General features: G+C 43.3%; 2 protein-coding genes and 1 long non-coding RNA gene across 6 annotated transcripts in view; 1 reads left to right on the top strand and 2 right to left on the bottom strand.

The window, feature by feature from the left end:
* Window positions 1-1,929: 1,929 nt before the first annotated feature.
* LOC147013533 (phosphatidylinositol 4-phosphate 3-kinase C2 domain-containing subunit beta-like) lies at window positions 1,930-91,715 on the bottom strand. 4 transcript variants are annotated; one of them, XM_085855398.1, is made up of 33 exons: window positions 91,386-91,715; window positions 89,915-90,965; window positions 84,955-85,058; window positions 84,565-84,716; window positions 76,567-76,690; window positions 67,221-67,332; window positions 63,170-63,249; window positions 63,014-63,077; window positions 62,421-62,546; window positions 62,231-62,273; window positions 57,535-58,009; window positions 52,008-52,130; window positions 49,895-50,062; window positions 49,488-49,569; window positions 47,948-48,093; window positions 47,203-47,388; window positions 42,265-42,358; window positions 40,574-40,668; window positions 27,463-27,652; window positions 26,330-26,437; window positions 21,381-21,473; window positions 20,373-20,502; window positions 18,616-18,752; window positions 14,347-14,516; window positions 13,687-13,843; window positions 13,457-13,566; window positions 12,967-13,192; window positions 11,745-11,869; window positions 8,772-8,889; window positions 8,579-8,660; window positions 4,317-4,423; window positions 3,772-3,897; window positions 1,930-3,302 (listed from the first exon to the last, which is right to left on the bottom strand). In XM_085855398.1, the coding sequence occupies exons 2-33, from the start codon at window positions 90,938-90,940 to the stop codon at window positions 3,129-3,131; spliced, it is 5,253 nt and encodes a 1,750-aa protein (XP_085711524.1). In that variant the 5' UTR covers window positions 90,941-90,965; window positions 91,386-91,715; the 3' UTR covers window positions 1,930-3,128. The 4 variants fall into 4 exon arrangements, with proteins under 4 accessions (XP_085711524.1, XP_085711526.1, XP_085711525.1 ...); XM_085855400.1 differs by having other exon boundaries at window positions 49,488-49,524; window positions 89,891-90,965; XM_085855399.1 differs by having other exon boundaries at window positions 27,496-27,652; window positions 89,891-90,965.
* Window positions 3,297-12,970, top strand: LOC147013534 (uncharacterized). Its single transcript, XR_015051361.1, has 3 exons — window positions 3,297-3,484; window positions 3,628-3,737; window positions 12,365-12,970. It is a non-coding gene; the product is annotated as an uncharacterized LOC147013534 (long non-coding RNA).
* A 7,910-nt stretch (window positions 91,716-99,625) lies between the features above and the next one.
* Window positions 99,626-105,000, bottom strand: part of LOC147013535 (uncharacterized) — a 145,118-nt gene continuing 139,743 nt past the window's right edge. Inside the window, 2 exon segments of the mRNA XM_085855396.1 lie at window positions 99,626-100,138; window positions 102,282-102,391. Of these exon segments, the coding sequence (XP_085711522.1) occupies window positions 100,092-100,138; window positions 102,282-102,391 (157 nt within the window). The 3' untranslated portion in view covers window positions 99,626-100,091.

Raw genomic sequence — 105,000 nt, forward strand, 5'->3', positions numbered from 1 at the left:
GCAGTTTCCATAGTCCTGTTTGACGAACCGAGTCAAAAGCTTTTGTCAGGTCCACAAACACCAGGTTGAGGTCCTTGTATTGCTCCCAACATTTCTCCTGGAGTTGGTGCGCAGTGAAGATCATATCGACCGTGCCCTGGTTCTTTCCAAAGCCGCACTGACTTTCAGGGTTCGGTTCCTCAGCTAGTATGTTGATGATCACTTGTGCGAGGATTTTGCCTGCAATGCTCAGCAACCATATACCTCTACGATTGTTGCAGTCAGTTCGGTCACCTTTTCTTTTGTAAAGGTGGATTATTATCATTGCATCCTTAAAGTCCTGCATCACAATTTCTCTCTCTCTCTCTCACAGATGTTGTTGAATAAGTGGTGAAGTCTGTCTGTCAGGTGGTTTCTCCCATGTTTGAAGACTTCTGAAGAGAGACCACCAGCTCCAGGGGCCTCTCCATTCCTCAGCACTTTTATGGCCTTTTCAACTTCCTCCAGTTTAATGGGGAGGTTCAGCGTTGGCCTTTGTGGGAGTTCATCAATGACAGCATCGGCGATGTCGAAAAGGCAGTTGAGGACCTGCTCGAAATACTCTGCCCACCTCTGTACTATTAGTGTCAGCTCTGATACGAAGGAGCTTCTGCTGGAACTGCAAATGGCGACCGCACCGTTGAAGCATGGGCCATGAACTGCTTTGAGTTCTTGGTAAAATGCCCAAACATCCTTATTGTTTGCCACCTCCTGCAGATATTTGTCCCAATCAATCCACCATTTGTCCTTCCTCCATCAGATCCTAGCCTGGGCAACTGATCTTACCTGCCGATAGCATTCCTTCCAAGCTTGGCAGTGATTGTCGTTCACCCATTCCAGATGTTGCTATGTGGATCAGACAGGATAGTATGGATTTCTGGGCCATTATCATCAAACCAATCTTTGTGCCGGCATCTTTTCTTGCCAAGTGTAGTCAGAGCTGCTTTCCATGTTGATTCCTTCAGATTCTGTCATTCTATCTCAATGTTGGCAGGTGCATTAATAAATTACCGATTAAATATCCTTTTGTTTTGTGTCGTACGTTGATTTCACCTGTTAAACAATACGTTGTATACAAAAAAACCCCAAAACTGGACCAGACGGCATCAGTTCATGTGTTCTAAAAACCTGCTCTGCTGCACTTGCACTTACTCTCTCTGCCCTTTTCACCCTGTCATTTACCAGTCATATTCCATCTGCTTGGAAGACAGCCAATATCACAGCATTACATAAAAAGGTGCAAAAACAGATCCCCTTAACAACACTGTATATAGTTAATTGTTTATTAATTAATTGCATCACCTTCCTCTCCCCCCCCCCAACTCACCTTCGTATTCCTTTCGTCAGGTGAATCTTCCCCTGGTTTGTTTGCTTCGGAAATAAACCCGTTGGTTTATAAAAGTAGCTCAGGTTCTCGTGCCTCTCCTCAGTTCTCGCTTGCGCAAACCTGCCATTAGCCTAACGCAGTCTGAGGGAGTAGTTGGTGTTAATTGGCACAGACACGACAAGGTATACGAAATGTACCAGGGTAGATGATGATCGGGGTGTGGGGGAATGAGGCGAGGGGGGGGTAACAGGACTTTGTAAACACTGTACATCTGAGAATCAGAAAAAAACAGGGCTGGTCTGATCTCCATCAAATACCCAGGTAATAGTACCCAGGGTAACCACCCCCTCCACTCCTGCAAGAGTAGGGGGGGGGGGTGGGGAGACGACTTGCCAACGCTCCTGAAGGAAGGGGGTGTTTCTCGTACCAGAAAGAAGAAACTGATGCAAAAAAGGCGTTTGCTGGTCACCGAAGCCGGTGTGCTTAGCAGAGAAAGAATCTGAAGGTGCAGACGTTTAACAACTGAGGATTATCAAGTTAAGCTGGACTCAGGACAGATAAACAAGCAGAAAGAGCAAACAACATTGAAAATTATGAAAACTTTATTTTCTTTGACTTCAAAACAGCATTTGTAAAACCCAGAAGATAAAATAAGAAAAAAATAAAATAAAAGATAGTTAAAATAAAACTACCTTTTCACAACTCCTGTTAAATCCCTGCACTTACATTTACAACTTCAGACAACAAAATCAAAATTTCCTCTTACCATAATTATAAAACATTTCCACAGCTAAGAAATGATTTCATGTTTAAAACCATCGAATGTGATGATACAGTATAATGAACATTTTAAAAATAATCTCAACTCCTAAAATGAAATATAATGCACGTTTGTGGAACACCCTGCATACAAGTGCTTTATTGGTTATAAAATATACAATACATAGTGCTTATGAACAACAAAGACAACGTTCAGACAATAAGTACAACAGATAGATATCGGTTGTATTAACCCTGGGTAGTTCTATCAGGGACTGATTCATAGTTTTACTGTGATTGATGCTTCTCTTCATCATTGCTTATTCCAATGCGTTGGCAGGAAAGCTCAGAGGTAGTGTTCCCGCCTTTGAGCTTGTTTGTCTGGGTTCGATTCCCAACCCGACATAAATCGTCATGCCGAGGCTTCACAGGCAGGGCGTTGCATCAGTGAGTGTGCCCCAATGGAATGACAAACTGGGGTCCCCAACTGCCAACAAGGATTGCTGATGGAGGTGAAAGATCCCACAATGCCTTTTACAAGAGTGTACCGTTCTGTGCTGGCACCATGATCAAGTCCCAAATTCCTGCCTCCACCAACCGGAGGCACTGTGTTAGTGGTATTGCCACGTCCCCAGAAATAATGCAACCAGCAACCAAAAATGAACGCATGAATCACGATCCCTGCATAAACATCACTTTGGTTTTTTTTGTTTTTTAAACGTTTAAATGAAGTGCAAAGAGACTCAATCGACTAGTCAAGATTTGGACAGGGTGAACAAGACATGTGCCATGAGCGTGCTCAACTTTGTGGCTGAGGGCACGGAAAGGGCAAGCTCAGCATAGTTGAGGGTGCAGGCAAGCCAGAATCGGCCAAGGGCAGGCAGAGCCCTCCAAATTGTTCAGCTGCTGTGAGCATCAATAGTTCATGTTGCTTGGACTGACAGTGTAAATCAATGGGTTAATTTGTGCAAAGTAGGAATTGAGGGTCACACGTACGATCAGAAACAAAAGTGCAGTGTTATCATCAAGCTAAAGGATTAGTGTGCAGAGTGAGCGTGAACGTGTGTGGCCCAGGAAAAATCATATCCGACAAAGGAAACACCGTAGTCCCCAGGATGGTCATCGAGCCGTCACTGCACACGCTGAGGTGCAGTCGTCGACGTGACAAGGCCTCCTCGCTGTAACCCCCATACACCAACTGCACACCGACACTCAGCAATTTTAACCATGTATTTATAGCTAGTACTCTAGTATTTGGCAGTGTGCATATAGATAAACATTTATAACGTGTCAATCACAGATGGATCAGATCAGCATGAACCACCAACCAAACCTCTTCCAATCAGCTGATTTCTGAATTTTGTCTCAAAACCAGTCGAGGTAAGCACCTTAATCGTTATTTCATGTGTTGCCTTTCACAGAATGTGTTGGAGGTTTAAAAATAAATTTGAAGAGTCAATGGTTTCCCTGAACCTCTGAACCCCCCCCGCCCCTCTCACCCACACTGCTGACACCATGAGAAGCAATTGGGACCGGGTCCCAACACAATCAGAGCCGGGTGGATTTTGATTGAGGATCGTGCGAATTTATCACCCACAGGCCTTCACCCAAAGTGCCGCCATGGAGAGAACAGGTATCATGCAAGCTTGTAAATTAAAGAGTCTCACCATTTCACAGAAATCTGGGTTGAGGGAGTGATTGAGGGAGCGAGTCTTGCGCTTCGTGGAGCGGTGAGGGTCAGGCAGGAGTAAAGTGCGAACGAAGGGAGCCAACTCCAAACCTGTTTCGGGAACCTATCAACAGGACCGAGAGCAACAGCTTCTTTGATTTTTGCATAATTGCTAATATTCTTCACTCTTACACAACATTAACTACTTGCGAAGTGGAAGAATCACAAGTATATCCGTTCACCGAGTACGTTTGTTTTTTGTCTGTTTGTCTGTCAGTCGTCTGCAGGTCGCAATTCTAAACTGATCTTCACGAAACTTACCAACTGATAGAGATAGTCAAAAGCTGGAAACCTATTGTTTTTGAGGTCAGTATGTCAAAAGTGAAGGTCAACACTCGTCATTTTTCATCTAATTCATCTTGTTCACCGATGCAGTGACACTCGGTTTCACAGAGACAAATACTCCATGGTTTGCTCATCGTACAGATGTACGTTACACTAGAAAACGTCATAAACTCGAAAACACCTAATTCTTTCCCTCACCAAGCCTCTGCAGGAAAGGATGAGGACGAAGAGGCGGCCATTGCGGTAGCAGATCTCCAAGCTCAGCTCACCTGCCACATTACCCAAACTCACCACTTCAAACCCCTCTGAAACACAAGAAGTCCTTTTGTTAACTCAGAAGGAATGAAAATCCCACCACTGCTTTCAGAGAATGCCATTAACAGTCTCACTCCTGATGACCTACCAAGAGAAAACGTGCATCATTAAGCATACGGAACAATCAAAAAACATCTGCACCAAATGCATGATGGATGCTGCATTTGTGACTTGAACTTTGCTGTATCCTTCGCCTGTACGTTGGATAGGATGGTACTGAGGTAGACCAATTACCTTTGAGCTGTCAAGTTAATATTTCCTTTACGACCTGACAATAAACTGTCGGATTGGGGCTTCACTGGCAGGGTGTTGCATCAAAAAGTGTGCCGTCCCTCGGATGGACATTAACCCGGGTGTTCTGTCTGCTGGCATTAGTTGGTGGATGTTAAAGATGTGACGAGGTGTCTTTTGATAAAGAGTTGACGAGTCATCATCGGAATCCCGAACAAATTTGAGAAATTCCTGCCCTAACCAATAGGGGACACTGGCATCAGTTGCATATAGCCGCACTCCCAAACAATGACACAACCCACAGCTACATGCTGCATACAAGAAAAGAAAGAGGGAAGAAGAAGAAGGAGGAGGAAGAAGGAGGAAGAAGAAGGAAGAAGAAGGAAGGAGGAATAAGAAGGAGGAAGAAGAAGGAAGGAGGAGGAAGAAGAAGGAGGAAGGAGGAAGAAGAAGAAGGAAGTAGGAGGAAGAAGAAGGAGGAAGAAGAAGAAGGAAGAAGGAGGAAGGAAGAAGGGAGTAGAATAATAAAAATACCCCTGAGCGGAAGTGCCGGTCATCTCTGCCAGAAAGTAAGTAACTCTGTGCCAGACTGGAATAGGGGGCAGTTCATAAAGTATGTACGCTCGACTTCCGGGTTTCAAAAGCACCCACCCCCTCTGTATGCAGGCAAGTGACCACCTACCCACCCCCATATGCATCTCATATCACATCACAATACTTGAAGATTACAACGAACTGTAGATTTATCTCAAATGCATCAGTAATTATTAACTACGGTAATACATCCACCAAGTAATATGGAACAATTATTGACGTCTACGGATTCAACATCATGTCGAAAATGTTCCTGTGAACGAGGATATTTTTCCCCCTCGCGATGATGACAGGCTAACCTTCATCTTCTGAAATGCTTTCATGTCGTCCAACACCACTTTCATAAAGTATGTATGCAGCCGTCGTACCACCCACCCACCCCTGTACGCAGCCCGTACGCGGGCTTTAAAACACCCACCCCCCTCATACATCGGAATCGCTTGCAAAACCAGCAGTACCTTATGAACCGATGTTTGTAAGCCATGATGATGCAGTCCCTAGCGGTGTAATTTACCTTTTTCTTTTAATATCACAGCACGTCATTTATGAAAATAAAAGTACAAATTGACATTCAAGACAATGTTAATGTCATAAATGAAAGTAAGTGTGCATATAAACTTGTGTTCCATTGTTTTAGTTAAATCTGACAAAAGCTTCAAATGTAATATTTGTCTCGGAGAGTTCCGGTTCTTAAGTTAATACTTTTTTTGTATATACTGTTACGGCTGTGGAAATTCGCAAACCACCATTCATGGCCCTTAGGTGAGATATCTCTAAGTACATGTGTAGTTAGCCCCAAACTCGTTGTATAGAGGGAATTTATGTGATTCATCCGGGCTGCGACGCTTTGAGATAGCCGTTTTTCTGTTCTATCTTTATTTTGAACCAACCACGTCTCAACCGCCATCACACAACAACCACCACGCCAGCCATCGTCACCAACTGCAACCACGCTCCAACCCTCGGACAACAACAACGCCAACAGCCACGACCTTTACCTTCACAACTCAATCCCACATCATCGCATCACCGCCATTCCCAAACGGCACCATAACCATCAAACCACCACCGAAAACCCTCCACCACCTTCACCTCTCTCCTTCTACGGCCATTCCCGCACCACCTGTGAACACTGAGCGTCGGGCTGTCTCGGGCCCGTTCGGTGATTGGTGCCGAACGCACCGAGCCGCGAGCGCAAATAGCGGCCTTTCCGAGGGAGAATTCGGATCAAGAACGCTACACGCCCACTTCTGATCCATCCAATTAGCAAGCGCTGAGCGGCTTGGCCCCGCCTCCAGGCGAGTCGGTGTGAAATCGATATATGCAAATTCTAGGATCAGGGGAGGTTCACGTCCACTTTTCCTCCGTCCAATAGGCGAGCGTGGCTCCGCCCCCGAGGTCATCCTGATCCGGATATTTGCATATTGTTTTCTCCTGCCGGCCTATAAAACGGCGAGTGCAAGGCGGATTGGGGTGGCAGAGCGATTCAGTTTTGGTTGCAGAGTCAGTCGAGTCGGGTGGCGAAGTGATCGGTGTGGCAGGAAGAGTGGAGTCGAGTGGCGAAGTCATCGGAGTGTCATCGAGTGGGGTTCTGGAGTCGGCTGAGAAGAGTTGCGGGAAGAGGCCAAGGAGCTCGGGTCCGAGGCGAGAAGGACGGCGGTCGGTGACGAGGTCGCGGTGTGGGATCGCTCGTTGCGGGACCCAAGCCAGCCAGCCATTCTCCCTCCCCCAGGGCATCAACAATTCCCCCTTTCCCCCGTGCTGAGATAGTGCAACAAGGGGGCCCCGTTCCCACCCCACTCCAAACGTCGTGCCAACGAAACCCGCCAAGGAGCACGGAGTCGGGGCACAGCCACGCGGCCACATCTGTGGCTCGTCCGCCAACGCGTCACGAGGACGCGGGTAGGACCCCCCCCAGTCTCGCGGGCCTGGCCGCTCCTTCAGGTCACGCGCACATATTGGCATTCAGGCCCGTCTGCCCCCTTGTCGATGAGGGTGGCTTCTTTCCTTTGCTTTTGAGTAAATGTGTGTTGGCGCCGTCTGTAAAGTAGAACTGTATAAGTGTTGCCGTGTGTGCGCGTAGTCGGTAGTAACTCTGCGTCGTTGTTGCTTTTGTTTTTGTTGCTATATGTGCATTTTGACTGTTTGGCTGTATAGGTGTGCTTTCCATGTGCCGGGAAATAAATGTGCTTTGTGTGAACTGTTTTCCCGTTTCGCTTAGTCTTTTCTTTATTGATCCTCCATCCTGCTTCACGTAAAGGGTTCGTAGTGGGCTTAATACGCCCGGTAATTAATCGGAACCGTCGAGGCCGACGATAACACCGCTCGGTTATCACTGTAGCACGGAACGGACCGCTTAAGCGGTTCGTGTCCGGAGTCGGCCTGTGGCGTGGTACGATCGCCCGGTCGACCATCCGCGCAGGTACTTAGGCAGATCAAATTTGGCGAGCAACCCTATCCTCCGCGGGTTGGCAATTGGCACGGTCGTGGTGGGGTTAAACCCCCACCCATGACTAGCTCCCGGCGTTGTTCCGAGAGGGTCACGACTGAATTGTCTGTCCGGTGGGCGAAGCGGTCGCGATTCGAGTGACGTGGCCATCTGCACGCCGGCGGGCGCGAATTCGCAACAATACTTTATGAAAGGCCCATACGGGGAATCAGAGCAAAGTTTGAAGGGCTATAAAATTGGAACGAGAGCAAATTTCAAAAAAATGGCTCGTGTTGTTCTAGATAATAGTCCATAGTATCTGAATCACTAATAACATTTGATCTCTCTTGATAAATGAGGGAGAAGATACGATTTGAAATCGACGATTTTCGCAACTTTGACAGCCTCGTGACGTTGACCGCGACCTTGGACGACCTTGAAAGTTATATCGTTGTGCATGTCTCATCGACCTCTATCCATTCCACTATTGGTTATTTGTCTCCACTCGGTTTGATTGTCGACGGACGGACAGACTTCGAGACTGGGGTTATTAGGTCATCTCTACTGAGATGACAGAGATGACCTAATAATAAGAAGACATTTATTTCACATTCTGCCACTGCATTAGATATCTTCATGTCTTGTCACTTACCATTTCCTTTTCACATAACTCACCTTTCGGTGCTTTCCCCTTTGTCCCACACCAAAATACCCCTGTCTTAACACTTCAATCTTCCCAAGCCATTTCACATCACAGTGATGAATCACTGCACTTTGCCAATCCAAACAAGCATGTACACCCACCATGTGCATCCATGCACACACCTCGTATTTTATCACTTCCCCATCTGCATTCACTGAACGTCTTTTGATAACACGATTTCGTTCTTACCAGGTGTGGTTTGGATAATATCTAGGTTAGCTCTGGGATGATCATGTGGCAATGGATGCAGAAAGGTGTACAGCAAGTCACTCTGCGATACACAAATACAATGCCTTGGGTTAACTCAGTTTTCAAACTAAACTCCATTATTACTTTTATGCACTGGAACTGTATGTTCAGCTGAACCAGTATTATATGTCACCTCAGATATGGCTGGTGGACAGCGCAGGAGGATCTGGAGGAAGCCGTGGAGGTCGGCAGCACGCCTTGCTGCGACTTCACGTGTTTGGGCTCGGCCAATAATGAGGCGCGTAGGAAACCTTGAAAAAAATATTATAACAAGGTGGGCCGGGGTACTCTTAGCGTTATCTGAGGAAGAGTTTACAGCAAGTAAAGTAACAGCAGATCAAATGCATTCAGAGTTAATGTCTATAAGTTTGTGGAAGCTGTAAAGCAGAATGGTTAAATTCAAAGCATTGTAGTAAACACACTACAGAAGAACCATTCAACCTGTGTAATTAATATACATACAAATAGTAACTTGGCAGAGCCTTGCTGCTGCATAACTGCAGGCAATGTTAAGACACCAACACTAAAAATGCATAAAGCATGGCATTTGACATTCCATAATAATGACATCAATCAGAGCTCATGCTCGGTTCATTTCAACTAAGGAGTGCTTCCTGGGAACCGGTCAGGTTTGTACACCTTGTCACGGCTTGTATGAGAGTTAACACACAACGCACAGCAAGGTGGGCATGAGACAAGAGGGGCGGGAGTGGAAAGGACAAAACAGTGGGGAACATTAGGAGATCTGTGGAAGGGAGAGGGATGGGGCGGGGAACACGGGGTACACAAGATGGACATTACAGGGACTTTCAGAAAGGAAAGCAGGGAATTTGAAGGAGGTGGGTTTGGGGTGGATTAACAGGGGTAGAAAAGATAGAGGATTTGGATGAGGGAAGATAAGAGGTGGCGGTGAACAGCTGTTTTGAAGGCCAGGAGGGAAGAATGGGATTGAAGAGAGTGAGGAAGTTTATTCCAAAGGTGGGAAAAAAGAGGAATGAAAGAGTGAAGGTGAGCAGTGATTCGTGATTTTGGTAGTTTTACCAGAAGGGGGTTGTTGGCGGACCTTGAGCGCCCTTCGGAAATATGGTGGGGACACATCACAGACAGAGCGGCGGGGGGGGGGGGCGAGACCGGAGAGGAGACGGTTGAAGACAGAAAGACCACCGACCTGCCTGTGGTGAGAGAGTGAGAGGCCCGAAGACTTAGCCTCATCGCGGGAGATACGAATGAACCTAAATGCCTTGGTTTCCACAGCGTGAAGCCGAGAAAGGTGAGCGACAGGAGCACCAGCCCAGAGTGAAGAGCAGTACTCCATCAGGCTGAAGACAAGCTTTGTATGGGGTCAGGAGCTCAGGTTGGCTGAGGAAGGACTTTGCACGATGGAGGTTTCCCAGTCGGCAACTGGCTTTGGAGGCGAGGTTGGAAAAGTGGCTTTCGCAGAAAAGATCATGGCAGACAATGAGACCCAGAAGCTTGAATGAAAGGACTTCTTCCAGAGGATTGTTGAGAAAATAGATTGGGGGGTGGGGGGGGGGGTTCGAAACGGTCCTTTCGGAGAGACATAGTGAGAGTGTGAGATTTGTCAGGATTGAAAGACATGTTCCACGTGTTGGACCAGCTTGTGATTTTGTCCAGATCTGCAGAGAGTGAAGAAGCTGCTGCTTGCCGGTTTAAGAAGGGTTCGTGGCTCCTTCGGCCACTGGGAAACCCCTGTGAAAAATGATTGGGGTACACTTCCACACTGTTGCACTTGGTTTGAATAGCATCAGCTTTGATGAATTTGAGCGCGACAGGATGTATTGAATTTCCCCGGACAACTGCCCGACTGTCATCTTTCGTGGTTATTTTTGCCACCACCAGGCCTAGCTTTTCCCGTCACTGGGAACAGGTACTTTTGCTAATGAGGGTCTGGGCGACTATCATTTCACGTAAATTAATTTTTGTTCCCCGTACATCGATTATGAACTTTCCGACAAAGTAATAAATCGATTATTACCTTTTTGACGGCACCATTTTTAGCTCACCTGGACTCTAGTCAGGTGAGCTTATGCGATCGAGCAGTGTACGTAGCTGAGTGAGTCAGTCAGTCCGTAAACACTTCAGTCATTATCGCTTGAACCAAACACACACTTTTGATGAAACCTGGCCACAAGCTTCGTATCTGATGCCCAACGAAGATGTATTGACCGCATCAAAATCTGCGCTCATCAACGGTGTCTACGGGGGGTTGTTTTGACCCCCTCCCCCCAAATATATATTTGCCATCTTCTCCAAAACTACACACGATTTTGATGAAACTTTACCGCAACCTTCATTACCCATGTTGTTGTTGACTGCATCAAAATCAGTGCTCATTAAGGGGGCTATGGGGGTGATGGCTTGACCCCCCAAAATAGGTATTTGCTGTCTCCTTCGAAACTACACACACAATTTTGATGAAACTTGACCACAACCTTCATCACCCGTGATGCAGCAAAGTTTGTTCACGGCATTAAAAAAACATTTTAAAAAATCAGGGTCTAAATGGATGTACAGGGGATTTGAGTGCCCCAAAATAGGTTTTTTCTCTCTTCTCCGAGACTACACACACAATTTCAATGAAGCTTGACCACAACCTTCATTACCCGTGATATACTAAAGTTTGTTCACAGCATTAAAAAAAAAATCAGGGTCTAAGAGGGTCTCTGCAGGGGGTTTGAGAGATTGTTGCTCCTGATCCAGGTGAGCTTCAGGACACGCGCTCCTATTTTTATTATTCTAAAAGAGAAGGAACGTTTTAGAATAAAGCGTGACGGACATGCGTGCACACACACAAACTTCAATTTTTTTGCATACATAGTCAAGACTCGTGGAAGAGCTAGAACACAGAATGAATTAGGACACAACATAAGAAAAGGAACAGCAGGAGGAGAAGAGGGAAATGCCAACAGCAGGGCCGAAGGGAAAAATTAACAAAGACTATTCGTAATAGATGATACACCACCATTTATGTTTTGTCTGAAAAATGAAGCCATTATACCATTCATTTTCTCTGAAACACAATTCATACCTTGAATAGTTGATAAAGCTGAGGATTTAGAGACAACTAATGTACCGACCATCTCACCTTGGAACAAAAGATCCTGCAGGCAACATGCAAAGCTTGGCATGCAGTTCTTGGAATTCGAGGAAAGACCGGAAAACTCGGCTCGCACCCGTTTGGCCCTCTCTCTTTACTTCCACCACAAACACCTTGGTGGATTAGAAAATGGAGGGAAGGAGTATTAAAGGAGAATCAAAGAACTACAGGGGTTGCACAAGCTAAAATTACCTGGAAAGGGAGGGGGGAGGCACAACATGATCTAACGGGTTGGCCTGTTTGGTGTTTGCGTGATGCGAAAAAAGCACAGCTCAATATGTGTTTGGATCACTGTTCCAAATCCAAAAACAGTGTTGATTGTTTATTGTTTAATACGATCCTTGCATGTAATTCAAGTAAAATTAAAATAATGTCTCATTGTGTCTTTGTCATTGTACATGATAAATGTGAAAGCCATAAATGCTGTAGAAAAAAAGAAAGAAAAATGGATGGGTCCCTGGTCTCTGATCTGGTCTACCGTGATGCTGTGGATTTTCCAAGGCTTCCCATATAACGGCATCTGCCACCATGAAATGGCCACTGCCTACGAAGGAGCTAACCATATGACATCATTGCTTTATTAACCTTTTCTCTTCTTCTTCTTGCAGGTGTTTATCAACCATTTCTCTGCACCCTTATTCAAGCCCGAGCACCCCACAGGTGGAATATAATCATCTTAGTTTCTGTTGATCATCTCAAGGCTCTTGAACCACCTCCATTCTTTGATTACTCCCTTTTCCTGCCTTTGGAACACCCTTCGCATCCAACTCCAACCAATCATGGTCTTCTCCACAGACTTTTCAAAGTGTCCACTCAACTGGCAGCTTGTGACTAAATTATATGTCCATCTGTCCCTGTCCTCTATTCCTTGTGACATCCGATTCCATCATCATTTTTAAAGTAGTTTTGCTTTGCCGTCCTTATAACTGATGGTCTTTTGCTCATCTATGAGCCTTTAATAACAGAGTATAAAAAGCGAGGATCTCAAGAAAACACAAGAGAATAAATGTGCAGGAATTCAAAGAAATCACAAAGGTGTTGTGGTGCATCTTATGTTCTGGAATGCAAAAAGGGGGAAAAAATAAAAAAGTAAAAATGTAATGCATAGTCTTGGTGAGTTTGTATACCAAGAGAGCAAAGAGCTCAAGACTGAAGGAACCTGCAAAGCCACACGGTGAAAAGCAGTACAGAAAAGACATGAAAGTCTTACATAATATTTCTCAGGATTATATCGCTTCTCATAGTTCACAACAGTTACTGTGGTGACACGACCATCTGCTGCAAGGCTGTGGACCGAGGGTACAAAAGAAAGAGTGGGAAGGCTTCCCATTGCTGAATTGCGACTACTGCCCCCTCCAGGCTGACGGAGCTGGGCCAGGTTGTGAATGAAGAAGTTGACTCTGGTGGAGAGGCTGCTTAGACTGGCTTTGATGAGGCTGAAGGAGGGGAGGTGATAAGAGAGGAAGTGGAGTGAAATGACATCAAAAATAACGACAAGAATCAAAAAAATGGAAATTAAGCCGACGTGTGGTGTCTGCATGCGTGGATGCCGATGCAACACGAGCATACACCGACACAGATACACTCTACCTCTACTGTGTCTACGGGAATGGGTGAGGCTAACTTAGTATAATGTTGGTTGACTGGCACTGCAGCAGAAACAGTGAGTATTCCGGTGTTGTGGGGGAGGGTGTCGGTACCTTGTAAACATATCAGCTGCCTGTTGCTCTGTTACCCCGGGCAGCAAAGCTTCCTGGACGTATCTCAAATCCCGAGAACTAGAAAGCTCAGGTAGTCCACATTCCATCATCTGATAAGACGCAATAAAGAATTGAAAATCGATTATAAATAGACAAATCTCCACGTTTGACAAATATGTGCGTTTGAGTGTATGTGAGCGAAAGGGTCAGGAAACTACAAAGTTACTCACGAGAGCAAGGTGAACAAGTATCAAACGTGTGTGTTTGCGGAGGCAGTTGTATGCCTGACAGCAAATGTCAACAAAGTCATCAAATCGGGAAGTTGTATGATCTGCACCATTGATGATGTATGCCATATCTGCAGTCAGCACGAAGGGCACCCTGTCCCTAATGAGGGAGGAAAGGGAGGCACGAAGAGCAATAAAGCATTCAAAGAGGGAATGAGGGATGATTAGTTGGATGCTGTTGTGGGATGAAAATAAATCAACGAAAGGCCAATCAAGAGTTGATGCAGTACGTGATACTGCATACTTTTATACATTATTCACATGAATTATCAAAGTGAATGATGGGATAATAATGAATGAGGGAGGGATCAAACATACGAATTGTGTGCATGCACACAGGCACATACGTATACAGTACAAGCACACATAGGTACTCCTGGTTGCTATTGATATGACACCAGTATTTGAAAGGGGAGGAAGAGGACATGTTGACCATTCAACTCTAAAAATCGACATAGTTTCATGTCGAAAAGAAAAATCTACGAAGTGGTTGATGTCTGACATTTCTGTATGGTGATGTTTGAATGAAAACAGCTGGGTGAAGCCATGTCAAAAGGGAAAAGATGCCAAGTTGCAAACGGTGAGCAATGGAAGGAACAAGACCTGCGAATATTGCCCAGCGTCTGCGCATGCCCCAGCCAGCGGCCAAAGTCGATATGGAAGAGGGACCCAGAGGGACACAGCAGGACATTGTCATTGTGACGGTCGCAGACTCCTAGGACGTACGTGGCAACGCAGCTCCCGGCACAAGAAGCGATGAACCTCTCCTCAGCCTAAACGTTAAAACAATTAATCGCAAAGGGTTAAAAAATCATCCGTTTGGGTTCACGAGAGAAAGCTCAAAGAGTCAAGAGGTTTGAGAGCAAGATGTTAATTTTATTTGCTCTTTCAAGCTCACAAAGATGCTGGATGGGGGCAGAAATCACAAACCCTGAGAAGAGATGAAAACGCAATGCCATTATAAAGTACAAGAGAAGGACGCAAGTCCGCATGGATGTACGAACAGATGGACTAACAGCACCAAAAAATACAAGCCCCCAGCTGGGTGGACATCTGGCTGGAGGCTAAAAAACACCTGTTACACTTACAAAGTGCTGGTTGGCTAAGTATTTCATCAGCTGAGTGCCAAAAAACAAGTTTAAACCCAATAATCTCAGAATCCTCTCAGGATTTTTAGGGTGACTCCACAGCAGTTAGTGCAGTACTATCCTTTGGCCTGTCAGTCTTGAAGGTGGTAACAGGGAGCCATTCGGCTGTCAAGTTCCTTCCCACATTGTTAGTTGCAAGTCACATGATTGGGTTCAACCAAAATAATTATGGTATCGCGAAAGAAACAGAAAATCAACAAGCAAATTTAATAAAATGAAGTATTAGGGCTGAATAGAAGAATAATATGAAGAATGATAATAATATAGACCTCGTAATTGTCGCTAATGTACCTACAACAATGGTCCTAATTATTCCCACCTCGTGAAGTTGACTGGGGAAAGCTTTTCCCAAACTGGTCCAAGTCTTTCCCAAACTGGCTGGACAGGTTTGACGGCTGATTGAAGGCAATTTGGACAGGGATTTGTTTAGTTTCCCAATTATACCTCATCTAATCTACTCTTCACAAAGGACAGGAGTTTTGAATTGGGTTGACTTTATACTTCAGCCACTTATTCAAAGTGTGGCATGAAGTACCACATGTGTGGCTGAAGTATCAAGTGAAAACTCCAAAAATGATTTGAGGTATATACCATATGTGTTCCTTTGGCAACATAAAAAGTCAAATATGGATTTTGCCAATGATCTTGCTGTAAAAAAATATCGTTGTGAGGTGCAACCTTGAGAATAGAAAGAAAGGCAATAGCAAGAAGTTGGTCCCAATTCATGAAAAACGAGTCACAAAGCACTGTCGAGAAGAGGAAACTAAACCAAAAGGATGAAATAGGCATTGGACTATAAACGATTGGATCTTCAAATATGGAGATGTGTACACAAAGGATGATTCAGAGTTAGAATAGTTGAGCAACAATGAACAATAGCTTGATTGATGGCAAAGAGAAGACTGGTGTTAACCAATTAGAGAGATCATAGAACACCTCACATCGTGCAATCTTGAGAAAAACGACATGGAAAGGGTCTTTTAAACTCTTGCTTTGTGTTGCCGATCACTATCTACATTTTCTATGAGCCGCCTTTTTGTCTAAATCTCGATGAAAGCACGAATGGCACATTTGATTGGTCAAGATGGCATAAATTGGTGTAATATTTTGTCCAGTTACTGCTAAACTGGAGGTTTTTGGAATTGTAAACAAGGTGATTTGTGCTTTACAGTGTTCAAGTATATAATTCAATTTAAATAAAATAAAAGTTTTAAATGTTGTAAAAAAAAAAAAAACAATTCCCAGGATGTTTACCGCCATCGATGCACCATCTTTTACACCACCCTTTCTGACATGTTACATTAGTTCTTCGTGCCTGTTGTTTGTGTCCTTTATGATGTCCTTAAAAACTATAAGTTCTGTTTGAAATAATTTCCTATTTTGTGTGACTGCCAGACAGGCAGACACAGTAAAAAACTAGGACAAATGTGTCCAAGAGCCACGTCCTAAAGGTTTTGTCTTTACCAGAAGAACAAGAAGAAGAAGAACAACGCGGAGCTCTCTTAGAGCCAGCGTTCGCTACACGAGACACGGCTAAAAATTATCTCACTCCTCTCTGCACATGCGTAATCGGGACAAGATTCAGTACTGAAGAAGTAATTTTGCACGTAGACATGTGCACACACACTCATACTCGTACATATACACATCTACATCATATTACAGATACGCTTACAAAAACATATACACGTAGACTCTAGATAGTAATAAATTGCTGGACATTAATTAATTATATTGGAAACATAGAGTGCCGCAGCGCTACATGACAAAATTGCAACTGTCTGTACTTTTCCATTTTATTACTCAACCCATATCTGCCTGTTATGGACTGCTGGGGGAAAAAAGGAATGTTAGGAATGTTGAACGCCACACACCCCCTGGATGTGCAGGCTGCCTGCGTAATTGATAAGAGAACAGGTGGGAGGGCTCTTGTCTGAATGGCTCAAGGAACAGACAGGCTTTGCAGAGTTGCTTCTGTGAAATATCAGATTTGTATGAACTGGAGGAACAATTTATTATGGGATACGTTGCCCCAGCTCAAGGTTCAACTCATTCATTCAGATAACCAAGGGTCACCCCAACACCAGGCAACAGAAAGTCTGAATTCCAAGACTGACCAAAAGCCTGTCCATTGGCTCAGAGCATCGTGCCACACAATACATTTTTCCCCCAGTCTGTTTTACTTTAATGTAGGAGTGTCGCTGTCATGTTGCTCAAACATGGTAGCCTCAACAAAAACCATCCTCAAAGTTCTGTTGACACTCCATCACTGTGCCAATGCCACTGACACTGGTTTTTAATCACCGACAGATGTATCTTGTTTTGTTAAACTGTCTCACGCTACGTAACCGCACCCTTGCCTGCTTGAGTATAAAAGAACTTAGACTTGAGCACCCAAGCAGAGAGAATCTGTGCAGATACTGTGTGCGTTTCTCTCTCCGTGCATGTCTGCATGCACGTATAAATGATTCAACTCTGTTACATTAAAACCTGATTGGAAACTAAGTTTTCTTCCACAGTACAATTTGCCAAAGGACTGCAAAACTGCAGGTTTGTGTTCCGATTCGTGTTCTACAGTGTTAAAAATATAAAATTCAATTGCAATCAAGTTGTTCCTCGATAATTGACGTCTGCAGACAGACCAACAGACAGATTGAACCAATTGCTTCACCCTGCTTTTCGATTCGCACGCACGGGGTGAATAAACATCTGTAATGAAGCACGACGGATTATTATCAGTGCAAGTTTGGAGCTGAATTGGTGAGCGAAAAAAACTAATGGCACCCGGACAGATGACATGTAAACACATTCTGATTAATCAGGCCATTCCCTCAGGGACATGGCTGATCGGGCAAGAATTAATATTTCAGCAAAACAAATATCCAAAGCATAACGGTGTACAAAGCTCTCAGCCATCTTGACTCTCTCTACTGTATCTCCACCCCTGCAGCTTCCTCTTACTAATGTGTGGCAACTGAAATTGTCAACTATTTCAAAATGGCTTTGTCACGCTCCTCATAGTATTGCATACAAGGCCTTACCCCTATCTGTTGGATATAAATTAGTGTGATGCGAGGATGTGGCAAAACTCATGGGAACTATTCCAATTATTGTCGAGTATAATAACCTTCATGGTGAGAAAGAAAAATAGTAAATGCAATTTCCTCATCTCAAGTTTCAATTAACTCAGGGATTAATGATTAAAGATGAATTTTCTATTTCCCTTGCTCACATGAGTTGCTGTGGTTAATATGCACAAGCATGCACAGCTCGATAAGGATAAGGATATAAAGGCAGATTAAGGCAAAATTATTTGCTAAAAGTATGTTCAAACTATCTGCAAAATCAAAACTTTTATTTCTGCTTATTTTACTTTGCTGTGCTTCTGTTTCATGGCTGATATTTTATTGTTGTGATTATTACTGTAATATTGATATCCGTCCATCCATCCATCCATCGATTGGGGACCACACTCTGTGCAGAGCGTTAGTGCTGCCTAAGCAGTCTCCTTGGCTATTGGACACAATCCTGGACAGCTCGCCACTCCAACACAGGATACCAGTAAGCTGGCACTCATTTTGCCGACCTCGGAAGGATAACAGGCAGAGTCAATCCCACCTGGTATTAATTCAACAACTGAGTGGGATTTGAACTCAGGATCCTACAATCCCAAGCCTACAACCCTAACCATTAAGCTAACACCAGGCATAATATTAATATATACCTGCTGTAACTGTCTTGCGGAGGGGTTATGCTCCCGAAGCCAGGCTGAGAGCAACGAATCCCGAAAGGAACCTGTTACACCATGTCGGGTCTGAATCTGGCGCAAAGTTTCTGCTCCTGGCACCAGTTCTACCAGGCCTGCAAACAGCGAGCAAGGTATAAAGCATGCAAGGTGAATGAGGTGTGTCAGGGGGATGGGGAGGCAGCAGAGTAGAGGGTACATTGCTGTTCAGAGCAGAATATTATACCAGGAAGAGAAGTCAAATGTAAGGAAGCTGAAAATGTGAGAAAAACGACAAAGCCACTGGAGATCCCCAAAGCCACTGGAGATGCCAGACCATGTCAAAAGCACGTGATATGTTCCGAGACATATTGCGTGCTTTTGACATGGTCTGGCACCCTGCCTTGCTCACCAGACTCTCTTCCGATGGTATCCAAGGCCATCTCCACTCATGGCTCACAGACTTCCTCTCCTGTCGCAGTCAACGTGTGGCCCTAAATAGAGTTCTTTCATCCCCTCTTCCTGTCCAGGCTGGAGTTCCTCAAGGTAGCGTTCTGGGCCCTGTTCTATTTCTGGTTTTCATCAATGATCTCTACGACTCTCTGGAAAATCCTCTTTATCTCTTTGCTGATGACTCCACCCTCTGCCGTACCATCTGTCATCCCTCAGACTGACAAGCAGCAGCTTCTTCAATCTCTGCACATCTGGATAAAATCACAAGCTGGTCCAACACGTGGAACATGTCTTTCAACCCTGACAAATCTCACACTCTCACTATGTCTCTCCGAAAGGACCGTTTGGAACCCCCCCCCCCCCATCTACTTTCTCAACAATCCTTGAGGAAGAAGTCCTTTCGTTCAAGCTTCTGGGTCTCGCCATCTGCCATGATCTTTCCTGGGAAAGCCACATTTCCAAGCTGGCCTCCAAAGACAGTCGCCGACTGGGAATCCTCCGTCATGCAAAGTCCTTCCTCGGCCCACCTGAGCTCCTGACCACATACAAAGCTTTCGTCCGCAGACTGATGGAGTACTGCTCTCCCCTCCGGGCTGGTGCGCCTGCCTCTCACCTTTCTTGGCTTCACGCTGTGGAAACCAAGGCATTTAGGATCATTGGTATCTCCCGTGGTGAGGCTGAGTCTTTGGGTCCCTCACACTCTCACCGCAGGCAGGTCGGTGGTCTTTCTGTCTTCTACCATCTCCTCTCCAGTCTCGCCCCCCCCCCACTCTGTCTGCGATATGTCCACCCCCCCCATCTTTCTGCAGGGTGCTCATCGTCTGCCAGCAACCCCCTCCTGGTAAAACTACCAAAATCATGAATCATTGCTCACCTTGACTCTTTCATTCCTCTTTTTTCCCACCTTTGGAATAAACTCCCTCACTCTATTCAATCCCATTCTTCCCTCCAGGTCTTCAAAACAGCTGTTCACCACCACCTCTCATCTTCCCCCATCCAAAACCACGATCTTTTCTACCCCCGTTAATCCACCCTAAACCCACCTCCTTCAATCAAATTCCCTGCCTTCCTTCCCGAAAGTTCCCTGTCATGTAAGGACCTGAAAGTCCCTGTAACATCTTGTATACCCCGTGTTCTCTGCCCCATCCCACTCCCTTCCACCGATCTCCTAATGTCGCTGTTCCCCACTGTTTTGTCCTTCCCTCTCCCTCCCCCTCTTGTCTCCTGCCTCCCTTGTTGTGCGCTGTGTGTTAGCTCTCATATGAGCCTCGACAATGTATACAAAAAAAAATTCTGCTCTGTACCTTGCCGGTAACCAGTGGGTTGGCATCTGAATGAGACACAGTGCATGTCCAAGCCATCCCTCAACCACAGTCTGTCCATCAAAGCCATCAACTGCAAAGCCAGAGCATCTTGTCTCATGTCATCTCCAGTCTGTAAGTTAGACAATGGGGTGACACAGAAGGCCAGGCAATGAAGCATGCACCCCAAAATATATTCTGAAAAATTAAACCCATTCCCAAAAATCTTATTACAACGTAATGTGGGGTAGTCATATAAAAATAATTGCGCTGACTGCTGACTAAATTCTTCTTCTTCTTCTTTTGTATCAAGCACATGGCCAAGAGGTAGCATCATTGGCTGTGGGCGAGGCTGTGCTGCTGATGCAGTGCCCTCTGCAGGTTAGAGCAGGAATTAGGAATTTTTTTCAGGGTGCCAGCGATAGCTCGCCCACTCTTCGGAGAAAGACACCGTGCGATCTTTAACGTCCACCAACTAATGCTAGCAGACGGGATGCCTAGTTTAACATTCATCCGAGGAACTGCACATACACCGATGAATTGTCCTGCCTGCGAGACACCAGAACGACAGTTTATAGCCAGGTTGGGATTCAAACCCAGGCTCGACGACTCGCACACCTCTTGGTCATCCTGCCAGCCTTATTAAATCAAAAGTACATGTTCTTATTAACTCAAACAAACATTTGTGGAGTATTGAAGGCATCTATAACCTGAATGCAGTCTCTCCTCACTATAGTTGATTTGAATATGATAGCACCCCCCCCTCCCTCACCTCCCCTCTCAAGTCATGCTTTCATATCACTTCGCATATCAGGTAAGTCAGTGTACATGGTGTCATCATCACAAATTCAATGTTCTAGAACGTATATCATATTGCCTAAACAAATGCTTGAACAAAAAGGGTCAAAATGAAATGGCAAACAATAAGCTCAGGACAACAATTTAAAGTCCAGAGAAAGCCAAAGTACAACAGATTATAAATAAATTATGAGATGCAGGTTAAAAACTCACCTTGAATATAAACTCCAGGTTGGGAGCACCAGGCTGGGCATTGAGAAAGGACAGCCGAAGTGGGACGGTGTACGACGAGAAATATGAACAACCCTGAGTTCGAGAAGAGGGGGAATGAGTCAGACAGAATGAGAAAAATCGAATGAAGAACTAGTCTTACTGGTGAAGGTAAATATCGTCATAAATTGAGAAAAGGTTGCACAATGAGATGAGAAAGCAAAAACAAAAGACTTATGAACAGTTATAAAATGTACATCAGAGGGGAAAAAAAAAAACTTTGCTGCAACAATACAACTACCAGAAGTTCCCCAACAGCCATTCCAACCAAACAAACAAACAAACGTTTTTAACCCCAAAGCGGCGTCCATCTGTCTGGAGCCTCCACTCAAAAATGATTGGACGGATCTCTTCGGCACATACAATTCAATAATATCTGGCCATGAGACACGTCAAATGGTTTTGAGATCGCAGCCAAAAGTCATGGGACGTAAGATATTTTCGAATTTTTATATTCTGCACTATACCATGTTTATTACCGACTCATAAATTTATTTAGGTAGTTCCACGAAAAAGCTACATGTCCTATATTTAAGGTGCGGTTGGGGGCTGTGATCTCAATGAGAACTCGCATCCTTGTTTATTTCTACATTGTATGCTTGTTATATGAAGGACAATTATTTGTTGATGAGAGGACGTAGGAATCAAATCTGTGTCGTGTAGACAAAAGGAATTCAATGGCGTGCCATTACAAATCCCCATGCCTCCCATCTCAAGCGAAGTTGAAAGATGGCAAAAAGTTCAACAAGGAATGACCCAATATCAAATTTAAACACGAAGGTCACTCTTCAACGTTATGACGTCACCAGATATGCCTCCACCCACATTATTACACCATTATGCATGTACATGTACCAAGTTTGATTTAAATCCCTGAACCCAGATTCAAAATATTAAATTATTCTGGCTGGCTACCAGACCATGCATCTGATCAGGTTGAAATTTAAAACTCATATTCCCCACAACTACGAGATCACAACTGTGATGTTTCGTGTCAGTTGATGAAGCGGTTCAAGAGAAAGAATTTTAAAGATTTTTGTTCAATCAAATATGGCTTCCAGACCATATGACCCATTAATTAATTTGTGAACACACTGGTATCCCCCCCAAGGCTTGGGGAACATGTGGGTGAAGTTTCCCCTCGATATGTCAAGCCGTTCTTGAAAAGAATATTTTTTAAAGATATATTCTTCAAAAGATCATAGTTGCCAAACGATGTGACTAATGATGTCATACATGGAGAACTTTTTGTTCCTCATGGATAGACAATCATACCTGTAACGTTTCGCCTCGATCTGTTCAGCCGTTTCGGAGAAGATTTTGGAAGGTTTTAATGTTGAAAACAATATGGCTGCCAAACCAGGTGAACGATGATGTCATCAATTCCCCCCCCCCTCCCATAAAATTTAGCTGTGGATGACCCTCAAAATTTTTTCGTACCGATCAGATAAAGCGTTCGACGTATGAAATGAGGAGGAAATTTGACCTTTTGAGGAGGAAACAAAAGGGCAGAGGAGCTCCTTGTGAGCCAACGGACATCCATATCTAGTGCCCAACTGTCTGTGGACGTCCTGCAGTTGGGCTACCATTTTTTTGAGGAGGCTGGTGGTGGGATTTGCACTCCAGCCACCGTAAAACCCTTCACTCCACAAAACAAGAAAAACACAAAGAAAATGGAGAGTACCACCTGTGCAGGGCAGCTCACCGGATTACGGGACTGGGGCAAAGCCTTCGGGACCCCCACTCTTTCATGATAGGAGGGAAACCACGGGGTAACCTTCCCGAGTCAGATTGCGGTAGTGTGTGTCGGGGTGGTGCCGAGGTGTCATCCACCAGACGGCGGTTTCCTAGGGTTAACCTGAGCCGATCCCTTTGGGTGGGTGCCTGGAATGTCCTATCCCTAAGAGAGGATGATCACGTGTCTCTGTTATCATCTGAGCTCAAGCGTTTGAACATCGGTATTGCAGCACTCTCTGAGGATTGGAGAACGAATAGTGGTGAGATCATGGTGGGTGGTTACACCTACAATTGGTCTGGTCGCTTTAATGATTACCATGCCCAAGGAGTTGCTGTAGCTGTGTCCAATAAGCTGACTCCAATGATAATTGAGGTAACACCGGTCAACGAGCGTATTATGAGACTAAGGATTCGTCACTCCTTGGCTGTCGTTTCCCTTGTCTCTGAATATGCCCCAGCTGAGGCAAGTGATCTCACCATGAAGGACGCAATCTATGCCACACATTTCAATGCATCGACTGGAACTGATAGGGATAGTTATGAGACATGTGTTGATCCCCAAGGGTCTGGAACTGTGCACCAGAACAGCACTAAGTTCCTTAACTTTGCAAGACGTCATGAACGTAGGGTGGCTGGTTCATGGTTTCAGCACCCACAGGCTCATCGCTGAACTTTGTATTCCAATGCTGGTGGTGCGGCAAAGGAGATTGACGATGTGCTTTTTGAGGTTCGCTGGAGGATGATCCAGAACTTCAGGGTCGAACGGAGTGTTCAGTTCCTCAAAACCGACCACAGGCTTGTTGTAGCAACTCTGAAGTTGCAGCTCAAATCCAGGACAGTGGTACCATTCCAGCCTAGGCTGGATGTTGGCAAGCTCAAGGATGAGAGGGTAGCTGAGGAGTTTGCGAACTGGATAAGTGGGGATTTTAGGGGTCTGGGTGCTTTGAGGAACCCTGAAGAGTTGTGGAGTGCCGTCAAGACCACCATCCTTGATGTTGCCGGTGGATGTCTTGGAACTCAACATTGGACAAAGAAGAATTTTGTCTCTCAACGGACACTGGATAGCATTGACCAGAATCGCAGGGCCAGGCTGAATGGCAGAGCTGAACTGTTCAGGGAGTTGAGGCGTAAAACTGCATGTGTGCTGAGGTTGGACAAGGAGGCCTATGTGTGAGGAATCTGTGAGGGGGTAGAGCATCACCTGTGGTCAACTGATTCTTGTCCTGCTTACAGGAGAATTCGCACATTGCATTCCTCCAAGCCCGTCCCTTGGTGTACTGCAGTTAGAGCGGAGGGTGGGCTCTTCACAGAGGAGTCCGAAGTGAAGGCCGGCTGGGCCAGTTACTTTGAGTGGCTGTACCACGCTGATCCACCAACTGTTGAGTTTGATATCAGGGGTGTTACAATCCCTATTGCTGACCTTCCAATCAACTGTGATCCACCTTCGTTTGTCGAAACACAGGCTGCGGTGAACCAGTTGAAATGGGGTAAAGCTCCTGGGATCTGTGGCATCCATGCTGAACTTCTCAAGGTTGGTGGAAATGCTGCACTTGTGGCGTTGCATGCAGTTCTGTGCTCTGCCTTTAACACAGGCATCATCCCAACTTACTGGAAGAGGAGTCTTGTTGTCCCTCTCTGGAAAGGGAAGGGTGATCTCCAGGACTGCAACAACGACCGAGGGGTGACGCTGCTCTCAGGGCCAGGCAAGATCTTTCCTCGGATATTTATTGATAGGGTTCACCACCATCTGCTTGAGCACCAGCGCTCAGAGCAGTCAGGCTTTACACCAAAGAGGTCAACGATTGACCGTATCCTTGCTCTTCGGGTCCTCACCGAATGCAGACGAGAGCTTCGGCAGGGGCTGCTTGCAGCCGATGTTGATCTTTGTAAAGCATTCGATTCAGTGAATCGGGATGTCCTCTGGAAGATTCTTGGTCTTCGTGGGTGCTCTGAAACTGATCAATCTGATGTCAGAACTATACTCTGGTACTGAGAGTGCTGTGAAATGTGGTGATACCATCTCTGACTTATTTCTAGTTGTTACTGGAGTTCGTCAGGGGTGTGTACTTTCCCCCACACTTTTTAGCGCTTGTTTGGACTGGATTCTGGGGAGGATGTCAGAGAGATCAAGCTCTGGTGCATCGTTTGTGAATGTTAAGATCTCTGACCTTGATTTCACAGATGATGCATTCATCTTTGCAGAGACTGGATATCCTTCTGAGGGCCCTCGAGGTGCTGAATGAGGAGTCGGAGCCGCTGGGATTACGGGTTTCCTGGGTCAAAACTAAGATCCAGGCTTTCAATGAGATCTTGGATGCTGCTTTCTTGTCTGTACCTGTTTATGGTGAGAATGTTGAGGTCACGGAGAGATTCACATCCCTTGGCAGTGATATTCATGTCTCTGCTGGTTGTGAGGCAGAGGTCAATAGATGTCTGGGTCGGCCCTGGGGAGTCATGGATTCACTGGATCATGGGGTGTGGCGCTGGCAGTACCTGTACAGGAGGGATCTGAGAGAGAGACTCAATTCCTTTGGTACCAGGTCTCTTCGGAGAATCCTTGGCTATTGCTGGTCGGACTTTGTGTCCAACGAGCGGTTGTTGAGAGAGACTCAAATGAGATTTGTTACCTGCATGGTCCGTGAGCGTCAGTTGCGGCTGTATGGACATGTGGCTCGTTTTCCTGACGCTGATCCTGCTCACTAGATTTTCTCAGTGAGGGAGCATCATGAGTGGAGGTGGTCAACTGGTTCACCATGTGCTTTGTGGTTGCAGCATGTTGATTGGCATCTCAAGGAGATGGGGATGGGCCAGGCATCTGCCTGGGGGATGGCCAGACGGAGGCCCCTGGAGTACCGGCGGAAAGTGGACGCAGCGACGAGCTGCTGCGGCGCATGCTCCCATACCTGACCTGACCTTTGGACCTGCCCCAGGGCCCCAAGGGGCAGGACTAAAAATGATACTGCTCTCACACCTTCTTGCCATGTGGTGATCATAACTAGGAAGTTTGGTTAACATCTGAACAAATGTTTAGGAGGAGATAACATGGCAGTCAGGGACAGCCAGACACAGACAGACAGACAGAGACAGATGGTGCTTACAGTATCCCCAGTTTTTTTTTTTAAAAGGTGCATGGATAATTGAGAAATCACACTGACATCTTTGTCGATTCCTCTCGCAACAAATTCTGGGTCAAGAGGCAGACGGACTTGACCCTCCTGTGAGAAGAAATCCTGTAAGCTTGGAATAGAAGCAGAGAGGGCATCCTGAAAGAAAGAGAGGATTGAGGGAATGCAGAAAGAACAGATATTTAATGTTGAGGAAAATACACATTTGTCGAGCTCTAGATGAATTCAGTTGTTCGGACATTCGCATGGATACAATAACTGGGCCAATTTGGAGCTTCTCCCTCCTTAAAAATCAGAGGAGCTTCTGGTCAAACAAGAAGTTACATACAAAGTACTATTCACCATCATCATTCATCATTCTCAAGAAAGTTGTACATATGACTAAGCTAAGGTTTTCACAAGGAACTTCAACATATTAGTAGGCCATTATCCCCATCGAGCCTGCACAATCTTGCCAATATCAATGTATCCCTCCATCTGTAAAGTTTCTCGGTACTGTACTTGTATAATTCTAATTTAAATCTATCTATCCCCTCTGCTGCCACGACCTTTCCAGGGAGACCATACCATGCATGAAGTACTCTCCGAGTGAAACACCTTTGCCTTAACTCTCTTCTTATTTACTCTCAAGCTGTGCCCCCTGGTGCTGTCACTGTGAATTATGTCAAAAGAACTCTTATGAACTTTATTTATACCCTTCATAATCTTAAACATTTCCATCAGATCGCCTTGCAATCACCTACTTTCAAATGTATAAAGTTCCATCTTCAACTCATCATAGCTTGGTCTACTTAGCCCTGGAATACATCTAGTTGCCCTCCAATGAATCCTCTCTATGGTTACGATGTCCTTCCTCAGATGTGGTGACCAAAACTGCACACAATATTTCAGATTATGCCTCAACAAATTCTATTAAACATAAAAACCCAAAACAAACAAACAAGACTTAAAAACAGAAAAAAAATATTAAGAAATACAAACTTTGATTATAATCACTCAGAAATAAAGATGAAACTGAAGAGTGAACCATGACATAGGAAGACATAGCACACACACTATTCAGGGTTATTGTAACATTTTGTGTGATGCAAGTAACTGTCGAACAAACAACCGTGAAATTGCTGAGGACAACTCGTAGAATAAGCATCCTGATTTACTCATACCCGGCGAGGTTGACCTTGCGGCGCATGCCTCACATTTCCTGCTGCCTTGTGCAACATTTTAACCAGGCGGCTTTGCGCAGCCAAAGCCTGGTGCTGAGCCGACCCAATACAGGAGAGAAGCGCTGCAAGCACAGCCTGATTCGCCACAGGTGATCTTCTGTTTCCATTCGCGAGAGACACTCGAAGTTGCCTGGGGAGATGTTGAGTGACATGGAAAGAAAGATGTCAAGAAGAACGGTGGCAAGGAATTCAAATAATAGGATGGTTAAAGCAAGCTCAATCTGAAAAAAAGATAAGAAAAAGTATACGAGGGTCACATCAAAGATGCTGTCAATCAGGTTGCAAATCTTTCAGTAAAAGGTCAAGGTGATCGCAAAAGTTTTTCATGACGTTTTATTTCAGCAATTAAAAGAATGGCCTATCATACCAAGGACATGTCCACGGAACAAGGCTTCAGTAAAGCTCGTACAAACTCTTACTTAATTCATGGTAATGCAGAATAATGCATAGGAAATTCAACATTTTACAATTTTTCTCATCCTTCATCCTCACATCAATCAGAGCGATAAACATCATCCTTTCTGGGGGGAGAAATGGGTTTGCACAATGGACAGCGTACAGGCAGGCCTCCCACAATAAGGTGCAAGGACAATGCCGTTTCATCTTCCTCTTTGACATATGCTATACGTCGTTTTTCGCCCTCTCAATTGTGAAGCTTTAAGAATCACTTTAAGGATTCGAGGATCCGGATCAGGATTCTCACCAAAATCAAATCAATTAGTCCTTGTCACACACCCAACCTGTCCACCAAGTTTCATGCAAATATCATACTATACTGCATGTAATTTTTGGCCCGATCTCTCAATGGTGAAGAATGACTGAGAAAAATAAATAAATAAATAAATAAATGCTCGCATCCGGAACCGGATCTACACCAAAACCTATTCAATTCATCCTCTTCACACACCCAACTTGTCTACCAAATTTCATTAGAATCCATCCATAACATTTTGAGACATCCTGCTCAGACAGACAGGGGTGAAAACATATAACCTCTGTCCATCTTCGGTGGCGGAGGTAACTAGAGGGTTCATAGTACATCTTCCAATATGCTGTCTTGAGAAACAAGGACACGGACTGGGTCTACGAGCAGAAAATTTAATTGGTCGTGATGACGTAAAATGCCGTACTATTTTGTCCAAGTCCTGCTAAATGGAAGGGCTTTGAAAGTGTCAATAAGGCAATTTGTGTTCTACAGTGTTCAAATATATAATTATATTGTTGTGGTTACCAAATTCGCAAACCACCATTCAGGTCCCTTAGGTGAGGTATCTCGGTAAGTACATGTGTAGTTAGGCCCGAACCCGTTGTCTAGTGGGAATACATGTCATTTATGCGTGCTGCGACTCTTCAGGATAGCCGTTTTTCTTTTACTATCTTTAATTTGGACCAACCGCCATGATTACCACCACAACCACAACATCAACCACCAACCACCGCTTCACCACAACCGCCACGACCTTCCCGTCACACCTCGCAACCGTAGCATCGCCACCGTTCTTGCCCCGCTGTGGGTACCGGTGTTGGACTCGTGCAGGGCGCGCACCGAACAGCGTGTACAAAATCACGGATTTTGTGCTTCAAAAACGGATCAAAAACGACACACGCCCACTTTTTGCCGTCCAATCGGTGAGCGAGGGGCGATGGCCCCCACCTCCAGGACGATCGATATATGCAAATTTGTGGATCAAAAAGCCTTCACGCCCACTTTTTCTCAGGCCAATGGGGAGCGAGGTGAAAGGTCAAAGGGAGGGGGTCAAAGGCGAAGCTACGGGGGGATAAAAGGACCGTGTTCGTCAGTCAGCAGAGGCGGAGAAGTGGAGAGTCGGAGAGTCCAAAGTGGAGAGTCGGAGAGTCCAGAGGCGGAGAGTAGGAGAGTCGGAAGCAGAGGGTCAAGACTTCGCGGGCGGTGGAGCTGCTCGTCGTGTGCGTTGGAGTCGGAATGGAGGGGACGAGCTGTGGAAAGGCGGCGACACCAGACGAGGGGGTGCTCGCGTCGTGCAGGAAGCTGCACCCGAGGGAGGCCGACAGCGCGACCTGGCCGAGGTGGAGACGCTCGTCGCACATAATAAAGATCCTCTATACCCCGAGCATCAGCAACCCCCTCCTGTTTCCCCCCGCACTGAGATAGTGCGACCAAGGGGGCCCCTTTCCCACCCCCTACCAGGCACTGCCCGCGAGGTCCGCGGAGTTGGGGCGCCATCGCCGCTCCGCGTCTCATCACCAGACGGGTAGGCGCGACCCGGTCTCGGCCTCAGGCCCGCCTCATCCTTGAGGGTATTTCTTTTCCTTGGTTTTGGGTATGTGTTATCGGCGCCGTCTGTGAAGTAGAATTGTATAAGTGTTGCCGTGTGCTCGGTAGTCGGTATTAGCTCTGCATTGTGTTTTCGCTTTTACATTTGCTTTTTGTGTAAATGGAATTGTGTTTTTCTTTTTTTGTGTGCTTTTGGTGGAATTGAATGTGTGCTTCCCGTGTGCCGCGAATAAATGTGCTTTGTGTTGAACTGTTCTCCCGCTTCGCTTCGTCATTTCTCCCATTGAATCCTCATCTTGCTTCACGTAAAGGGTTGGTAGTGGGCTGAATACGCCCGATAATTAATCGAACCGTCGAGGTCGGCGATAACACCGCCGGTTATTCTGATAGTACGGAACGGGTCGCTATGGCCCGTGTCCGAAGTCGACCTGCGGCGAGGTGCGATCGCCCGGTCTACCCTCCACGTGGGTACTTAGGTAGGTCGAATTTGGCGAGCAACCCTATCCCACGCGGGGGCTGATTGGCTCGATCGTGGTGAGACCGACAGGTCCACCCGTGACTGGTTCCCGGCGTTAGTCCGAGAGGGTCACGACTGGATTGTCCGTCCGGTGGGCGACGTGCCGCGATTCGAGTTACGTGGCCGTCAGCACGCCGGCGGGTGCGAAATCAGCAACACTGGTGTCAGGAGTGCGATACAAATTCATCGCCCTCCTCGCGGCACTGGTATCGGAGAACAGGAAAACGGGCTCTCCTGTCTCCGGCTAAATTCACGGGAATCGGTCCAGGGGTGAGAGAAGCGACCCCCGATTCCCTCCAAATTACGAGCGAGCAAATTAACGCTTCACGAGAAGCAAGATGGCGTCTCAAGGCGAGCGGGAGCCGGGGGTATTAGAAATGGATGTAGAATGTGTAGGATCCATGGTCCAGGATGGAATCCCCGAGCAGGAAATGTTGTTTGTGCAGGAACACGGACTCGCCCAACTGAACCCAGGGCCCGAGGTGGGTGCGGCAGCGGCCGCGGTGTATGACACCTCCCCCCCCCTCTCCACCAAGACCCTTCCCCAACCCCTGCCGAATCGGCTCACCCAAGCGCACCCGACATGGCCCAGCTATTCGCCATGCTGGCGGCAATGAACAAGCAAATGAATGAAGTGAAAACGACGATGGATGCGAATACACAACAAATAAACGAAAAGATGGATACAAATACAAACGAAATGAAAGGCATGAACGAAAAGATGGATACAAATACAAATGAAATGAAAAACGAAATGAACAAGAAAATAAACACCATGGAAACAAACATGAAGGAGGAAATGAAAAAGTTCCGGGGTGAGACGCGGAACATGGGCCGATGCCTGCAGGCGGGCATGAAGGCCGTGACAAAGGAAATAATAGTTGAGACAAGGGAGGTAAAGGGTGAAGAGTTGGCAGAGACACGGGAGATAGAAAAAATAGAGGAAAGACTACACGAGGAAGACGGGGTAAGTGACGCACACACACACACACGGAGGTAGTGGAGGATCATGGGGGTGAGCTGGCGGACCGTGCAGGGACCCAGTGCGAGCACCTGGATGGCCTCCTCCAGGAACGAGGGGAGGGAGTCTGCCCCCTTGAGGCGAGTCACGACCAGGTGAGTTCGGTCGTGCTTTGCGAGGTTAAGGGGACGAGTGCTGTGGACGGGTGCACGGAGAGCTTGGGGGGTGTAGAGGCCCCGGAGACCCTTGTGGGGACACAAATCCCCAGTGTGGTTGTCCCTGTGTGTGTGGTGCAAGGTGTGAGTGCGTCCCCGTGTGTGGAAGCGACCCCGTGTGTGAGTGGTGTGGTGGCGATGGTGCCAGAGTGCGTGCTTCCCAGCACGCCGTGCGTGGGTGAGGCACCGTGTGTGAGTGAGGCCGTGTGTGTGAGTGAAACGGCCAGTATGAGTGAGGCACCACGTGTGAGTCGTGTGGTGGCGAGTGTGCCGGAGTGTGTGCTTCCCAGCACGCCGTGTGTGAGTGAGGCACGGAGTGTGAGTGAGGCACCGCGGGTTAGTGCCCCCGCGTGTGTGGGTGAGGCACCGTGTGTGGAAGAGACCGCGTGTGTGAGTGTCGCCGTGTGTATGGATGAGGCACCGCGGGTGAGTGCCCCCGCGTGTGTGGATGAGGCACGGAGTGCGAGTGAGGCACCGCGGGTGAGTGCCCCCGCACGCGTGAGTGAACGGCCGTGTGCAAGGTCGCTGTGTGCAAGGGAGACCGTGTGTGTGAGAGAGCGGTATGTGAGGGAGATGTCGGTTGGCATGCGGGAGCACGCAGCCGCGTCTCCCGGTGTGAATGTGATGGAGTGGACTGTGTGCGTCGTAACACGCAGGTGTGCGTGTGTGGAATGGCGACGACGACGGCGACATGTAAGGAGAGAAAGCCGTGTAGCGGCTGTAGCTGTTTCGGGGACCGTGCCGGGTTCACCCAGCAGTGAGCACGCGGTCCGTGCTGTGCAACGCACGAGACCACCACGTGCTCGCTTGCGAGAGTGAAGTCCCGGTCCGGAAACGCACGCGGTGGATTTGCCGATCCCGCGGACGGACAAAGTTTAGGCAGGATGACGGATTTGGACCGGACGGGTTCTCCACGCGATCGTGTGTGTTAAGCTCCAAAGGGCAAAAGCACATGTGTTCGCGTGGGGAACCCCTCGAGACGTGGGGCTTGTGTTTTTTTTTTTTTGCGCACGGTGACGTCATGGCTGCACGTGTGGTTGGAATCCAGCAGGAGGGGTATCTCTGCCGGATGGTGCCGTCCAAGGAGGGACGAGGAACACGTGCAGCTGCATGACGTCACGGGCAGGTGCAAAGTGCGCGAGCTCTGAGTTGCCGCGCTGGCGCTGCGTATGTAAAGAAAAAAAAAAAAAAAGAACAAGCCTCACTTTCGGGTACACAGGATTCCTGGGCAAGGGGTGGAAGACCCCCTTGACCTGGGCACAGGATGGAAACTAGTTAGGGGGAAGGGTTAGCTTAGTTAGACCGACTTCATGGGGCAGGGGTAAGTCCTCATGGAGTCCGTGGAATGGATTAGTTAGAGGGATTGCAGCGAGATTTAGGTTTGGTAAATAATTTTTGGGACATTGAAGACAGTGACAGACTGGTGAGTGTGTAGAGGGGACGTAGTTTAGCTACGTAGTGTTAAAAGGAACGTGCTACTAGTTTAAGGGACGACGTGGGAGCACGAGTTAGTTAGGGGATGTAGTTAGGAGGATGGCAGAGTTCAGCGGTGTGTGTGTTGAAGAGTTGTGGGTTGTGAGGTGAGTGCGTGTACATGTTGAGTGAGTGAGGCCAGCGGGTCTGTGTGTGTGGAGTGAATGGGGAATGCATGGTGCGATGAGTGATTGGGGGGAGGAGTGACTCCCGCCCAAGGGACCCCGGGGTCAGAGTAAAGTGAGTTAGCTGGGTTAGTCAAATTGAAAAATGGAGGTTGTTTTGTTGTTGGTGGGAATGTAGGCTCGAAACCCATTTGGAGGGGTGCAGGAGCCCTGTTGACGGGCTTGGGAGCGTGGCTGCGAAAGGTGAGTATCGCTGAGTGGGTACCCCGGGCACCAGGCCAGTCGGCCGCGGTAGGCCATGGGCCCATGGGGGGCCGGGATAGAGTAGTGGGCACGGGTGCGCCTGCTTGGTGCGGGGGCCCGGGGCGCCATTAGCCGCGTGGGCAGTGTTGTGGGCACGGGTGACCCTCGGAAAGGGGCCCGGGAGGCCGGCCTGCCACGTGTGCGTTTCAGGGAAGGTGCCATGGGGGGCACTCCCCAGTGTTAGGGAGCTGGTAGGCTCGGAGGCAGTGTAGTGCCCGGGGGTGCCATAGCGGGAGATTCGGCAGAGGGTCGTGCCTGCCAAAGGGAGCCACGTGTCCTAGCCAGGAGACCGTGTGAGGGCACGGAGAGAAAATTGGGGGGCGAGGCCCGAAATTGTGAGGACACCAACACAGGCGACGGGAATCTGGGTTTATAGAACCAATAGTTTAAGCAAGAGGCGCTTGTTGAAAGCCCCGGGGTAGTTTAACAGTTAAATGGTTAGGGTAGATTAGGAGATGTACCCCTCCGCACCATCCATCCCCTCGCTGTCGTTGTGGGCCGCTGGACCCACTTTGGTTATAGATCGCCGAACTCTGGGGAGGCCATTCTGAGGCTTCGTTGGGCCTCGACACAGGACGTTAGCTCTCCCTTATTCCCCTCCGGGAAGGGAACGTAGGGGTTGGGAGTCGGCTAGGTGACAGGATAGGTTAGCCGAACAAGGACGATAAAGGGGGTTAGGGGACGATTTATAGTGGGGGAGTAAAAATAAAAACAACAAAAAAAATAAGTTGGGGCTAAATTGGGGTTTGACAAATTAAGGGAGTGGGTATGTACAGTGACAGGCAAAGGCGATAGGTTGGGAGGGAGACAGGTAGGTAGGTCCGAGCCCGCCTTCCGAGTGGCCAGCACCACCGCACCCCCTCCACCAACCTCCACTGAACGGCAAAGGCTGGCCAGCTTCATCGGCTGGCTGTTTTTTCTTCAAGGCCTGTGCCGGCCAACTTCATCGGCAGCTGTTATTTTGCTGCAAGGTCTGTGCCGGCTGGATCGTCTGCAGCTGCTGTGCTGCAAGGCCTGTGCCATCGGCTGGCCATGTTTTGCGTCAAGGCCTGTGCCGGCCAGTTCATCTGCCGGCTGTGTTTGCCTGCAGTAGCCTTCTTCTGCGGGCTGTGTTTGCCTGCTGCCTTTGCCATGCCATGCCCACTGCCCACGTTCACCAGCCCCGTTCAAATTTTGCTTTGCCCCCCCTGTTCATTTCCATGTGCGCCAGGATCAAGGCAACAGTTTGCAAGCTGCGAGAACTGCCCTGTTGGCAGCTACAACACGGGCCTGCAGTGGCGGCCCGTGCACCGTGTTTGTGTTCATGCATCCATTCGTTGTGCTCATTGCGTGTGCCACTTGAGCTGGCACGGAGACTGCGTTGTGCAGCCCATGCACCGTTGTGGTTCACTGCGTTCAGTTCAAAAGGGAAGGCCTTGGACTGCGTGTGAGCAGCCAGCCACGTTCCCTGTCACCTGCATTGTTTGAGCCAGAGACTGCATGTGGGCAGCCTGGCTCCCTGCTAACTGCTTTCTTTTTGCAGAGTTCAATGATCCTGGGCCATGGTTTAGTGTAAAATTTGTAAGTTAAGGTTAAGATGTACTGTACATATGAGTGCGCCCCCCGGCATGTTTGTCTTAGCGCCGGCAATTTTATTTAAGTCGTCCGTGTGAGTGAGTTTGTTTAGATAGTTACGCAGCCCTCATTTATTTATTTTGGGGACACGAATACCATGAATGTCGCACTCAGGGATCCGTAGGTAAAATGTACTAGGGGAAAACTACACATGATGGCACACAAAAATTTGACGACTCGGGACGAGTCTGTAAAAAGGGGAGGGGGTAGTGTTGTGGTTACCAAATTCGCAAACCACCATTCAGGTCCCTTAGGTGAGGTATCTCGGTAAGTACATGTGTAGTTAGGCCCGAACCCGTTGTCTAGTGGGAATACATGTCATTTATGCGTGCTGCGACTCTTCAGGATAGCCGTTTTTCTTTTACTATCTTTAATTTGGACCAACCGCCATGATTACCACCACAACCACAACATCAACCACCAACCACCGCTTCACCACAACCGCCACGACCTTCCCGTCACACCTCGCAACCGTAGCATCGCCACCGTTCTTGCCCCGCTGTGGGTACCGGTGTTGGACTCGTGCAGGGCGCGCGTCGAACAGCGTGTACAAAATCACGGATTTTGTGCTTCAAAAACGGATCAAAAACGACACACGCCCACTTTTTGCCGTCCAATCGGTGAGCGAGGGGCGATTTGGCCCCGCCTCCAGGACGATCGATATATGCAAATTTGTGGATCAAAAAGCCTTCACGCCCACTTTTTCTCAGGCCAATGGGGAGCGAGGTGAAAGGTCAAAGGGAGGGGGTCAAAGGCGAAGCTACGGGGGGATAAAAGGACCGTGTTCGTCAGTCAGCAGAGGCGGAGAAGTGGAGAGTCGGAGAGTCCAAAGTGGAGAGTCGGAGAGTCCAGAGGCGGAGAGTAGGAGAGTCGGAAGCAGAGGGTCAAGACTTCGCGGGCGGTGGAGCTGCTCGTCGTGTGCGTTGGAGTCGGAACGGAGGGGACGAGCTGTGGAAAGGCGGCGACACCAGACGAGGGGGTGCTCGCGTCGTGCAGGAAGCTGCACCCGAGGGAGGCCGACAGCGCGACCTGGCCGAGGTGGAGACGCTCGTCGCACATAATAAAGATCCTCTATACCCCGAGCATCAGCAACCCCCTCCTGTTTCCCCCCACGCTGAGATAGTGCGACCAAGGGGGCCCCTTTCCCACCCCCTACCAGGCACTGCCCGCGAGGTCCGCGGAGTTGGGGCGCCATCGCCACTCCGCGTCTCATCACCAGACGGGTAGGCGCGACCCGGTCTCGGCCTCAGGCCCGCCTCATCCTTGAGGGTATTTCTTTTCCTTGGTTTTGGGTATGTGTTGTCGGCGCCGTCTGTGAAGTAGAATTGTATAAGTGTTGCCGTGTGCTCGGTAGTCGGTATTAGCTCTGCATTGTGTTTTCGCTTTTACATTTGCTTTTTGTGTAAATGGAATTGTGTTTTTCTTTTTTTGTGTGCTTTTGGTGGAATTGAATGTGTGCTTCCCGTGTGCCGCGAATAAATGTGCTTTGTGTTGAACTGTTCTCCCGCTTCGCTTCGTCATTTCTCCCATTGAATCCTCATCTTGCTTCACGTAAAGGGTTGGTAGTGGGCTGAATACGCCCGATAATTAATCGAACCGTCGAGGTCGACGATAACACCGCTCGGTTATTCTGATAGTACGGAACGGGTCGCTTCAGTGGCCCGTGTCCGAAGTCGACCTGCGGCGAGGTGCGATCGCCCGGTCTACCCTCCGCGTGGGTACCGTGGGTCGAATTTGGCGAGCAACCCTATCCCACGCGGGGGCTGATTGGCTCGATCGCGGTGAGACCGAAAGGTCCACCCGTGACTGGCTCCCGGCGTTAGTCCGAGAGGGTCACGACTGGATTGTCCGTCCGGTGGGCGACGTGCCGCGATTCGAGTTACGTGGCCATCAGCACGCCGGCGGGCGCGAAATCAGCAACAATATTTAAACAAAATAAGGATTATAAAGGTTTTTGAAAAAAAAAAAACAAGTTGGACTTGTATCCCTTCAGACGTTCTTAATTTATCGCAGTAACGAAAACCTATCACTGACGTACGGATGGATGGACAGACAACAAGACATAATTAATGCCTCTGGCGACTTTGTCAGCAGAGACATTAAAAAAATTCCAGAAGTTTTCTGCCGTTGCTGCAGCGTTTTTTTTACCATCACCTTATTTAACACGTTACATTAGTTCTTCGTGGCTGTCGTTTATGACGTCGTTAAAAACAGTACATTTCCTGTTTGGAATGATTTTCAATTTTGTTTGACTGTCAGGCAGGCAGACAGAGGAAATAAAATTCTCTCACTCCTCTCTGTGCATGTGTGATCGAGACAAACTCAGAGCCAAAGTAGTGTTAAACTGCAGATTCGTTTTCCGCTTTATGTTCAAAATAAAACATTCAATTGAAATTAAGTTGTTCCTCAATCATAAACTGATGTTTGGAGATAGAAGGACAGACAGACAGACCAGAAGTGAAACAATTGCTTAACCACACTTTTCGCTTTGCGTGCGCAGGGTAAAAATAAAACAGTAAAACCCAACAGATCTGGTCTGGAAACTTAGCTTTTTATGAGCTGGAGGGAGGAACTGCTCGAACCAGCATCACGTGTGAATGTACCAAGAACCGGAAGTTCTAAGTTGTTTCTGCTATCGAGAGTAGGATGTTCTGATGGACTCACTCATCTTGTCCCTTGCTGTTCTTTATTCAGCAATTTGTCAATTATTTTTTTTTACACAAATCGATAAACACTTCTCGTGGAGCTTGCGCAAAGACGCTCATAAACATCAGTGTATTTTTCACATTCATTATAATGACACTAGCAGATAATGGACAAACCTATTATGGTGCAGAGGATTCAAACTACATCATGAGCAAGGGTTTCGGAAAGGAATGACTAAACAGGCCCACTCAAGAAAATATTACACATGTTATAAATGAATAAAAGTTTCTTGCTCATTCAGCAGGAAGTTACTTTTAAATGCAGAGCATACATACTAATGTGAAAAGGCAGTGGGGGCAGATAGTTTGGGAGTGAGCCTTAAACGACCCCCCTTACCCTCCTTTCAAGCTGTGACATTGTAATTAAAAGGCTTATGTGCATGATGAGAATGGTGTGTAATGGTGATATAGCAAAGCAAATTAGTGGCTTCTTGCATGCATTTACCCACTACATCCAACCCCACCTCCTCCCTCTCCCCCTCCCCCTCAGGCACATCCTTCTGTTCTTACTTCGACATAGGTATTCGCCTTCAATTTTTACCATGATAAAAAGTTTATCATCTCTGTGTTCATGTCAACTCCAAGTGAAGCAACTCTTACTATGCTGATGCCAGTTTGGATTTTGGTCACTAGGTTACAATATTACACCCTTAATTCACACAATTCCCAATTTAATGAAAAAAACAAAGTCAGAGTGCAACTTTCAATGATAAAGTACCATTCTGGTGATGAAATCACCAATCTATGTTGCTCAAATTTTAATAACCTATGGCTTAAGCTCCAGCGACGATAGTGATCTGGCAGGTACGATAGGCAATGCGATGAGATGGCATCGTGACCGGTTTCGGTGAAGTCATCCATCGGATTACAACATTCACAGAGAGGCCTGTTTGGAAAACCTGAGGCTGTGTTGAAGTTCTGTGGAAGTGAATATTAACTAGTACATGATGTGGTCTAATATTCAACCAGAGTTGGTGTCAAAGCCACCCAATGCTCGGCTGTTTATACATTTATCGTTTTTAAAAGACGAGTCTAATAATATTTTTTATAAAGCATTGCAGTGAAGTATAATTATAAAGCAATATATGTATTTGTATATTGTAATCAGTAACAAGAGCGCAAGTGAGCACAATATACGCCCTAACAAGAAGGTATATACAGAATTGTGCTACGACATGGAAAACAGCATCCTGGTTGCCATGGCAACCACTTTAGATGACGAATGTATGTCACTACACACCGTCTCCACAGTCTGTGCCTATGTACCAAATATGAAACGTGAAAGTTGAAAACTTTGGGAGTTAGAGTGCGGACAGGAACTGATGGAAAACAGCATCCTGGTTGCCATGGCAACCACTTTAGTTGACGAACGTATGTCATGACACACCGTTTCCACAGTCTGTACCAATGTTCCAAATATGAAACGTGAAAGTTGAAAACTTTGGGAGTTAGAGTGGGGACAGGAACGGACGGAAACAGCATCCTGGTTGCCATGGCAACCATTTTAGATGACGAACATATGTTGCGACACACCGTCTCCACAGTCTGTACCTATGTACCAAATATGAAACGTGAAAGTTGAAAACTTTGGGCGTTAGAGTGCGGACAGGAACGGATGGAAAACAGCATCCCGGTTGCCATGGCAACCACTTTAGATGATGAAGGTATGTCGTGACACACCGTCTCCACAATCTGTACCTATGTACCAAATATGAAACGTGAAAGTTGAAAACTTTGGGAGTTAGAGTGCGGACAGAAACGGACGGACAGACAGACAGACAGACAGACAGATGGACGGACGACCCGTATCACATAATACGCCCCGATATATATATATATATATATATATATATATATATATATATATATATATATATATATATATATATATATATATATATATATATATATATATATATATATATATAAATATATAAAATCGGGCGTATAAAAAATGTGGTCGATAGAAAAATTAGAAAGGAAACTAGAGGGGGAGCACTCGGGAGAGTGCAAAACCTCCGCCGCCAATACTGCTGGGTCACTCAAGTGAACCTTATATCCTATTCATTAAATATGATGTCAACAATGCTGACAGTTAGTTCTTTTCTCCAACATTTTTTTTTGGGGGGGGGGGGGTTGGAAATCACTTAAAACATGTAGAAATGCAAAAAAAAATAAATTCTCAAACAATTTTTTTTGGGGGGGGGGACGACCAAGTCCAAAATCTAATGGCATGATCCTTGGACCATACCTAACCCCCCACCAAGTTTCGTTGAAATTCGTCGAGGAGTTTTTCCGTAATACAAAAAATTTAACATTTTCACGCTCACGCCGGGGGTATCGCTGTAGCTCTCTGTTCTTCGAACAGGCGAGCTATAAAATTGAAAAATAAATGACAGGAAATTGGACCAATCAACACTCAAAAGGACTTGTTTTCTGATGCAGGCCAATTAAAGAAGTAAGGACACCATGAATGCAAAGAAATGAAAATTACAATACTTGTTGGAAGAACAACTTTCAGTGGAAAAGAAAGAGGAAATGCAGACATGGATAAACAAATACATGAAAAAGCACAAGAAAAAACAGGAGAAATATATATTTTAAAAGAAGTCAAAAAAGATAAGTGCATTTTCCATTCCTACATGTGATTAACATCATGAGTGGATTAACCACTCACATGGAAGGATGAATTCAAATGGCGGAGGCCTTAACCAAAATGAATCATCGATCCAGCAAGACATCTTCAGAGACCAGTACCATGGACCATTACGCGAAAGGGGCAATGTGCAATGGTCACATGGACTTGCACGTTTCCATCAACAATATTTAGAAAGGAAGAGTTGGGGAAGGGGGAGGGGAGAAAGTATAAAAACTTTTCACAAACCAGTAGAGATGGTGTGCAACACGTACACTTGCAGATGCACGAGTAAGCAGGAAATGAGCGAGGCAGGAGTCGATGTGCCACTCACTTTGCAAGGCCTAAGTATGCACATGCACGCAAGCACCACAACTTGCTGAGACTGAACACAGAACATTTTACTGCAACTCTCTCTCTGAAGCACATGCAGACATGATCGCAAAGGGCACATAGTACTTTTGTATAGTATTCAATGGTACATTATCATTGTTGCTCATGGATAAGGTGAATGTATTGGGGTTGTGGATGTGGCACAGGCATAATGGGCTTAAAACCTCCTGTGTCATGATTTCCTTGTATGATTTATCAGTGTCACATATCATTGCTTACACTACTACTACAACTACTACCACTACTACTACTACTACTGATAATGATACCCAGCCAAGGGGTGTAGCGACCCCCCTTGGGGGTTGACCCTTTTGCACTTCGTTCCCTTGGAACAGAGAACGGGAGGTTAGGGCAGGAATTTTGTATTTTTTTGTTGAGGGTGCCGGCGATGGTTCGCCTACTCTTCACGAAAACACCATGGGATCTTTAATGTACATTAACTAATGCAGGCAGATGGGACCCTCGCTTCACGTCCATCTGAGGGATGGCACACACACGCCCTGCCTGTAAAACACCACAATGATAGTTTGTAGCCGAGTTGAGATTCGAACCAAAGTGTGCGAACCTCTAAGCTATCCTGCCAGCCCCATTGCTAACAATTATTGTTTTACTCTTCCTCGTTTGTACGCAGCACAAGGCTGCGGGGTAGAATCATTGGCCGAGGGCACGGCTGTGCCACTGATGAAATGCCCTCTGCTGTTTATGGCAGGAATTGGTAATTTGTTCATGGTGCAGGATCATGCTGGCTTCATGGGCCTAACGGCATTCTCCTGCACTGAAGTTCCTTGTAACTCTTTGTAACCTTTTTTGAAGTACGTGGAGCAGAGGTCTCAGTCCCTTTCATTGACGAAGTCAAACGTAATGTATGTGGGGGGAGGGGGGGTGGAGTATGGGGATGGCGGAGTGGGAAGGGGGGAAATGCAATGACCATGATTATGATTAAGCTGAGTGTATGGGAGAAAACAGAAGGGTCAACATTACCATTTTGTGTATTAAATAAGTATATGGCCCCCCAATATATTTTTGATTTTCATGGTTCCAATGGGCTGTTGGATTCTCCAGCATCGTAACAAATTCAAATATTTTTGACACCAAGTTACAAGGGACCGTCCAAATGTTTTCCCCCAACCAAAAAGAAATGATTCCGCATCAGTAAAACTCGATAAAGATGTATTCTGTGTAGTTTTTGTGTCATTTCCAATGAGTGTTAAATTTTTCCAATGGAGGCGGAATCTTTTTAAGAAGGGAAAATGTTTTGACTCCCCTTTGTATGCCACAACAGACAATCCGTACAGATCCGTGATTCCATCCCACTGAATGTGGGATGGTGTCACAGAGCTTTAATAATTAATATTTTGTGTCAATTTAGTTATTTGTTTTCATGGCGATCCAGAATAAAATCGGTGAGCCAAATGAAGCCAAAGCTATGCGAAACACATGAGGAAATGTGCTTTTAATAAAAGACAGAATCAATTATGCAAGTGAAAAATGTCGTTCATAATGCGAAAGCAGCTGAGCCCAAATCATGGGATGGGAAGTATATTTACCTGGACCAATTGAGGTAGCCAATCCATGAGCTCATCATCAGTCAGCTGACGCAAGCTTCTCACCGCTGCATGCCTCACTTCTTTGTCTGGAAATCTATGTCAACAAATTGCAATTATTGTTCAGCGAGTACATCGAAATGAGTATCGTGAGGCAGACAAGAGCACTACAGATTGAAAACAAAAACGTGAGTGGAGTGATATCATTTCATAATAGCAATCACAGTGTCCAAGCCAAAGGGAAGTAACTACAAAGTGCAAATGCAAAATAGGTGCAACTACAACGGCACTCGGTAGAGTACATACCTCCATCAGACTGATCAGTTTACGTTTTGTATCCCACTGATAGGCTGGATCTGCTTCCGGACTTATAAACAAAATCTAATCGGCATGTTCGTGTCATCTAACCAACTCGTCCAACAAGTTTCATCTGATTTCCGTCCACAACGTTTTGAGATATGGTGCTATATATCGTTTTTGGCCCCATCTCTCAATGGTGAAGAATCACTTACTTAAAAAAATTATTGGATCCGCATCTTCACTAAAATTGAATCAATTCTTCCTTGTCACACACCTAACATGACCACCAAGTTTCATCTAAATCTGTACACAACATTTTGAGATATCCAGAAAGGGGTGAAGCAAAGGACAAATTGAACAGACAGAAAGGGGTGAAAACATAACCTCCATCCACCATTGGTTGGGGACACAAGACGGGTGATTGTACACCACCTTTGATGGTGGCGGAAAAATAAAATTACTGATCAAAAGAGGTTGTGTAACACTCGACAGGAGACCTCATCTGGAATACTGTGCACAACTTTGGTGACATCTGAGGAATTCGAGGAGCAGTTGGGTGTGACTGGGTAGGGTGGGTGCAGGGTGCGAGGGGTTGGGGGACACAAGATTTGGAAGTAAATTTATAGACTACCAGAGAGAGGGTTCAATGTATGTCTGGATTGAACAAATTTAATTGACTGCCATTAGTGGAGGCTTTTTGCAGCAGGGTTCTTACAAGTAGGTCTCCTGCCAAAAGTGATGCAAGTAATGAGTTCTTGATTAATGAGTTTTCCAGCAAGCAAGTGGATAAGCTTCTTCAACATTCAATGTTTAGGGAATCTAGTACAAATAAGTTATTGACAGAAAAAGTTAGGGCGCTTTCACCAAGAGCATTTCACTTTCACCAAGACTGTGGGCCAATTCTTATTTAATGATGGTAAATGTCTTAAAAAAAAAAAAACTCTCAGTATAAATGCAGTTTGGGATGCCTGGTGTTGGCTTAATGGTTAAGGTGGTGGGCTTGGGATCTGAGAATCCTGAGTTTAAACCCTGCTCTACTGTTGAATTAATTACTAGGTGGGGATGATTCTGCTTGTCATCCTTCTGAGGTCGGCAAAATGAGAACCAGCTTGCTGGTATCCTGTGTCGGAGTGGCAACCTTTCCAGGATTGTGCCCAATTGCCAAGGAGACTGCTTAGGCAGCACCGACGCTCTGTACAGAGTATGGTCCCAATGGATGGATGGAGTTAGGGATATTTTAGCAATGGAATGTCCATGTTACTGTTCACCTTTTTGTTATGATCCATGTGGGCATGTGCTTTCTGGGGATTTGAATATTATTAGCAATAGTGACATCAGGGATCTTATGAAAATGGGAGCCAAATATCAGGAACCAGTGATTCGGCCATGGAGTTACATTAGATCTTCCATTGTTGGTTCCGTTTCTGAATGTCTGTAAAATATGTAAAAAGTTTAGTTATCTGCAAATGGTTTTAGTGCATGGTATGAGAGGGTTGTGGAAATTTGGAACAACAGGATTAAGTTTTGTTGTAGTCGAGGCTTGTTTTCCCAGGATTGGTTAAAACCATTGGCGAATAAGCTAAATGTTCGTAAGGATATTCAGGATCTGCATGAGAAGTACGTTACAGCTCCGGCACATAAAGCAGACAATAATTTTGTGGTTGTTTGTAAAAAGTTTTAGATGGAGGTTTTATTAAGGGAGTTAGGTATTGATAGTTACTTTTCCTAGTGTAGGAAATAGCACATACAGTATGTTCCATGTCAAAAGCCTCTCCAAGAGATTATAGCTGAGCATCAGGAAGTTTTGGGTAATAATTTTAACATTAAATGTAAAGAGGAAAATCTATGTATTCCCCATTTTTTTCTGGATCCCTAAGCTGATTCTGGATCATAAAAACCCATATAAGTTTAGGTTTATAGTGAGAGCTAAGCAATTTACTTTGAAACAGTTGTCAGTTGTGGTTAATTCAGGTTTACAAATGGTTAGGAAGCAATTTAGGAAATACTAGGCGACCCGTGAACCCGTTGGGTTCCTGTTGTGACAGCGGTTGATAAAAAAAAACTCATTTCAAGAAAAAAAAAAGAAGATAGCTCCAGCGAACTATACCGCGGAGGTTGTTTGCATTGATCAAATAATCCCGAAGAATACTTGACTGAATCGGGAATTGATTTTTTAATAATTTTTTTCGTTGCCCAATTTAAACGAAACTTGATATTGCGCATCAATGTGAAAAAAAAAAAAATGGAGGAAAAAAAAGTCGAAGAAATTATTGTGCATCATCTTCTAAACAAAATTTTATTTATTAATGAACACGGAAGTATTAGATCAAAATGGCGATGTTTATTTTATGCTTAAAAATAAATCGTTCTTTGTCTATACTAAATGTTTGAGATTTTTAAATAAATCATTTCAAGGAAAAAAAAAGATAGCTACGACGAACTATACCGCTGAGGTTGTTTGCATTGATCAAATTCTCCCGAAGAGTACTTGACTGAATCAGGAATTGATTTTTTAATAATTTTTCGTTGCCCGATTTTAACGAAACTTGATACTGCATACCGCAGGAGAATGATGAGTAAGGTGGGCTGAAAATTTTTGCGCTATCATGTATTGTTTTGGCTGTATTTCGGGAACATACATACATACATACAAGATGAGAGTTTTAGTAACATATAGATAGATAGATAGATTGTTTAGCAATTAGTAAGAATTCTGGCATTAATGCTTTCTGGAGTATTATTTCCACTTTAAAGTTTTTAGATAGGATTAAAATCCTCAATATTAAATCCGTTGATGTCATTGTTTTCAAAAAAAAATAAAAAAAATAAAGGCTTTTAATTGTTTTGACGAACAAATATTGAAAGATGCTGTCACTTTTATTTTGTTTAACACTTTTGTATCTTTTGGTGGGAAACTATTTCAACAAATAAAAGAGAGTCCAATGGGAGGGAACTCCCCCCTATATTTGCGGATATTTTCCTTGTTTATTGTGAGTTTTAATTTGTGCAGAAGTTGATGAAGGAGAAGAAGTTAGGCTTGGTTATAATGTTATCTGCTGCATGTCGTTATATTGATGATATTTGTGTGATGAATTATAAGTTGTTTGATAGGCTGATTCATAGGATTTATCCAGGAAGCCTAATAGCAGATAAGAGTAGTTATGATAATAGTGGAGTGGCACATCTGGATGTGTAAATTTGAGTTGGAAATAATTGTTTCAGTACAAATGTGTATCATAAAGCTTACCATTTTAGTTTTTCTATTGTCTTGTTATCCTTTTCCATCTAGTAATGTACCGGTTAAGATAAACTACAATGTGTTTTGTGGTTTGTGCAAAGAAGATCTATTCCATTATATTAGAGAGGGGGTTTTGTGACAATTGTTTGATTCGGTCATGTGAGCATGTTTTTAGACGTCAGTGTAATCTCTTGTTTAAGTTTAGTTGGTTTTCGTGGAAACAGGTTTCTGCAGCATTGGAACTTGTATGAAAGGAAGTTGTGTGGAAGAATAATAACAAGAAATAACTGGTAATTTTTCATTTTAATTGATTAATCAAATCAGAAGTGTGCCATGGGTGTTTACCGGAAAGGAAACTTTATCGATACCAATAAATGTCAGAGTGTGTGTGTGTGTGTGTGTGTGTGTGTGTGTGTGTGTGTGTGTGTGTCTCCTCCATAACACCAAAACCATGAAACCTCGCAGCCTGAAACTTTGCATGCATATCAATAAAACCCCAAGGAAGTGCAAGAGTGAAAATGCGGTGTTTGGGTTAATTGAACATAATTAACGACCTTATTTAATTATATCCTTCATCAGGCGCATCCCCGAACATCTCGCTCCCCCTCAATGGGGTCTTATATAGCTTGTTGTGAAATAACACCCAATTTCCGAGGTGTTTGCCATATTAACATGCTTTCTAAATTACCGAGCCAATTTTTTTCCCCACCTCTGCACCCCTCCCATACTCCCCCAGTGACTTCATGTTGATAAACTGTAAGATCAAATTAATGGGTGTACATGTAGAGCAGGCTTGATGGGCCAAATGGCCTCCTCCCATGTCAAAGTTCACTGTGTATAGATTGGAAGCAGGATGGCCTATTGAAGCAGTTGGTATCTTCAACAGCAAGATGCAAAGAGCATGTTGCTTTCAGTTCTCTGATAGAGTCCAGCCTGAATTGACCAACCACACTCCTAAAATTTTATGCCAGGATGAGCTTTCTTCAAAACATCACTGCCATATTGGAAAAGACTTTCAAAAAGAATCTTTGATAAAAAATTTTTCCTAAAGAGAACCCATTCACGGAATGGTAAATCGCAAGGACCTTCGAGTGTAATGATGATTGCATGATACGTGCATGCCAGCCCTACTAAACACACCTCATGCCTATTCGAGCATTATTTAACATCATTGGCTCATGAAATAAAATCTTATAATGGGTGAAAAACAACAAGTTTATGTATTATCAATGTAGGGCACTGCCAGCAACAACAATCTGTTGCACCAGTATCAATCTCATATACTATTTGAAGAAGGCTTCAGAATGACTCAAGAGCAGCATGAAGTTGGTCATACCGGTATGAGTTTATAAACGACAATCATGCAGAGTTTCTTTGCGACCGCATCATTTATCAATCCTTACAGTGGATGCAGCATCTCGAGTGCATGCTCTGGAGAAATGCATGCATCACGCAGCAGGGAGTAAATCCGTGGTAGAGCTTCAGAATCCCAAGATGGTGCCGACGCGAGCAGCCAGGGCAATGAGCCTGGTTCAAGCTTGAGGCTGGCACGTCTTGACCACAGCCAGGTGCACTCACTCTTTGTCAGGCTGCAAATACAAACAAAAAATTAGAGATAGCTGTATTGTCCACAAATTTTATTTTTAACAGTGATCTAAGGCTCATGATGGAGCTCATTCAGAACATAGCAAATCCCATGTGAGACAATTACATTCGGCTAAAGACAGGTGTACCTTAACAAGTATTACAAGCACAGACAGGATGGCCTTGAGCTCCATCGGATGGACGTTAAACTGGGCATCCCATCTGCCAGCATTAGTTGGTGGATGTTAAAGACCCCATGGTGTCCTATGTGAGGAGTGGGCAAGCTATCACCGGCAACATGGACAAATCCCAAATTCCTGCTCAAACTACTGCTGGGAGAGGGATGTCAAAGCACCCATCATGACCCCAGGCTAAGAAACTGCTTCAACAGAACCAACGTTCTGTAATACCGAGTATGGTATATCAGATATGAAATCCCCTCAAGTTACTCAATATAAACAATGCCAGTAGAAGAAACCTATACATTGTGGTGTAGAATTCCACACAAACTGGAAGAATCTTTGCAACAAGATAACAGCTCAGGTGGGAGCGTGTGCTTCTCACCTGAACAGAACACTGGCCCCAGCCATCATGGTAATTAATCGTTTTCTGGTCTCGGTGTCAAGGTCTCGTGGTGGGCGTGGAGGGGCTAGGCGAGCTGGGGACGGAGTCTGGAACACGACTTCACAGCCAAGTTGTGGAAAATGAAGCTAAAAAAAAGTAAAAAAAAAAAAAAAGCATTCTCGCCATTGCAATTGGTGCTGCTCCAGAAAATATGATGCACATTACTCCTCATCCAAAGAATGGTGCAATGTTTTCGAGGCATTCGGCCTTCTCATGATGAGAATTGACAGTATTTTTTGTTATGATGATTAAATAAGGATGAAAGTTCGACTCAAAGAAGAATGTACCACCTGCTCAGATTACAGGCACATACATGGGAATATGCAAGGAAGAGATTATTTAACTCATGCCTCTGCTGTATTTTTTTCTTCACATCAATCTTATCTATGCCTGATGTTGGCTCAATGGTTAGGGTGGTGGGCTTGGGATCCTAGGATCCTGAGTTCAAATTCCCCCTCGGCTGTTGAATTAATACTAGGTGGGGGTGACTCTGCCTGTCATCCTTCAGAGTTCGGCAAAATGAGTGCCAGCTTGCTGGTATACTGTGGCAGAATGGCGACCCATCCAGGATTGTGCCCAATAGCCAAGGAGACTGCTTAGGCAGCACCAACGCTCTGCACAGAGTATGGTCCCAATGAAAGGATGGATGGATGAATCTTATATCATCCTATGAAATGCATTCAGATATCTGTTACGGATTTATAATTGGCTGCGAAGCAACCATGCAACTGGAGTTCAGAGAACACTTTACCCCGCACAGTCTTGAGAGACGCCGACATAGTCGGAGTCTGCAAGCAGCAAATTTGATTGGTCGAGATGATGTAAAATGCTGTAATATTTTGTCAAAGTACTGCTAAACGGAAGGGGTTTTGAAAGTGCGAAAAAGGTGATTTGTGTTCTACAGTGTTCAAGAATATAGTTCAATTGAACTTTCAAGAAAATTTTTTTGTTTTTCTATTCAAAATTCAAAAAATTGAATTTTTCTATTCAAGAAAAATAGATTTTAAATGTTGTAGGAATTTTTTCGGAAGTTTACCGCCATTGCTGCGGCGCCTTTTCACTGCCTTATTGAACACGTTACATTAGTTCTTCGTGCCGGTTGTTTGTGTCCTTTATAACTTCCTTAAAAACAGCAAATTTCCTATTTGGAATGATTTTCAATTTTGTTTGACTGCCAGGCAGGCAGACAGAGTAAAAAAAAAAAAAAAAGTCTCACTCCTCTCTGCGCATGCGGCTTCAGCAGGAATTAATTGAAAAATTCATCAATTGTATTTGCTGTTTAATGGTGCATAGTTTTCATACAAAGATAAAAAAACGAAACATTCGATAGATCCGATGTGGTTACGGTTAGCATATAAAAATCCGAATTTCATTTCACTTTTAAAAGCCAAAAATAATCCAATTATACTTTAGATCATCAAATCCTGATACACAGGTTTATAACAATTTGTAAACAGTTTATGACAGGTTGAATTCTCACCTCAAACAAGGGTCCTCTCTCCAAGCCTTCTTCCACTCTACATAAGCACAGAGGGAGCAGCTGTGAGCCCTGAACTAGAACACTGGGGGTCAAGAATGAAAATGTAATTTTGTTAACAGGTTGACAGATTAAGCTTTAGAGATGCATCTTATAAGAAAAATCCACTTGTGTATGACAAATGTTGGTGGAGATCATTTCTTTTTTGTTTTCAAACAACCAAATTATTTGACAGTTTAAAGAAATTAAGCACACCTTAAGAGCTGCAGTTCATATTGTCATGGCAACAGCATATATACCCCCCCCCCCCTCCGCATCCTTTGCCGGCACAGCTGTTGAACGTCTTGGAATCGTCTAACCACCAATAATGTATTTCAACTTCCACTAAAAAAGATCTCTCCCCAATGCACCTTTGAAAGTCAAAGATCCTCAAGTCAGCATGCCCAAGCAACTCTGGTACGTGGGGCACAGCCGGGGCTGTGCCGGTGTCAGACAGAGGGGGTGGTGCAAGGCCGTAGAGGTCAAAGGTCAAACGACTCTCCCGAGGAAGTTCTGACAAGCTAAGAGGGAACGTCCTTCTGCATTCATTGCGGGAAACAGTAAAAGAAGAAGGAAAAAAGTCGTTAAGAACATATACATAGAATACGTGAACGGCTCTTTATTTCTCAGCAAAGAAATACAAGAAGCCGAAGAAGCTTGTTCTGTTTATCCAATTGATACTATGTAACTATCCCTTGATTTCTCTTTCTGGGCAGCTTTACCTGGCTCACTGCTCACCTCCACTCATTTGTTCCACTTTTCCCTCACCTATGGAAACAACTGCCTTTATCTGTTAAACATCATTCTTCTCTTCAGGACTTTATCATCACCTTTCACCTTCTCAGATCACCCTCATCCATACCCATGATTTTCTATATCCTTATTAACCCACCCAAACCCCCACGTCTTTCCATGTTTCCAGGTTATTGAGTTTCCCCCTACTCCTTCATCCTCCACTTAGATTTTTTTTGTGGACAGGTTTGGTGTGTGAAAAGATTGAATTGATTTCGATTTTGGCAAAGATCTGAATCTGGATTTGAGAATTTTTTCAAGTGATTCTTCACCATTAAGAGATGGGGCCAAAAACGATGTATGGAATATATCAAAAAGTTGTGGACGACTTATGACAAAACTAGGTGGATGAGTTGGTTAGGTAACAAGAACAAGTCCGGATTCAGATCCGACCTATCAGTGGAATACAAAATTTAAATATTTCAGCCTGGCGGAGGTACGTGCTCTACCGAGTGCTGTTCCATTTCGCCAAGTGTCACTCTATGAGCGATTTTTCATTTGTTTGTTTGTCCGCACAGAACTTTCATGTTTTTCTCTGTAACCGCTTGCCAGATCGAGATGAAATTTTCACCATTGGTGCGACTACTCATGTAGAATGTATTAATGATAATTATGACATCCTTGGTCACGTGGTGTGGTAGCCATGATGAAAAACGGAAAAAAAAAAACTTTGGACCTCTCTGAAACTGCACCAAGGAAAAAGTTGAAACTTGGCATATGGCAAGTGCTCATGGGGAATGAGTGTGATTTTTTTTTTAAATGACGTCATAGGTGCCTTTGTTATGACATCATTGCATATGTAGAACGCTGCATCCGATCAGTATGAAAATTTTTGAGGGTCATCTTGGGATAAAATGGTCCACCAAATTTTTTTGATGATGTCATTGGTCACGTTATTTGGCAACCATGTTTTTTTTTTTTTTTAAAGACCTTCAAAAATCTTCTTCTCTAAAATGGCTGAAGCAGTCATCACTGCTAGCATTTATAAAGTGGCAGTTATAATTACGTAACACACCAGTACACAAAACAAGTTCTGGCGAGGGTCTGCAATCTCTGATTCCTCTTTTTGTTTGATTTCTTTCCCAGTTTTCCCTTCCATTTCTGTGATTGAGAGTTTGTGCCTTGCATACAACTTGTTCACCCCATGTCGACCGCCCATCGTAAAACCCCCACCCTGGCTCTTGTTCTTCCCAAGGTCCTTTCTTCCTCCAGGTCTCCGATTGTCTCCCTCTATTCTGCTGTTTATGTGTTCCTTCCCTCCCCCCCCCACCCCGATTTCAACTGTCCTTTTTGTTCTGTAATGTCATGGTCCATTCTGTGTTAAAGCTCCTTCATGAGCATAGACTGCGTTGGAAAAAATAAAGGTGAAAAATTTCCTTTTTGTTTTCATAAATTGTTCTCGTCTCCACTACCCCATTGAAGAACAATTTCACACTCCTACAAATTTGAGTGATGCATTAAATTATTTAAAAACAATTACAAATAAATGGATTTCTGCCAAACTCTGATAACAATCTCCATTTTTATCGTATGATTGGCCATAATCTCATCTGAGCTCGAGGGACAATCTTGAGATGAAAATGCTAACATGAAGCCAATGAAGGAAGAAGCACAGAAATGGTAAAACTCAACTTTGTAAGGTCACCAACGCATGAGAACAAAATTTTAAAAAAGGAATAAACAAGAACGTACCGTTCATTCCATAAGACCAGTTGAAAGAAGTGATGCGATGGAGTGACTTGCTGAGATTTCCATGCTTTGCCAAGCTCTTTGGAACCGTGCCACACTCGACACTCCATGTGGTAATTCTCATAGCTGGTAGAATTTGGTTGTGGAAGTGAACAGGTGGACATTAAAAAAAAACAACAATAAATAAATAAATCAGCAAAATCTTTGGACACATGTATAAGATTGCAGTTTATATATGGATTATTTTTATTTTTATTTTACATCAACTGTTGGTGGAGATGTGCGATCAAGTTTGAGTTAAAAAAAGGGAAAAGAGAGGTGGCAGAGTCATGAAAGATGGTAACAGAGAAAAAAGGCAGGCGAGAGGTAATGATTGACAAAATAACAGAGATAATACTAGAATCACAGACATGTACATCTGCCCCAACTCCACCCCTCCTTCTCCCCCAACCACTTTGATCCCTGTGAAATCAACAGGAACACACGAGAGCTACGTTTACCTGATTTAGCCTGAAGAGGCTGCAGGAAGATATTTTGCCAGGTCTTGGCATTGGTCTAAATATAAAGGCTAAGTAACCCAAAATCCTTAATTTGTGAACAATTTTGACCTTTAACCCCTGTGAAAATGAGACAAAGACAATGGACCAATATCTTCCCACTTTTTTTCTATAGAGGTATGTTAGTGCCAGCTTTAGTCAGTATTGGGTAAAATTTAAAAAAGGAAAGATCCCACGGTGCCCTTCGCCAAAAGTAGGCGAGTTATCTCTGGCACCATGAACAAATTACAAATTCCTGCCCGAACCAGCAGAGGATATTGCACCAGCGGCACGGCCGCACCCCCATCAAATGATGCTACCCCACAGCCTTGTGCTACAGACGAACGAAATGAACCGTTTCATCTTTGACCACATACCATTGGAATGGCAACGCAAATCGGTCAAATGAAAAATAACTCCGGATATATTGGACAGGGTTACCACAATTCCATATTTGAAGAGGATTAGCTCAAAAATGAAAGAATGGTGTGCAATTATGATTGTTGAAAGAAAGAAAAAGAAAGAAGCAAAGTTAGGAAAAACAATGTCTGCCCTCCCTGTAGGAGGTGAGACGTAAATACTGGCAAGTGGTTTACAAAAGGTGCTAATATGAGAATATCGAGTAATTCTGCGCAAAACAAGGATAAAAGGACATAAAATATCATCGCCCCCATGGTTTCCGTAATTTAGCTGCCCAAAGTTGAAGGGCTAGCCCATATATACAAGATGTATGTGTATGCGTAACTGACTTGAGTGGTCATGTGACATGGAAGAACATTTGTGACATTTGCCAAGCTTGAACAAAGATTGGACCATGCATGGTCAAGAAATGGTTGGGGACACGTTTAAGTAGCAAAATGGCCACCAGTCGGCCATCTTTGATCTGGTCTTGAAAAATAATGACGTGCATATGTAAGCCATCATTCATTATTTGTGTGCCAAGTTTGAACAACATCGGTAAATGCATGTCCGATAAATGGTTGAGAACGTGTTCAACATTGGGTTTTTACAACTAAAATGGCCGCCAGTCGGCCATCTTAGATCGAAAATCGAAACAAAATGATGTGCATATGTAGACCATTACATGTTGTCTTTTTGCCAAGTTTGAACAAAATCAGTCTATGCATGTCCGATATGTGGCTATGGCTGGACATAGAAAATCCTATTAATAAGCCCCCATTTTGGACCAATCCAAGGGGGCTAACAATGGCTGTTTATAGTAACTAGTACGTGCCCGTACGTGAAAATTTTTGAAAAAAATTCAAACCGCAAGCCAGAAACAACAACCACACAGGCCATTCCTTCGCTCTCGCGTGCCCATACGTGTGTGGCCGTACGTGTGTGGCCGTACGTGCAAACCAAAAAAAAAAACTTTCAAACCGCGAGCCAGAAACAACCACACAGGCCGTTCCTTCGCTCTCCCAAACAACGACTGGATTGGAGCAATGTATTTATCTATAAATGCGCATAAGAAATCGAGAAATTATTAGAATACATTAAGTTATCACCATCCGGAAGTAGTGCGTGCCCGTACGGAATGTTCACATGCATTCCACGAATTATCGCTTGCATTAAAGTAACAACTGCTGTGATACTTACACACACAGAGTTAATTAAAATCCAAATTAAAATCAAGTTTACCTCCCTGTCTTTGCTTGCCATGACATTCGCTGCCATTGACCATTGCCACTCCTACGCCACGGTAACTAAGGCACTGATCGATCCCCATTGTAACCGGCACGGCACGTGACGTCATCGTCGGCCGACCGCACACCGGCCTATGCGAAGTTAAGTCCTCACTGTCCGGAAGTTCGCATATCGCAGTTACAATGATTCAGAATTTTGTTTTAATGGCCAATTATTCAATTAGCACCAACATATTTTGCCTTTTCGCAATGTCATCGCAAGGAAAAACACAAAGAGAGGAGAAGAGAGAAGAAGAAGAAGAAAAAAAAAAAACAACAAAAAAATACTTTCAAACAACCACACCGCATTCCTTCGCTCTCATAAACTTCCGCACATTCCGCACAGTCCATTCCTTCGCTCTCATAAACGACGACTGGATTGGGGCATTGTGTTTATCTATAAATGCGCATAAGAAATCGAGAAGTTATTAGAATACACCAAGTCATCACTATCCGGAAGTCCGTATGCTGTAACCCGTAATGGGGAAGGTGGCTGAGGTTCTCTTCCCCATCGGCCATGCCTAAGCAGCAACGTGTCTTGTCATTGGTTGGTAAATAAATGGCCGCAGCAACGTGTCTTGTCATTGGTTGGTAAATAAATGGCCATAACCTTGGAAGCACTTGTCTGATCAATATCAAACCTTGAAAAGGCACATACTCAGGTCCCCAGCAATATAGCTGGCAAGTTTCAATTAGATCGGACCGATGGTTGTCGAGAAACAGCGGTCACACACACACACACACACACACACACACACACACACACACACACACACACACACACACACACACACACACACACACACACACACCTGGAATTATAGACTAGTACATGCAAAAAAAAACAAAAAAAAACTCAAACCGCGAGCCAGAAACAACCACACAGGCCGTTCCTTCGCTTTCGCGTGCCTGTACGTGCGTGGCCTGGACGTTCACACATCGCAGTTACGATTATTCGCAATTTAGTTTTAATGGCCAATTATTCAATTAGCGCCAACGTATTTTGCTTTTTCGCAATGTCATCACAAGGAAAAACACAAAGAGAAGAGGAGAAAAAAAAAAAACAACAAAACTTTCAAACAAACACACAGGCCGTTCCTTCGCTCTCGTAAACGACAAATGAATTGGGGCATTGTATTTATCAAGAAATGCGCATAAGAAATCGAGAAATTATTACAATACACGAAGTCATCACTTTCCGGAAGTCCGTCCGTACATTGTAACCCAGAATAGGGAATGCGGCTGAGGTTCTCTTCCCCATCGTCCACGCCCACGCAGCAACGTGTCTTGTCATTGGTTGGTAAATAAATGGCCATAACTTGGGAAGCACTTGTCCGATTAATATCAAACTTTGAAAAGACACATCCTCAGGTCCCCAGCAATATACCTGGCAAGTTTCAATTAGATCGGACCGTGGTTGTCGAGAAACAGCGGTCACAGACACAGACGCACACACGCACGCACACACTGCTGGAATTATAAATAGATGGCCAATTATTCAATTAGCGCCAATGTATTTTGCCTTTTCGCAATGTCATCGCAAGGAAAAATACAATGAGAAGAGAAAAAAAACTTTCAAACAACCACACAGGCCGTTCCTTCGCTCTCATAAACGACGACTGGATTGGGGCATTGTGTTTATCTATAAATGCGCATAAGAAATCGAGAAGTTATTAGAATACACCAAGTCATCACTATCCGGAAGTCCGTATGCTGTAACCCGTAATGGGGAAGGTGGCTGAGGTTCTCTTCCCCATCGGCCATGCCTAAGCAGCAACGTGTCTTGTCATTGGTTGGTAAATAAATGGCCGCAGCAACGTGTCTTGTCATTGGTTGGTAAATAAATGGCCATAACCTTGGAAGCACTTGTCTGATCAATATCAAACCTTGAAAAGGCACATACTCAGGTCCCCAGCAATATAGCTGGCAAGTTTCAATTAGATCGGACCGATGGTTGTCGAGAAACAGCGGTCACACACACACACACACACACACACACACACACACACACACACACACACACACACACACACACACACACACACACACACACACACACACACCTGGAATTATAGACTAGTACGTGCAAAAAAAACCAAAAACAAAAAAAACCTCAAACCGCGAGCCAGAAACAACCACACAGGCCGTTCCTTCGCTTTCGCGTGCCTGTACGTGCGTGGCCTGGACGTTCACACATCGCAGTTACGATTATTCGCAATTTAGTTTTAATGGCCAATTATTCAATTAGCGCCAACGTATTTTGCCTTTTCGCAATGTCATCACAAGGAAAAACACAAAGAGAAGAGGAGAAAAAAAAAACCAACAAAACTTTCAAACAAACACACAGGCCGTTCCTTCGCTCTCGTAAACGACAAATGAATTGGGGCACTGTATTTATAAAGAAATGCGCATAAGAAATCGAGAAATTATTACAATACACAAAGTCATCACTTTCCGGAAGTCCGTCCGTACATTGTAACCCAGAATAGGGAATGCGGCTGAGGTTCTCTTCCCCATCGTCCACGCCCACGCAGCAACGTGTCTCGTCATTGGTTGGTAAATAAATGGCCATAACTTGGGAAGCACTTGTCCGATTAATATCAAACTTTGAAAAGACACATCCTCAGGTCCCCAGCAATATACCTGGCAAGTTTCAATTAGATCGGACCGTGGTTGTCGAGAAACAGCGGTCACAGACACAGACGCACACACGCACGCACACACTGCTGGAATTATAAATAGATGGCCAATTATTCAATTAGCGCCAATGTATTTTGCCTTTTCGCACTGTCATCGCAAGGAAAAATACAATGAGAAGAGAAAAAAAAACTTTCAAACAACCACACAGGCCGTTCCTTCGCTCTCCTAAATCACGACTGGATTGGGGCATTGTGTTCATCTAGAAATGCGCATAAGAAATCGAGAAGTTACTGGAATACACTGTCATCACTTTCCGGAAGTCCGTACGTTGTAACCCGTAATGGGGAATGCGGCTGAGGTTCTCTTCCCCATCGGCCACGCCCACGCAGCAACGTGTCCTGTCATTGGTTGGTAAATAAATGGCCATAACTTGAGAAGCACTTGTCCGATTAATATCAAACCTTGAAAAGGCACATCCACAGAGCTCCAGCAATATACCTGGCAAGGTTCAACTAGATCGGACCGTGGTTGTCGAGAAACAGCGGTCGCGCGCGCACACACACACACACACACACACACACACACACACACACACACACACACACACACACACACACACACACACACACACACACACACTGCTGGAATTATAGATAGATGAGACCTTACTTGCTCAACCAGGCAGATGGCAACTTGTGCAGGGCGTACAGAGTGATCTCCAGAACATCAGTTGTCAACGAAGAAGAGAAAATGCATTGAAATGAATTATCACATGAAAATGCATTATCACATGACAATGCATTATCACAGCCTTTCGTTGGCTCAACAATCTCCCCACCAAAAATGATTTCAACTTCGTCAGTTTCATCCCCCTCCATCGTTCCCACCATTTCTTCAGATTCAGTTTCACCGACCGTTCTTTCGTGTCTGTGACTTTCACATTCATTGTCTGTCCGTACTTCCTCATCTCCGTTGTTTCCTGCTATTCCCAAAGACTGTTCAACTGTCATGTTTTGTACTCCACATGGTGCTTCTAATGAAGTGATGGGTTCGGTCCTGAATGTTCGGCGGAACAAGTCACAAATATCATGAAGGGCAGAGGTCAGGGCTTCCAGTGGAGGTTGATGTGATGCAGTTACAGGCTCTGTAGAAGAAATAAAAAGATAATCATAACCAATTAGACCTCATAGTATCTAAAAAGATTAGGCCATGCAGAACAATTAATTATGGCATCGTTTTAGCTATTCCATACAAATCATGTGTACAAACTACTTACGAAACAATCATGAAAAAACAACAATAGTATCTGCATTAAAAAAAATAGGACCGTCTGTCCTGAAGCTGACCTCGATCAGGAGCAACAGTCACACAGACATCCGCAGACATCCCCCCCCGCAGACATCCTCAGAGCCTGAATTTTTTATGCCATGAACAAACTTTGGTACATCAAGGGTGATGAAGGTTGTGGTCAAGTTTCATTGAAATTCTGTGTATAGTATGGAGAAGAGAGCAAATACCTATTTTTGAGGGTGTGTGTGGGGGGGGGGGGAGAACACCCCACCCCTCGGTAGACTCCCTTAATGAGCGCAGATTTTGATGCAGTCAATAAATTTTGGTATATCATGGGCAAAGAATGATGCGGTCAAGTTTCATCAAAATTGTGTGTGCAGTTCCTGAGAAGAGTAAGCCTGGTGTTGACTTAGTGGTTAGGGTGGCGGCTTGGGATCCAAGGGTCCTGAGTTCAAGCCCCGTTGGCTGCTGAATTAACACCAGGGGGTTGACTCAGCCTGTCATCCTTCCGAGGTCGGCGAAATGAGAGCCAGTGTACTGGTCCCGGTGTATGCCCCGGTTAGAATAGGTGTACCATATCCCTGTGTGTCGTAAGAGGCGACCAGGGTTGGCGTCAGGAAGGGCATCCGGCCATAAAACATTGCCTCAAGAAAAAGCCAAAACCCCTGCACAGCAGGGAAAAATGGCTGTAAAAACGGTCATTTTTTTTTTTTTAGTTCCTGAGAAGAGAGCAAATACCTATTTTGGGGGTCAACCCCCTCCTCCCCCCAACCTGTACACTCTCTTAATGAGCGCAGATTTTGATGCAGTCGATACACTTTGGTACATCACGAGCAAAGAATGTTGGGGCCAAGTTTCATGAAAATCATGTGCGTCGTTTCCGAGAAGAAAGCAAATACCTATTTGGAGGGGTCAAACTCCCCCCACCCTCCCTCCATCGACCCCCTTAATGAGCACAGATTTTGATGCAGTCGATAAACTTTGGTACATCGCAGGTGATGAAGTTTGTGGTCAAGTTTCATTGAAATTGGGTGTGTAGTTTGCAAGAAGAGAGCAAATACTTATTTTTGGGGGTCAAACCCCCACCCCATAGACCCCCTTGATGATCGCATATTTTAATGCAGACGATAAGCTTTGATACTTCATGGGTGATGAAGGTTGTGGTAAAGTTTCATCAAAATTGTGTGGGTAGTTTCGGAGAAGAGAGCAAACACCTATTTTGGGGGGAGGAGGTAAAAAAAAAAAAAAAACAACCCCCGTAGACCCCCTCAATCAGCACAGATTTAATGCGGTCAATAAACCTTCGTTCGGCATCAGATACGAAGCTTGTGGCTAAGTTTCATCAAAATCGTGTTTGGTTCAAGCGATAACGACTGAAGCGTTTACAGACCGACTGACTGACTGCTCGATTACATAAGATCACCTGACGAAAATCCAGGTGAGCTAAAAACAATAATAAAGGGACAACCAAAACTACGACCTCATTCCCTAATACAATGGCCTGCAAAAGTATTCACCCCCCCCCCTTCCAAAGTTTTCACATTGTGATGCCACCTGAGCTTATTACCTTCACCACCGAAGGTGGAAGGAGGTTATATTTTCAGCCCTCACTGTCTGTTTGTTTGTTTGTCTGTGTGCAGGATATCTAATTAGATTTTGACGAACTAATTAGATTTTGGTGAAGATCCGAATCTGGATTCAGATACGAAATTTATTTAACTTTTGAAGTGATTCTTCACCAATGACACATCAGGCCAAAAACGATATGTGGCATGATATTTCAAAAATATAATGGACCCGATATGTTCTCGTGGATCAGGCATTGCGTAGTGGAGGTATGTATGCGCTCTACCGAGTGCCCTTCTAGTTTCATGATGCTTTCAAATAAAACCTCATGTGGAGTCTTCACAAACTACTCCAAAGTGATAAAGCTAAAAAAAATGCAGATAAGATGTGAATAAGTCAGATTAACAGAGAAAATCAGATGATTCTCAGTTGCATAAGCATTCAAACCCTTTGGCTAATGAACCCAAATTCACTTCAGGAGTAAATTATTTGTTTCAAAGGTTACAAAATAAATGTAATAGGTTTCACCTGTGTGTAATCAGTGGTTTAACTTCAAGATAAAGCTCCCCCACTTATCTGGGGAGTTTTAAGGTGCAAATCAATTGGTCAACCAACAAGGCAAACATGAAGACCGAGGAGCTTTCTGAAGAAGTCAGACATGAAGTAGTGGAGAAGCACCGTTCAGGAGAGGGTTATAAGAACATTTAAAAGTCACTCATTATCCCTTTGAGTACGGTGAAATCCATCATTAATAAGTGGAAGACGTATCATACCACCCATACTCGACCCATATCCGGTCGCCTATCTAAACTCAGTGGCTGGGCATGCAGGAAACTGGTTCGGGATGTCACACTAAATCCAACAATGACTTTGAAAGATCTGCAAGGCTCTATGTCTGAGATGGGGGTCAGTGTTCAACAATCACCAATATCCTGCTCCCTTCACAAAGCTGGCCTCGATGGACAGATGGCAAGAAAGAATCCATTCCTGAAAAAGACTCATCTAAAAGCTGGTATGGAGTTTGCAAAAAAGCATCTTAATGATACTGCAGGCATGTGGAGAAACGTTTTGTGGTCAGATGAGACAAGAATTGTAACTTTTTGGTCTAAATTCAAAGCATTACGTCTGGTGCAAGTCTAACACTGCACATCACCCAATCAACACCATCCCTACTGTCAAGCATGGTGGTGGCAGCATCTTGTTTTGGGGCCGCTTTTCATCAGCAGGGACTGCCAAGCTTATCAGGATAGAAGGTACAATGGACGGTGCAAAGTACAGGAGAATCCTCGATGAAAACCTGTTTGAATCAGCCATGAATCTGAAACTGGATAGGAGATTCACATTTCAGCAGGACAATGATCCGAAGCACAAAGCTAAAGCCACACTGGAGTGGCTGAATAAGAAGAAAATAAATGTTCTTGAGTGGCCCAGTCAAAGTCCTGACTTGAACCCAATTGGACATTTACGACGAGACTTGATGATTGCAGTCCATCGACAATACGATTCCCGTCAAACTTGGCAGAACTCGAGAAATTTTCACATGAAGAATGGGCAAAGATTTCACCGTCTCACTGTACAAAGCTGGTGGAGACCTACCCACAAAGACTCAGAGCAGTCATTGCTGCACAAGGTTCTTCCAAGTACTGACCTAAGGGGCTGAATTGAATACTTTTTAAACCAGTGATTTTTGATTTGTACATGTTTTTTTTTTATAGGTATTCTTGAAATGTAACTTCCTTCAACTACAACAGTGTTTCGTTTGATCTCTTCAGTTATGAATAAAAAGGTAAATGTGGAAAAATTGTTTCTACAGAATTAATCGAATTGTGGCTTTATTGGTACGGGGGTGAATACTTTTGCAGGTCACTGTATGAATCGGCAATTGACATGCAATAGACCATGTATACAGGGCTGCCACAAAGTGGGGGATCAATTCGATAACATTCAGTTATAATTGTCTGTATAATCACCACCGTTGTCCAAACACACTTTAAAGTGTCACCATGGCCTCTGAGACATCTTACTCAGAATGTGCCATTGCAGATGTTTATCATCCTCAACAAAGAACAAGTAAAAATAACATTCAAAATATGCTGATGTCCCACATTAGGGTGGTGATCGAAAATATGCCCTGGGAACGCATCCGTCTCCCCTCCACCCCACCATTATAACACAACGTCCATGGGAATATCTTGTCTGCTTGACGTCGCACTTTTTCGGAACGCACCCACGACGTTAAGTGGAAACTTGCTCTCGTGTGTTTTAAAGTAACAGCTATACAATTTATTTCAGAAAACATCGCACTTTTGCAATTTTTTTTTCGTTTACGCAATTCAATGTCTTAAACCATAGATAAGTCGATTCTGAGTATGTTGAGGACCGGACTTCCAGGGAGGGGAAGTATAGACTTGTACGCCAAAAACTACGGTGTGTGTGTGTGCGCACATATATATAACATATTTTGAGAGCTTGAGTCATCATTACATTAGAAAGTCTGTTTCTCACTTACCCCAAAATGAGTCTGGAAACTTGTCAGAGTTTACAGAATCTCCCTGCAATGAGGAAGATGCGAAAGTTAAATACAAAACCCTGATCAATAACTCAGCTTTACAAAAATGCCTGCAGCATCAACGCTTTTAGATACATACATTGAAATAGCAAACTCGTTCAAGCGATGGAAATAATATGCACTTTCTTACCGCAAGGCTAAGGCAGCGAAGTGCTCGGACACCAGCAGTAACCGCTGCTGTCTCCACGGAGTCCATAGATAAACAGGCAGCTTTTACAGCCTGTACCATACGATCCACCCCACCAGGTGTTAATGTCTAGAAAACATAGCAAAAGGATATTCACAGCTCATCGCTTAAAAAAATAAATAAATAATGCAAGCCATAATACAAAACCATCTACTGTAAATATATCATCTACAGATGTCTGGAATCAAGGAAGAGTTGAAAAAGAGAGGAGAGAGAAGCATACATAATGACAGTGGGAATCAAAAGGAATGTCAAAAAAGGACTGCTACAAGAAGAATAGAAAAAGCTCAGAGCCAAACATCAACTTGGACAAAAAATGACAATGAGCTGATATGCGAGATGAGAAAAGGGAAGAATAGGATTGGAGAGAAGCTGGAAGACTGTTACGCAAGAAGCAGAAAAGATGGATGAAGAATTAGAGGTGAGCTGTCAACCTTGTTTTCCATATAACAAAGGAGTCTTAACGCAACCAAGGGGGAGAGTTTAACGCAATTCTTTCTTATCTACCGTATTAAAACTGTAGCTGCCGAAAGTACCTGGTTGAGTCGAAGTGTCTCAACTTCACTGTGGTACATGTCCATCATCATAGACATACCCTGTCTGAATAAAGGGTAAAATTTGTTTTATAACAGAAAACACAGCGACAACAGGAAAAGCTGATATTTTCAGACAAAGCAAAACAGACACTTCACCTGCCGAGTGCTTTCCGCCTTGTGCATCCATGTGCAGTCCAATCAATGTCCAATGACGTTGGGGTTTCATCATCTTTCGCCTTGTCAAAATGCAAAGACAAAATAGCTGAAACTTTCATGGATTATCCAGTAATTTAACAATGGAACAAGATTAGAGTGAAAAAAAAAAATAAGAAGAAATAGAACATCACTCCGCAGAGCGCATACCTCTGGCAGGCTGACCAGTTTACATGTATCTCTCTGATAAGCCGGAACGGATCTCGATCCGAACCTCAACCAAAATCTTAGCTCGTTCTTGTCACCTTCCCAACTCATCCATAAAGTTTTGTCATAATCCGTCTGTAATGTTTTGAGATATCGTGCCATGTATCCTTTTTTTGGCCCCATCTCTCAATTATGAAGAATTACTTTGTGAAATAAAAAAAAAATTCTCGGATCCGAATCCATATCTGGATCTTCACCAAAATCGAATCAATTTGTCCTCGTCACACACCCAACCTCTCCACAACTCTTTTGACATATGCGCAAAGACGGACAAACAAACAGCCAGGGATAAAAACGTAACCTCCGTCCACCTTTGGTGGCAGAAGTAAAAAAATTACCCCCGTGTGGGGGTGACGGTCATCTCTATAATGTTTTTTTACTATCATAATCGATGAACCGTTGCCAGATATCTCCTAAAATGACAGACAAGATAGGTTTTGAAAATGGCGACTTTCACAACTTTCGTGACCTCGTGACCTTGACCCTGACCTCAAATCCGGGGAAAAATATGTCGTTGGGTATCACTCATCAACCTCTACCCACATACCAAATATCATCAAGATCGGAAGTAAAAAGTTTTCTTTGTACCGGGAGGTGTTTTTGACCATCTTCCAGGTTACGTGGCGGCCAAATGGGATGGAAATTCAAAAATCTGTCTGGTTAGATACAAGATAATAATATTTTTTTACTATCATAATCAATAAACAGTTGCCGAATTTCTTGTAGAATGGCAGACTAGATAAGTTTTGAAAATGGCGATTTTTATAACTTACGTGACCTCGTGACCTTGACCCTGACCTTGAATCCAGACAAAAGTTATATCGTTGTGCAACACTCATCGACCTCTACTCACATACTAAGTTTCATCAAGATCAGAGAGAAAAATTGTTGATGGACGGACGGACGTACGGACGGACGGACATTTGGTCCGGCTTTATTAGGTCATCTTGGTAGAGATGACATAAAAAGACACGAAATGCAACTTTAACAATACATCATACTACTCGTATAATTTGACAAGTGTCTGTTTGTTTGACTTTGAAGCACTCATAAACCTCTGGATGGGATGAATGGAAAAATAGTGGTTGTACCAGAGGTGTGCACAGTGAGCTTTTACGCAGTCAAGAAAATTGGTCTCGTAGGGGTTCAGCGTAGGGGTTCAGGGGGGGGGCGGAAAGACCCCAATTGCTGATATGTAAATACCAGCAAAAGTACCCATCCCCAGTGATGGGAAAAGTTTAAATCAATCTATCAATTTTAATTATTTCATGGACTTTTGAAAGGTTAATTGTGTTGTACTCAAATATCCATCCTTTTCAATTTGAGACCAATTGGTTTTCCTATTTGCCAAAAATTGCTATAAGGGTCACGTTGGACTCATTTGAGGCCTCATAACGGCCTCTGGGACCACCTAACCAATGCTGAGAAAGTTGTAGGAAATAAAAAGAAAACAGAAGGGTCATGTGCGTTGTTTAATCGAGGTGGTACCGAAAGAGAACAATATTATGTGCACATATTTCCCCTATACTTAGTCTTCCAAAAGCAGAACAAATAATCTAAATGGAATAAATAATACAGTACCATAAAGAGTAGAATAGGAGTTTCAGTTTCATGTGAATAAAATAATTCACTGGCTGATTGCAACAGGATTTTCCATTTTCTTGTAACAGATCAAAACAAAACAAAACAAAATGGTTTATATTTATAAAAAATATAAAATAGCAATCCATGAAGAGTAAAAATGAGAAGGGAGTGGGCAAGAGAGAGAAAGGAGTGGGCGAGAGAGAAGGGAGTGAGGCAGGGAGAGAAGGGAGTGGGCGAGAAGTTTCCTTCTGTATTCATCCTGTACACCCCATTATTTGTCTAAGTCACCCTCTATTTTGTCCTTCAACTCTGCCGTTTGTGTCCACCCCCCTCTCTCGATTGTTCCTTTTGTCCTATTGTGTCCTGATCCATTTTGTATTCTAGCTCTTCCACGAGCCTCCAGTCGGTTAAGGCCTCGACTCTGTTCATAAAAAAAAAACTGTTATAAGTTGGCAACCATTGTGCAGGCTTGATGGGCCAGCCAAATGGTCTCTTTCTGTGTTGAAGTTCCTTGGAAGGGGAGTCATCCATTATATTTTGCGAACCATGGTGTCATATCATCTGCTTCCTGCACTGGGTTTGAAAAGCTCATCATTCACTTTTGAAATGATGGGAGAAGCATGAATAATGTTGATGCCAAATTTTATTTCGCCACCAGGATATTTTGACCAACACCACCCTCTATTTCCCTCTCTCTTTTTCGACAAATTGAACCAACACCGCCCGATGCTTCACCACCATTTTGCGGTGGGCAGTATAAGTAGCTCAGAGCTTTGGGTCCGAATGAAACCAAGAGTGCAACATAATTAACCTTTTAAAAAAAGTCCATGAAAGCATTTAATTTGATAGATTAACTTAAACTTTTCCCATCACTGGGGAGGGGTACTCATCCTAGTTATTTATAATTTACATCAATGATTTGGGCAGTTCGTTGGGTTAAAAGTAGATTTTCCAAATTATATGAAACTTGGAGACAAGGGAGACATCAGAAGAAAGGGATGAGGGGAGAGTGATCAGATGCATGAAAATCGCAATAGTTTCATTGATTGGGTAAAAGATTGGCAGATACATTTTAAAAATTGGAAATGCAAAGTGCTGGGGATGGGTAAGAATAACAAAAATAGGGAATACAGAATGCAAGGGACAGTCTTGGAGCTTGTGACTCATGAGAAGGATCCTGGTCTAGTAGATATGATGTGCAAGCAAGCAGCACAGTTACAGGCAACGAGAAGTAAATGCAATCGTAATAGGATTGTATGAATAGTTTGTATTCACAGGGAATACAATATAAATTGAAAGATGTAGTGTTAACACTGTACAATAATTTATTCAGGCCATACCAATAATACTGTAGCCTATAGGCCTATACAGTTTTGGTTGCTACGTCTAAGGAAAGGCAGATGAGAGAGAGAGGGTTTCATGTGGTTACCAGAATGATGCTAATCTGCAAGCAGCTACTGAAAGAGACAGGACGTTTCATGGTAGGAAGAAAGTCATCACGACAGAACCTGATATAAATGTTTGAGCAAATGAAGGGTATCGATAAAATAAAATAAAAAAATACAACAGTTATTTTTTTGACCAAAATGTACAGTGACTGAACCAGAGGCCATTGTTGGAGAGAGAAAAAGAGGAATGTAAGAACAGAAGCAAGAAAGTGGAAGTGGTAACAGCGAGTTGTTCACACATCAAATTAACTTCTGGGGAAGGTGGTAGCAGCGTGAACAGTTAATAAGTTTTTGCACAAGTACTTAGAAGTGACGGGTATGGACCAGTATAGGGATTAGCAGGTATAGTAGGTAGCTGAAGATTAGCCAGGTGTGATTTCTTCTGTAAGTGGTGATGTTTGATTGCTTTGTGTGTGTATATCAGATCAGTGTTAATTTGTTTTTGTCTTCCGTAGTTAGGGGGAAATAATAAAAACAAAGGGGTCCAGGGATAGTGTTGTGTATCTGGGTTGTCAGGAATGTGGAATGACACAGGCATGATGGGCCAAGTGGCCCCCTTCTGTGTCTGGGAGTCCTTGGAGCTGGGTTACCCTGATTATAAGTCAATGATAACTACCCTCTCAGAAATTATTTTCTTTCGCTACATTCACCCTCTCTTCCTGCTTCAAGTAAATGCTATAAACAGTGTGGAGGTGACATGCTCATTGGCAAAGCTGAAGCATGTTCAGTGCAAAGTGTCTGATTGGCAAACTCACTGTGCGGGCAAAAGCAAGGATTTTGTCAGTGCTGTGCAGCAACTGGAAATGAGGTAGCTGTCCAACTCTCTGGCTCCGCTGGACACAATCATGCGAAACCACTGAGCGCTCCCTACAAACAATTTAAACAGTGTAAAATGTGGCATTGTACATTAAAAAAAAAAACACATTACCCTTCAACACAAGGTTATCAAAAATACATAAAGTGACACTTATCGGAGAGGCTGCATGTTCATTAGCACAGAAACTTTTTGGAAACATACATACAACTAAAACAAGTGCTAACGAGAATGAGCAATCAAAGATCGCATACCCTCATCCAGACTTGTTTTGTGTGTTCTTTGTTTAAGACTGCACATACTCTATAAACGTACTCGCATTCCAATTGTCATACTTTATAAGCATACTCACATTACAATTGTCATACTTTATAAGCATACTCACATTCCAATTGTAATACTATATAAGCAAACTCACATTCCAATTGTAATACTATATAAGAATACTCACATTCCAATTGTAATACTTTATAAAAATACTCAAATTCCAATTGTAATACTTTATGAGCATACTCACATTCCAATTGTACATACTTTATAAGAATACTCACATTCCAATTGTCATACTTTATGAGCATACTCACATTCCCATTGTACATACTTTATAAGCACTCACATTCCAATTGTACATACTTTAAAAGCATACTCACATTCCAATTGTGCATACTTTATAAGCATACTCACATTCCAATTGTAATACTATATAAGCAAACTCACATTCCAATTGTAATACTATATAAGAATACTCACATTCCAATTGTAATACTTTATAAAAATACCCAAATTCCAATTGTAATACTTTATGAGCATACTCACATTCCAATTGTACATACTTTATAAGAATACTCACATTCCAATTGTCATACTTTATGAGCATACTCACATTCCCATTGTACATACTTTATAAGCACTCACATTCCAATTGTACATACTTTATAAAAATACTCACATTCCAATTGTAATACTTTATAAGCAGACTCACATTCCAATTGTACATACTTTATAAGAATACTCACATTCCAATTGTAATACTTTGTAAGCATACTCACATTCCAAATGTAATACTTTATAAGCAAACACACATTCCAATTATAATACTTTATAAGAATACTCACATTCCAATTGTAATACTTTATAAGCATACTCACATTCCAATTGTAATACTTTATAAGCATTCTCACATTCCAATTGTAATACTTTATAAGCATTCTCACATTCCAATTGTAATACTTTATAAACACTCACATTCCAATTGTAATCAATATATATAAAGTTGAAAGTGTGTGTGTTTCTCTGTGACCTATGCATGCGAAAAGTACTGGAATGATCCTCACCAAACTTCACATGCTGACAGAACATGTACCCGGGAGTGTCCCGATGTAAAAGAATTGTACTTCCGACTTCCGGTTTCCGAAATATGATGTCATCACCTGATTTCGTAATGTTAATTTTTCAAGTTCAGCCGATTGACATGAGGCCAACGCCATATACAATATATCTAACATGTGATTTTAAGTTTTTGTTTGTTTGTCTGCAGACGCTAATCTCCTGAAAGGGGAAAGATAGGAGCAAACCACTGAAACAAAAAATGTCGGGATGGGCCCCGGGAAGGTTATAGGCTTTGTCGCAAGGCCCCTCGGCCGGGGGGGGGGGAAGGGGGTGTGTTTCCCCCTCACCAACCCCCTTAGCCTATGACTGTCATGGCCCAATAGGGAACTGATACTGTGCTCGCGTCAGACATATGTATGGAAGATTAAATTCATTCAAAAAGAACCCGGGCAGTGCCGGGTGCATTCACCGAGTACTTTATAAGCATACTCAAATTCCAATTGTAATACTTCATCAGCAAACTCACATTCCAATTGTAATACTTTATAAGAATACTCACATTCCAATTGTAATACTTTATAAGCATACTCACATTCCAATTGTAATACTTTATAAGAATTCTCACATTCCAATTGTAATACTTTATAAACACTCACATTCCAATTGTACATACTTTATAAAAGTACTCACATTCCAATTGTAATACTTTATAAACACTCACATTCCAATTGTACATACTTTATAAAAGTACTCACATTCCAATTGTACATACTTTATAGAAGTACTCACCTTCCAATTGTACATACTTTATAAAAGTACTCACATTCCAATTGTAATACTTTATAAGCATACTCACATTCCAATTGTAATACTTTATAAGCATACTCACATTCCAATTGTAATACTTTATAAGCATACTCACATTCCAATTGTAATACTTTATAAGCAAACTCACATTCCAATTGTAATACTTTATAAGAATACTCACATTCCAATTGTAATACTTTATAAGAATACTCACATTCCAATTGTAATACTTTATAAACATACTCGCATTCCAATTGTAATACTTTCTAAACATACTCACATTCCAATTGCAATACTTTATAAGCATACTCATATTCCAATTGCAATACTTTCTAAACATACTCACATTCCAATTGTAATACTTTATAAGCATGCTCACATTCCGATTGTAATACTTTATAAACACTCACATTCCAATTGTAATATATCTATATATATTACTAAAACTCTCATCTTGTATGTATGTATGTATGTATGTATGTATGTATGTATGTATGTATGTATGTATGTATGTTTGTAAGTTCCCGAAATACAGGCAAAACGGTACACAATAGGGCAAATATTTTTGGGCCACCTTACTCAACATTCTCCTGCGGTGTGCAGTATCAAGTTTCGTCAAAATCGGGTAACGAAAAAAATTATTTAAAAAAATCAATTCCCGATTCAGTCAAGTATTCTTCGGGAGTATTTCATCAATGCAATCAACCTCAATGGTATATTTCGCTGGAGTTATCTTCTTTTTTTGAAATGATTTTTTTAATCAACCGCTGTCACAACGGAAACCCAACGGGTTCATGGGTTGTCTAGTATATTACTAAAACTCTCATCTTGTATGTATGTATGTTTGTATATATGTATGTTTGTATGTATGTTCCCGAAATACAGCCAAAATGGTACACGATAGCACAAAAATTTCAGCCCACCTTACTCGCCATTCTCCTGTGGTGTGCAACATCAAGTTTCGTTCAAATCGGGCAGAGAAAAAATTATTAAAAAATCATTTCCCGATTCAGTCAAGTACTCTTCGGGAGAATTTGAACAATGCAAACAACCTCAGCAGTATAGTTCGCTGGAGCTATCTTTTTATTTTTTTTGAAATGTTTTTATCAACCGCTGTCACAACGGGAACCCAACGGGTTCACGGGTCGTCTAGTACTTTATAAAAGTACTCACATTCTAATTGTAATACTTTATAAACAAACTCACATTCTAATTGTAATACTTTATAAACATACTCACATTCTAATTGTAATCTATCTGTCTATCCATACATTACTAAAACTCATGTTGTATGTTCCTGAAATATAGCCAAAACGGTACACGATAGCGCAATAATTTTACGACCACCTTACTCACCATTCGCCTGCAGTGTGCAGTATCAAGTTTCGTTCAAATTGGGCAACGAAAAAGATTATTAAAAAATCAATTCCCAATTCAGTCAAGTAATCTTTGGGAGAACTTGATCAATGCAAACAACCTCGGCGGTATAGTTCGCTGGAGCTATCTTTTATTTTTCTTGAAATGATTTATTTTAAAATCTCAAACATTTAGTATGGACAAAGAACGATTTATTTTTCAGCATAAAATAAACATCCACATTTTGCTCTAATACTTCCGTGTTCATTGATAAATAAAATTGCGTTTAGACACGTGCTTCGGTGAACGATGACTCCTGAGGTAAATGCTCAAATTTTCTTCAAGTTAAAGTTTGACCACTAAATAATATTAAAAGTCTTTTTTTTTTTTTTCATCAACCGCTGTCACAGCGGGAACCTAACTGGTTCAGGGGTCATCTGCTATATTACTAAAACTCTCATCTTGTATGTATGTATGTTCCCAAAATACAGCCAAAACGGTACACGATAGCGCAAAAATTTTAGGGCCACCTTAACTCAGCATTCTCCTGCGGTGTGCAGTATAAAGTTTTGTTCAAATCGGGCAACAAAAAAAAATATTAAAAAAATCAATTCCTGATTCAGTCAAGTACTCTTCGGGAGTATTTGATCAATGCAAACATACTCAGCGGTATAGTTTGCTGGAGCTATCTTTTTTTTTTTTTCTTGAAATGATTTTTTTTTCATCAACCGCTGTCACAACGGGTTCACGGGTCATGTAGTACTTTATAAACGTACTCACATTCTAATTGTACATGCTTTATAAAAACATAATCACATTCCAATTGTAATGCTTTAAAGAGCAGGTTGCGGGTCATCAAACATGTTCTGAAAATTTATCAATATGATTATATGTGCATTTATTGATGCAAACAATCGTGGTTGCTGAACTATTGGGAAAATTAATGAAATTTAACTCCAAAGTTATTTCTCGAGGCTGTTGAAAAAAAACAGCTGCGTGCCATATATGGATGGTGACGTCACGTTCTCCAAAACAAAGCGGCCGCTCACTCGCTCATTGAAGAAGTGTCCAGTTCAGTGGGCCGTTCTTTCACTTTTTTTGAGCTTGCAACTGTCTATATTATCCTTTTTTAATTTGAATTATTGTAGAACAAAGTTATTTGGATATTTGTACATCATGCCTCGTACGTGTGTAGTCATGTTTTGTGAAAATGGCTGGAAAACGGGTAATCGCTCCCACCGATTCTCGAAGGAATCAAACATTCGCCGGCAGTGGATAAGATTTGTACAAACAAAATGGGTGAATTTTCCCCCAAAGAAAATGGGAAAGAGGACCCTTTGGATCGACTTGTCATTTATGGTGGCCATTTCACAGCCGAGGATTACGAAGGCATAAACACATCTGATCACCACTCTGTGAATATGAGTTGTTGGTTGACAAGTTCTCCAGATACTGCTCTGTCACAGAATCAACTGTTGAGTTTAAGTGAGAAAAACCTTGAAATGTATTCTTAAAGAGTACATGGAAAAACATAAATAAACTTTCTGAAAAACACAAGCATGAAAAGATTTCTCAATAAATCAACTTATTGTTGATTAAATTATATTTTAACAGCATCAGCAAATTGGCCTATTTCATTTCAATTGTAAAAAATTGATCAATTATCCACTTTTTTTTCTAAATTTGGTAGAATATTTCCCAATGAGGGTGAACATGGTATTTATATGCCACAACAGTCTCTTGAAAGTTGGGGTTTGTTCTAACTGTTCACTTTCGCTGGGGTCAAGCTCAGCTGTCAGAAAGACTTCAACGCCAAGGCGACGGTGTATAATATATTTGGGTCCATTATTGATTCATTCTATTTCTGACACTTGAGTGACTAGAGGGTTAAAAATTATTATATCAAGTCACATATGAATCAAACTTTACATTATTTTATGCATCGAACAAGAAAATGAAAATCTACAAACCAATCTGTCTGGTGGAGTCTGTCAGCGTGAACTGCCAGACAGTCAGTCCTGCCACTTGGACATGAAATAGGCCATTTTCTGGCACTTGCAAGTGTCTCAAATATATATGGCTCAGGGTCAGAAACTCCATAGTATAAATTCATCATCCTCCGACTCGTCCTCAGCAATATCGGAATGAAAACACTCAATTTCATCGCCGCTGAAATCACTCTCCGATTCGCATCTCGCCATTGTTCACACGCTGTTTCCGAATGTTCACCAAGTTTTCGGAGAACGTGACGTCATAGCATCTTCGGTAAATTCCGGTCTGTTTTTCGATCACTGACAAAAGTTTTGACTAAAAAGTTAATTTTAGCATATTTTGAGCTTCAAATGTAAGAAAATAATTGCCCAACGATTATTAATATGATTACAACCTTCGAATCATGCAAAGTCATCAGCGACCCAAAACCTGCTCTTTAATAACACTCACATTCCAATTGTAATACTTCATAAACGTACTCACATTCTAATAATACATACTTTATAAAACGTACTCACATTATACACATACTTACATTCTAATTGTAATCTTATATATATTTTGGCCTGTCTGTTTGTCTGTCCTTTATGCAAGCGTAAACCATTTGACCTCGAGATACCCAGAAAGGAGTGCCTAGCGCATGGGATCTGCAACAACATTGCATTTGACTGTACCTGCAGTTAGATTTGGCAAAATTCCAGATTTTGGTGCATTTTTCCCAAGAATCGGTCACGGTATTTTTTGCCACATCAGTTCCCGTCATGTGTGTAATGGTTGTTATCGGAAGTTAATGTGGCAATGTTTTTTTTGTAGTTTTCGAAAATCCCAACAACTTTACCATGCCACCAAAGAAACGGGCAAGTTTGGGTAGATCTGCATCAGCAGCCAGAAAAAAAAAAAGCCTGGATGAAAGAAAGCTCACAAGAAAGACAATCACGCCTTGAAGCTGACCGTGAACGACATGCAACAGCCAGAGTAACAGAAACATTGCAAGAAAGACAATTTCCTCAGAAAAAGCCTTTTGTCTTAAACTTAATTTTATTTAAACTGGGGAAATAATGTGAAATTTATCTTGGGGAACGCCAGGTACCTCAGCTCGTAGTACCGCTATTACAATCTAATTGTAATACTTTAGAAATGTACTCACATTCTAATTGTAATCCTTTTTAAACACTCACATTCAAATTGTACATACTTTATAAACATACTCACATTCTGATTGTAATCTCTACTATAAGAAAGCAGTTTGTCTGTCTGTCTGTCTGTCTGTGTTGCACCATTTTTCTCAGAGATGGCTGAACGGATCTTCATCAAACTTTCAGAGGTTCATCAGTGAGTGCGTGGGAGTGTTTTCGGTAAAAACGTTTTTGAAAAAATAAATTGTATTTTTATAAATCGCTCTATAATACTGAAGCCTTTGCAGCTATGTAAAAGTGATATTAAATGATCCAAGACCCCATTCCTTAGTGGGTTGCAGGGAAGCGTTTTAGGCTCCAACAAAAAATTGACCAGGCAACACAGAGTTCCCCTGCGAGTACTCTATAAAACGTACTCACATTTTAATTGTACATACTTTATAGACGTACTTCGTTTAAAAGAGAGAAAATGTACTATTGCCTGCCACTAGGTGGCATTTGTGGCCTATGTTAGCACATTCTGTGTGGACAATCAGACAGACGGACAGACCCAAATTCAATTCCCTCTCCTTTGGTGAGAGTAACTAGAGAGTTCACAAAAAACCTTACCTCTCGCAGTCATGAGAGAAAGGACATGGGAAGGGTCTTTCCACTTTTGCTTTGCATTTACAAGCACAATCTATATATTAGCATTATTCGTTGACTAGCAGGAACTTTGAATAGTCGGTTCAATGTAAACCATACAATGCTGATGGGTCAAACGGAACAGCCCAAAGCTGATCCTTCTGCCAAGTATTCTCGGAGAAACCGACGATTTTGGAACGATCTTTGAGAAAAAGATGCATAAAAGAAACATTTTGGATGAAGTTAGCTCTGCATTGCATCGCCGGGTGCCGCCATGTTTGTCCGAATGTCACAGTGTGGTCCTTTGGATGGCCGTTAAGCAAGTTCCCCTTCTGGTAGCCCTCAGAGCACGGGACAAATTTGATTGGGGGAAAAGGTATAAAAAAAAGAACTGGATTCTGGGGAGGATGTCGGAGAGATCAAGCTGCGGTGCATCGTTTGGGAATGTCGAGATCTCTGACCTTGATTTCACAGATGATGCAGTCATCTTTGTGGGGAATCCAGATATCCTTTTGGGGGCCCTTGAGGCACTGAATGAGGAGTCAGAGCCACTGGGATTATGGGTTTCCTGGGTCAAAACTAAGATCCAGGTTTTCAATGACATCTTGGATGCTGCTGTCCTGTCTATGCCTGTTTGTGGTGAGAACGTTGAGATCACGAAGAGAGTAACTTACCTTGGCAGTGATATTCATATCTCCGCTGGCTGTGAGCAAGAGATCAATGGACGTCTGGGTCAGGACTGTAGCGTTATGGGGTGTGGCATTGTCTGTACCTGTGCAGGAGAACGAAAGTCTGAATCTTCAGGTCCTTGGTGCTTGCAGTCTTGCTCTCTGGATGTTAGATTTGGACTGAGAACCAGGGATCTGAGACAGAGACCTAACTCCTTCGGTACCAGGTCTCTTCAGGGAATCCTTGGATATCACTGGTCAGACTTTGTGCCCAATGAGCGGTTGCTGAGTGAGACCCAAATGAGATTTGTTACCTGTATAGTCCATGAGCATCAGCTAATGTGGCTCGTTTTCCTGACGCTGATCCTGCTCACCAGATTCTCTCAGCGAGGAAGCTTTGTGAGTGGAGGAGATCAATGGGCCGACCTCGTGCCTCATCGTTGCAGCAGGTTGATCGGCATCTCAAGGAGATGGGGATTGGCCAGGCATCTGCCTGGGGGATGGCCAGACGGAGGCCCCTGGAATGCCGGTGGAAATTCGACGTAGTGATGCACTGCTCCGGCACATGCTCATACACCTGACCTGACCGGATGCAGCGGCTTTAACACCACCTTATTTAACATGTTGCATTAGTAATTAGTTATTCGTGCCTGTTGTTTGTGTCCTTTATGACGCTCTTAAAAATAGTTTCTTGTTTGGAATGATTTTCAATTCTGTTTGACTGCCAGACAGACGAAAATAATTTCCTTACTCCTTTCTGCACGTGCGATCGGGATGACATTCCGTACAATTTGCCATATTCAGAGCCAAAGAGTTGCTAAACTGCAGGTTCGTGTTCGGATTCATGTTCCAATTCATGGTCTCCAGTGTTCACAATATAACATTCAATTAAATCAAGTAGTTCCTCGATCTTCGACTGACATCTGTCAGACAGACAGACAGACAGACAGACAGACTGAACCAATTGCTTCACCCTGCCTTGCCCTATACATGCGGGGTAATGATCTAAAGTTAAGACATGATTATATGGAGCATGTCATGCAGTAGGCCAGTGTACAGCAAGATGATATTGAAGCAGGAGCATCATTCAATGAGAAGGGCTGTGCATACAGAGTTGAGGCTTGTGGAGGAGCTTGGAGTTGTTACGCAGATAAACCTGGATCTGCTCATTTAATTTTATGTAAAAATGACAATGGCAATCACGTTAAGTTACATACTTAACAGAAATGCAGTCACATATGGACATGAAAGAATTGCTATTAACTAATCACAGACTGCCTACAAAATTTACTGGAGAGAATCTTCAGTCTTGAAAACACATCATGGTATACACCATACAGGGAGGGTGAGACAGAAGAATGTTACAAATGCAGACCTCTGTAAAACTTGCTGCAGGCCATGAGGTTGGAGGAAGTAATGCTGAAGCTGCTGGACTGAAGGGAGCTCCAGAGAGAGGAGACAAAGAAGTTGAATAAGTAGTAGTTCCACAGGTGAATCAGCTGAAAAGAAAGGAAAAAAAATGCAATTAAAAAAAAATCACATACCTAATTACGATAATTATTATGATCTAAAAAAAAATTCCTCTCAAAAAAATCCCTTCCACTATTCCGTGCAGATAGATTTTGGCTAAATATTTTAATATATACGCAATAAGCATATATAGCTTTATTTTTTTTATACTTCACATGGTATTCAGAGTGCAACACCAGTGAGGCATCCCATTTACCAATGAGCCATTTTGTCTGCATTAGATTCATGCCCGAAATATAAACCGTCGGACGAGTGCTTCACACGCAGAGAGTTGCATCAATGAGTGGGCCGCCTCTACGATGGACGTTAAGCTAAGAAGCTATCAGTTCGCATTAGCTGATGGACACGAAAGATTCCAGTGTCTATCGACGAAGAGTCGGCAAGGTGTTGTGCATCCTGGCCAAATTCCAGAGATTCATGGCCAAATCTGCCGGGGGTGGGGCTGGGACACTGCATCAGCCGCACAGCTGCATTTCCTAGGAACGAGGCAAACCTGCATTAACCTGTGAGAGAAGCATCAACCACACAAGAAGGATGTTTTTTTTTGTTGTTGTTTTTTTTCCAACAGACATTGCATTTAATAGAGTTCCAACTGTGGATTCAAAGACTAACACAACACAAGATGAATAGTAATATGATTTCATTGGAAATCGAATTACTCTTAAGCTTTACAAGTGTTGAGTTTGCTTGTTGTTTCCATTTAGAGCTTCTGGTGAGGCATTTATCATGTATATTATGAGTAACCAGCAGAGCCTACCCGTTGCTTCACTGACGGGTCAATTAGTCATCCTGTTTGCCAAAAATGGCTATATTGGTCACTTTGGCATCAATTTGCCATCTCAAAACAGCCTTTGGGTCCATGGCCACATAGCCAATGTTACTTCCCTCACAAAGTTGTATCTATACCCTGAGTTAGAAGTTTGTAGCTTTAAAGATGTGGCCGGGCATAATGAACAGCACCTTGTATTTGTTACCAAACCAACCGACAACTAAGAAATAAACCAATGTCACCCGCAGGGTGACCCGTATCTTGCCAAAAGGTGACCACGGGCGACTTCTTTAAGGTCACACCGAGGTGAACAGAGCTGCTATCCACCAGGAGCGACTCCTTGAGGAATATCTGCCTACGAGAGATTCCGATGAGAATCGTTCTTCAGAGTAACCATGAAAAAATATGCGTTTGCCTCATAACGTTACCAAATGACGTCATAATGTCTCAAGCTTGACATATCTAGAAAGCACTCATCGAGGTGTTCAATTTGAGGTATGACACGATATGGTTCCTAAAACTTGAAAATTTGACCTTGGGGTCAAATATGTTTGACCTCAGGTGCTAACCATGAAGGTGAAGGCCAATTGCCACCAAAAACTAATGAGCTGAGCGCCAGACCATATACTACATTCCCATAAAGTTTGGAGATGATTAGATTAAAATTACTCAAAAAAAAGTTTTTTTTTTTGTTTTTTTTTTGTATACCTTGGTCGAGGCTCGTATGAGAGCTAACACACAACTCACAGCAAGGAGGCATGAGACAAGAGGGGCGGGAGTGGAAGGGACAAAACAGTGGGGAACAGACACATGAGGTGAACTGTGGAAGGGAGAGGGATGGGGATGGGATGGGGAACATGGCGAAGAGAAGATGGACATTTCAGGGACTTTCAGAAAGGAAAGTAGGAGAAATGAAGGAAGTGGGCTTGGGTGGATTATCGGGGGTAGAAAAGTTCGAGGATTTGGATGGGGGAAGATAAGAGGTGGTGGTGAACAGCTGTTTTGAAAGCCTGGAGGGAAGAATAGGAAAGAATAGAGTGAGGAAGTTTATTCCAAAGGCGGGAAAAAAGAGGAATGAAAGAGTGAAGATGAGCAGTGATTCGTGATTTTGGTAGTTTTACCAGAAGGGGGTTGTTGGCGGACCTTGAGCGCCCTGTGGAAATGTGGTGGGGACAAATCGCAGAGAGAGCAGGGGGGCAAGGCTGGAGAGGAGTCGGTAGAAGACAGAAAGACCACCGACCAACCTGCGGTGATTGAGTGAGAGGCCCAAAGACTCAGCTTCATTGCGGGAGATGCCGATGATCTTAAATGCCCTGGTTTCAACAGCGTGAAGCCGAGAAAGGTGGGAGGCAGGAGCACCAGCCCAGAGGGGAGAGCAGTACTCCATCAGGCTACGGACAAAAGCTTTGTAAGTGGTCAGGAGCTCAAGAGGGCCGAGGAAGGACTTAGCACGACGGAGGATTCCGAGTCGGCGACTGGCTTTTGAGGCGAGGTTGGAAATGTGACTTTCCCAGGAAAGGTCATGGCAGATAGTGAGACCTAGAAGCTTGAAAGAAAAGACTTCTTCCAGAGGATTGTTGAGAAAGTGGATGGGGGGGTTTTGTAAACGGTCCTTTCGAAGAGACATAGTGAGAGTGTGAGATTTGTCTGGATTGAAAGACATGTTCCACGTGTTGGACCAGTTTGTGATTTTATCCAGATCTGCAGTGAGCGAAGAAGCTGCTGCTTGCCGGTCTGAGGGATGACAGATGGTACGGCAGAGGGTGGAGTCGTCGGCAAAGAGAAATAGAGGATTTTCCAGAGAGTCCGAGAGATCATTGATGAAAACCAGAAAAAGAACAGGGCCCAGAACGCTACCTTGAGGAACTCCAGCCTGCACAGGAAGAAGGGATGAAAGAACTCCATTTAGGGCCACACGTTGACTGCGACAGGAGAGGAAGTCTGCGAGCCATGAGTGGAGATGGCCTTGAATACCATGGGAAGAGAGTTTGGTGAGTAGGGCAGGGTGCCAGACTGTGTCAAAAGCACGTGATATGTCCAGGGATACGGCTCGGATTTCCTGTCTGGCATTGAGGACCTCCATCCATTGATGGGAGAGCAGAAGCAGCATATCCAGGGTAGAGTGACCTGGTCTGAAACCAAATTGATGATTGGAAATCAAGCCATTGGAGAAGAGGAAGGATTTCATATCTGAGGCGATGATGGATTCCATCACCTTGCTGATGATTGGGAGAAGGCTGATTGGTCTGTAGTTATAGGGATCTGTTTTTGCACCTTTTTATGCAGGGCAGTGATGTTAGCAGATTTCCAAGCAGATGGCAGATGACCTTGGGCAAATGAGAGGGTGAATAGAACAGAGAGAGGGTGAGCAAGAGCAGAAGAGCAGGCTTTGAGGACACGTGGGCTGATGCCGTCTGGACCGGTTGCAGAATCTGACTCGAGGTTTGAAAGCAAGCTCTCCACCTTGTCAGGAGAAAAGGATACAGAGTCCAGGGACAGTTGGGTGCGACTGGGTAAAGTGGGTAGAGATAGTGATGGGTTTAGGACACAAGATTTAGCTGCAAACACCGAGTTTAGACATTCAGCTTTATCACGTGTGGAATCAGCAGTGCGGCCATTTGAGGTAAGGGAGGGGATGGAGGGGGAACATACACCAGAAACAGATTTGATTAAACGCCACCAGGATTTTGAGGAGGGAGAGAGGTTTGAGAGTTCAGACTTGAGATGAGAAAGATGTTGTTTTCTGGCTCTCCTGAGGGTAGATACACACTTGTTCCGAGCTTTGTGGAAAGAACTGAGATTGCCCTCAGTTGGGTTTGCTTTCCATGAGGCAAAGGCAAGTTGTTTCAGGACAACTGCCTCGCCACAAGCTTCAGTAAACCAAGGGCGGGAGGAAGGGTAAGACAACTGAACACGAGAGGGGATAAATCTGTGCATGAGGGAGAGCAAGTTTCTTTGAAAGAATTCCCAGGATGAGTTGATGTTTGAGAAAGTAGTGATAGGAGACCAGTCTGTAAGTTTGATGGCTGCTCGGAGACCCTGCCAGTCGGCTTGAGTGAAATGCCAGACTCGACGGCTGTGAGGTGGTTCTCTGATAACAGCCAGAGAGATGTCCACTTTAACAAGTACGTGGTCAGAAGAACCAATTGGAGCGAAGGAAAAGCAGCAGATATTGTCAGGGAAATTTGTCAAAATCAGATCCAGAAGAGATGGAGTACCATTGGTTGAGATCCGGGTCGGGAAGTTGACCGATTGAGTCAGTCCCAATGAGTCGCAGAAAGCTTTTGCTGAGGTGCCATGGCAGGTGAGAGAGGTACCCACACCTAGCCAACTGGCGTGATGACAATTGAAGTCACCACATAAGAGGAAGAGAGAGTTTGGATGAGAAGATAGAAGATGGTCCATGTTTTCGGATAGTGAGATGTAGATGGAGTCATCACTGTTCGGTGGACGGTACAGTACACATATAAACATGAGGTGGGAGTGGAGGGGAAGCCGAAGCCAGAGGTATTCCTGGGGGTGTGGGGGAGTGAGAGCAGTGCATGGAGAGTGAGGAATAGAGTCTTTGATGAAAAGAGCAACACCTCCACCAGGACGAGGCTCAGGTCTGTCATACCGTAAGAGGGAGTAGCCAGGGAGAGATACTTGGGAGTCAGACACGTCTTGGGAGAGGAAAGTTTCTGTTAGGCAGATAATGTCTGGTTTGTCAGTTTCGTCGACCTCCATGATTTACCGCAAAGTGACCTTGACCTTTATGTGTGCTGAAGGGTATTGTAATAATACTACGATATGTGTACCCACAAGAGTTTCCGATGAGAATTGTGCTCTACAGAGTGATATAAAGGTGAAAAATCCAATGATTACAGACAAACAAACAAATGAAGGTCAAGGCCGATCGCCACCAAAAATTAATCAGCTGAGCGCCAGACCATATACTACATTCCCATAAAGTTTGGAGATGATTCGATTAAAATTACTCAAAAAAATAAGGGTTTCGTCGACCTCCATGATTTACCACAAAGTGACCTTGACCTTGACCTTTATGTGTGCTGAAGGGTATTGTAATAATACTACGATATGTGTACCCACAAGAGTTTCCGATGAGAATTGTGCTTAACAGAGTGATATAAAGGTGAAAAATCCAATGGTTACAGACAAACAAACAAATGAAGGTCAAGGCCGATCGCCATCAAAAATTAATCAGCTGAGCGCCAGACCATGAACTATATTCCCATGAAGTTTGAAGACGATCTGATCAAAATTACTCAAAAAAATAAGGGTTTCGTCGACTCCCCTGATTTGCGACAAAGTGACCTTGACCTTTGACCTTGACCTTCAAATTTTTATGCGCTGAAAGGGACCTCTATAGGCCTCTGATATGCGAAGTTACAAAAATTTCCAATGATAACTGTGCTCTGCAGAGTGATCGATACGTGATTACAGACAAAAATAAAAATAAAAAAATAAAAAATATATACAAGCTGACGAACAATATCTGCAAAAACTTCGTTTTGGCAAGATAATGAAAAGACTTGAGGGAGATGGGGAAATGTGTTACATTTGTACAGGGGAGGGTGGAGGGGGGTTAGACATTTCCATAGAACAAATAGAAATGTATGGAATACCATGGTCTGTGTACGAGTAATTAGTCAATATAGATGCAATAAGTAGGGACCTGTCAGCTTAAGGATTCTTTTGTTTGAAAGCACACCACACAGGGGGTTAATTAGGGGTTATGGTAAAGGAATTGTATGCATAACCCCTTCGTAAACAGTGACCGGGGGCATCAGGAGACAGTGCAAGAGAGAAGGTCTGAGCTATAGATGTCTCCAGGGACGGAGCTTGGGGGCTCTGCCAGGCAAGAGAGGGAGAAGAGAAGGAGAAGAGAGAGCTGCTAACAAGAGAGCCTGTAAGAGGGACTGAACAGGATCTGAGAGGAGCTGATGAGGGCAGGCAGGGATCATGCAAATTCTGAGGAAGATAGCGGAGGAGCCTGGATCGCACGGGTGTGGGTGTGCAAGAGGATCATGAGAATTCCGAGGAGAACGGAGCCAGAGAAGAATCATGCGAGTTAGCGACTCCGAGGAGAGCCTGAAAAGAAGGACCGCAGAGATCTGAGGAGAGAAGATTCAACGCTCTGAGGACTCTGAGGATATCTTGCTAAGAGGGAGGAGAACTCCGAGGAGATTGTCCTGTTTGCCTGCCTTTGTGCTGAGCCTGCTTGTCATCCTGCCCCATCCAGTCATCCTGTACCAAATGGTTTAAACTCCCGTGGAGACGTTCCAAACAATTGCAGACTATGCATGCACCGTTGTTAGGAGAGACATGAGCACCTTCGTTTTGGTAAAACAAATGGGTTATTTTCCCCGAACCAGGGAATGGTGAAATTGCGATGGAGGAGACAATGGCGAGTTGGGAGGGAAGGGAAGGAATGCAGTTAATAAAGAATTAAATTGTATACAGTGAGGATAAAAGAAATATAAAGAAACTAAGGCACCTCACTCCCTTGGATACTGCTATCTTGCCTGTACCTGTTTGTGGTGAGGACGTTGAAGTCACGGAGAGATTCACTTCCCTTGACAGTGATATTAATGTCTCTGTTTGCTGTTAGCCAGTGGTCAATAGACGTCTGGGTTGGGCCTGGGGAGTCATGCATTCACTGGATCATGGGGTGTGGCACTGCCAGTACCTGTGCGGGAGGACGAAAGTCCAAGACTTCAGGTTCTTGGTGCTTCCAGTCTTGCTCTATGGATGTGAGACTTTGACTATGACCAGGGATCTGAGACGGAGACTTAATTCCTTTGGTACCAGGCCTCTTCGGGGAATCCTTGCCGATCGCTGGTCGGACATTGTGTCCAATGAGCGGTTGCTGAGAGACACTCAAATGAGATTTGTTACCTGCATAGTCCGTGAGCATCAGCTGCGGCTGTACGGACATGTGGCTCATTTTGTTGATGCTGATCCTGCTCACCAGATTCTCACAGCGAGGGAGCCTCGTGAGTGGAGGAGACCAACGGAAAGACCACATGCCGCATGGTTGCAGCAGGTTGATCAGCATCTCAAGAAGATGGGGTTGGGCCAGGCATCTGCCTAGGGCATGGCCAGATGGAGACTCTGGAGTACCGGCGGAAAGTGGACGCAGCAACATGCTGCTCCAGTGCATGCTCCCATACCTAATCTGACTTGTAGCCTATGTTTCTTTATCTGTGAGTGGGATATCTCAAAGATTTATGGATACATTCGGATAAAACTTGGTGGACAGGTTGGGTGTGTAACAAGACAAATTGGTTTAATTTTGGTGAAGATCTGAATCCAGATCTTTTAATATTTTTTAAGGCATTCTGATCACCATTGAGAGATTGGGGGCAAAAACGATACGGAACACTATCTCAAACAGTTGCGGACAAGTTGTGACAAAACTCGGTGGATGAGTTAGTTAGGTGACAAGACCAAGCAGATTCGATTTTGGTTCAGGTCCGGATCCAGATCTAGCCAATCAGTGGGATCTACAAAAGGTAAACTGCTCAGCCTGCCGGAGGTATGCGTTCAAACAAGTGCCGTTCTAGTTTGCAGAATGCATCCACACTTCGTATTTTTTTAATGCAAGTCGAGGCTCATGGAAGAGCTAGTACATAGAACGGATCAGCACATAACTGAAGAAGAGGAAAGAGAGAAAGAGAGAAAGAGAGAAAGACCAACAGCAGGACCAAGGGACAAAATAGAGGGAGAAGATTAAGGGGTAGCGGAGGATATACAGGGTGGACAAGATGGATATGGAATGAAAGTCTCAGAAAAGGGAAACTGAAAACTTGGAAGATCATGGGCATGGGGAGGGTTAAATAGGGTAGAAAGAACCATGGTTTTGGATGGGGGATGACTTGAGATAGTGGTGAATAGCTGTTTTGAAGTCCTGGAGAGAATATCTGTGTTCGTTCATGTTTATTTTTTTTCTAATCTTTGCAAAAGCACCCATCAACATAACTGATAATTCCCCAAACTTCTCTTCTCCGATAATTCTGTTCGAAGAAATTGAGAAAATAGGCCAAACGTGGGCGTCATGAACCTCCGACTCACAGTCAGTAGAAAAGATGACGGGTCCTTCCTTTCGCCCGTAATCCACAAGGACACGGAAGAGCAGACCCTGAGGGCCAGCAGGAACACGGGCTTGAGCCAGTGACCATCCGGGGTTTGTCTCTGTGTCACTGTGTGAAAATGATTCTCGAATTCTGAGGGTCATTGATTGAGGAGTGGTGGTAGAGGCAGGGGAGTGGTGGTAGAGGCGGGGGAGGGCAATAAATAAAAAAATAGAAAACATTCAAAAAAAAAAAATCGTTGAAGACAAGTAGCAAAGAGAAAGAATAATTAAGATGAAATATCTCAGGAAATATCAAGCAGGTTGGGGTCTGTGTGGTGCGTCTTGAGTCCGCAAGTCAAAGGTGAGAAGTTTAATAGAAATGGTCTTACTTTGCTACAGAGTGACAGAAGGAAAAAACTTCCTCTCCATGTTCCCAAGAATCTTCAAAGAGGGGGTCAATGACTTGAGACGCAGTAACAAGTCGACCAGATGTCTGCAGAACCAATAAAATAAAGAGGCTTCAACAACATATCAAAACTTGCCTTTCACATCGGCGGCATCCGTTGCATACCACAACCCACCACACCTATTTTATTTAAAAAAAAATCCTCCCAAGAATCTCTCATTTCATTTTTTGGCACCAGTCTGGGGGAGGAGGGGGGGAGCGATAATGCCCCCACCCACAGACCTGTTTTGTATTTTTTTCCCCTCGATTCACTGATCTTCTTCCATGCAGCCTATCATGCAAACCACACTTAAGCGTCTCATAACATTTAAGAACAAGACACCTCATTGATCACAAACAATGTGACATCATCTTTCACTATAAATGCAAGAGTTGTGTGGAATGTTATATTTTGTGTAGAGTTCCACCGGAGCTTTATGATACACCAAAACGATCGTCATGATCTCCCAAGCTGATTAAGGCCAACAAACTACAAAGAACCCCGTGTTTTAAACTCATGCCGTGTTAAGGGTGTAAGAAGCTGCTTAATAGGTCCTTCCATGGCACGGCATTCTAATTACAAAATAAATTACAAAAATAATGACAACATTGTGACAAAGCAGATATTAATTAAGACTAATAATATTAATAACAACGAGCCGAAACCCCGTCACAGACGGATGATTCAGAGTTGAAGGTTGACTATTGCCACTATGTGCGATGCACTCTAACAGGTTCGAAGTTTCTTTTAGTCCAGGTCACAGTACCGAGAAAAAACGTGACGCGACCGCTCGGAGGAGCACAAAATTGGTCCTTCAGTATTAATATATAGATAATAATAGTAGTACGTTTGGCAATAATAATAAGGAACGTATCATCCCTGCCCTGACCCAAGAACAACTGGGCTTAGTGAAAGGCTCGCTAATGGTCCAGCTAATAACATTAAAAGATCCCAGGGTGGTGTTTGTTGTTTCGCGAAGAGTCGGCGAGTTATTCACGCCAACCTCAACAAATTACAAATTCCTGCCCCCAGCCACCTTCAGTCGAATGTCAGGCCTGGCCAGACAGTCTGCCGAATACATGAGACAGAATTTCCATCCACGGCCGACCCCACAAGGTGGGATAAGTTATGACCATTAAAGATGCAGTTGTATTGAGCATTCTCAACTGATCACTTCACTCATTAAGCTGGAAATCCAATGAAAATTCAATGTGCTGTGTCCATTTACCTATTTCTTGTTATCCCTCGTCATGCATGTAATACGGACTGGTGCATGCTTGGATGTACTGAGCGCGACGTTTTGCTCGAACATGCAGCGAATGCCAATGAAATGATAAGAGGGGTCAACGTATGAGAACGTGTTGAAGAGTAATGCCTCAAATTTCTTTTCTCCAAACATTCGAATGAAACAAAGCACAGTCTGCACATTAGTTCTTCTCACCACGAGGTGCGAAGTTTTGTGATTCTGACACTGGATGTCTCAGTGCTACGTTATATCAAGATGCTGGAGGACGGCATGACATTTTCAGTGCTGTGAAGCATACAGCACTGCAGATGAGAGTTGGGATGAGATGGCTGGAGATGAGAGTTGGGATGACTGGATGAGAGTTGGGATGACTCACTGATGGGATTAGAGTTGGGATGACTGACTGGGGATGAGAGTTGGGATTACTGACCAAGAATGATATGACTAGATATGAGATTTGGGATGACTGATTGGAGATTAAATGACAGCAGATGAGAGTTTAGATGACTGGCTGGGGATGAGACAACTGTAATGACTGACTGTGGATGAGACAACTGGATATGACTGACTGGAGATGAGACTACTTTCCTGGGAAAGCCACATTTTCAAGCTGGCCTCCAAAGCCAGTCACCGACTGGGTATCCTACGTCGTGCAAAGTCCTTCCTTGGCGCACCTGAGCTTCGAACCATAAACAAAGCTTTCATCCCTCAGCCTGATGGAGTACTGTTCTCCGCTCTGGGGTGCAGCTCCCGCCTCACACCTCACACAGCTTCACGCTGTGGAAACCAAGGTTTTTCGGATCATTGGTATCTCCCGCAATGAAGCTGAGTCTTTGGGTCTCTCACTCTCTCACCACAGGCAGGTCTGTGGTCTTTCTGTCTTTTACCGTCTCCTCTCCAGCCTTCCCCCACCACCCCTCCCCCCCCGGCTCTGTCCCCCCTATATTCCAGCAGGGCGTTCCCGTCAAAATTCCCCTTATGGTGAAACTGCCAGAATCAATCATCACTGCTCACATTCACCCTTTCATTCTTCTTTTTTCCCACCTCTGGAACAAACTCTCACACTCTCTTCAAGCCCACTACTCCCTCCAGGTCTTCAAATCAGCTGTTCACTACCATCTAATATCTTCCCCACCCAAAATCTTTATCGTTTATACCCCCGTTAATCCACCCCAAACCCACCTCCTTCAAATTCCCTGTTTCCTTCAAATGGAATTCCCTGTAGTACCAGCTTGTTTACCCCGTATACACCGTCCGATCCCTCTCCCTTCCACAGATCTCCTAATGTTTCTGTTCCCCACTGTTTTGTGTTTCCCTCTCCCGGGGGATGGGGGAACACACTAACATCAGGGTAGAGAGAGACTTGGAGGAATAAAGGGAGGACACAGTGTGTTAATATGCTGGATGCAGGTGCAAGCTCTCAATCAAATCACAGAAATGGAAGGGAAAACTGGGGAAGAAGCAAAATTGAATATTAAAAAAAACAAGTCTGAAGATGACGATGGTTCACGAGCGGTATTTGACGATGTAGATTGTTTCATCGTCACCAGAGAGTTTCACCAGAGGGGATTATTTCAGATTATGCGTGTCCTGCCAAGGAAAAAAGGAGGGGGGGCAGAGCAGAAAAACAGGAGGGGTACAAGCCCAGAAAGACCACCAAGCTGTCTGTGATGGGAAAGTGATAGACCCATAGACTCAGCCACATTGTGGGAGATTCCAATGATCTTGAAGGCCTTAGTTTCCACGGCGTCAAGCTGAGCAAGATTTGAGGTCGGGGAGCCAACCCAGAGGAGAGAGAGCAATACTACATCAAGCTTTGGATGAAGGTCTTGTAGGTGGATAGGAGTTCAGTTGTGCCAAGTGAGGACTTTGTATGACGGACGATGCCCAGTCGGTGGCTGGCTTTGAAGGCCAATTTTGAAGGCCGCGGTTTGCCCAAGAAAGATCATGACTGAATAGTGAGAGCCAGGAGTTTTTATGACTGAACTTTCTCAAGAGGATTGTTAAGAAGGTAGCTCGGAGGGTTTGCCAGACCGGTCCTTTCGGAGAGAGATCTCGTGAGAGCGTGAGATTTTCAGTGAGATCTCGTGAGAGTGTGAGATGGTGAGACGGTCCGGCTGTGATTTTGTCAAAGGTCTTTAGAGAGGGGAGAGGCTACAGCCTGTCTGTCTGAAGGATGTCACGACAGAGGGGGACTGTGGAGTCATCACAAAATAGATAAAGTGGATTATTGATTGATAATTGTCAGATAAATTGATAAAGTCAGAGGTATTGATAATCATGTCGAACTAAATTAATTTTTTTTTATATAAAGGGGGTTGTATGGGGTTGTACACATAGCACTGTGCACCGACACCACAATTCACTCCCAAAGAGAGAGAGAGAGCGCTGACTGGAGATGAGCCACCTTCTTCTCCGTCTCCTCCGATTCCACCCCCAAACCCCTCACGACAAACAGAAATCGATGACATTTCGTTTTCATCGTCTTGGGGAACATATTTTTTTAAGAAAGAATGCTCTACTACCTGCAAGTACAAATTTCAGGTCAACAAATACTACACATTCTGGAGATTAATGGAACCCCCCCCCCAAAAAAAAAACAAAAAAACAGAGCACGTTACGTGCCATTTCCCCTAACGTTTTGTGAGGTTTACGTATCGTAACCAAAGGTAAATCATTCAGGAGTATCAATATGAACAGATACGTGCAAACATTTCCTTTAACTGTGCATCACAAAGAGAGATAACAAATAAACAGCCTGCATGACATTCTTTCGAAACCTACTTTCAACATTTCACAGATAGTATCAAAAACCAAAACGAGATCTTTGTCAGGAAAGGATGAGGCGTATTGTTCTTTAGTTTCGTATGACAAAGCATTTTTGAGCTATCACGTATCGACAAATAGCTTCAAATAAGTAAACATTGTGACAAGGCACCAATTTCCTCAAGCCTGGCACAATTTACCATGCACTACTCCTTCCCTCCTGGCCAGCGCATCATATTATAGTCGGAGTTCCTTTACAAGGAATTTTGACGCACGAGGAGCCCGTTGGGCCCATCAAAGCCTCCGCTAGTTTTACCACAACCTATGGTTGTTTGTCCGTGCTCTGTCCTTTTAAATGCTGAGTGTCAGGCAAGGAAGCAGCAAGTACCATTTTGAAACTCTTTAGTGGGACTCGGCCGGAGTTCGAACAATTGACCTCCTAGACTCTGAGAGAACGCGCTAACCATTACACCGCCGAGTCTGGTAAATAAGATGGGGACATTACAAAGTCGTGATTTACAAAACTTTCCTAGTTACAAACATGCGCACTCGAGCAGGACTCGAACCACAAGCCCACAGAACTGCAGCTCAGCGTCATGAACCATTCAGAAACCTGAATGGAACAAAACATGCCCCCCTTTCTCTTCCCCATTATAGTGAGGATAAATTCCCATCTCTTCCCCATTCCCATCTGATCCCAACTCTCCATCCTCACTCCTCCGGTAACCCTTTTGCCACCTTCTCTTGTCTCCTATCATTCCATCCCCCCCCACCCCACCAACCCCTCACCCTTTCTCAAGTTAAGCCCCAAACCCCCAATCTCCCCTTCTTTGCTTTGCACGTATGTAATAAACACTAACAGCTTACCGAGTGCCTCCTTCCCCTACATACGTTCACGTTATGCTCTAGATCCTCAGTATCTTGTGAGGAACAGTGAGGCAGAGCAAGAGACTGGTGATAGGGATGAAGGTGAGTCGACGGGGCGGAGGATTCCTGTGAACCAAAAGGGAATTGTGCAGGTAAAACAATTGGGGAGAGAGGAGGTGGCAGCGAAGCCGATAATGGAGGGAGAGGAGCTCGTCTCTTCTGGGTTTTCTCGGTGTTAAGCAACCTGTGGTCCAAAGCGTCCAATTTTGCACACGTGACCGTCGAGACCATCGTTTCCTGAAACGTTAATGTTTGGTGACCCACATCTTGGGTGACATTCACTTTGTCTCCATCACTGCCGTTACCAAAATTTCCACTTCCGTCAACCTCTGTGTCAGTTCGTTTATCGTTCTCTTTATTCAATGACCCAGAAAGTGTTTCCTCTTCCCTCTTTTCCCTGGTTTCAACAGAAGTTGCAGCTTCCTCCGTGTGACCTTTATCACCACCTTTGTTCTCTTGTACATCAACGTCGAACATCTCGTTTTTTCCCTCTCGCCTTTGGTGCCAATCCTCGTAGTTTTCTCGCCCAAGGTCAGGAAGATCATTTTCACAATGCCCTCGTCCCTCGCCACCTCGCATCTTGTCACCAAAGCTCTGTGGCTCATAATCTTCCACTTCGCCATCTTTCGATAGATCCTCCCCCACCGTGCAAGGTTCTATGGGCTCTGTGCGATAATAACTGTAAGACTCAGGGAAAAATGCCCAGCGACTATCCCTCATTCTTTGCGCTTCCTCGGCCACCAATGCCCAACCGTAGGGGCATCGAGGAGGCAGGGGTGGAGGACGATCGCTCCTGTCGACTTCATCGATCGCCACCGTAGGTGTTAAAGTCCGAGGCGGTACTGACGGTGCTTCACAGTCCTCTCCAATCTCCATGTTGTCTTCTCCGATCCCTGAGGCTGCATCGTGATGCTGTTGCAGTTGGGTATTAGTTGCCTGGGAGATGGGATGCCGAGGATGCATCCATCTGGGTCGGTCTGTCACCGGCATCTAACCACGCAGAACATGATGCGATCTGGGATAGAAAGAAGGACGTGTTAAGAGGGTCCAAGTTGCTGTACCCCCAACTTTAGGGGGGGCTCTCTGAACACACAACCCTGAACTTTTGAACTCACACATGTTTAATGACCGCACTTCAAACACTCCACACTAATCCCCGACGTGTTGTGCGCACGCACACACACACGCGCACACACACACACACACACACACACACACACACACACGCGTATGCACACACACACACACACATATATGGACACACGCACGCACACGGACACACGCACGCACACGGACACACGCACACACACGGACACACGCACGCACACGGACACACGCACGCACACACACACACACACACACGCACACACACACATACACTAACCCTCCACAGATGTCCCATTTACAATGGTTAACCCGTTCAGGTCCCACTCACCCCTCGAGTAAATGAAAGGCCGCCCGAGATCGACTCGAGCGCTCCAACGCGATCGTTTTCGCTCAGGTAACCTTTCCAGGTGTACAACGAGCCCTCCTCCCCTCCTCTCCTGAACCTCCGATCCCCTCACGGCTCCAGCCTCTCAATTCGAGGTTCACTCCATTCTCCACACATAAAAACGCTTTCTTCCTCGAACGAAAAACATAAAAACCACTTCCGATCAATTCAACCAATGCAGGCAATCCTGTTCGATCCACACAAACAACGAGCTCGTGTACAGTTTCCTGAGGAAACAGGACTTCCCAAACATTCCGAGGCAGGTCCACAAGAGGGCGATCATTGGTCAACGGATTCTTACTTCCTCGTCACACACGATCTATATTATATATTATATTATATTATATATATATATATATATATATTATATCATGTACAACATTCCCCATTCCGTATCTGTCAAGTTGTGTATTTATAACTAATCCTGACACGATTTTAATTCCGTGTTTTTACTTTTACTTCGTTACTCGTGGTTCCTGAGGTGAGGCGAATTTTTACTTTCTTCCCGCCCTTTCTGGTGTTTGTGAGGAAACCACGATCTCCTTCAAATACAGGAGCCTCGTCGAGCTCGCGCAATGCTTGCTCACCTACGGTTGTTTGTCCGTTATAAATGTCGAGTGTAAATCAAGTTCTATTTTTAAAAAAAGGTTTTGGGATCACTCGGGTGGGATTCGAACCACCAACCACTTAGACCCAGAGCGGATGCTCTCCAGTCTACACATGACGTCACCAAGTCTCGTGTTGTTGTTGTTGTTTTAATTATAATTATAATTATAATAATAATAATAATAATAATAATAATACTTATTATTATTCTTCAAAAAATTTCTTTTTTCAAAATTCTTCAAAAAAATTCTTCAAAAAAAAAAAAAAGCTCCACGTCGAAAATGTTATCTTGCATGAGTGTCGAAATTAATTCAAATTATATATATATATATTAAAAATTTCCATGCCTCTCATTATTTCGTGGAGTGATATCGTGAACGATCGATGTTGATGAAATACGTACGGTGAAAGGTCGTACGTAGCATGTTCAACCAAATGTACACATCATCACGTGAACGGGGTGTGCATAGAGCACGAGTACATACATTGGGCCAAAAGACGTTCTTCCGCGTCGAACTTCCGATTCAGTATGTTACACAGAACAGCGTTGCCCGTTATACACCGCTCAATACATCGTTTTTAAGTGGGCACATTTAACCAAATGTTTTTCAAGTACATCGTCAAACTAGAAGGGCACTCGGTAGAGCACATACCTCCGCAATGTTAATTCCTGATCCACGAGAACATATCGGGGACCAATCGATACATTTTTGAAATATTCATTATGTCGTCATTGACCGTCTCTCAATGGTGAAGATTCACTTAAAAAAAAAAAAAAATTCTCGTATCCAGATCCGGATTCGGATCTTCACCAAAATCGAACCAATTCTTCCTTGTCACACGCCCAACGTGTCCACCAAGTTTCGTTTGAATCCGTCCACAACTTTTTGAGATATCGTGTACGTAGACGAACAGACAGACAGACAGTTTTCCTTTGGAAAAACAATAACATAAACCGGTTAAAACCGTTAAACTGTAAAAAAAAAATAATACTAAAAATTTTATTATTTGTGAATATATTATTATCTACAGTTTGTAAGGCTCATACAAGAGCTACCACGTACAGACAGCAGCATGATTTGACATCAGCCAATCATTGCGGTCGAAAGCATCCAATGGTGGAGCATTCTCTCCACAGTCATTGGGTACACTGAGGCAGGGACACCCTTGGGGTTTGTCCATGCTGTATCCTCTAAATGCTGAGCATCAAGCAAGAAAGCAGCACTTGTCAGGTCTGTCAGGTTTCTTGACTGCCGCTGGTAACATGTAACCAGTGCTACCTGCCGCATGGTCAGGTAGTCGGCGACTCAACCGACCACCCTCACCAGCTCGCCAATGGGGAGGGTGACTGTGACACCCTGCAGGATGAAAAACAATACCTGCTAAAGGGTGGATGAGCACCTTTAGGGACCCAACGGCCTTCCAGTGAGGAGATGGTAGCCTGGTGTTGGCTCAGTAGTTAGGATGGCGGCTTGGGATCCTAGGGTTCTGAGTTCAAGCCCCGTCAGCCGCTGAATTAATACACCAGGGGGTTGACTCAGCCCGTCATCCTTCCGAGGTCGGCGAAATGAGTACCAGTTCCAGTGTGTGTACTGGTGGAGGGACACTGCATCAGCTGCACAGTCGTGCCTCAAGAAATAATAGCTACCCCGGCAGCTAAGCTGCCATACGACCATCAGGAGATGGTGTCACCGAGAAAACACCCCTCCGGTTGGACCGGTGTTTTAGGTTGTTGGTTGACGACAGCAACTGCTCAGCGTGGTACTACCGTTCTGACTTAGTAGTGTTAAAGTGGTGCCCGGAGCCATCTTACACTCTCCATGTCAGGATTGCTGGTCTTACTTTGTCTCACTCAAACTGTAGCTACTGGGCGAGCTTTAATCTCTCTCTCTCTTGCAAACAAACATCATCCACTTTTCAAATAAACATCATACACTTTCAAATAAACATCATACACTTTTCAAACAAACAAACATCATACACTTTCAAATAAACATCATACACTTTTCAAACAAACATCATACACTTTTCAAACAAACATCATACACTTTTCAAACAAACATCATACACTTTTCAAACAAACATCAAACACTTTTCAAACAAACATCACACACTTTTCAAATAAACATCATACACTTTTCAAACAAACATCATACACTTTTCAAACAAACATCATACACTTTTCAAACAAACATCACACACTTTTCAAACAAACATCACACACTTTTCAAATAAACCATACACTTTTCAAACAAACATCTCACACTTTGCAAACAAACATCATCCACTTTTCAAATAAACATCATACACTTTTCAAACAAACAAACATCATACACTTTCAAATAAACATCATACACTTTTCAAACAAACATCATACACTTTTCAAACAAACATCATACACTTTTCAAACAAACATCATACACTTTTCAAACAAACATCAAACACTTTTCAAACAAACATCACACACTTTTCAAATAAACATCATACACTTTTCAAACAAACATCATACACTTTTCAAACAAACATCATACACTTTTCAAACAAACATCACACACTTTTCAAACAAACATCACACACTTTTCAAATAAACATCATACACTTTTCAAACAAACATCTCACACTTTGCAAACAAACATCATCCACTTTTCAAATAAACATCATACACTTTTCAAACAAACAAACATCATACACTTTCAAATAAACATCATACACTTTTCAAACAAACATCACACACTTTTCAAACAAACATCACACACTTTTCAAAAACATCACACACTTTTCAAACAAACATCATACACTTTTCAAACAAACATCATACACTTTTCAAACAAACATCATACACTTTTCAAACAAACATCATACACTTTTCAAACAAACATCATACACTTTTCAAACAAACATCACACACTTTTCAAATAAACATCATACACTTTTCAAATAAACATCATATACTTTTCAAACAAACATGATACACTTTTCAAATAAACATCATACACTTTTCAAATAAACATCATATACTTTTCAAACAAACATGATACACTTTTTAAACAAACATCATACACTTTTTAAACAAACATCATACACTTTTCAAACAAACATCACACACTTTTCAAATAAACATCATATACTTTTCAAACAAACATGATACACTTTTCAAATAAACATCATACACTTTTCAAATAAACATCATATACTTTTCAAACAAACATGATACACTTTTTAAACAAACATCATACACTTTTTAAACAAACATCATACACTTTTCAAATAAACATCATACACTTTTCAAATAAACATCACACACTTTTCAAACAAACATCATACACTTTTTAAACAAACATCATACACTTTTCAAACAAACATCATACACTTTTCAAATAAACATCATACACTTTTCAAACAAACATCATACACTTTTTAAACAAACATCATACACTTTTTAAACAAACATCATACACTTTTTAAACAAACATCATACACTTTTTAAACAAACATCATACACTTTTCAAATAAACATCATACACTTTTCAAACAAACATCTCACACTTTGCAAACAAACATCATCCACTTTTCAAATAAACATCATACACTTTTCAAACAAACAAACATCATACACTTTCAAATAAACATCATACACTTTTCAAACAAACATCATACACTTTTCAAACAAACATCATACACTTTTCAAACAAACATCATACACTTTTCAAACAAACATCAAACACTTTTCAAACAAACATCACACACTTTTCAAATAAACATCATACACTTTTCAAACAAACATCATACACTTTTCAAACAAACATCATACACTTTTCAAACAAACATCACACACTTTTCAAACAAACATCACACACTTTTCAAATAAACATCATACACTTTTCAAACAAACATCTCACACTTTGCAAACAAACATCATCCACTTTTCAAATAAACATCATACACTTTTCAAACAAACAAACATCATACACTTTCAAATAAACATCATACACTTTTCAAACAAACATCACACACTTTTCAAACAAACATCACACACTTTTCAAAAAAACATCACACACTTTTCAAACAAACATCATACACTTTTCAAACAAACATCATACACTTTTCAAACAAACATCATACACTTTTCAAACAAACATCATACACTTTTCAAACAAACATCATACACTTTTCAAACAAACATCACACACTTTTCAAATAAACATCATACACTTTTCAAATAAACATCATATACTTTTCAAACAAACATGATACACTTTTCAAATAAACATCATACACTTTTCAAATAAACATCATATACTTTTCAAACAAACATGATACACTTTTTAAACAAACATGATACACTTTTTAAACAAACATCATACACTTTTCAAACAAACATCATACACTTTTCAAACAAACATCATACACTTTTCAAACAAACATCACACACTTTTCAAACAAACATCACACACTTTTCAAATAAACATCATACACTTTTCAAACAAACATCTCACACTTTGCAAACAAACATCATCCACTTTTCAAATAAACATCATACACTTTTCAAACAAACAAACATCATACACTTTCAAATAAACATCATACACTTTTCAAACAAACATCACACACTTTTCAAACAAACATCACACACTTTTCAAAAAAACATCACACACTTTTCAAACAAACATCATACACTTTTCAAACAAACATCATACACTTTTCAAACAAACATCATACACTTTTCAAACAAACATCATACACTTTTCAAACAAACATCATACACTTTTCAAACAAACATCACACACTTTTCAAATAAACATCATACACTTTTCAAATAAACATCATATACTTTTCAAACAAACATGATACACTTTTCAAATAAACATCATATACTTTTCAAACAAACATGATACACTTTTCAAATAAACATCATACACTTTTCAAATAAACATCATATACTTTTCAAACAAACATGATACACTTTTTAAACAAACATCATACACTTTTTAAACAAACATCATACACTTTTCAAACAAACATCACACACTTTTCAAATAAACATCATACACTTTTCAAACAAACATGATACACTTTTCAAATAAACATCATACACTTTTCAAATAAACATCATATACTTTTCAAACAAACATGATACACTTTTTAAACAAACATCATACACTTTTTAAACAAACATCATACACTTTTCAAACAAACATCATACACTTTTTAAACAAACATCATACACTTTTCAAACAAACATCATACACTTTTTAAACAAACATCATACACTTTTTAAACAAACATCATACACTTTTTAAACAAACATCATACACTTTTCAAACAAACATCATACACTTTTCAAACAAACATCACACACTTTTTAAACAACATCACACACTTTTTAAACAAACTTCACACACTTTTCAAACAAACATCATACACTTTTCAAACAAACATCACGCACTTTTCAAACAAACATCACACACTTTTCATACAAACATCACACACTTTTCAAACAAACATCATACACTTTTCAAACAAACATCATACACTTTTCAAACAAACATCACACACTTTTCATACAAACATCATACACTTTTCAAACAAACATCACGCACTTTTCAAACAAACATCACACACTTTTCATACAAACATCACACACTTTTCAAACAAACATCATACACTTTTCAAACAAACATCATACACTTCAAACAAACACCATACACTTTTCAAATAAACATCACACACTTTTCATACAAACATCACACACTTTTCATACAAACGTCATACACTTTTCAAACAAACATGATACACTTTTCATACAAACATGATACACTTTTCATACAAACATGATACACTTTTCATACAAACATCATACACTTTTCAAACAAACATCATACACTTTTCATACAAACATCATACACTTTTCAAATAAACATCATACACTTTTCTTACTCACTCATTTTCACTCCTCACTTTACATTCTCTCTCTTTTATTTCGCTTTCCTCTCATTTCCCTCAGACAGCCTCCAATTAAATATGATAAAGTCCGAAGAGTTAATGGCCCCTTGTTCCCGGCATCATGAGGTGTGAAGAATCTCCGGTGATCTGCCTGTCTCTGCTGCCAACAAGAGGGGAGCTGGGGGGGGGGGGACTCAAGCAGTAGTAGTGTCGGTCCCTCCCAAGACCGTTGCCTTTTGAACCAACGTGACTCTTTTTCAATTAATGTCACCAATATCCGTGGTCTTTCTTCGAATCTATCCTCAGTTGAACATCATTTAGCAAGCTCCTCTCCTAATAACTTGCTTCTCTCAGAGACCCAATTATCACATGATGTTCTTGTTAATTCTTTTAACATTTCAAACTACAACCTTCACTCACGATTCCACTTCAAAGGAGGAGTCTGTGTTCCTTCCAGCATCAACACGTCTGCTGTACAGCCTATGGACCTCGAATCTCCAAACTTTGATGTCATCTGGCTTAAGATTTGTTTCCTGACCATCACCATCTTTCTCTGTTTCACTTACTGCTCTGCAAATTCTACAAACTCCATAGCTTTCTTTGACTATTTTCACTCTTGCCATGAGGCCATGACATCCGAATACCCTCAAGCAAAATTTCTCCATCTCGGAGACTTCAATGTACACCATAGGGAGTGGCTGAAATCTTCCCACATGGATGCTGGGGGGGGGGGGTTGTAGCTCTTACATTTTCCATTCTTAATGATTTGGAACAAATTATCACTCACCCTATCCATATCCCAAATTGAAATGACCACACTACCAATACTTTGGATTCATTCTTCACTTCCAATCCGTTGCATTACAACTACACAATTTCACCTCCAATTGGTTCTTCTGACCACGATCTTGTGAACATCACTTTACTTACCACCAACACTTCTCATCAGACTGTTCCGACGAAATACCAGTTTTGGCATTTCAAAAATGCTGACTGGACTGGTTTACGAAACTTCTTTTCTAAATTTCCCTGGAAAGACTCCTGCCTCTCCTTGGGCGATGCCTCCATCTCTGCTGAACGTGTAGCTGAGGTTATTGTTGCAGGAATGGAGGCTTATATATCCTAACAGCTTACAAATCTATCTCTCTGACTAATTCTTGGTTCAATAATTCCTGCTCTGCAGCCATTCGTGCAAGGGATGCCGCACCTCGGACATGGAAAAACTCTTCTTCCTCCGACTCTTTTGCAGAACTGCAATGCAGTTCTTTTATTTAGAGCTTGGCCTCAATGAGGACTATTTAGTCCGTGACTGAAGCCTTCAACATTAAAAAACAAACAAACAAAAAAAAAGCTGTTTTTAAAGTCTTTGGCATGACTCAGTGGGGTCGAAATCGAACCATCAAACTCTCACATTCAGAGCGGATGCTCTTACCACAATTCCACCGAGTGCGGTGCATGTGGTTCGTCTCATGCTATATATATGCCGCATTTGTTTTTATTTTGATTTGCTAAAAGATCGTGAGACAATCCAGGCAGTTCGACATGTACAGACCTGCTGCGCGGAAACACGGCACGTCCCCAGCGATGGAACACGTCACTTCTCTGAAAGAATTGAAGTCTCCTGCAACACCATGAAAAATAGCCTGCCATAAAACATGGTGAATGTTTAATGGGAAAAGTACATGTGCAGTATCGACGACATCACTGCTACTTCACGAAAAACATTTATTTACAGCGTACACAAGAGTTTACGAAAACATCAAAAGACCAACAGATCAATTATCTTGCATGTCTAGTACATACTACTCACAAACGTGCACATATTTCATCATCATGAAAACTGGAATAAGTGAATGATGAGAAATGAACGATTAATATAAGTTTTTAGCAAATCCATGTTTGCCAGGTGCCGTTAAAGAAAGAAATGGGAGTTAAAGAATCTGTAAAACTTCAACACAAAGTTTGCAAGTACTTTTATCCACAACGACGGCGTTATAACACAACTTAATGGTTTTTTTTATACATTTAAGAGCTGGTGTGTCAATCCAAGGAGTCTTTAACAGCCAACGATGGAGTCTGAAGATCAGGAAGCAATGACCATCACTTCTTCTTTCGTTTTGACTGTGTGTGACTCGCCGCCGACACATCTGCAACCACAGAGGAGCAATTGTCAGACTCTAGCAGTAAAATCCAAGGAGTCATAAACTCACACATGGTTTCTTTGCATTCCTGGTGGACAGGAAGAGAGATGTGATAATAGGTAAAAACAACAACAACAACAACAACAACAACAACAACAACAAGCAAATAGAAAACGCTGCAAAAAAACTCCGCTCTCACAATGCTCTTCAAACTAAAGCACAACTGTTGCTTTCAATGGCAGTACAAGAAAAATAATTCTACTTTAAAAAATTAGAACAGGTATTGTTATTATTACATATGCAACCTGAGGCTACTGGTTGCATCACTGATGAGAGCACAGCTGTGCCACTGATGACGTGCCCCTGTTTCCAGTAAGCTGGTACTCATTTTGCTAACCTCAGAAGGAAGCCAGGCTGAGTCAACGTGCCTGGTGTGGTCTAATGGCATGACAGGGGCTCAAACTCAAGACCCTCAGATCTTAAACCAGCCACCTTAACCATTAAGCCAACGCCAGGCTAAGAACTGGTCTCTCTCTTTCGAGTGCAGCCTTATGGCTGCTGGTTGCATCATTGATTATGGACGCAGCTATGCCACTGATGCAGTGTCCCTATTAACAGTACACTGGTACTCATTTTGCCGACCTCGGAACGATGACAGGCTGAGTCAACCCCACCTGGTTTTAATTCAGTGGCCAACGAGGCTCAAACTCAGGACCCTATCCGCTAAGCCAATACCAGGCCAGGTTTAGAACTGGTATTGAAAATGTTTTCATTCATTCATGTGCCATGCTCTATGCAGGATGTCAGTGCTGCTGAAGCAGTTTCTTGGCTGGGATTACAATCCTGGATGGGTCGCCGCTCCGCCACAGGTAGTCAGGGCAGGAATTTGTAATTTGTTCAGGGATCCGGTGAGAACACCCCGACTCTTTGCAGAGGACACTGTGGGATCTTTAACATCTACCAACTAATGCTGGCAGATGGGACGCCCAGGTTAGCGTCCATCCGAGAGGCCCTGCATGTGAAACACCAGGATGACAGTTTATAGCTGGGTCAGGATTCAGACTCAGGCTACACAGCTGAGAGGCAAGCGTGTCCACCTCTAGGAGTCTTGGGCATCCTGCCAGCCATTGAAGAATGCAACTATCCAAAAATAATTTTGTGTTGTGGAAACTTCCATCATTGCCACGAACAAACTTTTATCAGCTCTTATCAAAAAATCCATCAATTTTTTGCTTGACAAGTCAAGGAATGTGATTCGCCAGGATGTCATGACAGTTGTGTTGATTATCATGGTACATGCTGCACAGAGTATGCAATTGCAAAATGATTCTTTCAACATTTATATATTCTCCCCTCTCAGCAGTGCTCTTTGGGAGATGTTGAAGTTGACAGCACTGAACAACAGGCGAGAGAGGTTGGGTGGTGGTGATATCAGCAACCAGTGCATTTTCATCCGGCAAGGCCCGAAGGAGATTCCTCCATGCCAACCCCGGGTGATTATTCCGTGATGGTATTCCACAATCCCGTGACGCTTGCTGGCAAAACGAATGGACTCTGAAACGTGTCCCCGGCCTTTTGCAAACAAATTCCAAATTTACAAGTTAATGAAAGTGTTTAAAAATGAAATTTTAAAATATAGCAATTTTTTTTTTAATTCTCTGATGTACCCAAACTCGAGGTTGGTGCCTGTTGCGCATAAAGCCCTCGTGCGTAATGTGGGAAACACACATGAGATGTCAGCTCGTGGTAAAACGTGGCCTTACTACCTTCCCTTACCTCACCCCTCTTATGCTGCATGCTCACCCCTCCCTTGGTGCTGCATCACCCGAATTGCCTTGGAACGGTGCACTATCTTGACGGTTTTAGTGTTTGTGCTGGAGGTTAAAGATGGTGATGTATATGTTGTCCACAAGTGTAGAAAACTGAATCAGACAGCCTTTAAGAACATTTTGTGATCGTGATTGATTGCACTGTAAATGTTTCTGGGCTTCTCTTGACTGCACGTCCCATTTCAGTTATGTCTCAGAAGTCCACGTGACCTCTCTGTTCCATAAATAAATTAAATATGTGCGCATAACTACAGTTTCCTTGTCACATGATCAGCTGCTCATAATTTAGCATGCAATGGTGATTGTCAAGTTCCACTGACCCTTGTTTGTGGGTGCTGACGTAGAACGAGTCGTGCGTTTGCGAGGAAGTATCTCCGGCTGGGCCGTGGTTGTGCTGTCTCCTTTACCATCCTCACCTTTTTTAGTACACCTGCAAACAAAGTTAGCAGGGGCTGAGAACAATAACAAGGTCTCAATATCTACAGATATATACAGTATATACAAGGTGTGTGTGTGTGTATATATATATATATATATATATATATATATATATATATATATATATATATATATATATATATATATATATATATATATATATATATATATATATATATATATATATATATATATATATATATATATATATATATATATATATATATATATATATATATATATATATATATTGTTGTGGTTGACGAAATTCGCAAACCACCATTCAGGTCCCTTAGGTGAGATATCTCTGTAAGTATATGTGTAGTTAGGCCCAAACCCGTTGTTTAGAGGGAATAAATGTCATTCATGCGGGCTGCGACCCTTTTAGATAGCCGTTTTTCTTTTACTATCTTTATTTTGGACCAGCCGCCATTACTACCATTACTACCACCACCAACCACGTCTCAACAGCCATCACACAACAACCACCAACCGCAACGCCGCTTCACAACAACAGCCACAACCTTCACCGTCACAACTCGCCCTCGCAACATCGCATCACCACCATTCCCGCGCCGCTTGTGGGCACCGATACTGGACTCGTGCAGGGCGTGCACCGAGCAGCGGGTGCAAAGGCGCCGGCCTTTCCGAAGCAATCGGATCAAAAACGACTCACGCCCACTTCTGTTCCGTCCTATCGGCGAGCGTGGGGCGATTTGGCCCCGCCTCCAGGTGCGTCGGAGTGTGGTCGCTATATGCAGATTCGTGGATCAAAAAGCATTCACGCCCACTTTTCCTCGGTCCAATGGGGAGCCAGTTAGAGGTGAAGGGTCGGAGGTAAAGGGTCGAAGGTGAAGGAGCGAAGCCACGGGGGCTATAAAGGGCCGCGTTCGCTCGTAGTTGAGTCAGTCAAGTTCAGTTCGGAGTTGAGTTGGGAAGAGCCAGTCAAGAGAGGAGTCGGAGAAGGCAGTTGGACGGAGCTGTGGAGAGTTGGAGAGGTGGCGGCGGCGAAGGCGGTCGAGGGGGTGCTCGTGTCAGAGTCGGGGAGCTGCGGAGAGGAGAGGCCGGCAACGCGACCGAGGTCGTGGTGGAGACGCTCGTCGCGGGACCCGAGCCAGGGAGATATCCTCCTTCCCCCGAGCATCAACAACCCCCTCCTGTTTCCCCCCGCGCTGAGATAGTGCGAGAAGGGGGCCCCGTTCCCACCCCATTCCAGACACTGTCCGCGAGGCCCGCGGAGTCGGGGCGCCACCGCCATTTTGCGGCTCATCATCAGACGGGTAGGCCCGATGCGGTCTCGGCCCCAGGCCCGTCTGCCCCCATCATCCTTGAGGGTGGTCCTTTTCTTTTGCTTTGAGTATATGTGTTGTCGGCGCCGTCTGTGAAGTAAAACTGTATAAGTGTTGCCGTGTGCTCGGTAGTCGGTTAGATCTGCATTGTGTTTTGCTTTTACATTTGCTTTTTGTGTATTATTGTGTGTTTCTTCTTCTTTTACATTTGCTTTTGGTGTAATTGTATATGTGTGCTTTCCGTTCATCGCAAAATAAATGTGCTTTATGTTGAACTGTTTTCCCGTTTCGCTTCGTCTTTTCCTTTATTGAATCTCCATCTTACTTCACGTAAAGGGTTGGTCGTGGGCTAAAACGCCCGATAATTAATCGAACCGTCCAGGTTGACGATAACACCGCTCGGTTATCCCGATAGTACGGAACGGGTCGCTTAAAGTGGCCCGTGTCCGAAGTCGACCTGCGGCGAGGTGCGCTCGCCCGGTCTACCCTCCGTGTGGGTACTTAGGTAGGTCGAATTTGGCGAGCAACCCTATCCCATGCGGGGGCCGATTGGCACGATCGTGGTGAGGCCGAAAGGCCCACCCGTGACTAGTTCCCGGCGTTAGTCCAAGAGGGTCACGACGGGATTGTCCGTCCGGTGGGCGACGTGCCGCGATTCGAGTTACGTGGCCGTTCGCACGCCGGCGGGCGCGAATCCGCAACAATATATATATATATATATATATATATATATATATATATATATATATATATATATATATACATATACATATATATACATATACATATACATATACATATACATATATATACATATACATATACATATACATATATATACATATACATATATATACATATACATATACATATACATATACATATATATACATATACATATATATATACACACACAGGGTAGCCCGAAAGCTACTTTACCCCTGATAAATTTCTCGCACTTCCCTCTGTCCCTTCCCCTCTGCCCTCGCCCACTATGGTATGCGGAATCACTGACTCAGAAGAATGATGGAGCACATACAGATGCAATGACAAATTAATTATTGTAAGTACTGTACAATAAAACCTGTATATTAAAAGAGTTCAAGAACAATGCTTCACTGGGAAGGGGTAAAGTGACTTTCAGGCCACCCTGTGTCTATATATATATATATATATATATATATATATATATATATATATATATATATATATATATATATATATATATATATATATATATATATATATATACATATATATACATATATACATATATATACATATATATATATATACATATATATATATATAT

Source organism: Eptatretus burgeri, chromosome 14, assembly GCF_056783735.1.
Source record: "Eptatretus burgeri isolate ZD-2024b chromosome 14, Ebu_testis_v1, whole genome shotgun sequence".
NCBI lineage: Eukaryota > Metazoa > Chordata > Myxini > Myxiniformes > Myxinidae > Eptatretus > Eptatretus burgeri.

Coding starts and splice junctions, on each gene's coding strand:
- LOC147013533 (XM_085855397.1), bottom strand. CDS start 90,940: ATGCCGGTGACAGACCGACCCAGATGGATGCATCCTCGGCATCCCATC. Junction 84,717..84,954: donor TTCTGTCACTCTGTAGCAAA/GTAAGACCATTT, acceptor AATGACCCTCAG/AATTCGAGAATCATTTTCAC. Junction 27,653..40,573: donor GTTGCACACCATCTCTACTG/GTTTGTGAAAAG, acceptor ACATCTCCCCAG/GCAACTTCGAGTGTCTCTCG.